The sequence below is a fragment of the Lynx canadensis genome, chromosome E1 (genome assembly GCF_007474595.2).
Source record: "Lynx canadensis isolate LIC74 chromosome E1, mLynCan4.pri.v2, whole genome shotgun sequence".
In the NCBI taxonomy this organism is placed as follows: domain Eukaryota; kingdom Metazoa; phylum Chordata; class Mammalia; order Carnivora; family Felidae; genus Lynx; species Lynx canadensis.
In genome coordinates, this window is record NC_044316.2 from 41,239,804 (window position 1) to 41,366,740 (window position 126,937).

The following is a 126,937-nucleotide window of genomic DNA, read 5'->3' on the forward strand; positions in this document are numbered from 1 at the left end:
ACTCTGGGGATTGGGGGTGTTGAATAACTTCCCCACACTGGGAGGGCTCAGCCCAGCCAGGAGGGTGCTGACTCCAGGGCACCGTCTGCTCCACGGTATCTGTGGAGTGAGACGCACCCAGGGAGCGTGTCAAGCTGCACGTTCCCGGGCCCCCCCCAGTCTCCAGTCTGGCAAGGCATTTCTGGAGTAAGAGGGGCGTCCAGGCATATGCACTTTAATGAGCTGCCAGCCAGGGTAGGCAGGCCACCTGCCAGACTTCCAGAATGACTATGCCACAGCCACTGCTGGCCTCTTTTTCACAAGTTTCCACCTTCCCTCCTCCCCTCCATTCGGGTCGTTCCCCAGGCGCTCCTCCCGGACACTCACATGTCCGTCCCTGAGGAATCCAGACCCCCCAAAGCTCAACTGAGGATGACGAGTCCCACTCTCTGGCTCCCGAGATCATGAGGGGCTGCGGGGATGGTGGTTGAGAAAAGGATGGGGGTGGGGTGGGGAAGTGCCCTTGGACAAGGTCACCGTTTCTGCAGTTTCTCAGAGGTAAGAGGGGGCCTTGGGAAGAAGTAGGAGAGCTGAGGGTGTCGTGATAACCCTTGGGGGTTGTGGCTTCCTCTCCCGAGACTGCGGTGGGTCAGGCTGCAGAAAAGCTGCAAAGAACCAAGGAAATGGGAGAAGAGTCCCATCGCAGCCCAGCATGAAAGGGGGGAGTCACAAACCAGGGGGCAGCAGGTGGCAGCCAATGGTCCCATGCCCCCCGACCCCTGCACAGGAGGTGCCACTCTCACCAGGGATGACGTGGGGTGACTTTTGGGGTAGGGCGTCCCCCCTCTAGCACTGTCTGCAGATGTGGTCAGGTGCCCTTTGCCGCGACAAACACAGAGTTAATACCTTGTGGTTCTGGGGGTAAGCAGTCCTAAAATCCAAGCGTCCGCCGGGCTGCGTTCCTTCTGGAGGCTCTAGGGGAGAATCTATTCCCTTGCCTCTTCCAGCATCTAGAGGCCCTCGAAGTCCTGGGCTCGTGGTGCCTTATCATTCTGGCCTCTGTCCTAGTGTCACTGCTCGGTTGCCTCCCTCTTTCCTCTGCAAGGATGCTTTTGATTATATCGGATGCATCCAGGATAACCTCCCATCTTAATATCCTTAATTTAATCACCCCGGGAAAAGTCTCCTTTGCCACACAAGGGTAACATATTCGTACCAGGGAATTTAGGGGATCCAGATGTGGTCATCTTTGGGGGTGGGAATAAGGACCAAGGGCTGTTGTCTCACACTGGCCTCAATCCGGTTAGCATGAGTGAGGACATCCCTTTCCGGGGCCTTGGTTTCCCCACCTGTGCAGTGACGGTGGGCCCCTCTAGATCCTTCCATGGTTTTTCATGGAGGAGCGTTGGGGGGAGGGTGTATGGTCATTCCATTTCGGGGCCCGCCAAAATCTCACAGTGGTGTCTCACAGTGGGGCATGTGTGTGTGTGTGTGTGTGTGTGTGTGTGTGTGTGTGTGTTTAATTCTCTACATTTGGATGTGGTCCTAATCCAATAAATGCTTAGGAGATTTCTCTAGAATAGATTAATTTTTACTAGAAAAAAATATAATTGGCTGATGTTAAGGCCACTGCCCTGACAAATCTGCCTGGGCCATATATCTGAGAAAGTAAAAGGCCCCATACACTCACACATAAATATGCCATCCTCCCCACAGGCCCTGGCGAAGCACTCCGGGGAGGGTTCCCTCTGTGATTTATTCTTCATTAATAAGCTCTATGCTATATTAGGATCAGATTTATGACTCTGCCTTTCCAATATTTCTGACATTTCATCTGCAAAGAATTACAAATGATATCTTGAAACTTTGCTGCCTCTCCCGGCTGGTGCCTGGGCATTGTATGACCAAGGGGGGACTGGCAGGATGGAGGGGCCCTGGGGAGCTGGGCACAGAGGCGCATTTCCAGGGGAAAGGAACATTCAGCTTGATTTTGGGTGGCCTTGGGTTTTTGAACAGCTCGGGAAGTGAATAGTTCAGGCCTGATGGCTGCGGAGTACAACCGCGGTAGCCGTGAGATCAGTAACGTTTCATTCTTTCTTCCTTCTCCTTCTCCGTCTTCTTCTTCTCCGATGTTTATTTATTTTTGAGAAAGACGGAGAGAGAGCGCAAGTCGGGGAGAGAGGATCCCTAGTGCGCTCTGCGCTGATAGCAGCAAGCCCGACGCGGGGCTCGAACCCACGAGCCGTGAGATCATGACCTGAGTTGAAGTCAGACACTTAACCGACTTAACGCTCAACTAGTCAGGCGCCCCTCTATACTTTTTAAGCGGTTAGCTCTGATAGCAACATTTCTTAGAGGCCTGCTGTGGTGCTAGGCGTGGTGATTCATTCACTCATTCAATTCATTCATTCGTTAGTTCAACAAATATTTATTGAGTACGTACTATGTGCCAATCGCTGTGCGTGTTGCTTGGTGATCCGGATACAGCAAAAAAACCAAAATGAAGCAAAGACCAAGATCTTGGCCCTCACGTGGATGATGTTCTAGCAAGGGTAGGGGGGCTGCCAAGGAGGAAAGCATGGACATCACAAAAAAGGAAAATAATAGAGTATGTTTGCAGGCGAGAAGGGCCTTGGCAAAAGGGGCAGGGTAAAGGGAGCTGAAGTGCAGCAATGTTAATTAAGGAGGCACTTGAACTCAGCAACTCGAGGAAATGCAACCCTTCCCAGTTCACAGATGAGGGAAGAGGGTCAGGGCAGGTGAGAAGCTACACGGGGACACTGTGACAGGAAGGGATGGTTTGCAAAATGCTATCTCAGCCCTCAGTGTGCGTTCTTCCCTGTGCTGCAAACCAGAATCTCCTGGGGACCTCGGAAATTCTGTCACCTGGGTCCCCGTCCCCCCACAGAGGGTCCGGGTGCCGCCTGGGACTTGGGGTGTTTAAAGCTCTCCACCACCCTCCCCCCACCGTAAGTCTATTGTGTTGCCGGGGCTGAGAACCCCTGGCCTCAGGGCCAAGTTCAGGCATTAAAAGCAGGGAGAGCTGCCTGTAAACTTCAGCACTGCCTCCAGGTTCTCACCTGTAAGGTGTGGGTAAAAACTTTTGTCCCTGTTCTTTGAGAGGATGGCACGAGAGTGGCACGTGGTGACACTCTGGGTTCCTCAGCCCCTCCCCCCAGCCCCTCGCTCCCAGCTGGCCCCCCCTGACCCCAGGGCGGCTCTGATTATTTCACTCCCATGTCACCGCTTGGAGGCTGCTTGCTCGGAGACACAGAGCTCCCACACGGCAGGTGGGGACGCAGGTCGGAGGCCTCCAGTGCGACCAGAACTAGCTGTCTCTGGAGAACAGAGCTCTCAATTCAAGCTCGTGAATCACATCTAGTCCGTGACCCCCGACATTGGACACAGTGGAGCCAGCCACCATCCCTGGGGTCTACCTGTGTGTGACACTGAGCTTGTGTGTGTCACACCGTGTGGGACCATGGGGCTGAGGGAGGATTCAAAGGGGGCATGATAGGGACCTGCTTGGAGATTCACAGTTTGCCCAGGGAAACCGCTGGCCACAAGGAAGAGCCGGAAAGTGCTCTTGGGTCACTCTAGTGCTGACAAGTGCCCCTTGAGGTCCCAATAGCCAGCGGTGATTTCTGCCAATGCCCTGGCAGGTGGGGTGGCAGGAGGGTGGGACTCTGTCATTCACCCCCATCCTGTTCGTGGACTCGCCTGGGGGGAGGGACGTGGGACTCTGTCTCCACCCACTCCCTTATTTCACAGACAGGAAAATTGAAATAACTCAAAAAAAATTAAGGTGCTGGGCAGAAAGGGCAAATGGCAGGTGTATGTGGGAGGTGTGTGTGGGGGGTGGAGGGCAGATAGGAGGCCCAGAGAGGCTGTGGTTGCCCTGCTGAGCAGTGGATATTCAACCAAGGCAGGGAGGCTTCCCGGAGGAGGAGGGGTTAGTAGAGGCCGAAGAAGTGAGGCCTGACATGGAGGTTTGGAGGGTGTTATGAAGGGGACCCACAGCCGGTCCTCACCGCCTGCAGAGGACCGCCTCCATTCCTCCCCCGCATTATATCTTCTGTCCGGGGGATACTCTTCAGAGGAATACGAGCAGGGAAGATGAGATAGACGGAGAGGGTGAGGGGAAAGGCCAGGACACACAGGTGGAGGGGGAAGGTGGTCCCAGACACCAGGCCTATGCACTTGGACTTGATCCCTGGGGAGCCAGAATAGCTTCCTGAGCAAGGGAAGGGTGGGGTGAGGATCCAACTAGGGCTTGAGGGAGGAGCCAAGAGGCTGCAGGTCACGTGGGAAATCTGCCACAGGTGCTCCTGTTAACGTGCTCTGGGGTTTGGGACACTCACCACTGCCCCAAGCTCAGACTCGGGCTTATTGGTTTAAGGGGGATCACGGTGCTGATGCTTCAGGACAATCGGGAAGAATCAGGTAAAGTCGGTGAAAAGTGGTTTGAAAGCTATAAACCACAGTGCGGGTTCTGTTGTTGCTGCCGTCCGAAGGACTCACCGAGGCACAGGGAGGAGAGTTGGGGAGGCCCGTGAGGAGGCCAGGGGGTGATAAATACACCCACCCGGGACCGGTGGGAGCTGAGAGAAAGGACGAATCCCAGGAAATGCTGGGACCAGGAGACAGGCCTTGTACGGAAGATAAAGGTGGAAATTGGCAAGAGTCAGAGCTAGAGAAGGGACGGGCAGCGGCCAACGACTGAATCCTACTGGTGGCTACAAATAGCGCTGGGCCCTCACGGGGGAAAACTGAGGCGCAGAGAGGTGAAGTAACTTGCCCAAGATCACCCAGCCAGTAAGGAGCAGAGCCTGGATCGGAACCCAGGTAGCCTCATTCCAAAGTCTTTCGAAAGCCAGATTGCCCAAACGCGCCCAACCGTAAGAATCTCCTGGGAGTTTATTACAAATGTATATTCCCAGGTCCCTCCTGCAGAGGGTCTGAATCAGTGACCCGCATTTGTCAGCAATGCCGCGCTATTACTCATGTGGGTGATAGCTTGTCTCTGGCAGTGGCCACACACAACCAAGTCCAGACATGAGTAATAGTAACACCAATAATAGCTTAACCTTTAATGAGCCCTTACGGGGTCAGGCTCTGGGCTAAGGATTTTATGAAATGATGCCATTTAACCCTCACCACAACCTGTGAGGGGGGTGTGTTGGCCTTATTTTACAGAAGGCTAAGGCCCAGAGAAGTTGTGCCACTTGCCCAAGGTCACACAGCTTAGAGAACCTGAGATTAAACCCATTTTATCCCAGGTCAGAACTTTCCTTATCACTCCACTCTACCCCATTTCCCAGGTGATATTTGTGCACCGCCCCTTGGAGAATGAGATTTTTTCAGCTTTAGGAAGCCCGTGTCATGTAGAAATGCACCCAGAATGGTCTGCATGTTAAGGAGGTTTGCAAATGTGTCCACATCAAATACTTTTGCTCACTGTGTACTGAGAGCCTGCCCCTTGCCAGGTCCTGGTGGGGAGGAGGAAGGAGTCAGAATCCCTACCCTCAGGGAAGCCCTTTGTGCTCACTAAAGAAAGATGCTGAGCCTCAGTAGAACTGACATTGTTTGTTTTGTTTTGTTTTGTTTTGTTTTGTCTTTTTAAGTAGGTCTCTTGCCCTCACAGAGCCCAGTGCAGGGCTGGAACTCACAACCCTGAGATCAAGACCTGAGCTGAGATCAAGAGTCAGATGCTTAACTGACTGAGCCACCCCGGTGCCCCAATACTGACATTTTGGACCAGATAATTCTTTCTCGTGGGGGCTACCCTGTGCATTGTGAGATGTTCAACAGCGTCCCTCACCTCTGCTCACTAGATGTCAGTGGGATGCCCATGTTTTGACAAGCAAAAAATGCCTTCAGATATAGGCAAGTGTCCCCTGGGGGCAAAATCACACCCAGTCGAGACTTCTGTATCTTCCACTCATGGACTAAACTTCATTGACATTGATCTCAAATGACCAATTCCATTTCCATATTGACATATTTTTTACAAGCTGCCACTTTATTTCCTAATAAAGCATCGATCAAACCGAAGGTGCAGCTAGATTTCCTTTTGTCAATAATGCCCAAAGGATATACTTTTGTTGGTTGCCTAGGAAGTTCTGGTAGCTCGGACAGACGTGAAGCACCAGTCAGTGGCCTCGCAGCCGATGCCAGCACGCTGGCACCCCCATTAAAAGCCATCTGTATTTGGGATTCTCAGGCTGCCTATACCTGAAAAACAGATTCCTCCCTTCCTGTCTTTGAGGTTCTGTTTCTCTAGGTCAGGGATGAGGCCCTGTAACCTGTGTATTTTTGAAACTCTACAAATACTTTAGATGACCCTCTGAGTCCATAGTATTTATAATAGAATATTCCCCCCCATTTCTCATTGTCCTGAGTCAAGCTAGAAAGGAAGCCAGGCGTTCTGCTAGGTACAGTTCCGCTAATGGCCACGAGATGTCGCTTTCCAGCCATGATTCCTGCCAGATGGCCTATGGACTGGCAGGGAGACAGGTGCTTGGCCTTCCATGATAGACCTTGGCTGATGGGTCAACTCTGTGGCATCCTGGCTCCTTCTAGATGTAAGGCCTCTCCACGGTTGTGAACTGTCCCCGCTCCCTGCCTGCTTCTGTCTCAAACCAAGCCTCTCTGCAGACATGAGCTGACAGCTACCAACTCGGCTAATACTTGTTCCTTTTGTGTTTGGAACCACCAAAGGCAGAATTGTTAGAGTCGAAAGGGACCTCAGAACATCTGGTGCAGTGAGCTGCAAACTTTTAAAAGCATAGTGCGATCTTGGACAAGCGTTCTGTCCTCTGCCTCAATGTCTTTCATCTGTAAAATGGGATATGAATTTATCTTGTGCGGACGGTTGTTAGGAGGGCAGAGAACGAGTACATGCAAAGCACATGATTATGTCCTCCCTCCATAAATGGCAGCTTTGGTTGTTATCATGGTTTCACATATGGGTAAACTGAGGCCCTGTGAAGGGAAGTGAGTTGCCCGAGTTCACCTCGTGAGATCCTGTTGGGTCTGGGGATCCGTCTCAGAATTCCTCATTCCCAGTGTACTTCCATTTTCAATGTTCTGATTCTTCCTTTAGGCAAAAGCCAAAACCTCAGAAGACAGTGCAAAGAACAATAAAAGGTGGTTTTTGAGGCAGTGAGTTCCACTGGAAAGTCAGGAAAAGCTCCGATCCTGGCTTGGGGACAGAGTGGTGAGTTCCACTTTCTCTGGTGTGTGGGTGAGGATAAGTCTATCCCTGGGGCCATGAGGAGAACAATGGCTGAGCCTCTAGGGGCGCAGTGAGGCTCTGACAGACGACCTGACAGGTATCAGCGCTCAGTGTGATTGGAAACCCCGGGGACCCTTCCCCAGTCCCCAAGAGAGGTGGCCCTTACAGGGGGCTGTGGGTCCAGGACTTGGCACCAAATTCAGAGCCCAGGGACCTAGGCCTAAATCTGGTTCTACTGCAATTTGCTGTTGGGCCTTTGTCAAATCACTTTCTCATTTGCAAACTCGGGGAGTTGGATGAAATTATTTGGCAGCTTCCTTCTGGCTCTCGTCATCCTTCCATGGTCACTACAACCTCTTTGATTTGGCCAGCGTGGTCCCAGAAAGGGTTAAGCAACGCGCAGCCCCTTCCCAGAGGCGGCAGCCCCTCTCCTTCTTCAGACAGGAAGGTCAGGGGTGAGGCCAATATGGGACGTGGCCGCTGTCGGTGGAAACCATAATATTTACTTCCTCGACTACTTTCGTTCCCTCTCCCCGAAGCCCTGCCTGCAGTGCCTTCGTAAGGATGTTGGCATGGAGCAGGAGAGCGGCTCAGCCCCCCTCTGAAATGGATACGGTCACACCCCCTCAAGGCTGGTCTCATTTGCCTTCTTCATTTTTAGACACATTCCAAACTTTTCAGCAAATTACAGTGTTTGCCAACTGGCCGTCTGGGGCCCAGGAGAGACGCTATTTATAGCGAGGCTGGGACGCTGCCATCCCGGAGCAGCCTGTAAGAAACGGGTCCAGGGTGGCCAGGAGTGGCGTCCTGTGCCCTGGGGAGAGGCTGGTGCTCCTGGAGCAGGGTGGCGAAGCTGTGCAGCCCGCCGGCACACCCCCACACCTGGGCCCTGGGGTCTGCCCTCCATGCCCTGCACCCCGGGGGGCTCCTTGGAGATTCCCAAGAGCCCCGGGAGACACAGCTGTGCTCTGTGGCCACTGGGCAGAATCGAGGTGAAGACTCACCAGAGATTAACTGTTGATCGTGCTGACTGCCGCCCCATTTCACTTCATTTATTCCCTCATTCCTTGGGGTCTGAGTGCTAGCCCCATCACCAGCTGGGAGGGTCAAGTCACCTGAGCCTTGATTTTTCCCGTCCTGTAGAGGGCGGGTCTGAGCTCCAAGCTTCCTTTTAGCCTTAAGAGTGAGCCCCCCCCCCCCGCCCCCCGCCCCGGCCAACAGGGGGTCTAACATACAGTAGGTGCATAATAAATGTGTTTGTATTGCCACCCTGCCCAGTGCTGGGCACTAGAGTGCAGAAGGGAGAAATATGAATAAATGTGGTCCTTGTCCTCGAAGAGGCTCAGTACCCAGGCCAGATGTGGGACACAGAGCGGGGCCTTGTACAGGAGAGCAGCACACTCTCCCATTTGTGCTGGGCTTTACAGTTTCCAAAGGGTTCCTGCGGTGGCTGCTGTTCCCTACGAAGTGCGGTGACGCCCATTCTCGTGGGGAAACATGGCAACTCGGTGAGGCCAAGAGACTTGCTCAGGCTCACGCAGTCCATAAGTGAAGAAAGAGCTGGGGCCTCCTGGGGCCTTTTCAGGGCTCTGCTCTTCATTTTAACCTGCTCTCTTGGACTTCCCGGACTCTGGGTCTTCTCTCTGTGGGACCCCCCCCCCACTACTTTCCAGTAAGAACTCAATTCTCTTGTTTGTTCTTCCCTCCTCCCATCCCTAGAAAACTCTTCCCACTCCAGAAAAACCTTTGATTCGGTCGTAGCCCACACCCAAACTCCTGTGGGGTCCCTGATGCCAGCCTCATCTCCCACTGGAGAAATCAAGGCCGCTGTGCCCTCCTCTGCTAGGAAGGGGTATGGAGGGCCAGCGGCTGAAAACGCCTTTTTTAAAGAGAAGCCATAAATGTTCTTAGTCAGATTATGCATGGTTTTTCTCTTTCTTTTCTGTATTTTCCATATTTCCACAATAAGCATGCATTACTTCTTCAGTTAAAAAAAAAAAAAAAAGCAAACCATCCTCTTAAAAAATAATCAGACACAAGGCAAGATACGCACAAGCGCCAAATGGCGGGAGAAGCATTGGTCCCCGAGGCCCTGAGTGGCCCAGCTTTGAGGGAGGGGCAGGAAGGGGAAGAGCAGGGAGGGTAGTGGAGGCACCCTAGGGGGCTCTAGAGTCTGTAGATTCCGTGAGGACAGAGGTCTGCTGGGTGTCCCTCTGCTCCTCAGCACCCTGGACAGTGCCTTGCACACAGTAGGCCCTCGGTAGATACCTATTAATTTCAAGGCAAGGCAAAGACCTAGATGCAAAGTACCTTGCCGCCAGGGCAGGGCGGTGGGGGACCCAGCTAGGCTGGAGGAAAGGTTTACTCAGAGAGCAAAGGCGAGCTGAAACCCAACTGGAGAAGCCCAGGAGGGCCCCTTCATCCCATGGAGAAAAGCAGCCACCCAAGGTAGGAGGCGAGGGGTGACATTTTGAAATCAGCATTTTAAGAAAATGGAGCTGGTGGCCCAGCCAGTGCTGGCCTGTGAACTGAATGGACTCTGGGAAGAGTCTACAAAGCTGCCAGGTTTCACACAGTCCTTGGAGAGCCCCTCACCTGCTGATGGGCTCAATTTAAACCGAGTCCAGTGTGAGAGGACCACAGGCCACGCCAGGGATATGTCCAAGCAGGGAGCTGTTGACAGAATGCCCAGAGTTCCAGAGACAGGGTGGGGCTCGAGAGCTGGGAGCTGTCCCCACCTCGAGAGCCCAGCTAGGGCTGGCTCGGAACAGTGGGAAGCTAAGGGCTGGGTGTCGGGGAAGGTCCAGTTAGGGGTAATGGGGAGCAGAAAAAGTGGCAGGGACTATTGGAGTAGACGAGAGGGGAATAAGGGTAGGGAAGGGCATTGAGACAATGCCCTTGGGGGAAGGGCGAGGAGAACCTCAAGGAAAAGCAGGGGAATGAGGACTGGGAAAGGCCCTGGACACTGGCTGGAATGTGGCTTACACTGGTCCTGTCCTTACAGATCCCAAACCGGGGCGGGGGGGGGGGTTCAGCAGTGACCCCACCCCACTCTGCCTTTTCACATATTCTCAGGCTCTTTCATCAGACAGCTAGAAACAAATTATACTAGACGATGTTAATAAAATTCCATGTCCTTCCCACAGGATCTGGCCCTGGCCCCTGAGCCATCCCCCAGCACCCACACCCTGCCCCTGCTGGCTCCTTCTGCTCCAGCCACACAGGCTTGCTCCTGTACAAAGCTCGTTCCTGCCTCAGGACCTTTGCACTTGCTATCACCTCTGCCTGAAATTCTCTGCTCTAGGTAACCACATGACTCATTCCCCAACTTCCTCCAGCTCTCTGCTCCCTTATCCGACAGCCTTTCCTGGCTGCCCAGCTACAGTAGCACTCGCCATTCTCTTCCCCTTCTCCAGCTTTCTTTGCATGCCTGTCCCCGTCACTACCTGACATCATACATTTCATTTACTAGCTGGCTTGTTTAGTTTTTGTTTCCTGCCCATCTTAGTCAGCTGTTGCTGAAATAATGCTGTGTAACAAACCACCCCAATACTCGGGGGCTTAAAACAACAAGCATTTATTTGTCTTATTTATGAGTCTGTTAGTCAGCTGGGGTTCTTCTCATGGAGAATGGCAGGGACTTAAAAGCCACAGCACCTTTCAGGGTGCTTATGACATGCTGCTAACGTTCTACTGGCCAAAGACGCATCATGGCCAAGTCTAATACCAGGGGAATGGGAAGTATACTCCCCCCACAACAGGTGTGTGAATGGGTGGGTGGGGGCAGGTGGGGTGAGTTGGGGAGTGACTGTTTTCATAACAACAGTCCAAACTGTCACATCCTCAGTAGAGCATCAACTGCACGGGGCTGGGGCTGCGGCTGTATCCAGCTCTACCCCGGCACCTAGAATAGTTCTCCTTCCGTAGCCAAGATGCAATAAACACTTGCTAATATACAGATCAACCACTTAGCATTCCAATGACAGGGCTGTCCCTCTCTTCTCAGCTTCTGGGATGAAAGGTGGATTGTCTCCCCATCTCCCTAACCCAGCTCTCCTGTCCCTACCTGTGCTGCCTAGGGATTAGCTGCTGTAAGAAGGCACAGGAGCCTCCTGTCTGCGTCGAGTTCCTAGTGCCTTGGATAAACTTTGTGCCCCTCTCCCTGCTCACCTGGACTTCCATCCCTCGTGACCTTTTGGAAGAAGCTTCCAGGTCTTCCCAAGCCCAGCCAGCTCTTACACCCAGCCCCTCTTGTTATCCCAAGCTTGGACTTGTTTTCTGACCAAAACACAGCTTCATTCCTCCTACCTGACTTCGGAGTCCTGGCCAGCAGTTTTGGGGGGGGAGGCAAGGGAGCCAGGTCCCTGGGGACCCTGACTATTGAAGAGTTTGTCAGGTAGGATTGGAAAAAAAAAAAAAAAAAAAAAAAAAAAAAAAAAAAAAAAAAAAGCTACCTAGACCATCATTGGGATTCAAAAATGGACTGTGTAGGGGCGCCTGGGTGGCTTAGTTGGTTAAGCGTCCGACTTCAGCTCAGGTTATGATTTCACAGTTTGTGAGCTCGAGCCCCATGTCGGGATCTAGGCTGACAGCTCAGAGCCTGGAGCCTGCTTTGGATTTTGTGTCCCTGTGTCTCTGCCTCTTCCCTGCTTGTGCGCTGTCTCTCAAAAATAAGTAAATAAATATTTTAAAAAATAGACTATGTTAGATCATAGTATTGTGCTGACAGTCCATTTCCTGATGTTGATCATTCTCCTGTAGGTATATAAAATAATGGCTTGGAAATATTTAGGGAGGAAGGTCGTGATCTCTGCAGCTTACGCTAATGGTTCAGTAAAACAAAAGGCTAAGAAAAATACCGTGTCTATTATTATATTGGATATACATATGTGGAGAGAGAAAGAACTTAAAGCAAATGTGGCGAAATGTTAAGAATGAGTGCATCTAGGTGACAGGTATGTATCTAGGTAGGTTTGGGGAGTTTATAATATTCTTGCAACTTTTCTGTAGGACTGAAATTTTTCCGGACAAGTTTAAAAATAAAAACAAAAGCTGACAGGGAGGGTCTTTTAAGCACCGTCCGAGGGAGCTGGGCCCCCCTTTTTCTGTCCCCTTGTTTTCTGCCAAGCATCCCTGCCCCCACTCAAGGGTCCAGGTTTTGTTTACTAAACAAGGAGCTCTCACCGCCTGATTTCATCAATTATAAATGTGGTCGCTACTCGCCACAGGCCAATTTGTGACGGACTGTGGCTTGTGGTGAGAGTAGCACCATCCAAGTTCACCGCAGCCGTGAGCAGAGACGAGGATTAGGGCCAGACACAGGGCTGTGGGGGCGGCAGGGGCACCCAGGCAGCCCTACCACCTTCCTGTTTGTCAGCCAAGTTGGGCTGTGGAGGGCAGCGGGCAAGGGGGTCACTGCTCAGGCAGGCGACTGCTGCCAGGCCAGCCTGGTCAGATCTTGGGCAGCCAGAGTTGGAGGCACCCCCGGATCGGAGGTGTCCCAACTCCTGGGAACTGAAGCAAACGTTCTGGCTAGCCTTGCTTTAAGTACCTTATCTATATAAATTCATTTAAAAAAAAACAAAAAAACCCCCAAAAAACAGGGGTGCCTGGGTGTCGGCTGAGCGGCCCACTCTTGATTTCGGCTCAGGTCACCATCTCACCGTTTGTGAGCTCGAGCCCCACGTCAGGTTCTGCGCTGACGGCTCAGAGCCTGCTTGGGATTCTGTGTCTCCCTCTCTCTCTGCCCCTCCCCCCCTCTTGCTCTCTCAAAAATAAATAAATAAGGAAGCATTTAAAACAACAGACCTAGGAATAGCTACTGTTATTCTATCGATTTTGCAGAGGAGGAAACTGAGGCACAGAGAAGTAACTTCCTCAAAGTCACTGGTAAGTGACAGAAGCAGATTTTACTCGCAATTATGATGCCATATTACTACGTAATTCACACTAGTAGATCCTATGTATGTTTAACAGACATCTAAGGATTAAAAATCACCAGCAACAATTTCACTGCTCCCTTATTCACCTCCCTAAACACCATGTGGATAACTTCCTTTCTCTGTGTAACAGTGTCTGTTAGCTCTTGCTGCCAATTTATCAAGTACAAATCCTTAATCTGTATACAGTCCCCTTTCCTACCTAATTTCCTCTGTCCTGGCCCCCTTCTTCTGGTAATAGCCCTTTCCCTACCTGCAACACACCTAGTTCAGGGGGAACTGACTCCACCTTGCCTCACTCCAGACTGATCACATGACCCAGATCTGCCCAATCAGGTCACTGACCCGCCCCCACTTCATAGTGATTGGCTTATGGAGAGACACGTGACCCATCGGGGCCAATGAGGCTGTATTCTGGGACTTCTCTCTGAACTCATGGGAAAAGAAAATCTCTCCTAAAGTTGGGGTGGCGGAAAGAGTGTATGTGAGTCAGGGGCTGTTGGCAACCGTCATGCTGTTCCCCCTCAACTTCCAAGTTATCACTCCTCATCATTCCAAATCTTCCCTCCCCGCCCCACGTTCTTCCTCCCACCAATAATACCACAGCACTCCAGGGTTTATGTGGTTTCTCAAATTTTTGGAGTTAAAAGCTGCCTTTTGCCTTGTGGCTTCCCTGGCCACAGTGAGGGTCTGAGTCCTGGCTGCTTTCTGCTGATCATGGGGAAGGTTTAAGCTGCCTGCCCTTCCTTTCTGGTTAGTTCTCAGAGTGCAGATTCCCTGCCTCGCTCTTCTCCCACACAGGAAACAAGAGAGTCAGGCGGTGGCCCTAAATGCACAAGAGACTGGTGGTGGAGCAGAGAGAGCTCCAGAGTTGGGGCTAGAAGACTTTGGTTAGAATCTAAACTTTGCCATTTACTAACCCAGCATCATCAGGCATGTTAGTTAATCTCTCTGAGGCTCAGCTTCCCCATCACTGCTGATGGCTAAATGAGATGTAGTCTTTAGAAGCGTTCTCTAGACTGCAGAGCACCATGCTTCCTGACTATTGTCCAAACAGAGACAGAAGTGAGTTTCCCCTCATGGAGCTTCCAGTCACCGTGAGGTGGGTGACTGGGTGTGGGTCTTTGAACATCCAGATGTGACTGGTTCTCTATCTGTGGGGCTCTCCCACCCAGCATCAGCAACATGGGTACCCGTCATCAGAGTTTGCAGAATCGGTGAGTAAATGAGAATTGTGTCAGAATACCAATGTAGATACTGTCTTGTTTTCGTTATCGTTACTCAAAGGGACCGTTCTTGCCACGGTAATAGCGCACAGACTCCAGAAATTCCAGTGTCTGAACGGAGATGGTGTTAGGGACGTAAAGTGACTTGGGACTCTCTCCTACCTCAGAGTGGGCAGAAAAGTCATGGGCCTGTGGGAGTTGTCATTCAGAAACAGGAGATCACTCTTACCGAAGGAAATTTAAAGGAAGGTGGGAGACAAAAATAAAGTTGCATTTTGACGGTACGAGCTGTGCTTGTTCAGCGTACCGGTGATAACCTGCCATCACGGAAGTTACGAGTTAGAGAACCCGGCAGTCTAAAATTACATCCAAAAGGCCTCTGAGGGCATGGGAACAGGGGGGCCCCCTGGTTAAAAGTGTGAATTAAACCCCAAGAGTTTTCTCAGCCTGTCAGCCCCCGTTTCTAGGGACTCTGTCCTTGACTCTCGCTGCTTCCCCCATAGGCTGTTAGAAGTCTGAAAGCTTCCCCCCAACCCCCCTCCTCCAGCTCCAGTCGTGGGAAGGGGAGCCCTTCAGCAGCAAGCCAAGCCCTGTTGGATGTGGACCCAGATTCCCATCCAAGGGGTGGTCTGGGCAGTGGCCAGCCAAAGAGCGGTAATTACTTCGAGGTGCGGGGAGCTCAGGTGGGGCCCCCCCATGCCCCCACGTCCATGTAGGCAGTGAATGGCCTTGGAAGAGATGGTGTCAGCAGGCGCCTGCCCACCCCTTGCTGGGTTCCCAGGCCCCTGGAGCCCTCTCATAATAGGAGCCATTTGCCCCATAACCAGTGGGTGACCAGGTTTTTAATCTCAGAGCCCCCTCGGATCTCAGCTGGGAAGTGGGATTTGTCAAGTGGGGAGGGGAGGGCCTGTCTGGGAATGCCAGAGGGCCTCTCAGCAGAAGGAGGTCGTCCTGGGGCAGTACGTCTGTGTTCCAGACCAGCCCCCCATCTTATCCCTCCAACCTCCCCTAACCCCAGAAGATGGTTTTGCCCCTCCAGGATGCCAGCAGCTGAAAGCAAATGTGTGGCTGAATTCGAAATCGGGATGGCTTATTTTGTACTAACTCAGAGGCATCCAATTGGGGTGCCTCTTTGCTTGAACCTCCTCCCTCGTCCTTTGAAACGTCCTCACTGTCTTGGTCCCTATCAGCGACTGCCCTGTAGAGACCCTCTAACTGGTCACGGAAGAAGTTGCCTCCTGGCTGTCAGGAGGGATGAGAAGAACACTGGGCCCAAACCTGCCTGCTCTCTGCCACAACTTGCTGTGTGACCTGGGGCGAGTCACTTCTCCTCTTTGGTCCTCAGTTTCAGCAGGGGGACAGACTTGGGACTTCTTGAGCGCCCCGTAGGTACCATGTTCCCGACGTGCATGATCCGTGACCCTTGCCGATGACCCTGTGACACAAGGTTCCCTCAGGTTACAGGGAAGAAGACACCGCCTGGGAGAGGGGGACCAGTTGTCTCAGGCCTCACAGTAAGTTGGTCCAAGGCCAGGCTCTGAAGCGAGCGTCCTACTCCACTGCCTGAGCAACTTCTCCGCTGAGACCTCCAGGTGAGCCTTCCAGACTAAAGGTAGGGAGCTGAGATTTTAGCGCCCAACCTCTCATGCCTTCCCCGTGGCTTCTGCCGCCTGACCACTTAGCATCTTTCCACCGAAATTATTCCTCCGGTGTCCTCTTTCCCCAACTTCTTTTCCCCCAATTTCACTGAAAAATAATTGACCAAGTTCATCGCTATAGAAGTTAAGGTGTGATCATTTGATTTACATATATCGTAAAACGATGACCTCAACAGATCCAGCTAACACAGATCTTCTCACAGGGACCCCACAAAAAGAAAAGAAAAAAAGGAAAAATAAATTTTCTCCTCGTGATGAGAATTCCCAGGATCTACTCCCTTAACAACTTTCCGGGCTGCCCGACAGCAGTGTTAGCTGTAGCCATCACGTTGTACGTTCCGTCCCTGGTACTTCTTCGTCTGATAACTGGAACTTTGTACATTTTGACCACATTCCACTATTTCCCCCTCCCACAACCCTCCACCTCTGGTAATCACAAGTCCGACCTCTTTTGCTACGAGGGCTTTCTCTTTTTTCAGATTCCACGTATGAGCGAGATCGTACAGTATTTGCCTTTCTCTCTGTGGCTTGTTTCACTTAGTAGACTGCCTTCAGGGTCCGTCCGTGTCGTCACAATGGAAGGATTTCCTCATTTTTTATGGCTGAATAATATTTCATTGTATGTACACAGCACATCTTCTTTATCCATTCACCCATCGACGGACACTTCGGTGGTTTCCATGTCTCAGCTATTGTAAATAACGCTGCTCTGACCATGGGGTGCAGATATCTTTTCGAGTTAGCGTTTTCATTACCTTTGGATATAGATCCAGAAGTCGGGTTGTGGGGTCATATGGTAGTTCTGTTTTGAATTTTTTGAGGAACCTCCATACTGTTTTCCATAGCAGCTGCACTAATGTACATTCCCACCAGCAGCGCACGGGGATTACCTTCTCGCCACATGCTCGACAACATTTGTTATTTCTTGGCTTTCTGATGCTGGCCATTCTAACAGGCATGAGGTGATACGCCATCGTGGTTTTAATTTGCATTTCCCTAATGGCTAATGACATTGAACATCTTTTCACGGACCTTTGGCCTTGTGTGTATCTTCTTTGGAGAAATTTCTGTTCGGTTCCTCTGCCCTTTTTTTTTTTTTTTTTTTTAACTGGGCTATCTGGTGTTTTCTTTTTCTGCCAGCAGAGAGAGTCATATGAGTTCTCTCTCTATTTTGGATATTAACCCTCTTATCAGCTCTGTGGTTCGCAAATATTTTTTTCCCATTCTGTAGGTACCCGAGCTTTTATGGCATGCACAAGCCGCCCTAACCTTGACCTTCGAACCTCAGTTTCCTTATCTGTGAAGCAGCCTCCTCAGGTACCACTTCCTTAGAGAAGCCTTCCCAGACCACACCTCGTGAGCCAGAACCTGTCACCCTCCCAAGGGGTCAGATCGTTTTGCATTTTCATTTGCTTATCGTCACCCGTCTCCCCACTAGAGTGGAAGCTAGGTAGGGGTTCTATCTGGCACTTTTGCCATTTTATCCGCAGCCCCGGAAACCATGCATGGTGAATGCAGCACTCAGTGTGTATCTGTGTGTAGGTATTTGTTCCATGTGCTGTATGAACAAATAAAACGATTTATGAAGTGACACAGCTACCATTTCTGGAGTGTTTGCTGTGAGCCAGGGACCATGTCAGTCTTCACAACCACGCCACGGCCCCAAGGGAGGTCATTTATCATACCCATTTTACAGCTAGGGAAATGGAGTCCTAGAGAGGTTGAATCACCTGCCCCCATCCTATGGTCTGGCCTTGAACCTCTGCGTGTCTTACTCTAGTGTCCATCGGAAGGCTTTGTCAGTTGAAGAGTGCCCCAAAACTCAAGGGATTTACATCGACAGAGCTTCTCCTGGCCTTGCTGAGAGCCAGACCCCACACATCAGAGACGCCCCGTGCACATCTGGCCCTCTCCTCAGCCTCTCGCTCTTGCCAAGGGGGAAAAGCATCAAGGCTCCACAGGAGCCCTGAGCACAGAGCCCTGGATCCTTTCCCTCTCGTGGGCAATGGTCCAAAATTGAAAACAAACACTTTAAAATAAAAGCCATATTAAAAAACAAACCCAACTTTCTGCCTTAAAATATTGTGAGCCAGGGGGGCAATTAGCAATTATGCTGTATTTTATTATGAGAAGATGGAATTCTAATTGGACTGATTTGAATTCCACACACCTCCACAGATTGTTTTGGGAATTAAGGTATCAGTTGTATCGGTAATTATGGTTTACCATTAAATTACCCCCCCCCCCGAGAAAACTGTTAAATTGTCTGACGGTGCTTAAATTTAGCCCAGACCCATGTCCTATGAACACTGCGCAAGTCAATACAAGCCACCCGGAAACCACTGGGTGCCCTGTGCCAGGCGGTAATTAGGGGTTGAGGTTTCCAAAATTTCACCTGAGACAGCAGGGACAAGCCTTGGGCTGCAGGGTGCTCACGTGGAGGGTTTGGACGTCTCCTACCCCCCCCCCCCACACACACACACCCCACCCCCTGCCCCCCCCCCCCCCCCCGCCAGAGCAACGTTCTTAGATCTTGCCCTGCTTTGCTGAGCTGCAAAGCATTCTGGAAGGCTGTGTGCTTTCAGATGATAGGCGACACTTTGTGATACCAGCACAGCGGGAGCCCTGGGGCAAGGAGAGACAGCGTGTGGCTCAAGGGCATTGCAAGTACGCACATCTGGGAATCTCTCTTTGATGTTTCTGTGCGGGACACAACGACTGGACCAGTCGGGAGGGAAGGCTGGCTGTCCTAACGTTGAAGAGTTTTCGATAGGGACCGTCAGATGCTCGTGGGTTGCTTCGATGTGTGAAAGGCCTTCTCCCCCTCTTACCTCCATACGTTGGTTTCTGCTGTTTCTTCTACCCGGAATGAGGTGTCCCCATCAAGGTTTGATAATCCTACACATCCCTGAAAGCTGGATGGAAATCCCATGTTATGGAAGAAGTTTTCCCGATTTCTCTACCACGACAGACCTCTCCTTCCTCTGGCCCTTACAGGGTTTGCCCTCGTGGTCCCGGCCACGCAGAGCGTGGGCTTGTTGTCACAGCTGCCGACCTGGCCAAAACGCTGAGCTGTCCCACCTATCCCAGCCTGTCGCATGGGGCTGTCTTCCGGTGACAATCACAGGGTGGGTGTTAAATGAACACAACTGCTCTTCCCCGCTAACACAGTGTTTTTCCTTTTTTCAATATTCGCTACATGCCAGATACTTTATAAACCCATATTGTGTGTTCCCCCCCAATCCCTATGAGGGGTTATTCTCTGTTTTAGAAATGAGAAAACTGGGGCACAGAGGAGGTTAGCTAACCTGCCCACCCGCATACGACTCATGAAGCAGGGCGGCTGGGATTCAAACCGGGGCAGCTTAGCGACATAGCCCCAAACATGAAACGGCCGTGACAGATCCCTCTGCAGCTGTCCCTCTGTCTGGTAGGGCCTTGAAAGGATCCAGCCAAAGCGGGAGGCTGTATTCTCTATTTCAGTGATTCCCCCTTGAGTCCATCGACTTGTCTCTCAGACCCAGCTAGGCAGCAGCTTCTGTGTGATGCTGTCCTAACTCCTTGGCAGGCCTGCTGCTCCCTTGACCCTCAGCCCCTGTCGTCCAGCCCTGACCACCGTGAGGATTAAATGGAGTGATGTCTGAGAAAGCCTGTGGACAGCGCCTGGCATGGAGTGGGTGCCCGTAAGTGACCAATGGAGTTGAGAGTGCTTTCCCATCTGCCTCCCTGGCTGGCTGGCTGGGGCCTGGCTGCTTCCTTCTGCCTGCATTCCAGCACAGGGGGTGGGGAGCGGAGGGGTGTCGCCTGCCACACTCTCAGTAACTGTTAGACATTTGTCATGGCGGGGAGGGTACTCAGCATCCCACACCGGGGAGTGGAATAGGCCTGGAGTGGGCCTGGCGGGAAGGGGATCCTACCCCAGAAGTCGGGGAGGCCACATCCTCTACCTCTGTCTGGGGTTGGACATGTAACCCTGGCTTGGCCAATCGGACGCTCCCTCATCTTGCCCAGAATTCACACTTGGCAGTGATCTCACAGCAGAGGCCCTGGTGACCAGCAGGGGTGGTGCCTGGGCAGCCTCCTAACCCAACTTCCTGAGGTGTGACGCCGGCTGGCTTCCTGTCCCCTGACCCATTCCATCCCAGTGCTCAGCCTTCCCGTGGACCCCCTGTGCTCACTAATATCCTTCCAGGTAACTCCTTTGCTGCTTTTTAAGTTTATTTTGAGAGAGAGAGAGATTGAGCAGGGGAGGGACAGAGAGAGGGGAGGACAGGGGATCCGAAGTGGACTGTGTGCTGACAGCAGAGAGCTCGATGTGGGGCTTGAACCCACGAACTGTGAGATCATGACCCGAGCCGAAGTCGGACGCTTAACTGACTGAGCCACCCAGGCGGCCCCGCTCCTTTGCTGCTTCCTAGCCGCATTGCTTCCTGTCACTTGCAACCAAGACCTCGTCTCCTAGTAGGCGGTGCTTGTGGGAAAACATGGCCCAAGGCAGGGAAGGACCGGCCTGAGAGAGCAGCCACATCCCCCAGTTTATTCCCAGTTTCACCCAGTGGGGAGTCAGGCTGTAACCATTACCAGTCTAGGTAGCCTCTGTGTGTGGGCTTCCCTCTGTGTTCTCCGGCAGGGTAGCCAAGGGATCATGAACTTCACAGGAGCAGACGAACAGTCAGAGGCACAGCTGGCCCCCGGGGCCCGGCTGGCAGCTGGGGTGGAGGGGTGATTCTGAGGGTGCTGCCCTCCGGTGACAGCATGGTGGCTTTCCAGCGGTCCCGTGGGAAGCAGGCTCTGGAGGCAGGAGCTGTGGGTCTGAGGGGTCAGAGGAAAGCACGTGTTACCTGGGTCTGGACCCTCGTTGGCGGGTACCAGTTTATCCCCGTTTTCAGACACCCTGTCCTGCCCTCCACCTCCCCTGTCAGACGTTCAGACTTGTCACTCCCAAGGCCTCACTGTCCTCCCACCAGGGAGTCCCGCTTGACAGGGCCACCTTCTGTCCTCTTCTCTGTGGTGTAGCCAATGGGAGGACGGCTTGGGGGCCTTAAGCGAGACTCTGCCAAGGGCTCCCTGATCCCAGGGACAGCACTGACGTGGCTGACCCACCCGGAGCTTCATTGTGTTAGCAACGTTGGGACCCACATCCCGAGTGGCTTATCCCAAGAACACACGGGTTTCTACAGAGGAAGAGAAACCAAGTCTGTCTTCCCTTTGGCCAGCTGTCCCCTACAATTGTCCCCTCTCTGTGGGGGACACGGCATCACACCAGATGGCTGGAGTGTAGTAGATATTCCGTCCTCAGTTTCACCTTCCGGTCCTGGTCTCGGCAAATCCAGAAGATTCCGCCACCACCCAAGCTGGCGAGGACCCGGATGCACTGAGAGGGAGATGGTTTCTCCCAGAGCAAACTCCAGCTGCCCCTCCTCAGCCTGTCACTGAGGGGGTCAGCTGTGCTACAGAAGACAAAGACGACAAGAAGCTGAAGGCTTCTCCCGATTCATAAGCTGGCTCAGCAAATCCCGCTAAAGGGAACTCTGCGGGGTGGACGCGAAATGGGGGCTTGGGAGTGACAGGTGTGGACATCTGACAGAGGGAACAGAGACAGCAGGAGAGGGAGTCCGAAATCTAGGAAGCCCGCCCTTCCAGAAAGTACCGACAGGGGGGGGGGGGGGGAGGGCTCTCCCTTCCCCTGTGTCACCCATCCCCTGTCCCCACCTGGAGCGGCTCCCACGGACCTACCCTTTGGATCCCCAAGGTCGTACCCTCTGTGTGCGGGTAGGGTCGTGCAGTTTACACATTTGGCCAGCTCCTCCTTCCAAACTGTAAATCATCAGACACAACCCTTTTGGAAAGCAATTTAGCAATAATACCAAGTGACATAAAACTGTTCATAGCCTTTGGCCCGATAATCTTCCTCCCGGGAATTAATCCTAAGGAAATAATTCATCAGGAAGAGGGAACAATTCTATATCTACAAAGACATTTACTGCGATGTTATTTATGATAGGGAGGAACTGAAGGCCCCTTCCCCCCGCCAACACGGGGGCATGGTCCCGTAAGGGCGGCCCAGAGTACCAATGGCAAACTGGAAAATTCTGTGGCAACCGGAAACAGTATTTAGAAGTTAAAGGCATGGGGGGGGGGGGAAGTGCACACTCTACATTTGCCATCATTATTACAGCGCCGACAGGCCTGTGCCTGTGGAGGGGTGAAGACGGGCCAGAAGCTGGAGGAGCTGCTGTGTCGCGTGTTGGGGATGGGGAAGGTGGGTGTCACCGCGCTTCGCATGGCCTCTTCCACGGCGGCTGCCGAGTCCTACTGGGAAATCATTTGTGTACCATCGGAATTTGTCACCTTTGGTTTTGGCTTTCTTCATCGCGGGGCGGGAGGGGGGAGGCAAGCAGCCCATCTCCGACCTAGCCTCGGTGGTTCCGCGTCCCCAAAGGAAGGTGCCACCCCCCCACCACCACCACCACGTCCCCGCTTTGCTCGGAGCTCCCGGTGGCAGACAGAGACTTGGGGCGCTTCTTCATGGTCATGATTCAAATTACGTGTTGAAGCCGAGCCGAGGCACGAAAAAATAGCAGCGCCGCCCGCACGCGGGCCTGCGGGGGCGCGGGGAGCGCCGGGGCGGCTGCAGCGCGCTCTCCGCGGCGGCCCGGCCCTGAGCTCATTTCCTGGGGCGCGCGCGCCGGGCTATTTCAGCCCCGGCGCTGTGCAAACAGGACAATTTACTGCGGCCGAAAGGCGCCCAAATTACAATCGTATCGCACACAAATATCCGCCACGCCAGGCCTCCGGAGGCCGGGGAGGGGGGCCTCTCTCCGGGCGCTGGAGGCCGCGCGGGGTCAGGCGGGTCCGCGGGGCTCAGCCCGGAGCGCCCTTCCTCCGGGGCTCCTGCCGACCCCGCTGCCCCGCAGCAGGAAGGGGGACCCCCGCCCCTAGAGATCGTTCCTATCTGAGCTGTAGAGCTGTAGTACAAATAAACCTTGCCCTTGCTGGCGGTTCTGCCTTGACTCAGGGCTGCTTCTCTGCACCGAGGATGACCCCCCCCCCTCCATACCCCAGTCGGCCACCGTAGGGTTCAAAATCGTATCTGCTTGCTCAGAAACCTCACCCTTTCCAACACCCTTCGGGAAAAATCCTGAGTCTTTAGCCCGACAGAGAGAGCACCCGTGTCCTGGCCCAGATCCCTGGCCAGAGTCAGCCCCCCTGGTGCTCAAGGCACTGAGAACACGTGGGACCTTTTCCCAATTTCATGGCTTGGCATTTGCCCTTTCCGCTTTGCCTGAAGATTTCCTGTTTTCGCTTCCTAGCAAACTCTTACACGTTCTTCAAGACCCAGCTCACGCATCATCTCTACCATGAAGCTTTCCCTGCCCTCTAGGCAGGGGCGGACCCCTTCCCCTCCTAGCACCCTGCGGAAGTATGTGGTACTTCTCCCGTCCAGTAATGATTTGCTTGTAGGCCTGTGGCACGCCGTCCCTTTGTTCGCAAATATTCTCGCCTCCTCTCTGGAGAAGAATCCTGCTTCCCTGACCCACAGGCCTCACTCAGGCTCGCAGGAAGTGTGAGAGACCAATGAACTTGGTGGTAGTTGAGGCCTCGGAGACCCTGGAATCATCTGTTACTGCAGCATAAACTAGCTGATCCTGGCTTTTACAACCTCTCCCTCCTTCCCAGGTTTTGCCATCACAAAATCAAGAATCTCCTCTGACTCATATTACAGGGTGGGCTCTCAGCCCAGGTTCTTGGAATGGCTGATAATACGCATAGCGAAGGTTTGTTGAGCGTTGGTTGTGTGCCAGGCCCTACAACAGCACGGGGTGGGGATACTCCCATATGGAACTTGCAAAAGAGGGGTGCCTGGGTGGCTCAGTCGGTTAGGCATCCTACTTTTTCTTTCTTTTTTTCTTTTTTTTAGAGAGAGAGAGAGAGAGTGCAAATGAGGGAGAAGGGCTGAGGGAGAGAGAGAGAGAAAGAGAGAGGGAGAATCCAAAGCAAGCTCCATGCCCCATGTGGAGCCCAACTCAGGTCTCAATCCCGCGACGACCTGAGCCAAAACCAAGAATCAGAAGCTCAACCGACTGAGCCACTCAGGCGCCCCAAGCATCCTACTCTTGATCTCAGTTCAGGTCTTCATCTCAGGGTTCAAGCTTCACGCTGGACTCCATGCTGGGCGTGAACGCTACTTAAAAAAAAAAAAAAAAAAAAAAAAAAACAAAAAAAAAACCTTGTAAAAGAGAAAGGGGCTCAGAGGAATGTTAGGGGCTTGCCTGAGGTCTTAAAGTCAAGAGAGGTGGAGCTGGGCTTTGAGCTCAAATCTGTCTGATGCCGGAGATCTCAGACTTTCTGCCATTCAGTCGTGTGTGTGTGTGTGTGTGTGTGTCCTCACTCCACCAGCACTTCCTGAAGGCACTTCCTGAAGAGGACTTGTGGAACTCGAGAGCTTAATCATCTCTGACTTCCCATTCATTCAGTCACTCAACAGAGATTTATTGAGTGCCTCCTCTGTGCCAGGCACCATCTTATGTGCTGGGGACACAGGAATAAATAGAGCAGGTAGACATCTCTGTGATTAAACTAACTGATAGTGACAAAGGCAGATCAGGGTTGCCTGGGACGGGGGTAGGGTGGGAATGGGGAAAAGTGGGGATGGCTGCAATTTTGGGGGGTACCGGAAAATGTTCAGTATCTTGGGGGTAGTGGTGCTTTCACGGGTATATACATCCGAGCCTCAGAAATGCACATTTGAAATGGATGCTTATTCTATGTAATGATACCTCAATTAAGTTGTTTCTAAAAAATCTTTTTTTTTTAATTTTTTAAATGTTTTATTTATTTTTGAGACAGAGCATGAGCAGGGGAGGGGCAGAGAGAGAGGGAGACACAGAATCTGAAGCAGGCTCCAGGCTCCGAGCTGTCAGCACAGAGCCTGACATGGGGCTCGAACCCACGGACCGCAAGATCATGACCTGAGCCGAAGTTGGACGCTCAACCAACTGAGTGAGCCACGCAGGCGCCCCTGATTCTAAAAAATCTTTGCTCTTACGTAGAAACATTCCACTGGAAGAGACAAAAGATAAACACATAGATAAATAAAACATATATCAGAAGGAGGTAAGAGATGCTGAGAAAAATAAGTCAGGGTAAGGGGATCAGGAGTGCTAAGGGTTGCAATTTAAGATAAAGGGGGTCCCGGGGCGCCTGGTGGCTTAGTCGGTTAGGTGTCAGACTCTTGATTTCAGCTCAGGTCATGATCTCACGGTTTGTGTGATCGAGCCCTGAGTGGGGCTCTGACTGATAGCGCAGAGCCTGCTTGGGATTTTCTCTCTCCCTCTCTCTTTGCCCACCCCCCTCAAAATAAATGAAGTTAAAAAAAAAAAAAGATAAGGGAGTCCAGGGGAAGCCACCCTGAGAAGGGTGAATGCAACTACACCCTCATCTGGGGCACCCGCGCCCCCAGCCTGCAAGCCTTTTTGAAGCCACCTTTAGAGGAAAGACATGGAGAGATCCATGATCAGATTCTAGAAAAAGACGGTGTCCTTTACCTCCACAGTGAATAGCTTTGAACCCCAGGTTCTGCACATTAAGCAAAAGTGACCTGACTTCTTCTGGAAATGTGGCCCTCCCTTGGGCTCTGAAGAAACTTTGTAGCCAGTCTCTGCTCCCAGGGCTGGCACCACTTTCCGCACCTGGTAAATCCACTGCAAAAGTAGGTGGGACGAATACACTCCTCTTCGTCCACCCTCTTTGTCGCCCCGTCCACAGATCACGTGTCTGCACAGTCTGGCTATTTCTGACGCCCCTAGTGGGGGTTGCCTGCTCCTCCTACTTGAAATCACAGCTCGGGGACTCAGTGTCAGCTCCAGGCTGACTGGCCTGCTTACAACAGAATCAGAAAAATGTGAAAAACCTCAAACCCTCAGTTTTTCGTTCAGAGGACATCCTAAAGTCACCATAGCTCAAGGTTCAAGTGCTCCAAAAAGACAGGAGATTGCCAGTGTTGGCGAGGATGTGGAGAAAAGGGAATCCCTGACCCAGCAATCCCCTACTTCTGGATCTGTCTCCGATGGAAATGCAATCACTACCTTGAAGAGATATCTTCACTCCCACGTTCACTAAAGAATCATTCACAATAACCAAGATATAGCAAACACTCACGTCCGCAGAGAAAGATGGGAAATGTTAATATCAAAAGGAAAGAAAGCCCGTCATATGTAATGACACAGATGGACCCTGAGGGCACCAGGCGAAGTGAGAGAAGTCAGACAGAGACAAATACTGGGTGATCTCATTTCTATGTGGAATCGGAAAAAACCGAACTCCTAGAAACAGAGAGTCGAGTGGTGGTTACCAGGGGTGGGGAAATGGGGAGATACTGGCCCAAGGGTGCAAACTTCCAATGACAGGATGAGTAAGTTCTGGGGAGCATCTAATGTACAGCATGACTATAGTGACAACGCTGGATTGTATACTTGAAAGTGACTAGGAGAGAAGATCTTAACATTAAACAAACAGGTAATTATGTGAGGTGATGGAGGTGTTAACTAACCTTATTGTAGTATCATTTCACAATATATACGTGTATCAAATCATCACGTTGGACACCTTAAGCCTACACAATGTTATCTGTCAGTTATAAATTTGTCAATAAAGCTGGAAAAAATATTGGAGATATATATATATTTTATATATATTTATATTATACATATATATAATATATAAATATATATATTTATATTATATATTTATATATATTTATATTATATATATATATAAATTGTTTAAAGTTTTGTTTATTTAAGTAATCTCTACAGCTCATGTGGGACTCAAGCTCACGACCCCGAGATTGAGTCTTATGCTCTCCCAACTGAGCCAGCCAGGTACCCTGAAACTGGATGTATACACATCTATATTTTAAAGAGTTTCAACAAGTTTTCAATGCTTACTTATTTATTTTGAGAGAGAATCTCAAGCAGGCTCTGCACTGTCAGCAAAGAGCCCGACGCAAGGCCCAGTCTCACGAACCACGAGACCATGACCTGAGCCAAAATCCAGACCTGGACGCTTAACCGAGCCACCCAAGGACCCCTGGATATACATTTTTAGAAAGAGAGGTTTTGGGGTGCCCAATTAGCTCAGTCAGTACAGCATGTGACTCTTGATCTCGCAGTCATGAGTTTAAGCCCCACATTGCCTACTTTAAAAACATAAAAATTAAAAAAAAAAAGATTTCAAGTGCCCATAGAACATCCACGAGAGGGAACTAGAAGTTTAAGTTCATTTCCACACCCCAAAGTTAAAAATCTTTGACCTCTTCCTAACCTTCATGGCCTAAGAATTCCACGGCATTGTGGGGGCTTTCTTTGAAGTAAACCCAGCCACAAACACTGATTAAGTCCTGTGTCCCAAGCAGAGGGAAAGCAGAAATGGGTAGGGTCTGTCTTCAAGGGGCTCAAAGTCCGTGGGAAGCGAGGACCTGGAAACAAATTAGAGCACAACAGTGTGCTGAGTGCCATAATGGCCATGTGCATGGCTGGCTGAGAAAATACGAAGCAGGGAACCACCACCTCTTACGAGAAGCCCAGGAAAGTACTCAAAGTTTGAGTTGGACTGAGCCTTGAAGGTTGAAGAGGAACTTCTCACAGAGAAGATGGAAGTGTCCTGAATACACTAGGAGTCAATAAGTCAAGTGCTTACCAAGCTCAGATAGGTAACATAAGTGAATGGGCCGGTGGGAGTAAGGCAGCAGGGACTGCTGGAGGTGGTGAACCGGAAGGCCCACCTTCTGCCTACAGGACCTCTGCTGGGCACACAGCCTGGTCTGGGATTCGCTCCCATTTGCAGTGCACAACCCACACAACCTCACATGGCCGCCTTGACTGCCTAAGCTGGCCATCAGGTGCAGATTGCCCTGCAGAAGAAGAGAGCTTAGTTTTGCTACATCCTGCTTTTCCAAGAAAAGCCAGAAACCCAGATTTTCATGTAAAATGTTTCCAATTTGTCCAACACTGTCAAGGCCAAACAAAAATCTAACCTTAGACAGGATCTACCTTAGAGTTCCAGTTTGTAGCTCCGATGGGAACCAATCCCCAGGACACCTTTCACTCTCTCTCCTTCCCATTTGCACACACAACATAGTCCCTTTGCTGGGATTTGACAGGGAAAAACAGTTTGTTGGTGAACGCCCTACAGGCTTCTGCAAAGCCCCGACAGAAAGACCAGATTGGCCGCCGGACAGGAGAAAGCAACGTGGGGCTGCCCGACAGCGGCCACCCCATGAGATTAATGGGTAAAACTTTAATTTATCTAGGCGCTTTGCTTTGAGAGAGCCTCTCTGCCCTCTTGGCTGCCCCTACCCCAAACCCCTCCTGTTTCGCTAATGATAAATGACAAGCAGTGGACGTTATTAATGAAACTGCCCCCAGTTAGCCGGGGGTAAAAACCACGACCACCATCAGAGGAGGCATTCAAAACATTCCTGCTGTCCCCGTCCAGGGCATAGGCCCCAGGCTCCTTCCTGCCCTGGCTAGAGCAGGCCCCCGAGGCCACAGCCTAGCACAAAGGGCCTTCCTAGGAACCGTCTGGGCTCAGCTCTGTCAAATGGAAATCACCAATATGGGCCACACGGTAATTAAACTCCTGGCATTCTTTTGACGAAAAGTGTTCCTCTCGGGACATTCCCACAGGCCGCTGAAGGACTGTCTGGGCCCTACAAGCTCCCAGCTGATTACCAAGGGATTTTTGAAGTTGGCCTTGACTGTGGATCAAAAGGGGTTGGGAACTCAGGGCCTGAGGTTGGGGGGTGGGGGTGGGAAGTGCCTTCGAATGGAATTTATCATCTGGTCGTTGGGCCTGAAGCATCAGCACCTGCTTCTCTAGGACCGAGATGGGCAGAGATAAAAACAGATGGTCAAGGCCCATTTATTTATACACATGTACAAATGTACATATACATACATATATACATATGTTTATACATATGTATAAATGCTTATATATATATATGCATACATACACATATATATTATATATATATACATACACACATGTGTATGTGTATATATATATATATATATATACTTCTATCGTTTGTTCACCGATGCATCGCAAACACCCAAAACAGAGCCTGTCATATAGTAGGTGTTCAATAAATAATTTGTTGCCTGATCACCTGGAGATGCACTGTTGCCGATTCTTAAAAGCGGCAGTGAGGAACAAGTCCTAAATAAGGTCCTAGAACCAGTGGCTTCTAATTGTTTGCCGCCACGAGGTTGTGATAAGGATGAGGTCAATGTCTTATTCAACTGACCGTGCCCGGAACCAGGCACAATGCCCAGCCCAGGGCCTGCGCGCAGTGGTTTCTTGACGGTGTCTGTTGACTGAATGACTCAGGGCCAAGCCACACGCCAGGGCTGGTCCGGCCGAGCCCCACCGGGACCTGACCCGTGTGTACTTCCCTTGAGCTGCGGCGGCAGTCGCAGCAGCTGCTGTGGCAGCGACAAGGTCAAAAAGCTGAGGAATCAGACCCACGACAGATGTCACAGCTAGAAAGGCCTGAGAGCCCAGCCGGCCCCTGACGGGACGGCGAGAAGCAACAAATTAGCTACGATTCAGGGGTCTCTAAAAAACTGAACTTGGTTTTCCTCTGTCTCCCTTTGAGACCCTCATTCTGCCCAGTAGCAGAGAACAATGGCATCGATGTCAGCTGAACTCAGTAACGTCAGATTTAAGTTCAGTCTCTTCAAGGTTTTCTCATGTCCCTCCCCAGGTCGGCTCCTTGGTTCCAGGGGCTTCTGTGGCATAGGAGGGGAGTGCTGAGAGCATCTGTCTCAGTCTCTTGGGTGTGGTCACTCTACCTCCCTGGTGTCTTTTCAACCCATGTCCTTTCTTCTGTGGCCGTCAGTCCACACACTCTGTACCCTCCCCACCCTGTGCAAGAGGCCCTCCAGGACCACTCATCCTTGCCTAGCACCTTCCATGGCCTCCTTGAGAGTGTGGGGAAGCCAGCTGACCCCTCAGTACGCGAGGGGCCAGGGAGGCCCTCATTGCCCCTGGATGTAGTGACAGAGCAGGGCTATTACCCACTCAGGGCTCTGCGGGGACGGCGGGGACACAGGGCCCTCTGCTCTGGTACACTTCCCAAATCGGTGAGGAGGAAGGGGTTGGTGCTCCCCTCCCCCCACTTGACTGTTGTCTTCATTGTGACCTATGGATGGCCATGAAGGGGAGTGTCACCGGCAACAAGGACATGCAGGGGAGGGAACAGAGGTGACCGTGCAGCACCAAATCCCCTGAATGTCACATGGGGATATGGAGAAATGGAGGTCAAGAAAGCGGAAAGGCTCACGGCAGGCCATAAATCGTGAGTCAATGGCCGCATCAGGTCAAGAGCCTGGGACTTGGTAAATCACCCCTGAGCCTCCCTCTGAACCAGGCCCTCCGTGTCCCGGGTTCTATCGCGTCCAGCTGCAACAAGCAGGGTGTGTATAACGGTTTTAAACCACGGCTCCAAATTCTCTGACACTCTTCCTCTTGAAATCCGCGGTCTTGGCCTCCTTTCCTTGAATATTGTGACTGCTTCGATCATCAGAGGATAGTGAGGTGATGCTCTGTGACTTCCAAGTCGAGGCCATCCCGGGCCACCAGCTCCTGCCTTGTTACCTGGAACACGAATCCTTAAAACGTGAGCTTCTGTGCAAAAAGTCTAATTGCACCGAGGCTGCCGGGCTGTGAGGAAGCCCAAACCCGGAAAACAGGTCAAAATGCTTGGCTCCCACCTTGAGAGATTTGGCTTCGGTCAGTCTAGAGCGGAGCCCGGGCCCCTATATTTTTACGTTCCTCCCGGGGCTCTGACGCACCGCGTTCACGCCCCAGCATTTGAGGACCACTGCCTTAGAGCATCCTCTCTGGCGCCCTCAGCAGACAGAAGAGGAAAGTGAAGTCAGAGAAGGACTGTGAACAGCACCCTTAGCCTTTGGCCCTTGAGAAGGCAGCCGGGTCTCTGCCCCTCACCTCCACCTGTTTTGGAATCCAGGGGAAATTCTGTCTTTCTGTTCTCACTGAAGGGGGCGGAGGCACAAAGCCATGGGCAGGGGAATCAGATGGGTTGGACGTGACACCCCACTCTGCTACTCACTAGCACTGGGACCCAGCAGCGTTGGTAAAGAATCAGCAGACCATTTTTTAAAGCACGTTTCTTAAATTTTATCATCTGCATTAAGTCCTTAGAATAACCAAAAGAAGAGAGAAAGCTAGAACACTGAAAGAGACAGATAGGTGATTGGGCAAATACATCATTAGGTAAACTGGCTTCGGGCTGACGGTTTGGTTGCCATGACATTGGGCAGGCAAGTTGCTTGTCCATTCCAAGCCTCGATCTCCCCATCTGTAAAATGAGGCTGATAAGGCCCATTTCATGGCGTTGTTGTAGGGACGCCGTATGGTGGCGTGGGTTACACGCCAGGCAGACGGTAAGCATCCAAGAGATTCGACCTCCCTCCCTTCCTGAGCGTTCGGACCACACAGAGGCCGCCCTGCTCTTGGCTTTGGCTTTAAGGAGCTTGTGGTCACTGAGAGGATATTTCACACTGGAAGTACATGCATTCCAAATTGATACCTAACTGTATATTTTTTGGTATAAACTATATGTCGACTCTAACTTTAGCCCGGGGGGAGCTTTGTTATTTGTTTCCCTCTCATGAAAGCTATAATAGAGAAAGCGAAAAACTTGCCCTGTGCGTTCCAACTCCTAAATACACAATTTCCAATTTCCTGGGATATTATTTAAGTTTATTTTAGTTCTGGAGTCTCACCATCCCCATGAGTAGCTTATTGAAGTTCCGGATGGGCTCTAGAAAGGCCCGGAACAACGTCTCAAAGGGAGGGGAGGATAATCTTCACGTTCATTAAATAGCAGGGCCTGGGATCTTTGCTGGTTCTAGGGCCTGGAAGCTTCCCTGACACGAGCTGAGGGATCTCAGTAAGAGGGCCGAGCTCACACCAAGCGGTATTTCTCTTGGCTTCTTTCTGACTTTTCCATTCTCTGCTCACACTGAGGCCAACGAGGGACATGCTGGATCGTGGTCTGGCTGGGGGTTCACTTTCTTCTCTTCTTTCTGGAGTTGATCATTGGCCTCACTGCCCGTGACTGTGCCCCACGTGTGAGAAAAGACCTGTGAGATTCTTCAGGTTCTCGGAGGGGTCGGGGGACTCCAGAAGAATAAATGCCACAGGCCACATGGTCAATGTCTACCTCTCTCCCACCCACTTCGTGTCCCAAGCGCTGTTCTTGGGACAAGGCCTTCTCTGGCACTCAATGGTAACAAGAGAAGCGGCCAAGGCCACCGTAGCACCATTGTGTTCTAGGTGCTGTTCTAAGTGCTTACAAACCACAGCACCATGAAGGAGGCGCTCTGCACGTTTTCACTTGCCAGATAAGGAAACAGGCACAGAGAGGTTGAGTGGGGTTTACCCTGGGGCTTCAACATGAGGGGCGTCTGGGTGGTGCAGTTGGGTAAGCGTCTGACTCTTGATTTCAGCTCAGGTCATGATCTCACAGTTTGTGGGATCAAGCTCCATGTCAGGCTCTGTGTTAACAGCACAGACCCCGCTTGGGAGTTTCTCTCTCTCTCTCTCTCTCTCTCTCTCTCTCTCTCTCCCTCTCGCTCTCTGCCCCTCCCCCACTCAGGCACACCCTCTCTCTCTTTCAAAATTAATAACTAACCTTAAAGGAAAGAGTCTTAGGGAGATACAGCTCAGTCCACAGCAGGAACGGAGCTGGGGAAAGTACGTGTAGAAAACAGCAAGGAGAGGGGCGCTTGGGTGGCTCAGTCGGTTAAGCGTCTGACCCAGGTCACGATCTCACGGTTTGTGAGTTCGAGCCCCACATCAGGCGCTGTGCTGTCAGCAGATCCTGCTTCGGATCCCCTGTGTCCCTCTCTCTCTGGTAAAGGTAGTTTGGCCCTTGTTGTATAATGAAGAATTTGTCTGGTCTTTGCCCTGGATTTATGGGAAGGAGCTTCTAAACCCTTGGAATTTCCCTACAGTGACAGGAGGGTTTGTTATTCACGGTAGGTCCCTGAGATCACCCTGAGTTTATGCTAACAAGGTGACTCATGTGAACCCTAGATGGTTTCAGGTTAGGGGCTGGTCATCTGGAAGCGTTGGGGCTCCAACCCACGTGATGTCAGCCTGACCTCTGGTGAGGGAAGGGGGCTGGAGATCGAGTTCAATCATGGGGCCGATGATCCAGTCACTAATGCCTATGTAACGAACCCCCAGCAAAATCTCTGGGGATGTGATGAATATATGAAAGTGACAAATCTTGATTGGGCGGGAGAGCACGTGGAAGGTCCGTGTGTCCCTGGTGAAATAAAACTGTAATTGTAAGTATAGTGCTTTCCTGAGGTCTGTGAGTCATTCTAGCAGATTATCAACCGTGAGGGGGTCGTGGGAAACTCCAAATTTATAGCCAGTTGGTCTGAAGTTCAGGTGGCCTGAAGACCCCCAAACTTGTGGCTGTTGTCTGAAGTGAGGGCAGTCTTCTTGGAGCCCTTACCCTGCAGAGTCTATACTAATTCCTGGTAGTGTTGAATGGCATTGCAGTAGGGGCGCCTGGGTGGCTCAGTCGGTTAAGCGTCCGACTTCGGCTCAGGTCATGATGTCACGGTCCGTGAGTTCGAGCCCCGCATCGGGCTCTGTGCTGACAGCTCAGAACCTGGAGCCTGCTTCGGATTCTGTGTCTCCCTCTCTCTCTGACCCTCCCCCATTCATGCTCTGTCTCTCTCTGTCTCAAAAATAAATAAACATTAAAAAAATTAAAAAAAAGAAAAAGAATTGCATTGCAGTATTGTAATGCTAGATGCATGAATGCCCGATTCAAGAATTGGACTTTATTTGCCTGGGTGGCTGGGAGTCATAGGTTTGCGGGAAGATGGTTATCAGGATTAGTAACCGGGGTTCTGGAAGAATAATCTGGCAGAGAATGAGGATGGCCAGAGCTCTCCCTGAGTCCCAGGCACCCTTGGTCATGCATTCTCCACATTGACATGCAATGCTGGTTACCAAAGATGCTTCCTTTCAGAAAATAAGGAACAGCCCACATATATTGGTAGAGTTGGAGCCACTCGAGGTAGGCCAGCCAGGAAGCTGCAGAAAACACTCACTTCCGGGAGGAGAAGCGCATTTCTTTCCGGTTCACGCTCTGCAGATACTAAAGCTCATGTAAGAGTCCTGGATCCAGACCAGGCCCAAGCCTTCTCTTTTTTTTTTTTTTTTTTTTTCAATTTTTTTTTTCAACGTTTATTTATTTTTGGGACAGAGAGAGACAGAGCATGAACAGGGGAGGGGCAGAGAGAGAGGGAGACACAGAATCGGAAGCAGGCTCCAGGCTCCGAGCCATCAGCCCAGAGCCTGACGCGGGGCTCGAACTCACGGATCGCGAGATCGTGACCCGGCTGAAGTCGGACGCTTAACCGACTGCGCCACCCAGGCGCCCCCCAAGCCTTCTCTTTAAACGTAAGGGGAACATGGGAATGCAAACTGGTGTAGCCACTCTGGAAAACAGTATGGAGATTCCTCAAAAAACTAAAAAGAGAACTACCCTACGACCCAGCAATTGCACTACTAGGTATTTATCCAAGGGATACAGGTGTGCTGTTTCGAAGGGGCACATGCACCCCCAGGTTTATAGCAGCACTATCAACAATAGCCAAAGTATGGAAAGAGCCCAAGTGTCCATCGACGGGTGAATGGATAAAGAAGAAAATGTGGTATATATATACAATGGAGTATTACTCGGCAATCAAAAAGAATGAAATCTTGCCATTTGCAACTACGTGGATGGAACTGGAGGGTATCATGCGAAGTGAAATTAGTCGGAGAAAGACAAATATATGACTTCACTCACATGAGGACTTTAAGAGACAAAACAGATGAACATAAGGGAAGGGAAGCAAAAATAATGTAAAAACAGGGAGGGGGGCAAAACATAAGAGACTCTTAAATATGGAGAATAAACAGAGGGTTGCGGCAGGCGTTGTGGGAGGGGGGATGGGCTAAACGGGTAAGGGGCATTAAGAAATCTACTCCTGAAATCACTGTTGCACTATATGCTAACTAACTTGGACGTAAATTAAAAAATAAATAATTTATTTAAAAAAACCATAAGGGGCAGAGCAGCAGAAGCAGGGTACAGCTTCCCCCTGGGTATTTGGGAAACCTGGGGCCCCTTTTCTTAAGCTTCCTGCGCTCTCCAGCCTGCTTCTCTCCAGCGACAGCTAAGCGCAGGGAGCTTGTATTCCGACATTTCTAGAATATTCCCTGCAAGCGAGGCACTGCGCTGCAGGCTCCCCCCTCACTGGATCTGATTCAACCTTCACTGAAACCCTACCCGAGGAGATGACTTAATCTCTGGGCCGAGTGAGTGGAGCCACGAAGTTCAGACGGATTTTGCAAGACAAAAACCTAAATCTATTTTGTGGCTGCCGGTACACATTCCGACTTCGCCACATCCGCGGTCATTCCCACCACAAACACAAAAGGTGCTATAAATTCATTTCCATGCAGGATTCATTGTTTCTGGCATTGTTCATTTCTTGATAAGTCGGCCAGTCCAAATAGCCAGTTCGGGTCCGTCACTGATCCCAAGAGCGCCATCGTGGTGTCCTGGATTTACTGACGGTGTTTGGCCTTAATCGCTTACAGCTGTTTCTTTTCACGAGCTGTATTTTCTCATCGACTTTGATGAGAAAAAATTTCAAGAGAGACGCTGGTCAAGAAGTTTAACTGCACATACAGAAGCAGGAGACTTGGCCTGTATTAATGGCCATCAGAGAAGACTCGAAAAATAGGGATGTATAAAGAAGAAAACAGAGCACCCGTAACTTCATGGCCTGGAGATAACTGATGTTCACATTTTGGTGTGTTTTCTCCGTCTTTTTTCTATGCACGTGCCTGTGCTTGCTCATAGCTGGGATTACCCAGCTATGATTTTGTCCTTGGTCCCAGCAAGCAGCAGAGGAAATCACCTGCGAGCTTGGCAATGCGGGATCTCAGGCCTTGCCCCACTCCTACTGAATTAGAATCTGCATCTTACCAAGGGATTTCTCCGCATAGTAAAGGTTGATGAGTGCTGGTTTATCCCATGCTTTTTTGCGCTCTGATTATATTGTAAGCATTTCCACATGTCATCAAAACATTGTCCTGTAAGATGATTTCTAATTGCGTAATTGCATAATATTCCATCGTGCGTGTGAACCACAATTTGCGTACCGCTTCCCCTCTCATCCTCCATGTTATAAGGAACACTCCAGGGAACACCCTTGAATCCACTTTGCTCCCTACCTCTGATGATTTCCCTGGAGCAATTCCTAGGAAGGAAATTACAGAGGCAAAGGCTATGGTGTTATACAGTGTTTTTCACGCTTTGGGGCTGCTCAGTACCTTTTGAATACACTTCTTATATCTGATAAATTTCCCACCACGTGAGTTCCATATGACCCTAGTAGAAGCCCAGGGGCGCCTGCATGGCTCGGTCGGTTATGTGTCTGACTTCGGCTCAGGTCATGATCTCACGGTTCGTGAGTTCGGGCCCGTGTCGGGCTCTGTGCGGACAGCTCGGGGCCTGGACCCTGCTTCGGATTCTGTGTCTCCCTCTCTCTCTGCTCCTCCCCCACTCACACTCTGTTTCTCTCTCAAAAATAAACACTAAAAAAAACAAAAGAAATTTAATAGAACATTGACACAAGGGCCGAACTTAACCAAAAAGTAAAGTATAAAACCTTAGGAACAGGGGCGCCTGGGTGGTTCAGGTAAGCATCTGACCCTTGATTTTGGCTCAGGTCACAATCCCACGGTTCGTGGGTTCAAGCCCTGCATCAGGCTCTGCGCTGACAGTGCAGAGCCTGCTTGGGATTCTCTCTCTCCCTCTGCCCTTCACCTGCTCGTGCGCTCTCTCTCTCTCTCTCAAAATAAAAAATAAATAAATAAATAAACAAATAATAAATAAATAAACTTAATAAATAAATAAACTTAAAATGAATAAACTCTCAAAATAAATAAACTTTAAAAAACCACCTTAGGAACATGGGCCACCAGACATTGTACAAGGGTTCTAATTTCCTTATACCCTGGACAGCACTCACCATTTTCCATTTTCTTTTAAATTTTACATTAGAGCCCATCCCTAGTATGTGCGACATGGTATCTCGTCGCACATTGTGGTCTTGATTTGTATTTCCCTAATGTTTCATGATTTCAAGGTTCTTTTCATGTGCTTACTGGCCATTTGTCTATCTTCTTTGGGAAAATATCTGTTCAAATCCTTAGCTCATTTTAAAACTCGGTTAAGGGGCGCCTGGGTGGCGCAGTCGGTTAAGCGTCCGACTTCAGCCAGGTCACGATCTCGCAGTCCGTGAGTTCGAGCCCCGCGTCAGGCTCTGGGCTGATGGCTCGGAACCTGGAGCCTGTTTCCGATGCTGTGTCTCCCTCTCTCTCTGCCCCTCCCCCGTTCATGCTCTGTCTCTCTCTGTCCCAAAAATAAATAAACGTTGAAAAAAAAATTTAAAAAAAAAAATAAAAAAATAAAACTCGGTTAATTTGTCTTTCCATTGTTGAATGTCCAACGTTTGTTATACATTCTTGACACTAACCCTGTAAAATATATGATTTGCAAATATTTTCCTTGTGGTTTGCTTCTTCGCTTTCTTGATAGTATTCTTTGATGCACAGTTTTTCATTTTGACGAAGCACAATTTACCTATTTTTTCTTTTGTTGCTTGTGTTTTGGTGTCATATCTAAGAAACTGTTGTCTAATCCAAGGTCATTGAGATATACAACTATGCTTTCTTCTAAGAATTTTATACTTTTAACTCTTACATTTAGGTCCTGGATCCATTTTCTTTTTCTTTTCTTTTCTTTTCTTTCTTTCTTTCTTTCTTTCGTTTATGTTTATTTACTTTTGAGAGAGAGAAACAGCATGAGCGGGGGAGAGGCAGACAGAGAGGGAGACACAGAATCCGAAGTAGGCTCCAGGCTCTGAGCTGTCAGCACAGAGCCTGATGTGGGACTCGAACTCACCAACTGTGAGATCATGACCTGAGCTGAAGTCGGACGCCCAATTGACTGAGCCGCCCAGGCGCCCACCACCCTCCCCTTTTTTTTGAGAGAAAGACAGTGAGAACATGTGTGAGCAAGGGAGGGGCAGAGAGAGAATCTTAAGCAGGCTCCACACTGGGCGGGGCTCAGTTTCACAACCATGAGATCATGACGTGAGCCGAAATTAAGAGTTGGACGCTCAACCCACTGAACCACCCAGGCACCCCACCCCCCTTTTCTGGATCCACTTTTTAGTCAATTTTTGTATGTGGTATGAGGTAGGACTCCAAAATCATTCTTCTGCATATGCCTATCTAGTTGTCCCTGCATCATTTTGTTGAAAAAACTATTCTTTTCCCATGAAAATGGTCTTGGCACCCTTCTCAAAATTCAACTGATGCAATAACATCAAAGAAATAAAATACTTGAGAATAAACTCAACTAAAGAGGCGAAAGCCTGTACACTGAAAACTGCACATTGCTTAAAGAAATTAAAGAAGACACCAATAAAAAGACATCTTATATTCATAGATCACAAGACTTAATGTTATTAAGATGTCAATACTACCCAAAGCAAATCTACAGATTTGATGCAATCCCTAAGAAAATTCCAATGCCTTTTTTTTTTTGCAGAAATAGAAAAACCCATCTTAAAATTCATACAGGATCTCCCAAATGATATTGAATAGCCAAAATACTTTTGAGAAAGACGAGCAAAGTTGGGGGTTTTACCCTTTGTGATTTCCAAACTTACTACAAAGCAACAGCAATCCAACAATGTGGTACTGGGATAAGTCAGACATCTAGACTGAATAGGGAGCCCAGAAATAGACTCTCATATATGTGGTCAAATGATTTTTGATGAGGGAGCTGGGACCATTCAGTGAGGAAAGAACAATCTTTTCAACAAATGGTTTTGGGAAAATTGGATATCCACATGCAAAAGATGGGAGTTTGACCCTCACGTTATACCATATACAAAGATTAACTCAAAGCAGATAAAAGACCCAAGCTACAGTTTAGTAAGAACTAACACTATAAAACTCTCAGAAGAAAACCTTCATGACATTGACTTTGGCAGTGAGTTTTTAGGATATGACACCAAAGACACACACTACAAAAGAAAAATGGTAAATCGGACTACGTCAAGATTAAAAACTTAATGTGAGGGGCGCCTGGGCGGCTTAGTTGGTTAAGCGGCCGACTTCAGCTCAGGTCACGATCTCTCGGTCCGTGAGTTCGAGCCCCGCGTCAGGCTCTGTGCTGACAGCTCAGAGCCTGGAGCCTGTTTCGGATTCTGTGTCTCCCTCTCTCTGACCCTCCCCCGTTCATGCTCTGTCTCTCTCTGTCTCAAAAATAAATAAATGTTAAAAAAAAAAAACAAACTTAATGTGAATCAAAGGAGGTGATCAACAGGGTAAAAAAGGCAATCCACAGGATGGGGACGCAAAATAAATGGACAAGCAAAACGAATGACAGATAAAGGGGTAAACAAAATGTGGTAAACGATATCGTTCAGCCTGGAAAAGGAAGGAAATCCTCTCACGTACTACAATACGCCTGAACCTTGAGGGTATTACATTAAGTGAAATAAGCCACAAAAAGACAAATACCGTATGATTCCAGTTACATGAGGTCCCTAGAGTAGCTGAATTCATAGAAAGTAGAATGATGGTTGCCAGGGGCTGGGGGCATGCGGATGTGGGAAGTTATTGTTTAATAGGTAGAGAGCTTCAGTGTTGCAAGATGAAAAAAGTTCTGGAGATGAACGGGAAGTATGACCACACAACAATGTGAGTGTACTTAATACCTTTGAACCGTACATTTAAAAATGGTTAAGATGGGGGGCACCCGGGTGGCTTAGTCGGTTAAGCGTCTGACTTTGGCTCAGGTCATGATCTCGAGGTTTGTGAGTTCAAGCCCCGCGTCGGGCTCTGTGATGTCAGTGTGGAGGAGTCTGCTTCAGATCCTCTGTTCCCCTCTCTGCCCCTCCCCCACTTGCGCTCACTCTCTCTCTCTCTCTCTCTCTCTCTCAAAATAAATAAATAAACTTTAAAAAGACGGTTAAGATGGTGAATTTTATGTTGTATGTGATTTACTACGATTAAAAAATATATTTAGGGGCGCCTGGGTGGCTCAGTCGGTTAAGCATCCGACTTCGGCTCAGGTCATGATCTCACAGTCCGTGAGTTCAAGCCCTGTGCTGACAGCTCAGAGCCTGGAGCCTGCTTCAGATTGCGTCTCCCTCACTCTCTGCCCCTCCCCCACTTGTGCTCTGTCTCTATCAAAAATAAATAAACGTATAATTTTTTTTTAATATTTAAATCAATTCACCATACATGTTTGGGTTTGAGAAACTTTTTTTTTTAAGGACATTTTTCCAATGCTCAAAGAGTATACCGTTCTTTGTTCCAATAAGTGGCCATACCTTGCCAACCTGTCTTAGGATGTGGCGACCTCCAACATTTTAGCAGCTTGGCTAGCCACAAGAGTTACCTCTCTCCCATTCCACGCGGTCCCAACGCCACACTGTCAGTTACGGGATACTGACCTCCCACCCCTGTCCCAGCTAGAGCAATCGGGCTTAACCCCCAGGCATTTGGATCTGGAGGGAGTCATCAATGCAAAAGAGTAGGGATTCATGCTGTGAGAACCACACTGCAATGTCAAGGCCTTGTGGGATTTCTGAGAACCACACCCCATCTGCCCAGCTCTGAGACCGGCAGAAAGCCTTTGGGATATTCGCTTACGGGTTCAGTCCGGCAACATCTACTAATGACCCTTAAATCCTGTGCAAATGTATTTGAAGTGGCCCCAGGGGTTAAGAATCTGACCATTGTCTCTCCAGCAACAGCACTTCTGCCCCACAGCCTGAGGGATTATGCTTGCTATTAAATATTTGGTTATTGCATATTAATATACATCAGAAAGGACACCCTCTTTCAGCCTGTTTGGGTCACAGGATTGCAAAGTGGTACCTATCTTCTGGAAAGCGATCAGACAAAATACGTCAGGGGACACAGAAATATCCCCCTTCTGGGAAAATAGATAATCCTAAAAACAGAAAAGTCTATTGGGGCAGGATGTTCAATGTCCACGGTGACACAACCGTCTGCCTTGTATCCCTCCAACCTCTGACTGGGGGACTCGTGACATAATCAGCCTCTTTCTGCTTAGGGTGGATCCTCAATGTGCCGCTGTAAAGATTTAGGATGCTAACAGATTCCCTCTCCTAGGGATGAGGATAGAGAAGGGAAAGAAGCTGACAGGGCCGGAGAATCCCATCCACCATCCTGACAATAGTGAAAACATTATAAACCATCAGATGTTTCAAATGCCCTCTCGCGTAGCCAGAGCAGGGTCCCAGGAGCTGGGGCTAGACAGGGGAGTTACTCTAAGCAACAAAGCATCAGATCTAAGCAGGGCAGGCCAAGGCCAAGGTCCAGTTGTAGAGAAGCATTCTGGATTGCCTGTTTTCTTCAATTGGGTATGGGTGTGGGGACTCAGTGTGCTAACGGCGGGGCGGGAGTGGTGGTCAGAAGGCAATAGTCAACCCTTAAGGAAGCCATGGCCCATCATCTCAATGGCCCTGGCAGCCACTGGGAATAATGGCTACGAAGGTCCCTGTAGCACCGTGAAAAATGCTTATGTTATCACGGAGAATACATAACTTTGTGGGCCTATATCACACACATACTCATGCAAAGGAAGCAAGACTAGGGCTTGTGCTGACTGGGACGGGTGGGACTGTGGATGGGTTCATTTGTCCTGTATTTTAAAATAAAATCATGGCACAAATCAGGAGATAACTGAGTCGCTATGTCATCCAGCAGCCCTCAGACCCCTTGGGAGAAGCCCACGGCAAGCCGAGTTCCCACACCACGGCCGAGAAGGTCTGGGATGGCTGAGAGTCTCTCTCTCTCCCTCTCCCGGGACCCTGAGCCCCACTCTTTGGGGGACCAGGCGGGGATTAGGGGCAGATGTTGAAGCTGGCAAGGCCCGGCTGTGTGGAAGCCAGCATGCTGTGGCTCCTGTCCTGGTTCCAGCTCCCTGGCTGTCCGTCTAAAGCAGCCCTGAGGCCGGTCGGCCCTGCCCCACACATGCCCACATCCCCGGCCAATCAGGCCCAAGGGACCTCCAGGACGGCATCTTCCTCACCGATGCGCTGGAGAAAGAATCTACTTCCTGTTCCAGCTCCTCGGGAGACCCGCGTGGGAGGTCCTCAGAGCACGGGCTGCGGTGGCACCCCACCCATGGATGGCCCTGAGCCCACCCACCATCCACTCATTTCTTCCCAGCTGCTTCCTTCTCAGAGTTCTCAGCATTCCCGGGACGGCAAGGAGACTTTCTTGGGGCCAAGGCGTCGCTGGGCCTCCGTGTCCAGGCCAGGCCCCTGGCAGGGCTCCACACCTAACCTCTGCACTTACCCCCGCTGCCGTTCCCCTGGTGCTCCCCCGGTAGCCCTTTAGGAAATGTGGGAACATTTAAATCCCATTCAGGGCTTTCAGTGAAAGCAATATATGATCTCTAGGGACTTATAAATAGTTTGACAGTAATTATCGTTAATAAACTAGGTAAAAGTCATTAATTTTTCGGTTAGAAAAAACAAGAAGTTTCCTCTATTAAAGAATCCAACTCAGGGGCACGCGGGTGGCTCCTCCCATTAAGCGTTGGACTCTTGGTTTCGGCTCAGGTCGTGATTTCACAGTTCGTGAGTTCAAGTCTCACGTCAGGCTCCGCGCTAACAGTGTGGAGCCTGCTTGGGATTCTCTTTCTCTTCCTTTGCCCCTATTCGTGCTCTCTCTCTCTCTCAAAATAAACGCTAAAAAAAAAAAAAAAAAAGATAAAGAATCCAACTTAAACTATAAAAAACAGATTCAGCCCCCTCAGAGTCAACCCAGTGTGGTCAACTGCCTACATCAGAACCACTCATGGCGTTTGGTAAAAATTGCAGATTCCTGGGCTCAGCTCCAGAATCAGAATCTTAGGGAGGTGAGGGCTGGGAACCTGAATTTTTAAAAAATGTTTATTTTAAGAGAGAGAGAGAGCGTGAGCAGGGGTGGGGCAAAGAGAGAGGGAGACACCAATCCGAAGCAGGCTCCAGGCTCCGAGCTGTCAGCACAGAGACCTACACAGGGCTCGAACCCATGAACCCTGAGATCATGACCTGAGCAGAAGTCAGAAGCTTAACCAACTGAGCCACCCAGGCACCCAGGGAACCTGAATCTTTAACAAGTTCCTGTGGTCATTCTGGAGGACAGCAAAATGAGTAGCTGAGTGGCTTCCCTGCTGAGGGAGTCTGGCTCCCTCCCCTAGACCCCACACCCTGGCCGGCCCGCACGCACCCCGGGGTCCCCAAGAGACCCTGAGAACCTGGGGGTGTGGATGACGCAGCAGGCAGTGGGAGCTGTATTCCGGGTTTATACCAAGTTCTCTAGGAGCACAGGAGAGAGCGGGACTCCGAGAGAAGAAAGACGTCTAGGAGAAAAGGTCTCAAGGGCCACATCACGAAGTGGCCGTAGAGTTGACCAGGGAGCAAGGCTGTTCCAGATCAAGGGCGCAGCGTGAACGGTTCGGGGCCAGGGCCCGGGGAGGGGGTGGGGTGAAGCAGGGGCGGCTGGGGAGCTGCAGGGGGGCAGGAGAGGGGTGGTTGGGGGATGGGGGAGGGCAGCTCCACGCGTTGGTTTGGCTAAGCTGAGAACCCCCTTCCCCATGGGGTCTGGGGCAGAGTTGCTCCGAAGAGGAACTTCCAGGAGATTTGGAAAAGAGAAGCAGCATCACGGCTTTCAGAGGGTTGTCTCCACCGCTGTCTCCAGAGGCAGGGGCCTCCCCCCACCGGAGCCAGCTAGTTTGTCCTCGTGCTTTTCTGCTCCCTGTCCCGCCCGAGGGCCTTGCTGGGCAACGGCCCCCACAGGCCTCTCCATCGGCTCCCTGCACGCCTCCCCCTTGGGCAGCTGGACACGCTTGTCGTCTCACATTTCCCTGCAAGCTCCAGCTTGTCACCCGGGCAGGACTTTCTCTGATTGTCCAACTCTCCTTGCTGAACGTTATTCAGCCCGTCCCACGTTTGGATAAGGTCTAATGCCTATAATAATTCCCTTATTCCTATATAGGGTGCTTCCCTGGCTGGACCCTTTCCAAACAGTCCTTGTCATGAATCTTTTTAAGAGCAGGAAAACCCTTCTGTGTAAGCATCTTACACACACACACACACACACACAGATGCACACAGCTCATCTGGGGTAGATGTCTTACTATCCAGGGCTGAAGAAGGAGAGGTCCCTCTCACCCTCACATGGTAGGAGAGCTGTGCCCTCTTTCCCGCCACCTGCCGGGGGCAGGAGGGTGGGGAGGCCTGGGTGGTCCAGTCCTTCACTGACGGGCCATCCTCAGCTTCAGATCCTCTCCAGAAGCTTGGAGGGCTGTCCTCTGATGTGTCCTGCTGAAACGCAGTCATGGCTGCTTGAAGACAAGATCAGACCACAGGTTGCCTAGGGCCCCTCTTTTCCCAGAAGCCTCTAAATTCAAATCAGTTTCCCTCCCGGGAGATCAGAGCTTCCTCGCCAGGATTTCGAGCTAAAGATGGTCCAATTTCTATCCTTCAAGGCTGACTTCTCCTGCAAGTTAAGTCACAGGATTTTCACATCAGGGGCTTCTCTGCAGTCCTGAGCATGACAGCCAGCCCCTGTCCTCGCCACCTGGTGATTCAAGAGCACTGTACCAAGAGCAATATGGGAGAAACTACATCGTGCCATGAGAATACGGGGGAGGGCCCTCACCTAGGCAGGGAAGCCGAGAGGGGGCTTCCGGGAGGAAGTGATGTAAGCCGAGGCAGGAGCAGCAGGTGGGGCCGGAAAGGCTTTCAGGTGGGGAGTGAGCTGCATGAAGGCAGGAGGTATGGGAGAGGAGGGGCTGCGGGGAACTAAGTGGTGCCCAGTGAGGCACCTGGGAGGCGGTGGGAAGAGAAGGAGCTGGAAAGCTGGGAGATCTGATCAGGTTGAGCTGAGGGCTCTCTATTCGGGGGCCACAGTCAGCAGAGGAGGGGCAGGGTCAGATTCTGCTCCTTTGGGAAGACGGGCTTGGAGGAGGTGTGTCCGGAGGCCGGAAAACCTCAGAAGCCAGGACAAGGGAAAGGTGGCTGAATCAGGGGGCAGCCCTGGAGAGAGAGAAATGGATTCGAGGGTCATATGGCCGCTGGAAGATGGGGGAAAACCATGCACGTGGTGGTCGGTGGGTTGGATGCAGGGGATGAAGGGGGAGCAGGAGGAGTCGTGGGGGATCCCAGGTGTCTGGCTGGAGCCCCTTGAAGGGCTGGAGGCGCCCAGTTGGTCGGCCGAGCGGAAGCTACAGTGTGAACAGTATTGTTGGTAAGGTGAAGTCTCTAATGAAGGCGTGACTATCAGGAAAAAAAAAAAAAAAAGGGAAAATAAGATGATTGAGGGGAGGGAAGCACTTCGCGCCTGAAGAGACTAAGAATGAGAACTAGAAAAGCTGAAAACGTGTTTCCGGGTCTGGGGTCTCTCAGCCCTGCGCCAGAAAGAGGGTCACGTGGACCGACGGAGGCGCGACAGCGTTTGGGGTGTGGTATTTAAGTGATGGCTGCAGTGGTGGGCTAACAGTGGCAGCAAGGCCCACGGCCACTTCCCCTTGCTGGTTCACTACAAAGCACCTGCTTGCCACGTGCCTGGCCCCGTGGTCTCAGCACAGGGCACACGGCCCTCAGGCCCTGCCTGATAGAGCTTCTGGTTGGGTGCGAGAAGCAGACATGAGGCGACACTGATACGAAATGACAAATCGTGATAAGCGTTGGTAAAGAGAAGAGTGGCGTCCTGTTTCAGATGGGGACAGGCCTCCAAGGAGGTGACATCTGAGCTGAGATTGGAAGGCACAGGACTCAGGAAGAGCATTCCAGGCGGTGGGAATAGTGTCTCCCTCCCAGTGCTTTCGAGGAATGAAAACAGAGGCAGTGTGGGTGGAGGGGGGCCAGAGCTGGGTGAGGGTTGGGGACACCGATAGGAGATCGGCTGGAGAGGCGGCGGGCGCTGGCTGTGCTGTTTGGAATATTTTAGCCAAGTCCGGGCCAAATGATTCCTCAGGGCCCTCGTTACCCCAAGTTTCAAGGACATTTTTTCCGAGTCGTCCTGATCCCTTCTGTCATAACAGGCTCTGGAGTCTGTTTCCATCACCAGCTCTCCTCTGAGAAGAGGGGGCACTCAGGCTCTCACGAAACAGGTGACCCGGAAGACGCCCCTTGGTGCCCTGCCAACCGCCGGGCAACATTTTTAGAAAAGTTCCCTTTTAAACTCAACTTCTCTTAGCCAAATTGACCGAGGAGAGATAAGTCCCTACAAATAGCGATCGCCAGTGCATAAGGAGAGTCATTATCTTAAATTGAGGCTGGCTTCTAAGAAAAAAAGAAAAAAACCCGCACGCCACTGGCCAAAACCTCACCCCCACCCACCCCCGGCACAGACATGAGCGCGGTGGCTCCATCACCCTCCTTGCAAGGACAGGGCTCGACATGGGCCTCTGTGTAAAGGGAAGGAAACAGGCAGAGGAAGGAAGGCCAGAGATTAGAGAAGTTGACAGATGTAAATAGCCTCAGAGGAGCCACACTGTCCCAGCGTTGCTCCCCAGGGAGCCTTTTGTACCAAGGAATCTGGTTGCCTGAATGAAAAATGATATCATTTATTTCTTTAGTCAGAGCTGAGCTGTTTTCTTCAGACACAGAAATAACTCAACACCGCAACACCAAATTGTTGGCCAAGTGCTAGAGGTATCTGTAATTTGGGCGCTTGGTAACATCCTAGGTAATGGGCCAAGGACTTGGTTTCTTGGGAGGGGCCCTGCTCCCCGCAACAATATTGCAAAGCTCAGAGGGACGGGGAATGAAAGAAAAGCTTTTGCAAAAGTCCCAGAACTCTAGCTTGCTGTGGAGTTGGAAGGGGAACTGGACTTTTCATCACTGCTGCTCAAACCATGCTCCGCCGACCAAACCTCCATTCATTCAACAAATATCTACTGAGCACTGACTGGTCCAGCCTGTGCAAAGGCACGGGGGCTACAAATGTGCAAAAGCTGGGGCCCTGCCCTGGAGAGACCCAACCCAGAGGGGAGGCAGCCAAGTTCAGCCCGTGTGGCAGTCCCTGGGATGCAGTGGTCTGCCCGCACGGAGGAGGCAGCGTTCGAGGTGACTGGAAGACAAAGAGGACTTCCCAGACCAGCGAAGTGGAAAGAGAGTGTCCTAGATGGAACGAACAGCATGTGCGAAAGCACAGAGGCTTTGAAACTACGCCCTACTCTTCGGCAACTAAAAGAAATACAATATTGCAGGGAATAAAGTGTTAAGGAGGCCAGTGGTTGACGATGTGACTGGACAGGTAGGCAGGAACCGGATCCTATCTTTGTGAGCTAAGGAATTCAGAGTGTATCTTTTCGGTAAAGGGGGCCAAGGAGGAATCTTCAGCAGGGAAGTGATACGATTAGATTTTTGTGTTAGAGCACTCACTCCTTTCTGTCTTGAAACTCTACCACACATCACATCGGAAAACTAATGCAGGCAACCTCTTTACGGCATTGTTTGTAAGAGTGAGAACACTGGAAACAAAATAGATGTCCAGGAGTAGAAAAATGGAAAAACAAATACTGGTGGGATTATAAAATGTCATAGGGCTCAATAGTTAAGATGACCCAGCATGGCTCGATCTTAAAAGCATGATTTTGAGTAAAAAAGAGGTGAGTTTCAGATTATGTATGGTATGGTAAAATGTGTGTAAAACTGAAAACCGCACACGTTTGTATATCGTTATGAAGAATATATATGTAGAAAAGCATAGAAACATGGATTGGTGCTTCTGGAGAGTGAGGGAAAGGCATGAGGAAGGGGAGAAAGACCAAGAGACATTTATCTAGAATGTTCTATTTGTTTTTATGTACAAAAGAAACAAGGGAGCAAAAGCAGTAAATTTCCTGCATTTAAAAAACTTTGAACTTGGTTTTTTTAAAAAACCAAAGATCCATCTGGTGGTCCTGTAGAGGATGATACGGGAGAGGCTGAGAGAAGGGAGCCCAGGCTGGCCTCGCTGCCTCCATACGGCTCCTCCTGGTTGGGGGCGAGCTGGGGGCAGATCCGAGGACCCCCAGAGGGCAATGCACAAGGAAACACCCCACCTTCTTGGGCTGCTTTCAGCCTCTGGACAGAGCTGATATGCAATTCTGGCCTCTTGGCTGGTGTCCCTGGAAGACACGGCCACTGCTCGTCCCGTCCAGCTCACCGACAGGAATGTTCTTCAACGGTTCAAAGAAGTAAGAATGAATGCTTCCAGAAGGAATTCGTTTTTAGACAACTACTTACCACTCAGATCTCCACCCCCTGACCTAGTGGGAGCAGGAGGAGCATGTATACATCCACCTATGTTTATGTGTCTGGGCTAGAGCCATGGCAGAAAAGAACAATCAATGCATTTACGTTTGTGCTTTCCTGGGCCAAGCTAACCCTTGCTTCCATCGGAGCCTGGATTTTGTGAGCATCCAGTAAGGGAAAACTGACTTTTCTGCAATTACATACAAATCTCATAACTTAGGTGTATCCTAGAAGGAATACATCTGCCCAAAGCCCACAGCCTTACTTAAACAAACCTATCATGCTTTTTTTTTTTTTTAAGTTTATTTATTTATTTTGAGAGGGAAAGAGAGACAGCACCAGCTGGGGGGTGGGGGGCAGAGAGAGAAGGAGACAGAGAATCCCAAGCCGGATCCGTACATTTAGCGCAGAGCCCAACACAGGGCTCGATCTCACAAGCCATGAGATCACATGACCTGAGCCGAGATCAAGAGTCAGATGCTTAACTGACTGAGCCACCCTGGTGCCCCTATCATGCTTTTTTTTTTTTTTTAATTTTTTTTTCAACGTTTTTATTTATTTTTGGGACAGAGAGAGACAGAGCATGAACGGGGGAGGGGCAGAGAGAGAGGGACACACAGAATTGGAAACAGGCTCCAGGCTCTGAGCCATCAGCCCAGAGCCCGATGCGGGGCTCGAACTCCCGGACCGCGAGATCGTGACCTGGCTGAAGTCGGACGCTTAACCGACTGCGCCACCCAGGCGCCCCCCTATCATGCTTTTTAAGAACAGAGGCATCCATAGCTACATAATTAATAATATGCAAATTATTCTTCTTGGGAGGGGAGGGAGGGCATCCCTTGGTCTTTTTTTTTTTTTTTTTAACATTTATTTATTTTTGAGACAGGGAGAGACAGCATGAATGGGGGAGGGTCAGAGAGAGAGGGAGACACAGAATGTGAAGCAGGCTCCAGGCTCTGAGCTGTCAGCACAGAGCCTGATGCGGGGCTCGAACTCACGGACCGCGAGATCATGACCTGAGCCGAAGTCGGATGCTTAACCGACTGAGCCACCCAGGCGCCCCTCCCTTGGTCTTTAATATATAGAACCAGGAGAACATACCAAAGAGAGACTCACTGTCTTTTACACACACACACACACACACACACACACACACACACACATACACACACACACACCTCCCCACTATAATTATAATTACCATGCTGGTTTCCAGATCAGGGGTTAATAGCCTTGGCATGGAGACGCCTGAAAGGCACCCAAGACAATTAGTGGTGTCCCTTCACCACCCCCCTACATGCTGTCAGAGCCTTTGCATCCCCCAGGTCCCTGTGTGGCTCACTCCCTTGCTGCACTTAAGTCTCGGCTCAAATGCCACCTCCTCAGAGAGGCCTGACCCGGCCACCTGGCTCTCTATCTGCTTACCGAGCTTTATTATTTTTTTTTACAGAACTTTTCATTGCTGGGCATTATGCTGTGCATTTCTTTGTTTTCCAGCATCCGTCTCCCTGCCCTAGACCGTGAGCTTCATGAGACTTCGTCATCACAATAACACGTCCGGAGCCTGGGCCGGTGCCTGGCACACAGCTGGCGTTCTGTCCATCATAGTGGGACGAATGAATGATCATCCCTCTTTTTCTCTCCATGCCTACTCCTCCTTTCCCCGACTTCCTCTCCTGCCCCATCTCTCCTGCCTCCGTCTTAAATCTGCCGGCAGGATCAGCCCTCAGGAAGTTGTGAGGCAGGTGAGGTTCTTGGCTCCTCTCCTCATGTCCCTTGCCCAGCCTCCCTCATGAGTACCTGTCTCCCACCTGACAGCTCCGGCCTTCTCGGTGGGCAGGACTCAAGCTCAGGCACGCCCGACGATTGTAGGAAGTTGGGGAGTGGGGCTGGAGGGAAGAGTGTAAGAAACGTAGGGCTCAGTCTCCAAAGCAGCCCTGCCAGGTCACAGAGAACAGAAGGTCATCCGGGGCACCCGTTAGCACCCAGGACCCAGCTTCTTGCCTTTCGCCAAGGAGTCAGCACTGCCATTGTAGGGACTCAGCCCCTTCCTCCTTGCTCCTGGGTGCGTCCTCTCTCCTGCCCCGATAGACAGTAGCTGACCCTGCCCCACCCCCACACCGCTGTTCCTTCTGGCTTCTGCTGCTTTGTGTAATAAGCTGGGATAGAGAGATCTAGCTGTGTGCCTGGTTCCACGCCAGCATCAGCCCCCCACACCTGGTGTGTGTGCACCCCCCAACCCCGGCTCTTTTTCTTCCACTGCCTCTCCTCTCTGCCCCTCCTCGTCCTGGCAGCCTGCAAAGCTCAGCTCGGCTGGACCCCACCACTACCTTGCTCCCTGGAAACCCACACCCCCTCGGGTCTCTACCACTCTGGCGGCAAATGATCACATACTCCATGGCGGTATTTTCCACTTGATTCCCCAGCAAGATTACAAACTGCTTGAGAGTCAGGGCTGGGTCTTAACCTCAGAGACCTAATCTGCAAGGACGGACTCAAGCTACTTCTTTTCCCCAGAAGCCAGATACCCTCCTCCCTCTTCCCAGCATCATCCATACATCCCGGTCCGTTCTATCCAACCTAATCTCACAGGAGAAGAAATCCTGGATAAACTGAACGACTGTGTAACCACAAGGCACACAGGCGCCTACTGTATGCTGGGTCCCAGCGGTGCTCTGGTGAGCGGCAACAGACCAAGAATCCTTGCTTTCCTGGGTCCTCCAGTCGGGGCAAGGGGAGAAATTAATCAGACACTTACATGATTAAATCTATCATTGTGTGACTACTAAGGTGAGTCTTTTGAAGGAAGGAAGCGTTGCTCATGAAAGATGAAGCATGGTTTCGTTGGTCAGGGGAAGTGACACTTGTCTCAGGCCTGCGGGACAGACAGGCCTTGAGGAGGTATGCAAGGGACTTTCCAGAGGGGCCAGCATTTGAAAAAAGGCATCTGAGCCCCAGCCTTTCCACAGAAAGCTGTATCTCTTATACTTGCGTCTATAGTAGCCATGTAATTTATTGCTCGAACAGGATATTTCTGAGGGTAAATGTGGGAGCTAGTAATAATTTCACTGGGCCAATAGGTGTCAGTGCCTGGGCAAATCGGGCGCATGGTTCCATTAGTTAAGAGTGACAATCCCGGGGCGCCTGGGTGGCGCAGTCGGTTAAGCGTCCGACTTCAGCCAGGTCACGATCTCGCGGTCCGTGAGTTCGAGCCCCGCGTCGGGCTCTGGGCTGATGGCTCGGAGCCTGGAGCCTGTTTCCGATTCTGTGTCTCCCTCTCTCTCTGCCCCTCCCCCGTTCATGCTCTGTCTCTCTCTGTCCCAAAAATAAATAAATGTTGAAAAAAAAATTAAAAAAAAAAAAAAGTGACAATCCCACCGCCTCCTGCCCCTCTAGCAATGAAAGGAACTTCCAACTATCGGGGTGGAAGCCGCCAGAAGCCTGAGGTTCACCTGCCGGTGGACAAGGGAGAAGACAGAAGATGCACTCTAGGAACATTGTGGGGGGTGGGGGGCAGGGAAGTTTACACAGGCCCCAGAACTAGAACCAATGATCAGGAACTAGGGCAGACCCGCGTGTCAGGGGACAGGTGGGAGGTGGGCGGTGACACCAGTTTCCAAGGGCAATGACTCCAAGCTTGGCGTGTGAGCTCTCCGCCCTCTCCAGCTGCCCAGGTCCCGCCTGCTTCAAGGAAAATGGGGAAGTTTGGGTTCCTGTGGCTTCTTTGAGTTTCTTTTCCTTTACCTCCTTGTGCAAAGGTGGCCTGATTTGTACTTGGAGTGCAGGTAGAGCCTGATGGATTGCGTGTGTGTGTGTGTGTGTGAGAGAGAGAGAGAGAGAGAGAGAGAGAGAGAGACCTGTTTCCCTCTGCCCCTCTGTCTGACTCTCAAGACTATTAATACAAACCCCATGTCTGGCTGTACCACCAGAACATGTGCTCCCCACGGCAGAACGCCACCCCCCCCCCCAGCTGAGCCTGTTGTCTGTTCTGTTTCTGATCGGCGCCAGGCTCATAGACCCCATGTAGGTAGAATATAACTTTCCATAAATAACCCCTAGCCCGACCTACAATTTAGGCTTTGGGTTTTTTTTTTTTTCCCCTCGTGGTAATGAGATTATAGCCTGGGCTGATCCCTCCTGGTCCTGGGGTCCCAGAAAGCGGACCCTAGGTCTATCTGGGGGTGGACATTGCTTGAAATTCCCCGGCTCCCCCACGCTGCCTGGCACATGGTGAGGACTCAGTGCATGTTGAGGAATGTGGTGGACCGAGTCTCATGCCCCCTCGCACGGCCACGCACCTTCAGCCTCAGTGCCTTTGTTTGGGCCAATGCCCTCTGCTTAGAATGCCTGTGCCTCCTTCCCCACCGGGCAAACTTCTAGGCAGCACCCACCTCTGCGACAGCTTCCCTGAGCTTTCCTCCTCATTCCTACCACAAAGTGAGTCCTCCTGCGCTCTGTCCCATAACGCTTTGTACAGACAGTGTGACCTGATGGCTTGCCCACGTGCCTGCCAGGCTCCCAGTGGCTTAAGTGAGTGTCAGAGCAGGAACCGAGCCCACATCTGGCCGCGGGCAGACATTTAACCCCTTGGTGCCCCCACTTTCCTTCGAATCAAACACAAGCCTGGCTCCAGAGCCTGTGTCCCCATCCACTGTAGCACATGGCCTGTGGGGCTGGACCATGTGTCTGTTTCCTACCTGCTCTCATTCCCCAACTCTGAGACATTCCTCAGGGTGCACGGATTCCCTGCAGGCTCTCGCTGGGGCCTCCTCGGGGCCTGGAGGCAGATACTGACAATCATCAAAAACTTGCTGCTGATGATAAGGAATTTAGGAGGGTTCATTGGGAGTTAAAGTGAAAAATCGGCGGGGCTGGGGAGGGCTTTGGGGTGGGGTTACCCCGAGAGGGGCTGGACTGGATTCAAAGCTTTGAGTCATCCCTCCTTGTGGCAATTGAAGGATATTTCCTGAGTGTCAGCCAGCGTCCAGCGCTGTGAGGCGCCTTGGTGAGGCCACGCTGAGAGAAGGGCAAGACGTCGGCCCTGCTGGTGAAGATAGTTCATTTTTACCAGGGAGGCGTGAGATTCACGTTTGGAAAAACGCCTGAATGAGCCCCCTGTGAGCTGGAACCGAGTTGTACTTGGCTTTGCGTCTGTCCCAGGACTCCGCAGGGCTTGACCGGGTGAGACACACGTCCACGAATGAGTATCGCACGGAAGACAGAATCAGGAGGCAAAGCAGTGGCATGGACAAAAGGCCTGGGGCACGTGAGAAGAGATCAGTGGGGATTGCAACATCTCTGGAAGGTGCAGGCTCGGAGGTGACAAGGAACATGAACTCCGAAGTAAGAGCAGGCGTCACTGGGGGTGGTCTGAGGCTGGGGGGTGGGGAGGATCAACTAAAAAGGCAGGGGCGAGTATAGTTCGGCCTCTTGGAGTCAGGAAGGAAGTTTGGTAGAGGGGGGATGGGAACCCAGCAGGGGAAGGCTTCACGTGTCAGGCTGAGAAGCCCCAACTTGATCTTGGGCAAGGAGGAGCTATGGAAGGATTTTGAGCAGGGGTGAGGCACAATGAGAACAGTGTTTCTGGATGACAGTGTGGAGGGCAGGCTGCTTCAGGGAGACCAGGCTGAAGTTATTACAATGACCACGGGGAACGAATGAGGTTTAGGTTTGGAAAGGAAGGGACAAACATGACTTTTCAAAGGGAGGACATAATTGCCACAAGGGCCACCACAGCCCAGGCAAAGGTGCCTCCAAGGTTGCAGTCCTAGCGCCGAAGAAAAGGATGTCAACTTTGACAGGAATGGCTGTGTGTGGTTGACGAACATGAGACCACATCCTCTCGGAAATGATTCATTGTCTTTATTAACAATGCCTCTGGAAAGAACAGACTGGTATTTCATAAAGCAATATTAACGTTGTCATTTCTCTACAAGAAAAACTTTTGCATAAATAACTTAAGTGAGAAAATAAATATGTAACTTAACTCTTTGTAAAAACCACGACTTTCATTCTTGTGGACAAATCCCACATGGAAGGATTGTGGAAAGGACCAGCCTGGCGGGATTTCACACGGCATGTGCTTCTGGTTTGGTGTGTGTGTGTATGTGTGTGTTACACAATTAGAAACTACACAGAAAGTAAGAGGTGTCTGGAAATGACTTTCAAAAAGATTTTTGGATGACATCTATCAGGCTTTGTGGTTTCTCGGCATATGTACAGCACTTGTAATTTTTTTCCCCAAGTAATATTATTTCAGTGTAAGATATGACATCACAGGTAACAGCACTAAGAAGCTAGGTTCTAGACAGAATTGTGTCTGTGAGTGGTAGGCAGGAGGATGTCTTGCAGAGGGATTTGCTGGTCTTTGCATGGGTGGTGGCTGCTCCCTTGGGCCTGCAAGTCCAGTGTCCCGGGACCTTCTCCTTCTCGACCCCAATCAATGGCATTGTTTCTGCATCCTTTGGGATGGAGGGGTGAAGACAGGCAAACATCCGGGGAGGGCCAGGCCGGGAGAGAACACAGCTTCTTCCAGGAGTTTGTCAGCCCTAAAAAAGACGCCAACCCCGCACCCCACCCCCACGGCCACACTTGTTTTTCATCTTTGGCTGTCAGATCCGGGCATCACAACTCTGAATTCTGGACGTGACCATGGCAGCATTTCAACCCAACCTCTCTCTCTCTCCTTTGCCCATTCAAAAGACACGCAAGGCCTTGGAATCAGGTGGCCGTAGACTCCTCGAGATACAAATCCCACCCCCACCTCCATTTTCCAAATAGGAAATTGAGGACAAGAAAGAGAAGAGTGTGGTCCAAGGTCATCCAGCACGTTAGCGGCAGAGTCCGGACTAGAAACCATACCTATGGACCCCGGTCCTGTGTTCTTGGCACAACAAGGCACTAAAGGCTTTTTGAGGGGCAGAGAAGTGGAGAGGGAATCTTATCGCACTTTCTTAACCAGTCCCGGGACTTTCCTCCTCCCCCACTGCTCCCTTAGAACCCCTGGGCGGTGAAATGCTTGCTTTTCTGCCTCCTCGGAAGTGGGACCAGCAAAGGTGGGCGGCCCCTGTAGGCGGGGCTGCGTGGCTCAGTGTCTGTGACTCTCAGCGCCCTCCCCTGCCCTGCGGGACCCCCTCGGAGACGAGGGAGTGGGGGCTCTGCTGGCGCCCGGGATCCGCAGGGCCTGGCTACCTCCTGCCGAAGCCCAGAAGGTCTCAGCCCCCTGCCCTGGGTTGCAGGCATTTACAATGAGATACAAACAATCAAACCGCGCGCCGAGGGCAGAAACCCGGGCGCCTGGGCCGGGGCGCGGGTTGTGGGGGGAGGCGCGGCGCGGCGGGCGGCCCCTAATAGGCGTTCTCCAGCTCGGCCTGGTTGGCTTTGGCGCCCCGGGCGCGGGGGCGCGGCTTTCGGCCCTTCTGCGGCCGCGCGGCCTCGGGCCCGAAGTCCTTGAGCTCGGACTGATTGTGGAAGCGGGTGAGGCGCTTGCACTTGCACGAGGCCACCAGGCGCACTTTGCGCGCGCGCGGCGCCGCGTCACCGGGGCACAGCAGCTGCACCCGCTGCGCGCGGTAGCGGTCGGGGATGCAGCGGAAGTCGGGTCCGCTCGGGCGCCACCACTTGCCGCGGCCGATGGCGTTGGGCAGCAGGCGCGCCGGGCCGCACTGGCCGGAGCACACCAGCTCGGTGACCGGCTTGGCGCTGCGGCAGGGCCCGTCCGTCACGTAGCGGGTGAAGTGCAGCTCGCGGCAGCTGTACTCGGACACGTCTGCGGGAGAGACGGCTTGTGAGGCCAGCCCGGCTCCCTCCGCGCCACCAACCCCCCCAGCCCCCAGCCCAGGTCTTTTCCAAACCTGCGGGCTCTCCAGATGGGCATTACTGGGAGGGAGGGGGTGGCGGCTGGTGGAAAGAACGCTGGCTCACCCTTTCCCCCTAAAACTTTGGAGCCAAGCGTCTGTTGCCGTTCGAATACCAGCCCCATCACTGTGTGATCTTGGGCAAGTCACTTAGCCTCTCTGTGCTCCTTATCAGAAAAACAGGTTGTCCTAAGGAGTTAGTTACGTATATAATGCAGGGGACACTGTGAGCACACAGTAAGAGCTGGAAGTGTTGGCCGTGGCTGTGTGTTATTCTTCTTCTTCTCCAAGGGGGCCCTTTTCTCCAGATGGAAGTCACATCTGTGCCACAGAGGGCCTGGTCGAGGCAGAGTAGGTATTAGCCACACCCTTTACATGGTCTTGGCTTCTCCTAAATTCTTTTTCCAGCCACTTGGGAGGGATGGTGAGGAGATAGAGAAAGGAGTAGGGGTTAATTGGAGGTAATAAATCAGGGCAACTGCCAAGGACAGGGATGGAAGGGGAGGTGGGGAGGAGAAGTCATTAGACGCGAAGAGAGCCAAAGGCAGCTTGTCCAACCCTCTCATCATCACTGAGGACACAGAGGCCTCGAGAGGGAATAACACTTGCCCAAAAGGCAGAGTTGGGTCTCCTCACCCCAGTTCCCTGGGGCCCCAGCACCTCTGGGGTCCCACAGAGGCAGAAGCTATGTGCCTGAGCGCCCAGGTGGGAGGCTGGGCTGGGGGTGGGGGCAAAGGGCTGCCTTTTACTGCACTTACTTCCTGCCCCAGGGGACAGAGCTCTGACTGAAAACCTACAGGTTCGCCTGCCACAAACATTTATTAAGCACCTGCTGTGTACCAAGCACTCTGCCGGGGACATCTCTTGTTTTGTGCCATTTAGATGGATCTCCGAGGGTGACACAGGCTTGTTCCTGGGTTGGGGGGGGTGGAGGGGGGACTGGGCTCTGTGGCCTGGCTTCGTGCCCTGAAGGCACCTTGATCAACTCTCCTACTGTGGGCTTAGACAGATGGCAGCCTGTCCACCACCCGAGGGTCTCATGGGGACAGTTCCCTTGTGACACAAGGGATGAAAAATAGCCCACGACCAAAACCAGAGAAAAGCAGAGAAGGCTCCACTCCCCAGGCCCTGCAGAACAAGCATGGCAGGCGAGATGTGGGGTCCGCCTTCCTCCCGTGGCTGACCTGGTTTCTGCACTGGTTTGGCATCCTCACCACTGTTCCCGGGCTGCAGGGGTAGCGTGTGGGGGTGGCCTGTTTGCCCAGGGAAGGAGGTGTTTTGGACTTTCCAAGAATAGTGCCCCTGGGTCAGGCACTTCCTCTGCAGAGGGTGACTTTGTTTTGAGCTCACAGCCTCCTCGGGGCCTGTGGCCTCTTATAGGAGCCCGGGGAAGTGGATGGTTTGTACTCGGGACCCAAACAGCAGCATGAAGCAGTCACTTGAGCTTAATCGACCTTGCTCGGCAGGTGGGGGGGGGGGGAAGGGGGTGATGTGCTGCCGCCCTCCTCTTGTGAAGACTTGGGGCCCCAGGCCTCCTGTGGGGTTCCCCAGCCTTCACAATTGTGGGGCAAGGAGGGATGGGTCGAGAGGGGCCTGGGCAGTGGATTCCTCACCAGCCCGCCCAATGACCGGAGGGCAGTGAGGCCCTCCCTCTGAAGTGTCATTCCGGCCCCCGCCCCCAGCCGTTCCTGCCAGCTGCAGAGCCAGCTGTCACCCCCGCCCTCCCCGGGCTTCTCTGCGCAGACCTGACCAGGAACCCAGATGTGCCTTCCAATGGGGCTGTTGCCTTGTCACTGGGGTCAGGCTCCCTCCCTAGGAACGAGGCAAAGCCTGGTCTGGGGGCAGAAGATGGGGGCACCTGTGTCCACTCCCTGCACAGAGGATGCCACCTCCCCTCCAGGGCCCGGCCCCAGCTGCCGCCCAGGTCCGGGGCTAAGACTGTCCCTGCAGCTTGCATTCCTTCAAGTGCCAGCTGGCTGGGCAGACCGGGGGCAGGGGGAATGTCCCTTTCTCACGGCTCTGTGTGGGGTTTTCTCTGGCTCTCAGTTCCCCACCCCCCCACCCACGATCCCCCTCCAGGGCTGTCTTGGAATGGGATCAAACTGGGGTCAAACCCGAGCTCTTCTCACTACCAAGTTACTTAGCGTCTGGAGATCTCATTTCTTTACTTGCCAGCCGAGAGGTCACCTCACGGGGCTCCCGCGCTGTGGATCCCCGGGGTAAGGTTCAGGTATGGCCTGTGTAAAGGATCTGCCTCCGGCAGGTGCTCACAGCTGTGAGGCTCCCTTGCCTTGTCCCCTCTCCCGAGGTGCCAGCTGGGGGACCTATCTCCTGTGATCTCCGGAGGGGATTCTTTGAAACTGTCTCCGTTCTGAGGCTCTGAGCCTGTCCCAGAGTTGGGCTCTCGCCACCTCAGCCTCCTTCCTGCCCCAGGCTCCCGCGGCCAGCCCCCTGCCAGCCCCGGGCCCCTGCACCTCAATGCCAAGGCTACCTTGGGCATGCCGTCCTCCCCTGCCTCCAGGCAAGACTGTCCCTCCTGGAGCGCCGGCAGCGGGGGACTGTCTACCCCAGTCTTCAAAACCTCCCAGAGAGAACCCTCCCAGGCCCCTTGTGCTACACATGCCCTCCTCTACCCCATACCTTTGGTCTCAAAGGGATGGTGAGGGGGTCTCCCTCCGTTCTCCGCTCGGTTCATGGTCTTGTTCTCCAGCTCTGGTGGAGGCTCAGGGTACTCGCCCAGCTCAGGGATGATCTCCGTGGCATCGTTCTTGAAGGCCTGCCAGCCCTGGCCCTCCACCACACGGAAGGCTGCGTGCACCAGCAGGCAGACAAGACACAGGGCGAGAGAGAGCTGCATGGCGCCAGCCAGAGGAGGGCACCCAGCCTTCCAGTAGCACAGGCTCCGGTCCCCAGCCTGGGACACGTTTGCCTTTTTAAAGCCCCCTCTGCCTCGTGCCAACCAATGAGGACAGGCTGGGGCAGGGCTGGTCCCACGTTTCTCTCAGCCCAGGGGGAGGGAACGGGTGTGCTCAGAGCAAGCCCTCCCCAAAGACTTCTCAGGCACAGCAAACTCCCTGGGAGCCGGTGCTCCCAGGTGACCTAGAGAGAGGGGGGCGTGTGAGGCGAGCCTGCCCTCCAGCACCTCCCACGTGCAGACGGTTGTGGTTTTCGGATATCAAGATGAGCTCCAGCTCACAATCTTTACCTCCTTGGGCCCCTCGGGCTTTCTCAAAACAAGCTTTGGGCCGGCTTCACAAAGAAAACTACAGCCCGGAGCCCTCCACAGGGCTAAGCCCAGCCAAGTGCCTTTCTCAGGCCAAGTTCGTTTGTTACCCCACTGACAAGTGGCCCGAGGGGTATATCTTTGGCCCCCCACAGACCCAGGCAGGGGCAGAAGGATACTTTTTAAGAAACCCATTGGTCCCGGTTCCATGAGGCTGAGCATCGATTACGCTGATCAAGAAAGCCCCCGTTGGCACCCTCTGGAAGGCAAGAGAGAAAACTGGAGGGCCGCGGGGAGAGTATCTGCTTGGGCGAGGGGGCGGGGATTCTGGTTCCAAGGCCAGGATGAGTAAGTCAACGGACAGTGGTGATGGAGCGCGAGGAGGAAACCGTGGGGATTCTGCGCGTGGTGACAGGCACTTCTTGGCCAAGACACTCACTGCTGCTTGCGGACTGATGTGCCCAAGGCAGTCATTTCCCTGGCCAGGCTGTGGGTAGGAACGGAGAGCACAAAAGTCCCTTTTCGTAGCAAAGACCAAGGCCGGCATTTTCAGTGCTGACATCCTTTTTTTCTTCTGCATCATCTTTTTGGTTGGTTGGTTGGTTGGTTTCTCAGACGATTATATTTTTCTTATTTTTTTTTTCAACGTTTATTTATTTTTGGGACAGAGAGAGACAGAGCATGAACGGGGGAGGGGCAGAGAGAGAGGGAGACACAGACTCGGAAACAGGCTCCAGGCTCCGAGCCATCAGCCCAGAGCCCGACGCGGGGCTCGAACTCACGGACCGCGAGATCGTGACCTGGCTGAAGTCGGACGCTTAGCCGACTGCGCCACCCAGGCGCCCCAAATATTTTTCAAAAACAGCTTTGAGTCCTATATGGAAAACCTTATTGGTCCATGCTATGGGGTGCATTCCATGAAGCCATCCCAGGTCCAGCTAGCCACAAAGAAATCAAAAGGAATTGCTACCTTAGCCCTGGAGCAGAACCAGGGGCCTGGGAGGGGTAGAGGCACTGGGGAGGAAGGTTCACACCTGAGGTGCAGGAAAAGAAAGGAGAGCCAGCGGAAGCTTTCACTGCAGATGGATTGTTCCAGGAGGCTGGGAAGAGGGCTGTGGCCCGCGTCCCCTTGGTATTTTCACTGGGCAATGAATCAGTATGCCCCACCTGCAGAGCCTCCGCGAGGCCTTTGCCACCTGCCTTGACTTGCAAGCCGCTGTGTCCATCTGAAGCCGTCTGTCCCTCCTTTCCACCATCCATCACTCGACACATGAATGCAGCTGCCCTGACAGTTTTACAAGCCAGACAGAAGCCCCTGCAGGAAGGGCCCTCTCTGATACCTGCTTCCTAAGTCAGTTTCCTTCGGGGCAGACGAAAACAGCTGTGGCCATTGTTGGAGGTGATCTATCTCTCCCAACAGAGCCGGTGGGTGTTGTGAGAAGCCGGCCCTCTGCGCCCCCTCCCCCTGTCTGTGACCCTCCAGCCTCCTTTTCCCTTGCTCTGGAATGTAGACCATTAACCCTATCGTGGCCGGACAGCCGCCTCCTTGCCCTGGATTTGGGAGAGGGCAGTTCCGATGCCCGGATTCCTGAAACTTGGCGCTGTCTGCGCGGGAGCCCCACCTGCTGTCCGGAGCCACAGACCCATCCGCCTGAACCGGAGCCCGTGGGGGCCCATCCTTGGGACACTGCTGCCACCTGCTGGAGACCGAAGGGGGAGCCAGCGGCCCGAGGATGGCGAAGGATTTCGTTTGGCTTCAGGGTTTTATTTGAAACCGAAGTGAGGTGAAAAGAAACGAGAGAAGAATCCAGTGGATTTGAACCGATGAAGTGTGTCCATCCTTTCGAATTCTTCTCTGCCAAGGTATAGCCGTGCTCTCCACGGAACGGCTCACAGAGGCCATCGATGCTATGAGGCTCATCTCCTTCACTTCCTGCTTATCCAGCTTTATATGTACTCAGTTCAGGAGTCTGTCTTTCTTCAGAATTAAACCCCTAGGGTTTTTTGTTGTTTTTTTTTTTTTCAACGTTTATTCATTTTTGGGACAGAGAGAGACAGAGCATGAACGGGGGAGGGGCAGAGAGAGAGGGACACACAGAATCGGAAACAGGCTCCAGGCTCTGAGCCATCAGCCCAGAGCCCGACGCGGGGCTCGAACTCACGGACCGCGAGATCGTGACCTGGCTGAAGTCGGACGCTTAACCGACTGCGCCACCCAGGCGCCCCTACCCCTAGGGTTTTAGCTCACTTCTGTTGTGGATACTTTAGGCTAATGCTCCCCTATCCTCAGTAGGGATGCTATGAATTTCCTTGCCCAAAGCAATTTTCTGAGTTAAACTTTTTGAGATCATTGTAAATTCACATGTACTTATAAGGAATAATACGGAGAAAATTCCATGTACCCTTCAGCCAGTTTCTCTCTATGGCAACATCTCGCAAAGCTATAGTACAATATCATAACCAGGATACCGGCATTGATACAATCCACCAATTTAGTTCAGATTTCCCATTTTACTTGCCTTCTTGTGTGCATGCACACGTGTGTGTGTTTCGGTCCGTGTAAATTTATCACACGTGTAAGTTCAAGTATCCATCACAGCTAAGATAATGAATCACTCTGATCACAAAGATCCCTCTCACTGCCTTTTTATAATCACACCTACCTTCTTCCCACGCCCTCCCTCTTCACCCCTAACCCATGGCACCACTAACCTGTTCTCCATTTCTATGATATTGTCATTTCAGAAGTGTTACCTAAATGGAACCAAACAGTATCTAGCCTTTTAGGATTGGCTTTTTGCGCTCCACACAATTCCCTGGCGATTCATCCTGGTTGTTGCATGCTTGTATCAATATAGTCCACACAGTAATTGAACAGACAAACAAACAAAACTTTGGGGTTATTTCCAGAAGCGAACGCTGGGTCTGAGAGGGTGAACAGTTGGCTGTGTATTGCAGGGTTGTTCTCCAGAAAACTCAGCCAGGTCCCCGCTCCCATGAGTGACATACCAGTAGGCCTGTGCGTAGGTCAGCCAGGGCTGCTGAAACAAAGTACCACGAAGTGGGTGGTACGAACAACACAAATGCATTGTCTCCGGGCGCCTGGGTGGCTCAGTCGGCTAAGCTCTTGATTTCGGCTCAGGTCATGATCTCGCGGTTGGTAGGATTGAGCCCCGAGTCAGGCTCTGTGCTGACCCTGCAGAGCCTGCTTGGGATTCTCTCTCCCTCTCTCTGCTCCTCCCCTGCTCACGCGTGTGCACACGCGCCCTCTTTCTCTTTCTCAAAATTAAAAAACGAAAGAAAAAAAGAAATGCATTGTCTCACAGTTCTGGAGACTGAAACTGTGAGACCAGTGTTGGAAGGGTTGGTTTCTTGTGATGGCTGTGACGGGAGAGTCTGCTGCATGCCTTTGCTCTAGCTTCTGGAGCCTCTCCTGGCAATCTTTGGTGTTCCTTGTTCCTTGACTTCTAGAAGCTTCACCCCGATCTCTGCTGTCACCTTCACATGGCGTTCCCCGTGTGTGCTTGTCTGTGTCCTAATTTCCCCCTTTTTTTTTTTAATTTTTTTTTAACATTTATTTATTTTTGAGACAGAGAGAGACAGAGCATGAACGGGGGAGGGGCAGAGAGAGAGGGAGACACAGAATCGGAAGCAGGCTCCAGGCTCCGAGCCATCAGCCCAGAGCCTGACGCGGGGCTCGAACTCACGGACCGCGAGATTGTGACCTGAGCCGAAGTCGGACGCTCAACCAACTGAGCCACCCAGGCGCCCCCTAATTTCCCCTTTTTTATAAGGACATGAGTCATATTAAATTAGGGTCCACCCTAATGACCTCATCTTCTCTAATTACATCTGCAACAAACCTGCTCCCAAATAAAGGTCACGTTCTGATGCACCAGGGGTTAGGATTCACGATATGAAGTTTAGAGGGGGCACATTTCAGCGCATAACAGCATGTGTCTCCACAAGGTGGCCAACACTGGGTTTGGGCTAAACAATTTTTAATTGCATTTAGTAATTTACTCGTTGTAACTAAATTTCTAGCAAGGCTGTTTTTCTTTTTCAATTTTTTTTTTAGTGTTTATTTCTGAGACAGAGAGAGACAGAGCACGAGTGGGGGAGGGGCAGAGAGAGAGGGGGGACACAGAATCTGAAGCAGGCTCCAGGCTCTGAGCTGTCAGCACAGAGCCCGACGAGGGGCTCGAACTCACGGACCGCGAGATCGTGACCCGAGCCGAAGCCGGACGCTCAACCGACTGAGCCACCCAGGCGCTCCGCAAGGCTGTTTTCCTATGTGATGATTTGCTGGTTTTCATTTCCACCGAGCTGCCTGTTCATATGCCCACTTGCCAAACATTTAACGAAGCAAGACCTCACCTCCTGCTAGGAGGTGTGGACTGATTTGTGCCCCCCTCCAGGAGCTCCTGTACCGGGGAAGAAAAGAGTTCTTCCGCAAAGAAAGCGGTTAGCGCCACTGAGGAAAGGTGCAGATGCTTTATTTTTCTCTTTAAAGGGACAAAGTGTTATGAGCTTTCAGAGGGGAGAAGAGTCTCTCCCACGTGGGATGGATCAGGGATCCTCACAGGAAGACGAGGCGTTTGGACCACGCTCTGAAGGACAAGCCAAGTTTGGAAAGTAAGCTATGCTCCTTTGAATCCTCAGGATTACAGGATCTTTGATCTGAAAGGCCGCTCCAAAGGCATCTAACTCTTTACTTGGTACTCAAGCCACCTGTCTATAATTCATGGGACCTGAGACTTCTTGTCGGCTGCATTTTTACACAGACTTTGCTCCCACAGGTCGGGGTAACATGGGGTCTCTGGATTCGGAGGGCAATCTGTTTATAGGCAGCTGCCTGCATTGAGGGACGTCCACACCAGCCTGTCTTTATTCACAGCTGAGAGATTGTTTCCTGGAGAGCACAGGGTCTCGGCACAGGTGGAAAGTGGAACCCTTTGACTTGTTCAGTCAGCAGCTTCTGAGGGACAAAGAGGAGAGGGGTCCCAAAGACCATTGTCACTTACCCCCACCCCCTACTCCATGCTTAGAATGGGCCAATGGTTCCCCCAGCCCTTACAGGATGGAACCACCGTGTTCTTTCTGGAAACCAGGACAACCAATTCCAGAACCTCCCCAACGGCCATCCAAACTACCACCCTCTGCGTGGAGGGCCCCTGTCTGAAAACCCTAAAGAAACAAGTATTCGTGACACTTGTTAAAAATGGTAAAGTCAGGGGTACCAGGCTGGCTCAGTCAGTTAAGCGTCGGACTCCTGATTTCGGCTCAGGTCATGATCTCACGGTTCAGAAGCTCAAGCCCTGCATCAGGCTCTGTGCTGACAGTGCAGAGGCTGCTTGGGATTTTCTCTCTCTCCTTCCCTCTCTGCCTGCCTCTCCCACCCGACTCATGCTCGCCTGGATGGCTTGGTCAGTCGAGCGTCTGACTTTCCGCTCAGGTCATGATCTCGCGGTTCGTGGGTTCGAGCCCCGCGCCGGGCTCTGTGCTGCTAGTTCAGAGCCTGGAGCCTGTCTCGGATTCTGTGTCTCCCTCTCTTTTTGCCCCTCCCTGTTCACACTCATCTCTCTCTCTCTCTCTCAAAAATAAACATTTTTAAAAGTTAAAAAAAAAAAAAAGAGTTCAGGAGAAAATGAGTAAACTCTGGCCAAAGAGAGGTTCTGTCACTCCATGTGTTTGGAGACCGATGTCCCTCTTCCAAGCCCAGCTGCACCTGTCCTCTGCTCTCCATTCTCTTTTCAACTCTTCCCTTCCTCTTCTTTCTGTCCTCCTGCCTCTCAGGGCGGCTGCCCCAGTGCTCCAGTGCATGGAGAACGTTCCGCTGGAAGGCCGTTTAGCTCATGGGCTTGCAGACCAGATCTCTCAAAACCTCACATTTCCATAGGGATGTCTTAACGTTTTAGTGTATGTGCTGCCGAAGAGAGCACTTAAGGTTTTAAAAATATGTACATTTCAATTATTTAAAAATATAATAAAAGCACATTGATCATACATGGTATGTATCTGCTTTTAATGAACTGGAGACCCCCCCCCCATTCATTGTGTTGCTCTAGGTTAACTCATTCTAGTGTAGACTGCCAAAATCGAATCTTTGCATTTGAACTTCTTATAAATGAGTCATCAATTCAGAAGGCCATGACTCAGAGACTGCCTTTCTAAAAATTAGGCTTGGGCTGCCACCCCCATAAAATAATCTTTTTTTAGGGGTGTCTGGGTGACTCATTCAGTTGGTTCAGCATCCGACTTCGGCTCAGGTCATGATCTCGCAGTCCATGAGTTCGAGCCCCGCATCAGGCTCTGTGCCGACAGCTCAGAGCCTGGAGCCTGTTTCAGATTCTGTGTCTCCCTCTCTCTCTCTGACCCTCCCCCGTTCATGCTGTCTCTCCCTGTCTCAAAAATAAATAAATGTTAAAAAAAATTTAAAAAAAAATAATAATCTTTTTTTGAAAAGAAAAGTAATCTCGGGCGCCTGGGTGGCTCAGTCGGTTAAGCGTCCGACTTCGGCTCAGGTCATGATCTCGCAGTCCGCGGGTTTGAGCCCCGCATCGGGCTCTGTGTTGACAGCTCAGAGCCTGGAGCCTGTTTTGCATTCTGTGTCTCCCTCTCTCTCTGACCCTCCCCCGTTCATGCTCTGTCTCTGTCTCAAAAATAAATAAACATTAAAAAAAAATTTTTTTTAATAAAATAAAATAAAATAAGAGTACAGAAACCACCGTATACCATACACATGGAATGCTATGTAGCAGTAAAATGAATGCTACTGTAAGAAACAATCGTCCGTTAAGCAAAAAAAGCCAAGTGCAGAACATTTTCTATGGAATCTCTCCGTACACACACATGTGCCTGGGATTTTCCTAGCAGGATATACTTCTTAAGAGTGGCTTCCTCGGAGAGGAGGGATTAAAAGTTTGGGGGTAGGAGACTTACTTTTTGTGATAAGCCTTTTGTATTGCTTGAATTTATACTATGTATATATAGCATTAGCTTTTCAATGAAAAGGTTTTTAAACTTATATTTTAAGAAACACTTTTCCAGTCTCCTAGATTAGTGTTTGGCCCTAAAATCCTATGTAAAGATATAAAGATTACATTTGTCCAAAGAGACTGGACAAATAACGAGTTAGTCTAGGTTGCGTCTGCTACGGGGAACGAGAGATGAAAAAGGTTTTTTTCTGTCATGGAGAAAAGGCACCCAACTCTTGAGGTTTTTATTCGGAGAAAAAGAAAAAAAGCCAATGTTTATCATAAGGGAGATAAAAGCTAATGGTGGAGTCCAAGGCGTCTGAGGGCGGGGCCAGGTTTGGGGACTGCCCATTTGCAGGACCCCCCCAAACGCTAAAAATGCCACCCAGTCATCTTCACGTGAGGCCATCTTGAGACTGTCACCCCCAGTCTCCTACTGTCTTGGGAACATAGATCTACCTCCCTCATTTGGGATGGGCCACTCTAGTCAAGAATATTCCAGTCAATTATCCCTCACAACAGCTGCAATTTTTAGAAATTAAATAAATAAAAAGATTATTCCTATCACAGGAAATTTCTGGTACAGGGAAGATGTTTAATAAATATCTACTGCATAGGGCACCTGGGTGGCTCAGTCAGTTGAGTGTCCAACTCTTTTTTTATGTTTATTTATTTTTGAGAGAGACAGTAAGAGCGCAAGCAGGGGGGGGGGGGCGGGGGCAGAGAGACAGGGAGACGCAGAATCCGAAGCAGGCTCCAGGCTCTGAGCTGTCAGCACAGAGCCCCACGCAGGGCTCAAACCCACGAACCGTGAGATCGTGACCTGAGCCAAAGTCAGACGCTTAACTGACTGAGCCACCAGGTGCCCTGGAGTGTCCAACTCTTGATTTCAGCTCAGGTCATGATCTCGAGGCGATTTGGGCTCTTTGCTGACAGTGCAGAACCTGCTTGGGATTCTTTCTCTCCCTCTCTCTCTCTGCCCCTCCACCCTGCTCGTTCTCTCTCTCTCTCTCTCTCTCTCTCTCAAAATAAATAAACATTTAAAAATAACGAAATAGGGGCGCCTGGGTGGCGCAGTCGGTTAAGCGTCCGACTTCAGCCAGGTCACGATCTTGCGGTCCGTGAGTTCGAGCCCCGCGTCAGGCTCTGGGCTGATGGCTCAGAGCCTGGAGCCTGTTTCCGATTCTGTGTCTCCCTCTCTCTCTGCCCCTCCCCCGTTCATGCTCTGTCTCTCTCTGTCCCAAAAATAAATAAACGTTGAAAAAAAAAATTAAAAAAAATAATAGTAACGAAATAAATACCTACTGCATAAATACAATCATCATGGAAATGAGAACTAGTTCAGGAGGGCTAATTTTTAGATGATGCTTATTTTGAAAAGTTACAAAAAGCAAACAGAAGAGCAGGGAAGAAAATCAGCTGTGGTAAGAAGGACAAAAAGACCATTTCTATGTAATGTAAGACATTTATTTTGGTTACAGTTAGTGTTTTAACACTGATTTGTGATACAACAGACGTTAAGCTTACTTTCCTTTAAAACCAATTTAATACCTTCCCCTTTTCTGCCCAGAAAATTCACGCTTTCACAATCAAATCACCCTAACAGCTGGCAGGAGGTAAGTTAAGCTTCCGACGGATCTGCTCTCTCAACCGGAGAGGGTTTCTATTTCCAATCAGGATAAAACCTTGACTTGGAAAGACCAACTCTGTTGGCTCTTCGGTGATTCCTGACACCGGTTTTACGACAGAAAATTTCCTGCGAGGAAAGTTCATATCTTCGTATTATAAGATCAGTGCTTATTTTAATTAAAACATTAGCATCTTAACATTAACTTGTGACACAAAAGGCACCAACTTTCCTTTTCAAACCATCCATCACCATGGGTGGAACACAGTGCCACCTGCTGGTCATGTTATTACATACCCTATAATTTCCAGGTGGTGGTAAATTCCAGGTGGGGGTTCTCAGAGAACCCTACAGTGTCAGGGCCAAAGGGACCTTAGAGGTCTTCTAGATGGGCCCCCTTGTTTGACAGATGGGTGGTTTCTGCTCTCCAGATAACTCAGAGTGGCAGGGAAACAGACCAGCCTGTGGAAAGTGTACTGCTTTAGATTTGAGAAGAAAGCCATTTGGTGCTCTAATTCGACCTATGTGAGGGTCTGCTAGTCAAAGAAGGGATCAGGTCAGGGGAGGGGGTAAGGGCACCCTGAGTTCCTATTCCACCATTTCCCAGGGGTAGAGAGCTGTCCAGAAACAGCTTCCACTCACAGCTGGGCATATGCTGGCTCTTACACAAATAAGAGTTTTATTTTACTCAAAAATTAGGAGCTAAATCTCATGAAGTAAATACGGGGTTTCTGGGACTAAAGACTACCAAGAAATCCCAAATTATCAGCATAAAAGTAGCCCCAGAGTAAAGGCAGTAATTTTCTCAATGGCCTTTTCTCCCTCATGCCCCCACAAAAAGGCCTTCGAGAGGTCTGGTTAACTGGCCTAAGTAGCTGTGGCCGTCCTGTGGCGTGACCACTGCCTAAGTGTGGGGGGGGGGACCCCTGGCCCCCCAGCCCCAGAGCCTCTTCTGGAAGCAGAGCAGAAAGCTCCAACTTAGGGGTGCTACATGTTTCCTGGAGGAAGAGCCACACATTCTAACCGAATCGGGGACCCACATTTTACTTCCGTTTCCTGGAGCAGGGATGGGTTTGTACCAACTCCCTCCCGCCCGCGTGCAGACCCCCTGGGCAGTACAGCTTGAACCACCGTACTCCATCCAGAGCACCGACTGGCTCTTGTGCACACAGGCTGGGTCAAGGGCATGTTCAGGGCACCTGGGCACTCCCAGGGAGCTCCTGTCTTGGGGGAGGAGGGTAGCATGAGACAAAGAATTCAGCTTCAGGGAGCAGCAAACGTCAAAGTCTGGCCTTGGCTCTGCCTTAAGAGGCCGGGACAGCCTGGGGGCCATGCCCTCCCTCAGTGTGAACCCCAGCTCCTTTTTCTTAAAAAAGGTAACCATACATGAAGAAGCTCTACCAACTTGATCGGGTTACTGAAAGGATCAAGTTAGATTAAGTGGGACAGTGCTCTGGAAACCGTGAGGTGAGGTACACAGGTTAGAGAGGATGGCCGTTTCACTTAGGTGGGTCTACGTGGGCAGTCCGGTATCTGGAAAAGACGACAGACCCTAATTTGTCCAGGGTGACTGTGGTCACAGAGAAAAGGGACCATGCAGCAACAGAGGTCACGACACCCATGAGGCCCTGCGGCACCCTGCTTCTCCTTGTCTGGCCGGACGTTCCGGACGTTCCCGGTCAACTCTTGAAAAAGGCGCATTCCCCGCCTCGACAGGTCAATGCTGCCAGAATTCAAATTTAAAACGGAATTTTTAACTATTCAACAAAAGTCCTGGATCTTTCCCTTCAGGCCTTCTGGGAGCTTGATACACCCACCAGAACAACACCCTGCACACGTCTGGTGCTCAAAAAAAAAAAAAAAAAAAGTTTAATTCCACCAACTTTTATAGACCTCTACGTGCTAGGACCTGGGGGTGTGGCTGAGGGCCACCTCTCTGCTGGCAGGGAACCTGGAGAGACAGGAACACCTCGCTTTCCACGGTGACGGTCATGGAAAGTCCTAACAAGACCGTGTCTGAAACAAAACTCCTATATTCTGACAAGCGTGTGCACGCGTGTGCTGGTGCGTTCCGACATCATCCTTACAAAGTCCTAAAAAAGGCTGTTCCTGTTTGTGGTTTGCTCTACCAGCAGTGAAGGCTCCATTTGGACGCACCGCCGTGTTTCATTTCTGCCTGGCTGAGTCATTTTTGCTCCCGGGGCCCCAGGCTCGCTCCTGGCATCACAGAGCCGTTAAGAACTACCTACAAGCGGGCACGGTGAGGAGCCACTCGTCCATCCTCTGCCTGTGTTTCTGAGACACACACCCCCCGACACACCCACACACCCACACTGTAATTGGCCAACTTCCTCCCGTCCTTGGAATAGCAACCGAGACAAGAAAGCAGTTAGCACGAGAGGCTGGCGCTGGCCAACACGGTCATTCAGGACAAACCCTTTGTAATTCTTCAAATGGTGGGGTTTTTAAATAGGCTGGAACTTCAACACTCTGTTTTCTAAAAAAATAAAAAAAAAAAAATAAAAACAAAAATAAAAATAAAAATAAAAATAAAATAAAACCATGCCCAAGGCATCACGCTTCTAACAGACCAAGCGACCTGAGAGCAGTCCAAGGGGAACATTCCAAAGCAGGGGATTCTGAACGCAAGCCTTCCAACGATTCGCATCTTAAAAACTATTGACTTAGGGGAGTCCTCCAGGGGGAATCTGTTTGCCCCTCGAGGGCCTCTTCGTTTAGGTATCTTTAATCCTAAGGAAATAATTACAATGCAGTCTCTTCATGGGAATTTCCACCCGCTAACAACTGATGGCTTCTCCAGGCCAGTTCAGACCTCACGATGGGCCTCTGCCTCTGAGCAAGGTGCGGACAGCTAGGAGGAGCAGGGGGAGACAGGCATGGTGGAGGGAGAGGAGCCTGCGTTTGCATAGTTCCCTTACAGGGCTCGAGGTGCGGGGGTCCCCGCTCAGGAGAGGCCCCAGGGGTGGATGGTAGGGAGCAGGGGGGAGGGAAGCAGGGGGCAACGGAGGTCAGGAGGGACCCCTGTGGGCATCTCGAGCCTTACACTTGCACGGACCTCCTGCCTTCGGTCATCCGGGAGAAGGACACATGCCACACGCCTTCCCCCTCTGCGCCCCCACCTCAGGGAGGGGACATCATAAACTGCAGGCACAGGACACACACCAGGGAGCAAGAACGCCCTCCTTAGCAAGCTTCTTTATATGCTCCCCAGGGGGAAAGTGGCCCAGGGCTGTGTTGGGACAGACTTGTGGGCGAGTGCCTGGTGATGCTAGGAGCAGGGTGCACTGTGTTTCCTAAACATGGTGGCTTGGGACACCTCAACCGGGGGCTCCCCTGTCTGCCTCTAGAGAAGAGGCGGCGGGAGTGCCCTAGAGTTTCAATTTCCCCTCCTTGACCAGTCTGTCATTGAGCTGGCAGAGCTGAGCCAGGAAACCATCGTTGGGGCCGATCTCACGGTTCTGCCTCACGATGCTCAGGGCAGACTTGACATCCATCTTCTGGCGCATCATGAGGTACGCGATGACTAGGGTTGGGGAGCGGCTGTAACCTTCCCGGCAGTGGACAAGCACCCGGCCTGTAAGAAACAGGGACACGTGAGCTGGAGCTGGGGCCATCCAATCACAGAAGACCCTGGTCAAAACTCTCCTGGGGGCACCTGGGTGGCTCAGTGGGTTAAAGGGTCTGACTCTGGATTTCGGCTCGGGTTATGATCTCAAGATTCTTTTTTTTTTTTTTTAACGTCTATTTAATTTTGAGAGAGAGAGAGAAAGAGAGACAGAGTGTGAGTGGAGGAGGGGCAGAGAGGGAGACAGAATCCGAATCGGGACGTGGGGCCCGAACTCATGAAGCATGAGAGTATGACCTGAGCCAAAGTCAGACGCTTAACCGACTGAGCCACCCAGGCGCCCCCGATCTCACGATTCTCGAGATTGAGCCCCACATCAGGCCCTGTGTGGACAGCACGGAGCCTGCTTGGGATTCTCGCCCTCCCCCTCTCTCTGCCCCCTCCCCTGCTTGTGCTCTCTCTGAAAATAAATAAATAAACATTTTAAAAAGTGAAAAACAAAACCAAAAAAAAAAAAAAAAAACAAAAAAACCCTTCCAGGGAAATGCAAACGAAAAGTAGAGTAAGAAGCCATTGTGTACCCACCAGAATGACTCAGTGAAAAAGACGGAAAACACAAGGCGTCAGTCAGGCTGTAGAGCAGCAGGACTTCTATCTGTGGCTGCGGAGGGGGCTGTGCGTTAGCACAGCACGCCAGCAAACTGTGGGGCAGTATGTGCTCAGCCTGGACACACGCGGCCCCGATGGCCGGGTGGGAACGTGCGCACACGTCCACCAAAAGACACCAGAACATTCACAAGGCAGCGCCCGTCACCATAATCCCCGCTGGCAACTCCCAAAGGCCCACCAACGGTAGAAGAGATAAAGTACCAAGAACGAACACCAGAAACAACACACATGAAACACACACAGGGCATCTGGGACCCCATGGAGCAGGAGAGCGGGCAAACTGCTCTGTGCTATCAGAAGTCTGGATGGTAGTGATGGGGCGACTGGGAGGGAACACGTGGCGGGCTTTCTAGGGTGCTGGCGGTGTCCTGTTTTCGGATCCGGGGGCTGATACGTGGGTGTGCGCGGCGCACTGAGCCACACGCCTGTGATACGGGCGCTTCTCCACATGAAACTGCTATTTCAATCAAGAGCAGAACATGGAAACAACCCAAATGCCCGTCAACAGGTGAATGGACAAACTGGTACATCCACATGTTGGAAGACTACTCGGCATTAACAAGGAGCGAATTGTTGATACTTGCAGCAACAGGGATGGAATACCCAACAATTACGCTGAGTGAAAAAGGCCAGGCCAAAAGAGCATACATGTAATTCCATTTATACAGAAGTCTACGAAACGTATACTCAAGTCTGGTGACAAAAAGCAGACCAGTGGTTGGAAGGTGGAGAGGGGCAGAGCGGAGAGGTCACGAGGGCATATGAGGAAACTCCAGGCAGCGGGGGAGGGGATGGATGTGCTCACGATCTTGTTTGTGGTGATGGTTTCACAAGTGCATCCGTATGTCAAAACTTCAAATTGTAGGTTTTAAATATGTGTGATTTACCGAATGTCAATTATACCTCGACAGAATGGTTTAAAAGATAAAAGAAACATGCATGTCAACTACAAACACAAAGACAAAAATATCAAAACACACCCAGGGCACTTGGGTGGCTCAGGGGGTTGAGCATCTAACTCTTGATTTTTGGCTCTGGTCATGATTTCACGGTTTGGTTTGTGAGTTCGAGCCCCACGTCCATCCGGCTCTGTACTGACAGTACAGAGCCTGCTTGGGATTCTCTCTCTCTCTCCCTCTCTCTCTCTGCCCCTCCCCAGCTCGTGCATGCATGTGCACGCGCTCTCCCTCTCTCAACATAAATAAACCTAAAAATAATAATAATAATAAACCACACCAACAAAAAACACCCTCTCATGGCCCTTCAAATGGCCCACGAGGCCCTACTAAAGCTGGCCCCCCACGTCCAACGCCATCTCCCCCTATCCCGTTATTAACGTGATTAACGTCATTAACGCTACGACCTATCTAACCCCACGACGCCTCAATTTCCTCATCTGGGTTAAGAGCACCCATTGCATGATGTTGTTAGGGGACTGAAGGAAATGACATATAAAGCCCTTAGGCTAGAGGGGTGCCTGGGTGGCTTGGCCGGTTAGGTGTCCGACTTTGGCTCAGGTCATGACCTCGCGACTCGTGGGTTCGAGTCCCACACCGGGCTCTGTGCTGACAGCTCAGAGCCTGGAGCCTGCTTCAGATCCTGGCTCTCCCTCTCTCCCGCTCACACTCTGTCTCTGTTTCTCAAAAATGAATAAACATTAAAAAAAAAAATTAGGGGCGCCTGGGTGGCGCAGTCGGTTAAACGTCCGACTTCAGCCAGGTCACGATCTCGCGGTCCGTGAGTTCGAGCCCCGCGTCAGACTCTGGGCTGATGGCTCAGAGCCTGGAGCCTGCTTCCGATTCTGTGTCTCCCTCTCTCTCTGCCCCTCCCCCGTTCATGCTCTGTCTCTCTCTGTCCCAAAAATAAATAAACGTTGAAAAAAAAAAAATTAAAAAAAAAAAAAATTATTTTAAGCCCTTAGGCTAGAACCTGGCACCTGTAAACACTCAATAAATAACCATCATCTGGCATCAGGAGTCCTCTCGTGGCACCTAGTATCTTCCACTATGGCAGCCCAGCTCTATGTCACTGTTGGTCTTGCACAGATCTACCCCTCCTCTGCCAGACTGTGAGTTCCTTGAGGGCAAGGCCTGTGGGGTAGTGGTTTCTGGATGCCCAACCATCCCTAGTATACATTGGTGTTCGATGAGTATTTGCTGACTAGCCAAGTAAATGATTAGCCACCAATACATGTAGACTGCCATTACTTTGAAGGAAAGCGGCTGGTCCAGAGTCAAACACAGTCTCTTCTGTTCCCATCACCCCACCCCCAAAACATGACTCTATTTCCCCAGTGCCTCCCAAGCAGGAAGGGGGAGGCCTCCACTTTCCTGCCCATTCACTCTCCGGCCAGTGTACCCGAAGTCCGGAGAGCGGGGGGACTCCCATCCATGCCCTGACCCTGGCAAGGGGACCATCTGCACAGAGGCTTCCTCACCACCTGGAACAGACTCAGAAGCCCAAGACGCACAGAACCAATGGGGAAGGGGAGGGCTCGACTCCCATCCTTCCAGGCCCCACCCAGACGCCATCCTCCTCCGTAAAGCCTCCTTTGATCTTCCTGGCTGGAAACGACGGCTTCCTCCTCTGAGCACTCCTGGCTGTTCCCACTTCTCCAAAGTGATGGACACCTGGTTCCCCTGAGCCCTGCACACTGTTGGAGGCCAGTGCATTTCTGTTGACTCACTCGGCCAATCAACCCCAGAAGCATTTACACTTGGCATTAGAGTCCTTGGAATTCGTTTTTGTCACTCACTCGGTAATTATTTGCAGCGTTGTCTGCTATGTGCCCGATACTACATCAGGGGCTGGGGAGACAGACAGGGGGACCCAGCGGACCCAGCCTGAGGGCAGGCTTCATGGAAGAGAGAACACTGTGCCCAGCGCTAAAATGCAAGGTGGAGTTTGCCAGAGGACAGGGTAGGGAGAGGCAGAGAGAAATTTCCAGACTCAGCCCACGTGGGCTCCTGCTAAGGCAGGAGGTCACAAGAAGTCAAGCTATGTTCCTAGTTGTATGGAAAGAGGAAACAAAGTCAGAAAGCTCTAAGCTCCCCGAGTGGATGACCAATCCATATACAAGATGAGCAAAACGCACCCCCTTACCTGTGCCCCTTGTTGCCATCTACACAAGAACTCAGTACAGCCGAAGCCAGGGTTGGGGGACACAGGAGACCACGAAGGGCCTGACAGTGAAGTCTGCAGATTCCCTGCGTGATAACACTTCCCTCCTGAGCCCCAGATACGCCATAATCAGCATCTGGTACAAACTGGTCATTGGAAATCGTTCCGGGGCGGAGGCCAGGCACAAGAAGCATTATGTAGTAGAGACAGCCTAGAATCAGGGGGACGAGGCTGACTGTGCCTTAATGGGGGGGGGGGGCACTTCCCCTGAGAAGGTTGTGGGGAGGGGAGGAAGAGGCTGGGGGAAGCAGCTTGAAGGTAAAGGCAGCTGCTGAGAGAAGTAAGCTAAAAGCAGAAAGGGCAAGAGGCCCAGCCTGCTCAGCTGACGTCTGCCTTCTGCCTTCTAGGATTTCCCCCAGGGACACCTTCCCTGACTGCCAGTTCCTCACCAGTTCTGCTTCAGTCTAAGGTTTGGGAGCATTTAGAAAGTAGCTGGAAGACGTGGCCCATGGGCCACAGCTTGCTGAGCACCAGCCTAAGCCAGTCACGACTGCCCCCATTCCTCTGGCCAGGCATTCACGTAAGCCAAGTCCAGCCAGCGAGATGTGAGGGGAACCCTACCGAGGAGTTTCTGAGGACCATTCTACTTGCTCTTAAAAAAGAGGAAGGGAAGGGAAGGGGAGGGGAGGGGAGGGGAGGGGAGGGGAGGGGAGGGGAGGGAAGGGAAGGGAAGGGAAGAGAAAAGAAAACACATGAGAAAGAGATGGCCGCCTCGTCTTTCGCTGCACTTTGTCCTGCTGGGATGTGGTGACTGGGTCTGCCACTGCCATGGTGGGACCACTAGGGGACTGTCCAGCACAGAGGGCGGCAGGAGAGAGAGAGGAGAAACACCTTGTCCTGATGCTACCACTGAGCTGCTGAATCAACCGGCCCCAGAGCTCCTTCACCTCAGGACTTCTTACCACGGAAGATAAACCGTTATTACTGAAGCTATTTGAATTGGGGGCATGTGGGGAGTGGCTGGAAATGAACTCTCAGCCAAAGTCAACTCAAACACAAGGACCCCAGGGCTGCCACCCGGTGAAAGGTTTGTACATCTTGTGTAATGTAGCGCCACTCGATAGGTTCCAAGAGGAAGCCCACTGCGGGCCTCTTTTCCAGAAAAAAATCCAGTCAAAGTTGCCTTGCACTGTTTCCTGGGAGGCAGGTGCCTTACCGTTCTTTTGAGCCAAGGCCTGGTCAATGAAGTCTGCAGCCCTTTCAAAGTAGGCGCTGAGGTTGAACTCCTGCGTGTCATTGGCTTTGATGCCCAGGTAGGTGATGCCGGAGTCCTTGTAGAAGTTGGCGTTGGTGTTGACGTGCATGAAGGACCTGCCCTCAGCAGCATTCAGAACATGGGTGATGCCTAGTTTCTGCAGCTTGGGGATGTCTTGAGCCACCGACCTGGACAGAAGAGAGCAGCAGGGAATGATTAACTGACCCAGTGGCAGCCCCGGGGGGAGGAAGACAGAGAAGATTCTAAGTCTCTTGGCAAAGCAAGGAACCCTCCACGCTCGGCCCCTGCCAGCTTCTCCCCATCTTATGACCCACCTTCCCCACGCCAGCCATATCTAATTACCGGCAGCTTCCCCAAATAGACTGGGTGGTTTCATACCCGTGTTGTTCCCGCTCTGGAATGCCGTCCTCTAGCTTCTCCATGGACACACACCCTCTCATTTTTCACCACCCTCTGCAGTATGTCCCGGTCACCCCTCCATTCCATCTGGCATCGTGTTCCCTATGCTGAGGCGGTGGTAGAGCCCAGTGGCTAAAAATGGGCTCCAGAGCCGGACTGCCTGGGCTGAGTCCAACTCTGAGACTCACCAGCCAGGTTAACCTTGAGCAAGTCCCTTGACTTTTTTGTGACTCCAGCTTCCCCGTCTGTAAAATGGGGATGGTAACGGCAGCTACCCCCGGGGGGGGGGGGGGTTGTCATTGAGTGTTAAATGTGCTATTGTGTAGACAGAGCCTGACACTGAGGACAGTGCTATTCTAATGCCTGATGGTGCTTATTTGTTTTGACGGGCAGGCTGTGAGCTCCTGGAGGGAATGACCACGTCTGCTTCGGTCTGCATGCCTATCACCTGCTATAGCACCTGGCACATAGTAGGTGCCGAATAACTATGCAGTGAATCAGTGAAAAAGAAGGAAATCGGCACCACCTAGGCAGCCCCCCTCCTTGGATTATAAAGCACGGCAGCCCCGCCAGTCCCCCAGAGGGACCCTTTCCGCCACAGACCACCAACCACGGTTCTGAAGCTCTCTCGGGTGAGGAAGCACTTGGGGACCAAGTGGCGCCAACAGAACCCTGGGGGTTACAAAACATTTGATCTGAATAGTCAAAGGGCTCCTTTATTTCATCTCACAACAACATCCCAATTCAGACAGCAGTGTATACTTTACAGAAATGCCTTCTCCTACAGGATCCTGTTTGCCTATCACAGCAGCCTGTAAGGAAGCAAGGACTCGGCTTAGACTCGGGCCCAACAGGACAGCGGAAGGATGTGCTTGCGCTCACATGGGCTGCTTGGAGGCAGAGCCGGGAGGAGACCTGACGCCAGCTCTGTTCTGTCTTCCCCTCACTCTGCCTGTCATGTCCACATCAACTGCAAATCCTGAGTTCTAGAAAACAAGGTTCATACAGGATCCTCTCTGCCCTGTGAACCCTGATTTGGTTAAGGGGCTCCCACCATGCGGGAGCACCCCCCCCCCCACACACACACACCCGTGGCCAAGTCGAAGCCAGATTCACTAACTGGGCAGGGGATGTGTTTTCTACAGTGGCCGTCAGCACTTGCCAGTCTGGCTACCACCAGACATCCACAACCTAGGTTTTCACTTGGTAAGTGGTGGCAGCCGAATGTGCCAAACTGCCCAAGACAGCGGGTCCCAAGGGTACCAAGGCCACTTGCTGCTTGCGTTGACTGGGCAGGGGGCTGGCTTTCCTCAGAACTCTGCAATTACTGAGCCCTCTGGCTGAGGCTCTGGGACTGTTTTAGCTTGTCCCTGCTCACCATACTGCACACGGTTGTATTGTAAGGCAGTGGTTGATGAAAACAAACAACTCTGAAGGTGAACTCCCATTCACCTCCCTTCTCTATTACTTGACATTCAACAAATTTACCATTATCATCCCTATGAATGCGCATTATACAGTGCCTGACACACAGTAAGTGCTCAATATGCTGAATGAATAAATGCAATGGAGGAGACGGTCCCCCATGAAGGTGGGACCTGCCTTATGGACCCCTTTTAGCCCCGCGATGATCCCCGTTTTTGTGGCACTCCTTAGGGTAAGCAGCAATCCTGTAGTACAGGACAGGGGGTACAGACATGAACAAGACTTTGACCCTGTCCTCACAATCCCTCAACCACTCTGGGCCACCATTTCCCCCTGGGTAAAAGGAGAGAAGAGAGTTAGTTCTGGGTTTCCAACACGCAGACCCTGGCCCACAGAGCTCAGGGCGTTGGTTAATCAAACCCTATGTGCAAGGCAGGAAAAGGAGCGAGGAAACCCCGGCCCCGCTCTCCGGATCCCACATTCCTTGATCAGGCCTGCCCAGCCGGGAAACTTCCACGCCCGATTTGTGACGTCAGCCCGTTGCCATGGCAGCGAAGGCAGACATTCCGCGGTGACCTCACTGCAGAGCCAGGCAGCTGTCACATGACGCGCGGGCTGGAGACCGGCCGGGTGACTGAGGGCCACCTGTTAAGTGATCACGGTAGCCCGACCCCGCCCAAAGCCGAGCCCCTAGCGGGTAACGGCTGCGGGCCGCACGCCGGGCTGGCCGAGCGCCCCGGGCTCCGTGCCCCCCGCGAGGGGGAGGACCTCGTGGGGCCGGGGCGGGGTCTAGCCCCTCCGCCCCCACGCACGGGGGCGGGCGGCGACTCCAGCCCCCTCTGTGTTCCCGGACGGCGACCACGCCCCGCACCCCCCCCTCCCCGCGCCCGCGACGCCCCCACCCCGGCTTTCGGGTGGGCGGGGCGCCCCAGCGGCGACTCACGCGTTGCCCACGTAGATCCTGGGGGTGACCTCGTTGCAGGGCTGGCTCGGCAGGCTGTAGCAGCCGCTGCCGTCCGAGAGCAGGTCGTTGAGATCCTGCACCGAGAGCTCGAACGGGCCCGACATGGCGGCGGCCGGGCCCAGCACGCCGGGGCAGCAGCCTGCGAGGGGAGAGCCGCCGGGTCAGCTGGGCGGGGGCTCGCGAGCCGGGACCCGCCCCGTCCCGCCCCGGAGGCGGGCCCGCCGGGCGCGGGAAAAGGCGGAGCGCAGGCGGCCGACGCGCCCCGCTCCCCGCGAGGAGGCGCGCCGCTGGGGTCGCGCGGACGCTCCGAGGCCCCTAGGCACGTGCCCCGGCGGAAATGGCGCTGCCCGTGTTGGGGGGGGAGGGGTCTTCGGCCCACCCGCGGCCTTTTCTGTACCATTACCCACTGGGAAGTGCAGTGGCTTCATTGGACTAAACTCGGGACGCAATAAATGTTCCTATTGACCAGGCTCCGGTTGACACCACAGGTGTCGCTTAGTTTTGCAGGATTACCGGGGCACCAGGGCTTGTGACCTCTGACTGCCTGCTGCGGGACCAGCAGCCCAGACCTCGCCCGGGGAGCTGGTCCGAAAGGCAGAATCTGCGCCCCAGCCCAGACTTGCCGAATAAGAATGTGCCTTTTACAGCACACACTCCCTTCCCCCACCGCGATTCCTACAAAGGTTAGAGTTTGAGCAGCACAACTCTGAGGCACGTTTCTTCCAACAGTTCTGGAGACCCAGCATCGTGCCCAAAAGCTTGGGTCCTGCGCAGCCAGACTTGGCATTCTGACGCTGGTCTCTCTGAACCTGTTTGCTATTTAAAAAAAAAAAAAAAAAAAAAAAAAAAAAAAAAAAAAAAAAAGATACTATTGATGTGGGAAACAAAGACAAAAGAAAAAGTTAAATTTCCCTGCTACTCACAGCCCATTGATCAGTCCTTGAAACAGGCAGAGTGACCTTCCTCTGGGAGCTCAGCTGTCTCCACGTTGATACTTTGCTAAGGGCAAAAGGGAATCTTAGCTTAACGTTACCCCACCCCACCCCCCTCCTGCCAGGATCTTGTGAGTCTACTTTAAACATATAGAAATTCCTTTGGAAACTTCCTTTACCTCTACCCCCCAAGATGTATGTTAGCAATCATCCTCCAAGCATATGGCCCCAGGATATACATCTGAAAGGGCTCCTGACTTTTTACGAACAGTAATAAATGACTTTTTCGTAACAATAGCTAGCCTCCTCAGGGTCCTGGAAATCTTGTTTCCAAAATTCCTTATAGACTTTCTCTGTCCCTAACCCCCTCCCGACTTGAAAGTATATATTCAACTTTCCACAACCCCAGTGCTCTTTCTCCCCACTGGTCCTGCCCTCATGCTTTAAGAAAACCACCAACGGGGTGCCTGGGTGGCTCAGTCGGTTGAGCATCCAACTTCGGCTCAGGTCATGATCTCGAGGTTTGTGGGTTCAAGCCTCGTGTCGGGCTCTGTGCTGACAGCTCAGAGCTTGGAGCCTGTTTTGGATTCTGTGTCTCCTCCTCTCTCTGCCCCTCCCTCATGTGTGCTCTGTCTCTGTCTCTCAAAAATAAATCAATGTAAAAAAAGAAAACCACTGTTTTGCCCCAAAGATGTCTCAAGAATTCTTTCTTGATCGTTTGCTCCAAACCCCAACATTTCCACATCATTTGTGCCTCGTTCCTAGGGTTGTTTGAAAGATTAAATGTGACGCTCAAGGAAAGCGCCCAACACTGTGCAATGAGCACTCAGTAGGTGTTCTCCTTCTACTTTAGCCAAAGTAATGAGCACCCACTAGGTGCTACTACACCTGTGCTACTGTGGAGGTCAATCAGGCTCCTTTGCAGCCGGTCCAAGAGCAGCTGCCAGCCCAGGGTTGGCTGCTCCTCATTTGCTGAGATCCCACTAAGAGCGGACGACGGTCTCTGTTCTCCCCCACTGCCGATGGCAGATTACCCACACCCACCCTTACCCCTCCCGAAACCAGATGTCCTGGGAGTTCAGGAAACCTCATCCTGAGTCCAGCCCTGCCACTAACTCGGTTCTTGAGCAGCAAAGCAGGCTGTGACTCTGGACTTCAGTTTCCTCATCTGCAAAAGGAAGAAATTGGATGAGATTATCCTTCAGGCCATCTTTCACCTTCCCCCCAAAGCTGGTGGTCTCACGGCTCCAGGGGATCCATCACGGTGGAGACTAGTTAGCTTAGAGCCCAAGGTGTATAACCAAGGCTGGACTCCTCCACCCCAGCCCCCACCCGGAGCCTTCCCACCCCTCCCAGCGCAGCACGCCTTTTCCCGTAGTGCTGGCAACATCTGCCTGCGAGGCAGGTGGGAGAGCGAGCTTCTGAGTCTCGCCCCTCATCTTGACTTGGACCTAGATTAGCTTTCAAGCAGAAGCCCAGGGGTGGCCAGGCATGCTCCGCCACTCCTCTTCCTTCCCCAAGACCCGTCCCTGATGTCATAACTGGGTAACTATGACAACATGTCACGGGGACCGCTAAGGACCTCACAGAGGAGCCTGGGTGCCTCATTTCTGAAGTGAGACTAGGAAGAGAAGATGAACAATTGCCTGGATTATCTCGCCTACCCTGTAATCGTCTCTAATCACAGGCAGAGCACGACCTTCAGGAAGAAACTGGACTTTGGCCACTACATATTTCACAAGAATAGGATACAAATAGGTATGTGGGCCATTGGGGCAGGACACTGTGATTAGGGGTTCTGGAAGGGTCCACCTTAGAGAGATTGACGGTAAACCAGACCAGGACAGGGCTTTGCAGTGACGTGGCCTTATCTGCTGGGTTGGGTCAAGAGAACAGCGTCAGTGACAAAATTTATCTTCCACCCGGAGTCCAGTGGACGGAAATGCTCATTTAAACTCATTAAAGCCAAAGAAAACTAGAGAGGCTCCCAACAGGCTAGTCCTATTGTGGAGATTGAGGGGGCCTTTTTTTTTTTTTTTTAATGTTTATTTATTTTTGAGACCGAGAGAGAGCATGAGCAGGGGAGGAGCAGAGAGAGAGGGAGACACAGAATCCGAAGCGGGCTCCAGACTCTGAGCTGTCAGCACACAGCCTGATGTGGGGCTTGAACTCCCGAACCGTGAGATCAGGACCTGAGCTGAAGTCAGACACTTAACCAACTGAGCCACCCAGGCACCCCGGGAGAGGCTCTTTCACTCGGTGCAAAGAACATTGATCTCTCCGTTTTACTTGTTCCCGCCCTCACGTTCTTTCACGTCTGCTAAAAAAACTCATCAAAGATGTCAGCTTGGGACAGTTAAACTTCCCGAACTAGAGTAATGTCGGAATTCAAAATCGTAATGTGTATTAGTCGGACGGTCATTTAGAATGAGTGGGTTTTCCGAGGTGGCTGAGGGGACTCCTGTGTCGTAACGTGGCTCTCTTTTATCCTTCTCTAGTGAAGCCTACTGTCGATACCAAACCTCCGGTGGCACACACGCATCACATTTTAAAACTGAGCAAACTACAGGTATTTGTTCTTGCCATTTGCAGATGTACTTGACTGATCTTTATCTATGTCCTGAAGGGGTCCAGCTTCCCAGAGCCTCATAAATACCCACCTAACCCAGAGATTTGTTACTCCTCCCCTCCCCTTGCACACCAGCCATTTCCTGTGCTCTGCTCCCCGTCTCCATGGTGGCCCCCAATTTGCCCCTCCCCCGCCATCCCAGAGGACGGTGATCCTGAGCCGTTGGGTGTTGGACGATGTCACCATGCTGGGGTGTGGTTTCTTACCAGGGTGAACAAAAGCGAATCGACAAAATCGAATATGAAAACAAGCAACTGTGTCAGAAAATCGCAAACGCCCATCGCGGCCCTGCCAGGGTGGATTGTTGGAACGAATATTTTTCCAAGAGGTAGTGTTCTTTCTCCCCTTTTCATTTTTGGAAAGTCAGAATTGACTTGCCCCTCATTGAACTTTAGTGCGAGTTTCCCTTGAGCGGGAGGACTCGAAGGAAGGTATCTTGACGGGTAAGCCAGAGAGACCAGATTAAGGAGAATAAAAACTACTCAAAAGGGGGACCTTCCTCTAGCGTTAAAGACTCCTAACTTTTATGGCATCTAAGAGACTTTTTGGAGTCCTATTCAGAGTTTGTCACGGGAAAATACCGCATAGTTTTGTCAAATGGTGACCAGAGGTGGGACTCTGAAGCACGGCGTTCTTAAGGATCGGTTCCTCAAATATTTCCTGAGCAACTACTATGTGCTAAGTGCTATGAATAGAGATGATATATATATATATATATATATAAATGATGAAATATATATATATATAAATGATGAAATATATATATATATATATATATTTCCTTGTATATCTGAAATAGTTGAAAGCTGAAAAGAAGCAAAGTAGAACTTGTCCCTGGCCCTTTGTGATGTATCCATAGGCAAGCCCCTTCCCCCATGACATAAACCAGACATTCTCAGTCCTGGTTTCACATAACCATTCCTGGGGTGCTGCTACCAAATGCCAATGTCCAAGCTGCACCCCAGACCAAAAAAGTAGAATCTTCTAGCGGACATCAGGGTTGAAAAACCACTGATACACACCTACCAATGCTGTGCACGTTCGCCAGAGTGTAGTCGATTTCAACAGGTGTATGGGGCCTCAGGGATCAGCAGGACAGTGTGTTCCCTGCGCTTAGGCAGCCTGGGTTTATGACATCACGACTTCATCCGAGAGGGGTATTTTATTCTTCAACCATCTCAGGATTTTGTGTTTTTCAGCTTGAACAGAGAAACAAGAAACCGGGAGCTAGTGAGAATCACCGTGGAAAACCAGGGCATTCTGAAGAGGCTTGGCGATCGAAAACCGCACTGTGACCGCAGGTCATCCGAGATAGATTGGCAGGCACGTGGATACTCCGCCCTGTTCCCTCGCACACACGGAGTTCGTCTGTGTTCAGAGTAGAGTCGGTCTCAGAAGAGACCCCTGAGTGGCTGAGGGAGCGATCATGAGAAATGCAACAATCGGTAAAAGGGAAGCTACCCAGAGCAAACAAAGCTAACGACAGGAGCAAGCCACCCTCCTTGGTAGCAAAGCTGCTATGCGTCAGTTTCAGAAAAAAATACCTCGCAGCCTCCTCCTTCAGGCTTTAATTCATTGAGGAAAGCCAAACGTACAAGCAGAGAGGAGGAAGGGTATAGCATTCAGTGTGCGGTTGATTTCCTTCATTTAGGAATGACCCTTCAAGAGGGAAAAAAAGAAAAAAGGCATCTGCGGTGTTTTTAAAAACCCCCCACTCCCTGGCTTTGGTCTGTAAGCCTTTTCTAAGCCAGCCTTAGGAGTTAGACTTTCAAGTTAAAAAAATTTTTTTAAAACGTTTATTTATTATTGAGAGACAGAGAGAGAGCAGGAGCATGGGACGGGCAGAGAGAGGAGGAGACACGGAATCGGAAGCAGGCCCCAGACTCCGAGCTGTCAGCACAGAGCCCGACGCGGGGCTCGAAATCACAAATCCTGAGATCATGACCTGAGCGGAAGTCGGACGCTTAACCCACCGAGCCACCCAGGCGCCCCTAGACCTTCCACTTTAGCACCAGCCCCCTGGCACTGACATAATTCTCTCTGATTTTTTTCTTTCAAGAATTCAAGGCGCTATATCAGAAATACAACAAAATATCTTCTCTCCCGAGATGAATAGGTATGTCTTCCCATGGCTGCTTCTTACTGTGAAATAACAGTGATCACAGTTGATATCAAAGCACTAAGAACTGTGTAGATGAAGAACAAGGGGCCCAGTTAAAGGGATGGATTTTGCTCTTCTGTTAGTATAAGGGAACTTAGGGCTGTGTCTTCTCTCCCTATGAGTAGGAAATGACTGGCTTTTGTCATCAGCTTTTGAGTCTTCATGTGAGTCTTAAGGGGAAGTGATTTGTTCCAATAAAACATAAACAGGAGGTCTCGTGGCTTTACTGTTGTGCCAAAAGTTGAATTATATGTCTCTGTCACTGTTCAAAAGTACCGTTGTGTTGGCATTTTGTATTATTTAACTTTATTAGTAATGGCCAAGTTTGGGAATTTTTTTTTTTTTTATCCCTGGGGAGAAGGATAAATGGACACGCAGGCTTTCCAAGGAATAGGTCTGTGTAATTAATGTGTCTCTATTTCTCTCCCTCTCTTTTCCCCTGAATACAAGGTTACTCACAGTGGAAAAGATACAAGAGAAAGCCCTAGGATTTCTTAGCTGCTTAGACTCTCAAAACACTCCTAAGTGGCTGAATGCTCAATCCTAGGATGCTACAATAAAGCTTGGAACATAAAATGAGTAAGTTACATTTAAGGTACCTGAAGGCTTTAAGTCCCATCCCAAAACGGAGACAGAGTGGGGCAGGCAGAAGGAAGGATACAACCATTTTTATTTGGGGCTATGAAAAGAAGTGTCTATGAGAGAGAAAGCAAGAGAAGCATACACCATCACCACCATCGTAGAGGGGAGGAAGGCGGGGTAAGATGACCCAGCCACAAACACAGCTCTGTCAAAATGGAAAACAGAAGCACGTGATAAGATTAAGGTCCTGACAACACAGAGAACAAATGCCATTTCTCTGTGAATACACAGAATTGGAAAAGAATGCTTCATTGAAGTTTCCGTGTACTCTGTTCATTTATAAGGGGGCGGCCACAGTGAAAATGTCAAACGTATCTCAAAACATATGGCAAGACAACATTCCCTGACTGCTGTGACTGGTCATGCTGGGGTTGAGCCTGACTTTATTTAAACTTTTTATTTTGAAAGAGAGTAGATCTTAAGTGTTGTCATCACAAATAAATAAACTGTTTGTTTTAAAATAGATTCACAGATGGGGCGCCTGGGTGGCTCAGTCGGTTAAGCGGCCGACTTCTCAGGTCACGATCTCGCGGTCCGTGAGTTCGAGCCCCGCGTCGGGCTCTGGGCTGATGGCTCAGAGCCTGGAGCCTGCTTCGGATTCTGTGTCTCCCTCTCTCTCTGACCCTCCCCCGTTCATGCTCTGTCTCTCTCTGTCTCAAAAATAAATAAACATTAAAAAAAATAAAAAATAAAATAAAATAAATAAACAATAAAATAAAAAGGAACTACATCAGGGTACCTGGGTGGCTCAGTCGGTTGGGCGTCTGACCTTGGCCCAGGTCATGATCCCGCACTTTGTGGGTTCAAGCCCTGCGTCGGGCTCTGTGCTTCAGCTCAAAGCCTGGAGCCTGCTTCGGATTCTGTGTCTCCCTCTCTCTCCCCTCCCCTGCTCGCCCTCTCTCTGTCTCCCAAAAACATTTTTTAAAGAAACTACAAAACTATTTCCAGAGTGGCTGTACCATTTACCTTTCCACCAGCAATGGATGAGTGCTGCAGTTTCTCTATGTCCTCATCAGCGTTGGATATTATTCTTCATTTTAGCCATTCTGATATGTGTGCAGTCACATCTCATGTGGTCTTCTCATCTGCGTTTCTGTAGTGATTAGTGACGTTGAACGTCTTTCACATGTTTGTCATCTGTATATCCTCTTGCATAAAATGCCTGTGAATATCTTTTGCCCATTTTCTAACTGGGCCGTTCATTTTTTTAATATTGCATTTTGAGAGTTCTTTATATATTCTAGACCAAATCCTTCGTTGGATCTGTGATCTGCAAAATATTTTCTCCCAGTCTGTCATTTGTCTTTTTGTCCTCTTAACAGGGTCTCTCATAGAGCAAAGCATTTTATTTTAATTTTTTTATTGTTTATTATTTATTTTTGAGAGAGAGACAGAGAGAGAGAGAGAGAGAGAGAGAGAATGAGCAGGGGAGGGGCAGAGAGACAAGGAGACACAGAATCTGAAGCAGGCTCCAGGCTCTGAGCTGTCAGCACAGAGCCCGATGAGGGGCTTGAACCCACGAACCCCGAGATCATGACCCGAGCTGAAGACGGACGCTTAACTGACTGAGCCACCCAGGTGCCCCAAGAGCAAAGTATTTTAATGTTGATGGCATCCAATTTATCAATGATGCAAGTGTTCTGTGTTTTGACTATATCGATGTCAATATCCTGGTTGTGATATTGTGCCGTAGTAATGTGCTATCCCTGGGGAAAATGGGTAAAGGGCAGACAGCATCTCTCTGTTATTTCTCACACCCACGTAAAATCTACAATTATCTCAAAATAAAAAGTTTAAAGAATAAATCCATATACCCAAATATAAATTAACTGGGTCCAGTTTATCTGTTTGAGGAATTACCTCAATCTAGATTCTTCTAAACATCCAGGTTAGAAACCCGGGGTCATCCTTTACTTTGTACCTCTTTCTCCCTCCCCTGACTACATATTTTATTATTTTTTTAATGTTTATTTTATTTTTGAGACAGAGAGCGTGAGCATGAGTGGGTGAGGGGCAGAGAGAGAGAGAGAGAGAGACACACACACAGAATCCGAAGCAGGCTCCAGGCTCTGAGCCGTCAGCACAGAGCCTGATGCGAGGCTTGAACCCACGAACTGTGAGATCATGACCTGAGCCAAAGTCAGAGGTTCAACGGACTGAGCCACCAGGCGCCCCTAACTAGGTATTTTATTTTTTTTTTTTTATAAATTTTTTTTCAACGTTTTTTATTTATTTTTGGGACAGAGAGAGACAGAGCATGAACGGGGGAGGGGCAGAGAGAGAGGGAGACACAGAATCGGAAACAGGCTCCAGGCTCCGAGCCATCAGCCCAGAGCCTGACGCGGGGCTCGAACCCACGGACCGCGAGATCGTGACCTGGCTGAAGTCGGACGCTTAACCGACTGCGCCACCCAGGCGCCCTATAACTAGGTATTTTAAATCGAGCACTCCTATCGCTTTGTCATTGTGTGTGCTGTTAGTTTCCCTTCATCTGAGAATGTCACTTCCCTTTCATTCCTTAAGGATAATTTCATCACATATAGAATTCAAGATTGACAGTTCTCTGCTTTCAGCACTTTATAAATGTTGTGTGACTTCTTTCTGCCTCCATAGTTTCCTTTATAGGCAATACTAAAATAGAACTTGAATTGGTATTCCTTCCTGGTTGTTTCCCCCTGTTTTTCATACTTTAGCTAAGTGTTCAGCTTTCAGAAGATTAATTATGATCTGTCTAGTGGATTTCTTTGGTCTCAACCTACTTGGAGTATATCAGCTTCTTGAACCCACAGGTTTCTAACTTTCACCAACTTTGGGGAGTTTTCAGCCATTATTTCTTTGAATACCTTTCAGCCCCACATTTCTCCTCTCCTAGGATTCTGATGACACAAATGTTAGCTCTTTTGTTATTGTCCCATGGGTCCCTTATCCTTTTTCTTTGTTGTTGGGATTGAGTAAATTTCATTGATCTGTCCTTAAATACCCTGATCTGATCTTTTGTCATTTCCATGCTACTACTGAGTTCATCCAAGTTTTAACTTTCATAGTAATTTTTTTTCTTTTTTTTTTTTCAACGTTTATTTATTTTTGGGACAGAGAGAGACAGAGCATGAATGGGGGAGGGGCAGAGAGAGAGGGAGACACAGAATCGGAAACAGGCTCCAGGCTCTGAGCCATCAGCCCAGAGCCTGACGCGGGGCTCGAACTCCCGGACCGCGAGATCGTGACCTGGCTGAAGTCGGACGCTTAACCGACTGCGCCACCCAGACGCCCCTGGATTCAGTTTTTACTTGCAGCTCAAGGCATAGCCATAGAGAAGGATACTGCAGAAGCCTAGGAAAGAGAAAATTCTAAAAAGGAAATAATTTGGAGCAATATGGAGATAGAGAAGAGACCTTCAAATTTGGGGAACCATTGGTGACTTTGGTGAGGATATTGAGCCTGGGCCATGAGAGTAAAAACCTGATTGCTAAAGGTTACTTACCCTTATACATAGTTGGCACTAATAGATACTTGAAGACTCACAAAATTGAGATGTGAGGAAGATGAGGAGGTGGGCAGGGAGAATGGACTTTAAAACAGGCGTTTTATTTATTTATTTTTTTCAACGTTTATTTATTTTTGGGACAGAGAGAGACAGAGCATGAACGGGGGAGGGGCAGAGAGAGAGGGAGACACAGAATCGGAAACAGGCTCCAGGCTCTGAGCCATCAGCCCAGAGCCCGACGCGGGGCTCGAACTCACGGACCGCGAGATCGTGACCTGGCTGAAGTCGGACGCTTAACCGACTGCACCACCCAGGCGCCCCAGTAATTTCTCATTTCTATCATTTCCATGTGGTTCTTTCTCATAGCTTCTATTTCTTTGCTAAGATTTTCCAATTCAAGAGAATTTGCAGTTGATTGTTGCAGCATTTTTATTATAACTGCTTTAAAATCCTTGTCAGATAAATTCTAACATCTGAATCATATCAGTATTGGTATCAGTTGATTGCCTTTTATTTACATTGTTGTTCTCCTGGTTTGGGGTATGATGAGTGATTTTCTATTGTATCCTGGACATTTAGGTCATTACGTTAGAGATCTTTTAATTCTATTTACATCTTCTATTTTAGCAGGTGGGAGTCCTGTTTAGATGTAGTATATTGGTTCTTTTATGGGTTTTACTTCCAATGACCGTTGTTTCCTTCTTTTCTTTTTCTTTTCTTTCTTTTCCTTTTTTCTTCCTTCCTTCCTTTCCTTTCCTTCCTTTCTTTCCTTTTTTTCTTTTCCTTCCTTCCTTCCTTCCTATTTTTCTGACTTTTCTTTCCAGTTTTGTTTTATTAACACGAATAGGACATGTACATGAGCTGTCTATTCATTTTCTTCTCTGAGCAGCCTCGCATTGGGGTTGGTGACTCCGATGGCCAGCTGGGCTCCTCTTTCCACAAGGACTTTGTGGTTCTTGGAGGAGATGCTGTAAACGATCTCTGCACAGTAAGGTTTGCTGCTCTTCAGCGGTACTTCCAGCTCCTTGGCATTGTAGACTAGGAACTTCCAGAAGCCACTGGAAAGCAGCATGGACTTTGTTTTCTTGTCACTCCCATAACCAATGTTGGGCATCAAGATCTGGCCCTTGAATCTTCTGTGCACCCTATTGTCAGCACCTCTGGGTTTCCACCATTTGCACTTAACTTTGACATATCAGTCTGACTGGTGCCAGATGAACTTCTGGGTCCTCTTTTTCACGATCTTGGGCTTCCCCAGGGGTCCGAGGGCAGCCAGGATGCCGAGTAAGAGCTGGCTGCCACCTCCACAGGCAGCGCCGAGGAAGAGACGGCAGTTCGGTTTGGTTTTTGAGCCCTTGCAATACTATTCTGGTCTGCGTTGTTTTTTTGGTGCAGCTGGGGTTCCTGCTCAATCCCTGCCGGTGTCTTCTGTGGTGTCAGAAGGTGCTTCCCTGGGTCGCATGGTGTTGCTGGGCCTTCTGCAGAGGGACAGGCAGGGAGACACAGGGCTTTGCAGCTGCTGTGAACAATTCGGGCCACCTGCTGGCACGCTGGTCTGAAACTAGGGCTGGGGTTCCCCGTAAGTCTCTACTGGGCTCCCCCTTTCTTGTCCTTTGGCTGAGAAAGCAAGCTTTCCACCTTTCTTTTCTTCCTCCTCTTTCTGTTGGTGGCTCTGGGTTGCAGGCCCCTTCAGAGCTTAGTCCAGGGTATATGGGAAAGGAAAAGAAAACCCAGGGAGATTCACCACTTTGTTGTTCCTCGACTCTCAAGGGCCCAAGCCAGCCCACCATCTTCTTTCTAGCTTTCAAGGTTTCTAGCTATCATGGTTTTTAAGCTTTCAAGGTTTTTAGTCGTACTTAGAGAAGAGAAGGAAAAACTGATTCTGCACCATCTGGTTCTAAAACCACAAGCCTGCCTTTTAAAGGAAGCAGTGGTTGGAGACTGTATTCAAAGGGCAGGACAAAATAAAATAAAGAAAGAAATCGACCCACATCAACTCCCCCAGTTGGTTCCTTGGTTCTGAACTGTATGACTCAAAATTGGGCCTTGTGCTTGGTCTGGTCTGTTGTCATTAAATAAGTCATCAAGGGCTATCATTTTGGTATGCATGATTCCGGGGACTGGTGGCACAAATGGTGTGACGCTGGGTAAGTGGATGTAAAACTGTGATGGGCTACGTGTCTTTATGTGCGTATTCAAGCACACAATGGTTTTCAAAGCACAATTGGCTAAGGTTTATCATAGCTGAGCACTGCCTGAAGGACGGATGGTTGTAACTTTCTTAAACCCCTCTCCTGCAGAGAGTGGAGGGGGTGGCAGGCATGGTTACAAATTACTGGATCAGGGATGGCAAACAGGATTAACTCATTTGCTAATTCTGCTGAATTGATGCCGGATACTTTGTCCTGAAAGATCCAAAAGCAGGGCTTAGATTTAGGGTCATGTTCCATGAGTTCGGTGTGCCGTGGATATAGGAATGGGCAGTGGCAGCACATATGCCTCACCCGTTTAACATCCCCGATCTAGAAAAGTCCTCCAGAGCTCACATTCTTCCCATAGACACAGGCAGGGCTTACCTGAGTTTGAAGGCCCAAGGGTGGAAAAAAAAAAAAAAAGCGATCTATCTTGAAGAGTATGTAATAAAGAGATTTCTTGGCGTGGGGGCCCAGAGCGATGGGCTTTTGCAAAGATTTTGCCCAGTGGTTCAGCACATAAATAGTTCTAGTTGGAATGAGACTTGGCCTGATATTTACACAAGTCCTACCAACATCTATTTGTAAACAAGTGCATGTTTTGTCTTGTTTTGTTTTTTAGCAAGACTTTTCTGCTTTTTACCAAGAGTAGAAACACTTTCCAAATGACCTCTGACTCTGGGGCCCTACCTGTTCTACTCACAGACTCAGTAGCAGACAAACAGCTATAGACACAGCTCATCTCAGGGGCCAGGAGGTGATTCGGATGGGAAATAAAGCAGGAATCACATTTCCACGCCTTGCTTCATCATATACAGGAAGAGAATTATTACCATTTTATCTGACAGTTGTGTAAAAATACTAAGAAGCCAAAAACGCCTGTTGTGTAAATGAAATACAGAAAAAAGAAAAAAGAAAAGAAAGGAAAAAAGAAAAAGAAAAGAAGGCTTTAGGTGCTCAACCACTGTTCATATACTGGAGGAAAAACCACCAGAGGGGACTTGGCTAAGAGTTGGTTATTGTCTCTCAAGGGTCCTTTTGACCTCTGCGTTTTCTGCCTCGGTGCTGACTTTAGATCCTGGCTCTCCTGTGTAACGACACAACTTTGTACGTGTCATTCACACGTCAAGGGCCAGCTGCCTCCCTGCCCTGCTGCCTTGTGGAAGAGGTCAAGACTCATTTCACTTGTGAGGAATCTAGCGCCTGGTCAGTGCAAAGAAGTCTGCGTCCTTTTGCTTTTTTAGAATGTGATCCTGGCAGGTGGACCTACCAGGTTAGTGAGCTACAAAGTTGCAAAGGTGTCTTTGTAGGAGAAGGCAAAAATGGAAATTTCGACATGGGCAGCAAATCTCACGAGGGATAGAACTTGCAATGGGTAAGCAGCCTCCTCACAATCTTAACAGTTACACCCCCCCCCCACCCCTGCATTTTGTTGTAAATTCTAGCTGGAAACACAGCCCTCACATATAAGTCAATTCTTTAACGGGTAGCCTCAATTATGGGACCACAAAAGGACGAGGCAGCAGAAGATACGGATTAATGACCATCTCTGGTAGGGAGACTTGAGTTCAAATCCTATGGCTCTGCCATTTCTTTAGAACTATGTGAGCTTGGACACGTTGCTGAAACTTTCTAGGCCTGTTTTCCTCATTCGGATAATGGGGTGATAGGCCCATAGGTCATAGGCTTGGTGTATCTGTCAAAGTAATGTATATAGCGGCCTTAGCATAGCTCCTGGCACAAAATCAAGACTTATACACACTAGCTATTAACAAGAAATCAAATTCTCTGAGCAGCTAAGATATATCACAAATCCTGTGACGTTGAGCACTTTTGCTCAAGGACAACCCATTAGGCCCGCACTGAATCTTTATACTTTGATTTTGACAGTCAGGACCGATTTGTCTTTGACAGGGGATATCATTTGGTTTCCCACGACCTAGCATGGCAAAAGCCTCTATAATCTGAAGGTGGGGGCAGGGGAGAAGCAGGGCAATTGTCAGGGACAAGAAGGACAAGTGATGGAACAGAACAGAGCAAAGCCAGGGCTCCATTCTAGGAATCTTGAGGGTATTTAGAAAAGGTACAAGCAGCCTTGTATTCCTCCCGAGTCCCTGAAAACACCACTGTGTCGTCCAACAACCCAGTGATTCATGACGACGGTGAAGTGTGCCTTAGGCTTCAGATAAAGTTTGTGCTCGATATTTAAGAAGGCAGAGAGCCAAGTTTTCCACTGCCAAGCAAACACTATCAGGGAGGTCAAAATCAACACGTTAGTGCTTGATGACAGGGGAGTCTCAGTTGCATGGGACATCTCGGTGGGCAAAACAACTCAATTCCCAACAAAGCTGAATAAATGAAGCGTCACTCTGTTTATAAAGCTTAAACATCTCTGGGGCACCTGGGTGGCTCAGCTGGTTAAGCAGCCGATGTCGGCTCAGGTCACGATCTCACGGTTGGTGGGTTCGAGCCCCGAGTCAGGCTCTGTGCTGATGGCTCGGAGCCTGGAGCCTGCTTTGGATTCTGTGTCTCCCTCTCTCTCTGCTCCTCCCCCACTCATGCTCTGTCTCTGTCTCTCAAAAACAAATAAACGTTAAGAAAAAAAAAATTGTTGAAAGCTTAAACATCTCTGCAAATCGGCACTGCATAAATTCACCCCCACCTCCCTCAAAAGACAGTGGCCACTTCACTTTGGTGCAAAGAATCAGGGTCAACTTGCCCGTGACACTTTTAATGAATGAAATGTGTTCTTTTGTGATATGCCCCCTCTCAATTCGTGTTTTCCGCTCCGAAGGGGCGCAGTGAAAAACAGCAGACAAAATCCAGTAACAAACAAGACCTCACGCACGTACTCTTCTCGACAATGGAGTTTATGGAAAATTCTGCTCCTCTCCACACTTGAGGTTGCTTGATGGTTGGCCCCGGGGGAGGCGGGACTAGGTGGTGTTCCAGGTCCCCTCCGACCCGGCCGTTCTAGGATACAGTTACCTGACCCAACTAACAGGTACCCAGTGAGTGTCCTTGGTCAGCTTCTCTAGGAGCGCTCTGAGCTGGCTGTGTGCGCTCTGGAGGTCCTCCTTCACCAACACAGAGTCCACCAGGTGCCCGTAGTGCTGGTCTATGAAGGCGGCGGAAGCGGCCATCTCCCGCTGCTGTTCATCCTGCAAGGAAGAGAGGCGGTTACGGAGCAACTGGGTGGTTCTCGCTCAAAATAAGACACCTCCAGTCTTCTTCTCGGGCAGTGTTCCAGCCTCTCATTTTCCAGCGATGAGCGGGCGACTGTGGCCCGTGAGTAACCGACGGCGCGCACAAGAACAGGGTGTAGTGGTGACAACCCATCACGGCCCCAGAAATGTCGCCAGGCGGTAGACCTCATCATCGTTCGTCCTCTCGAAATACCCACTATGCATCTGTTCACCTCCAGCCATGGCATGTGCTCTGGGGGGGAGGCCGATTCTCTACCCGTGCGTACATCTATGTCAGTATCACACTTCCTGTTGGAAGAGATTTCCAAAGAAGCGGTACTGTTGTGCTGCATGTCAACTTGGTTGCATAGTTACAGCAAAGCACTACAAACACTATTAACTAGAAGCAAAGCAAGCATTTCTGGAATCGACGAAGGGGAGAAAGGAGAATGAGTAACTCTAATGCCTTCTCAAAACTCCTAACTTCAGCACCTAGAACTGAATTCTTCTTGTCATTTCCTCAGACGCAGAGCCAAACACTAGCACAGCAGCTAGAGTTTTTTACGCAAGGGCTGGGATAATCCCGACCAAATGCCCCATTTCCTTTCATCAGACTGCTTTCCTGACACGTAACGGTAAGGGACAGGTAGCCAGTGACCCCTCCTTTGCTCAGCCTGCTCAGAGTTTGCTTCTTCATTCAAAAACACTTGGAATAAGCAGAAGCTCAAGCGGGTAGCTGACTGACAATGAGCTTGATTTGGGCGGGGAAAGGCCAGCGGCAGATCTTACTTTAAGTAACACTGCAAAATGAAAACGGGCCTCTGGCACTCACCCACCTCCCTTTCTATCTCTTTCCAGTCTTTTTTTTTTTTTTTTTGAGTTTTATTTATTTTGAGAGAGAGAGAGAGAGAGAGAGAGAGACAGCATGAGCAGGGAAGGAGCAGAGAGAAGGGAAGAGAGAATCCCAAGCCTCACGCAGGGCTCAAACTCACGACCTGGGAGATCATGACCTGAGCCTAAATCAGGAGTCAGACACTTAAACCTGACCGAGCCCCCCAGGCGCCCCCACCGCTCTCCAGTCTTGGGCTTACAGAGACTCGGTGCTTTTACAGAGCAGGGCGAGCTGTCCTCCCCCAAAGAGACCCACATTCCAAAATTCTCTCTCCTCCTCTTCTCTCTGTTGCCAATCAGCCCCAGACTCCTATTTTGGTTTAGAAGATATGTTCTAAAGGTCTAGGAAACAGGTTGGCATGCTACCACAAAAACGATAGAGACGAGAAGGCTGAGGCCCCTTCTTCTCCTTACTTCTTTCTCCCAAGAGGGGAAAGAGTAGATGACACTGGGAGAATCTTTCCTTTTTTTTTAATTAAAAAAAATTTTTTTTTAAGTTTGTTTATTTTTGAGAGAGAGACAGCACCAGCAGGGGAGGGGCAGAGAGAGGGGGAGACACAGAATCCAAAGCAGCTCCAGGCTCTGAGCTGTCAGCACAGAGCCTGACGCGGGGCTCAAACTCATGAACCATGAGTTCATGACCTGAGCCGAAGTCAGATGCTTAACTGACTGAGCCACCCAGGTACCACTTTAATTAAAAAAAAAATAATAATAATAATGTTAATTTATTTCTGAGAGAGAGAGAGAGGCAGAGAGAAAGGGAGACACAGACTCCAAAGCAGCTCCAGGCTCTGAGCTGTCAGCACAGAGCCTGATGCAGAGCCTGAACTCACGAACTGCGAGATCGTGAACTGAGCCGAAGTTGAACGCTTAACTGAGTCGCCCAGGCACCCTCGTTTTTAAAAAATTTTTTAAAGTTTATTTATTTATTTTGAGAGAAAGAGTGAGCAGGGGAGGGGCAGAGAGAATTCCAAGCAGGTTCCACACGGTTAGTGCCTAAATCGGGAGTTGGATGCTTAACCAACTGAGCCACCCAGGTGTCCCCAGGAAAAGCTTTCTAAATAAATACTCTCTCCCACAGGGCTCCTCCCCTACTCAAATGCACTCTTCAGTAAGCCAGCGCTGTCCCTGGATCTTCAACCCCACCTCCCCATCCACCCCACATACACACCTCCTGTGCACCTGTCCCCCGCTTCTGGAGTTTCCCCACCTCCAGGCACCCTCGTTCATCTTGGAAGCATTTAGCTCTTTAAGAAATCATAGAAGGAACATTTTTGCCACTAAGTACCTCAATCCTCCTAATATTTGCATCTTGAAGGAACTCAAGTAAATCTCTCATGGAGTAAAATGGATGACATTTGTTTTACAGCCATAAATCCCCTGAACCCTTTTCCTGGCCTGTAAAGGTGGAACTCAACCACCCGTGGCTTTAGCAAGAAAGTCACAGGGGCACCTGGTGACTCAGCTGGTGAAGCGTTTGACTTCACCTCAGGTCATGATCTCAGAGTTTGTAGGTTTGAGCCCTGTGTCGGGCTCTGTGCGGACAGCTCAGAGCCTGGAGCCTGCTTCAGTTTCTGTGTCTCCCTCTCTCTCTGTCCCTTCCCCCACTCACACTCTGTCTCTGTTTCTCAAAAATGAATAAACATGAAAAAAAAAATTTTTTTTAAAGACCGTCACAGTCCTGAACAGCAGACAGGACAGATTCCTGCCGTGCTGTCGTTTGCCCCATGTTGGATTCACTTGCTGGATCCAAGTTGGTATTTTAATTAAAAACTAGTTGGGTTTGGCTTGGGAATTTAACAGATTCGTGTGATCAAGTTCTTGACAGATGTCCTTGATTTTCTGGGAGGGTGCTTATGGGAAAGAGGGAAGCGTGGGGAGCCCAGGCAAAGTCATTGCTGTCTGAAAATGGGAGGAACTTTCAGATGCCCCGTTTTGTGCCTTCTGGTGATGTGACCATCTAAGTCTGGCCAACAGGCAAATGGAAAGACGGTCCTGTCCAGAAGGTACAAGCACCCTTATGCAGCTGGAACAGGCCTTTTTAGGCCTTCAGAAATGATCAACTTTAAACTTACAAGTGGGGCTGCTGTGTCCTCACAAGCTGGGGATGTAGGTGGTGTCTTCCTTTTCTCCTGTATTGCAGGCTTTACAAATATAACATAGGGCTTGAACTCTGAGGTCCTCAGTTGTTGCAGTGCCTGTGAAAGAAAGTTCAAGAATAGTATGCGTTTCGGAAATACGTTATTGTGAAAACGCTCTTCGAATGCTCAGTAATGGTGTGCTTCATCACATAACCTCGGTGGCAAACATCCCGAGCACACGGTCCTATGACACTGGACTTCAGCTGGGCAGACCAGCTGCTCCTTTTCCCGTCCTCCACTTTGACACTGGACTTGGCTGGGCCCCAAAGGCCCACTTGCTGAGAACGAACGTTCCAAAGCTCCAAGAGTTGCCATTTCTTTAAGCCCTGACCCCACCAGCTCTGATTAACCTTCTTGTGCCCTTCTCCACCTGCCCAGTCCTGACAGAAGAGGCAGCAAGATTCAACGTGCTTCTATTTAGTCAACTGTCGTCAATTTGGACTAATCCAAAATATGTGTTATCACACAGGCCTCCTTATGCTATTCAAAGAAGAAAAGGTTTGCTAAGCAAATGAGGAGACGAAGAAATCATTTGAAACAAACCCTAAAGACTTTAGAAGATGTTCAATATGCAAATCATCCTGTTCATTAGCACATATGACCTATAACATTAGGGCGTCAATTTGGAAATACTGCTAAATGTACAATCTGTAACCCGGCCCCCAAAATCAATAAAATCACTTTTCAAAGAAAATGCTGAAATCTAGACTTTTAATTTCGATTACCAACCCCCAGTAAGTCCAAATGAGAGAGGGTTTTCCTCCCTAGACATAATGTACTTGCTGGAATCTGTTTCAAGCCAACTTCTGTAAAATAAAGCCTTACAGCTTATAGCGTAAGCTGTGTCTATAGAGGAAGAAAAATCCCCAGATTGGGTTCATAGCTTAGAAGTTTTTCTCAAAGACAAGGTTAAAAAAGATGGTTAGGTCCCGGTCAAACACACAGCATGCAGCGTGTGCAGAACTGGAAATGTTTTTGAAGCACTTCACGGGGTCAGGTCTCCCTCTCTTTTCCCTTTCAAACTGCTCTCCTGATCGCCTCCTTCGGTGATTCCCTAAGTCACTGTTTCACTTGTCTGGGGAGGCGGGGGTGGGGGGGGGAAGGAGGCACTAGGGATACGGGTGGGGGGCGGTGTCCTGATACCGAGAGCTGAGCCCCAGCCTCCACCTGCGCAGGGACATCTAATTCCCGGTCACGTCACGGGTGACCACTCGGTGCCGCCATCTACTCCATGATTTACTCCATGCAGAGGCTACTGTCCGAGGCCTGCAGGCCCGCAGAGGGTCCACGAGCGCCCTGCAATTAATGCGGCTTCGTGTATAGATGGGCACGGTCGGGGGTACAACAAGGCTTCCGTTAGATTCTCAAAGGGAGACTGAAGGACATGCAGTACTCTGGACTAGAAAATCCTAAAACTGAGGTTCAAATGTTCTGTAAAACACACAGTCCCCTCGTTTACGTATTCCGTCAACAGAAAATGCCCGGCTGGCCCAGAAACTCACGTCCGGCTCCACGTCCACCAAACACATTTTGTTTCTGGCCATCACGGCCTGAATGGCGTCCAGGCTGGTTCCATAGAGATTTTCCTTATATTCACCATGCTCCAGGAACCTAAAACACCACCAACGGGGATCAGGCCTTTAGCTCCCAAGCTTGTCTGAGCGAGTGTGGAAAGACGGGCGGACTTTGCACCGCAAATTCTCTCCCGCTTCCCCCATCTCTTCCGAGAGCCCTCCCACGAGGTCAAGTGGACCACTGGACACGCGCAAAGAGCCCCAGCCGCACCGAGGCCAGCCGGGCCGGCAAGTCCACGTACTTGTTATGATGTAAGTCGGCCTCGAATGCTTGCTTAGAGACGAAGTGATATTCCACGCCCTCCTTCTCGTGGCTCTTTCGGGGCCTGGTGGTATCTTTTAAAGAAAGGAAAAGGGAAACCGGGCAAAGAAATGTCACCTCACAGTGAGCGAGAACAGCAGCAAGCCCGTGGCCGCCTTCCTCTCCGGAACCCATTGCTGCTTTGCGGATAAACGATTTGTCTGTGTCCCTGTGGGGCAGGCACAACCTGTGATGTAGGAAAAGGAGGCCTCCCACTTTGCAGGTGAGGACACTGAGGTGCAGGCTGTGGCTTTTATTTATTTATTTAATGTTTATTGATTTTTGAGAGAGAGAGAGAGAGAGAGAGCATGAGCAGGGGAGGGGCAGAGAGAGAGGGAGACACAGAATCCAAAGCAGGCTCCAGGCTCTGAGCTGTCAGCCCAGAGCCCGACACGGGGCTCAAACCCACGAACCGCGAGATCATGACGTGAGCTGAAGTCTGACACTCAACCAACTCAGCCACCCAGGTGCCCCAAGACCGTGGCTTTTAATGAATCACAGAAGGGATCCCTAATCCTAACCTTTGATGTCCAAATTGTTTTTCTTTTTGAGAGCAATGGGGCCCCAAATAGAGATGACGCTGCTGTATGCTTTTAATTCCTTATTCGGCTAGTTCTCATTTTGCGAGAAAAGGCATGAAGACAGTCCCGTTATGGACTAGATGTGTCTCAGCAAAGCTGGCTCTCACGCTAATAATTTAAAAACACACAGCGTTTCCCCACTGATTTCTCTAGCAGACTTGAGATGCACACTCTGGGGAAAATCCAGTCCTTCACAGAACAAGAGCACACATGAAGTAACACACCGTTTTCCGGAGCATTCCAAAAGAAAAGATGGGATCTTGAGGGACGTTTTCATGCCCTTGAGAACTACCCGGGGATGCTCTGTGCTCCGTATGTGGCATCTCTGTCCAACCTCTGGCAGAGCTGCGGGGTCACTTTCCTGACCATGCCATTCACTTGCTTAAATGCTTTTTATTCACTGCCCATTACACTCTAAAGACCTTAGATGAGTCTCTCCTCCCACATCACCCACACTAACTTCCCCAGTCCCTAACGCTGCTACCCTGGGTCACACCTCCATCCCCGTGGATGCACAAAGGGAACTATTCCTTTCTTCTCTGCCTGGAAAACTCCTATTTATGCTTCAAAACCCAGGCTAAGAGTCACTGCCTCTCTAAAGTGGGAAGAATCGGGAAGCCCTCCTCGACTCTCCTAGTTCCTAAAAGCACGGGGGAAAGTCACCTACCTGTGGTGTGCCTGGAAGCAGGTAGGCCAGACCATCCATATACCCCTGCTCCGGGGGCTGGATCTGGGGGTCTCCAAAGGACCAGAAGCAGTAGGTCGCAGGTGAGAGGCCTTTTGTGTGGCCTCATTAAGGACACGACTGGGCAGGCTGCCTGGTTTGAAACTTGGCTCCACTACTTACCAACTGTGTGACGCTGGGCAAGTTACTTAACCTTTCTGAGCCCCAGTGTCTTCCTCTGCAGGACAGGGTGGTGGTAATCCTTCTCCTCAAGGGTACTGGGAGGGCTGTCCAAGCTACCACACATAAAAGCTCTTGCTACAGGTCCTAGACTCTTCATTCTCCTCTTCCTTATCACAACCGGAACCAGAACCTCCTGCCTACTGGCTCTCAGCATCCACAGCTGCTTCTAGACTCAGGAACTGGCAGGGGCGTTAGCACCTAGGAGGACGCCCAGCCCCTCCGAGGGGCTGGAATCCAGTTACAAGGGCTCTCTGGCTTCTCTGAACTGCTCTCTTACCCAAGCAGAGGGCAGCGGCCATCGGGGTCAGAGTCATTGTGAAGAGGAAGCTGGAATGCCCCCTGAGGTTTCCACTTTGCCTGCAATGTGCTCTAGACTCACCTCCCACCCCAGGAAGGAACTGGGCAAGTGGACTGGACTGAGAGTGGGCAGAAGTGGCCTTCTGCCTCAAAGGGTCCTAGTGGACCACTGAGAGTGGGTTTCTTATCATGTCTAGGTCTCACGATCTGCATATAGCAGGCAGTGTGTCCATCGGTCCCTCAGACCCAAAGTAAGGATTAGGATGGATATGGGGAGTCAAGCCCCCATGAAATATCCATGCACGTGCGCGTGCGCACACACACGCACCGCCCCCCCCCCCCCCACCGCCATGTGGGCCCTCTTCTCTTACGTGGAACAGCAACACCAAAGTGCTGTGGGTTCTCTGCCACCACCTTCTGCTTCAGCTCGTGCAGTCGGGCTCCCAGAGATCCTGGGAAACAAAGGGAAGGTGACCAGGGTCCCTGCTGAGCAACCTTCCCATCCTTCCGGGAGGAAATCCTGCATTTTTCCCCGGAAATGCAGGACATCACCTACCAATCAGAACCACCAGGCGGGGCCGCTCACCAGGCTGGTGCTGGTACCTGGTCACCTCCTCATAGGTCAGCAGCTCTGGAGACTCGGCTACTGCGGACACCTTTCCCTCCTGGGGGCTTCCCAGTCTCTCCCTTCGGCCCAGCCGGAAGCTTCTCCGAAGACCAGCTTTGGGGGAAGGGCAAGGGGAACCGCGGCATTAGTCCCAGGATCTCCCGGTAAAGACTTTCTCCCCCTGGCCGGACCTTGGAAGGGGGGCTGAGTCCCACCGGCCTGCATCCCTTCCCTCCCAGGGCTCTGCTCCCAGTGTCTGCACCCCAAAGCCCGGGCAGGTCAGCCCCTCTTCTGGCTGACAAGAAACTGAAGGGAAATGTGAGCCCCCCAGGCTCAGCTGTTCCTCAAGGATTCCTGGGGATGAGATCACCCTGCCTGGTTTGGGAGCCCACAGCCAGCTGTGCACGGGCAGGGCAGCGTCCCCACTACTTACCCACATAGTGCCCTTTGAGGTACCCCTCACAGTCAGACGTCTCTGGGAACCAAACAGAGAAAGGGCGGCCAGTGAGCCATGCTGGACACATCCTCTGACCCAAAGGTTCCCGGCCCCTGGGGGGCCAGGCGGAACCCACTGGGATGGTGTCTCAGGGGGGTCAGGAAGAGACGCCATATCCTGGCCCCCCAGGAAAACAAGTTCTTCTATTTCACTCAATGCTCCATGCTGAGGCCCCAAACAGCCTTTCCAGGCCCTGGCAGGGGTTTCTGGGCCAGCAAGCCCCTCTGGGCTAGGATCGGTATGCATCAGGAGGGGACATTCACTCGCCCTGTCCACCCCCTGCAGTCTCCTGCCTCCCACCAGCACCGGCAGCCCAGCCCAGCCGGCGGGGGCCCGTGTGCTAGGCGGGCAGGGAGGAGCTCTGTCCCCAGCAGCTCTTCACACCTCAGGGCACAGGGAGAAGGCAACAAGCCCTTCCAGACATTTCTACAAAAAAAGGAGTCTCATCCGGGTGCACAGGGGATAGATACCAGCCTACCTTTGTCACAAGGCTGATCATCTGCGGTTTGCACAAAAGACAGATGGAAGAGCGTTAGCGGAGGGGAACCAGGAGGCCCTGAGGCTGACAGGCAGCCGCGGCCTCGTGTGCGGAAGGAGCCCTCCATCTGTCCCCTCTTTCTTTCCTCCGACAAACCTGTGATCCGAGCTGCGGTGCACTATTAAACTGAGACTAGCTCTAATTAGTCTTCCTGTGTGTGTCTCATTAGCGGCCCCAAGCAAGCCAGCTCATCACCGGCGTTAGCAGCCTCAAGGCCAATTTACTCAGCAGTCCTTCTGACTTGAGAGCAAGTCTGGACGAGTGGCCGTGGGCGGTGGCCCGGAGCCAGCAGAGCGGCTCACTCCAGGATGCCTGCCGGCAGCGGGCTGGAACCTGCTCTCTCTTTTCCGGGGCTTGAGACCTGCCTGGGCAAAGGCAGGTGCCAGAGGATGGAGTGGCACCGAGCAGGGCTGCGGGCCAGCTGTCCCCCGGTCACCTGACACCCCTTTGGCCCCCTTGCTTGGTTCCGAGCCCCCGAATCCGAAAGGCCATACCACGGGGAAGCTTGCTCTCTGTACGCGGCTCTAACCTGGACACTCTGGCCACGGGCCCTCTGAAAACCTGACACCAGCCCCCACTCCATTCTCCCATGTTGGAAAAGAGGATGTCCTGACTCCCCTACCTCACACTGTGATGATTAAAAGGCAAGGTGAGTGTGTTTTCGAGAAGGCAGGTGCTACACAGAGTAAGCTGCCAGATAAAAATACAGGACACTCAGTTAAACCTGAACTTCAGATAAACAATTTCTTAGCATAAGTATATCCCAAATATTGCATGGGTTACACTTATATTAAAAACTCATTCATTGTTTGTCTGAAATTCAAAGTTAACTAGTCATCCTTTGTTTTTACTTGCCAAATTTGGGTCACCCACAGCCTTCTCCACTCCTCCACCATCAGTGGCTCTTGAATTGTCAGGGTCAGAGAGCCCCTTGGGAATCTAATGAAGGCCGTGGACACTCTCCCAGACAACACAAACACACAAACACAGACACACACAATTTGCACACGATTTTGGGAGAGATGTTTAACATGTCCCCCAGTATCATCTATGGGCCCCAAATATAGTAGCTTCTCTCCAGGGACTAGCCCCCCTGACCTACCCCATTGCCCCCTCCGCATCCCTCTCCCCATCCCCTCCTTCCTCTGGAGGCCTGTGAGCTCAGACAAGACCCATTGTGCCCTCTCCAGTCCAGTGCTTGCTTCTTCGGGGCACAAATCCCCTGAGTCCCAACCCCGGCCCCTCCCTGAAGTGCTTCCCTGCCCATCTACTCACAGGGGGGCTTCCTGAGGCTCTGTGGGCTTGGCAGGGTGCCTGTGGCTCTCCGGTAGCTTAGTCGCCTATGAGAACACAAGGAGATGGGCAAGCCCATGAGCTGGGCCACAAAACCAGTCAGAGTGACTGTAAAACTTCTGTAAAACTCAGGGAAAAAGGCCTGGATTGCACAGGTAGGAACAGCCTGGCACTCCAAGGGCCTCCCAGCTTCACAGTCAGTTTCCATAAAGAGAGACACTTTCACGGGAGCTCAGTGGTTCACGAGGAGGAAGAAACCAAGTCTTCTGCTCTGGGAGAAGCAAGACAGTCCGGCCCAGGACGGTCAAGCGATCAGTCGGTACTTTCCTATGACTGATTCTCAAGGAAAGGAGGTCTTTTCCTCACTCTCCCCTGGCCTCCCCATCTCCAAGAAAGCTAGGAAGCAGCAGAACAACTCCCAGGAGAGGTCAAGGGCAAAAGTGACTCTAATTTAACAGCCTTTCCCCCCCAAATCAGAGAGCTCAGCCAGGCACGTTGCCCAGTTTGGCCATCAGTGGAGAGACCGTCACCAAGGTCTCATCTCTGATCTGAGAAAACACTCAGGGCTCTTAGAGGTGTCTTGAGCTCCATATTTAAATGCAGCTGAAGACTTCTCCCCCAAGACCTGTGAAACCAAAGACGCGTATGGGTCTGAGGTTCCCCTGAGGGAATAGGGCAAAGGTTCGCAAACTTCGCCACCTCAGAATCACCTGGAATGTCTGTTGGGACACAGAGCTCAAGTCTGCCCCTAGAGCTCCTGATGCAGCAGGTCTGGCGCAGGGCCCAGGGGTCTGCATTTCTAACACGCTCCCAGGGGATGGTTCCCAGGGGATGCTAATGCGCCTGGCCGGAGACCACACGCAGGGGCACCGAAACAGCTGAAGCCTGAAGTCTGTCCCTAGAGCATTCCACACCCCAAAAGATGGAGGTGGGCTACAGGCCTCAGAAGAGGTGACACGGTCATTACTGCCACACCCTCTGAGGCACGATTTACACTTTTGGAAATCTATCCTAAGGAAATAATTTGAAGCATGAGGAAGAGTCTAACGTGCAGGGTGATTCCTGCAGTCTCGTAGCACTGAAACAGTGCAGACACCTGAAAAGTACAGCCCCAGGGAGGCAGTGAAGTCACCCAGGTATGATCCTTCCCCAGAGACACCTCCCTGCACGCCCCGATGAGGGGCGACCCTCCTACGATGTGACCTTGCAGAGCATGGGTCCTCCTCCCCAGCACCCGCCACATTTATATAAAGTGTTCGTCTGAACCCTGTGTGACTTGCCTGTTAAACTGTCAGCTCCTCGGGGGCAGAAACCGTACTTGCTGCCCATGAGTGAACGGTCTATTTTCTGATGCGATATTATACAGCCATTAAAATCACACAGTAAAGAAGAGGCAATAATGTGGGAAATGCTGATGTCAAAATATTGAGTTATATACACACAAAAAGCAGGACTTCCGGGGCGCCTGGGTGGATCGGTCTGTTAAGCGTCCGACTCTTTGATTTCGGCTCAGATCATCATCTCGAGGTTCGTGAGATCGAGCCCCATGTCGGACTCTGCACTGGCAGTGTGGAGCCTGCCTAGGATTCTCTTTCTCTCCCTCTCTCTCTGCCCCTCTCCCTCTCGTTCTCTCTCAAAATAAATAAACATTAAAAGAAAAGTAAGACTTCCAATGCTACGTGCACCACTTACATAAAAAGCACAGGAAGGAAATAAATGATGCTGTCTCGATAGGGGCAAGACTTTGGGCAATTTTCTTTTCCTCGCCCTTCCCTCCTGTATGTTTATGTCTTATTTTTCAACTTTCTTTAGGTGTGTGTTATAAAATATACGTTAATTTAGGAACACAGATTTCCAGATGTTTGTTTAAATCTCCAACAGCCATCACCACCGGTTAGGGCACAGAAGACAAAACACACAAACAATCAGTACTTACCTCAGGAGCAACACACAGTGCGCCCCTCCGGCCATGGTGGCGGAGATTTGGGGCTCTGCCAGCTACCTGTGCCTCTAGCCACTCCAGAGCGCCCCCCCTTACAACATACCCCAGACCCACCTTTCCTGGAACTGCTTGGAGGGGATGAGACCGGCCCGGAGGTTGGTGTCCCCTACTCGCTTGGCCTGCCACCACGTGGGATCATCCTGGCTCACCACCTCCAGGACCTGCCTGCGCTGGAAAGGCAGGCCTGCCTCCTGGCAGGGAATGGCCCGGTCCTCCCGAGGGTTGTAGTGGAAAAGAGCCCGCATGAACACCTGAAGAGGGCGTGATCACAGACAGGTCTATGCTGCATCGAGGGCCAAATGACAACTATCGCCCACGGTCAGGAAAAACAAGGAGCCTCGAGAGCAGAAAGCTACTCGGAAACACGCTGCACGTATTTTCCTATCGTTCTTCAGCCATTTTGAATATTATAGTCAGGAAACCCATCAAGGTTCAGAAAATTAATAGATGGGCTCTATATCTGAATTTCTCGTTCCAAAACTAAATATTTCCTTATTTACCGGATCTGCTGTCCTTATAACAACCTCTTAGCGTAGACAAAGCGGCGATTAGTCCTGGGAACAAAAAGTAAAGGCAAGCACGATTTTAACTAAAATGTTATTTTTGATATGCTAACTGCCCCTGATGAAGTCAGCAGCCATCTGCTAAATAAGTAATCTACATGTTTTGGTAAGAACCCAAATACTAACAAAACTACTGTTACTGACTCCTCACCATCCCCTTTCAGTGGGTAATTGACATCCACATTTTTTACAGCTCAGTCCTGCCTCCTCTGTCACATACTGGGCCAACCCCCAACTCTCCCCTTTACCCTGAAGTCACCCTCTAGAGAAGATGATGGGGAAACAATAGCATTTTGTCACACTTCCCTGTTCTATAACTTAGTGGATAGATTTTTTTTTTTTTAATTTCTATTTCAAGACCATTGAGGCCCAATTACATTAACAGCAAACAGGAGAAAAAAAAAAAAAAAAAAAAAAGCCAGGGGGCTTCCTTAAACAGATCCAAGTCATATTCCTTTATGCATCAGTCAGAAAAGATCCAGTTAGACAACAGTAAGAACTTTCTGGCCAGATATTGCAAGGACAGACACCCTCAACCAGCCACAGATGTCACCAAGGTCCCAGGTACCCGTAAGAGAGTATAATCTTAAATGCCCAGCCCAGATCAAGCTTCTGGATCAAGAATATTTAGGAAGGATGGGCTAAGGCACAGGCTACCCATTTTATCCTCCAGGAAAACCAAGTTTTCTCCCTGTATCGAGTTAGAACCTGCAAAAGCTGCTTATGGAGATCACATCAGCATGTCCAAGAAAGAACCACCTTCCATCAGATAAGAGTCTACATTAGGTAAGCCCTGGGATTTAATCAAAGTGTGCAGGGGCGCCTGGGTGGCGCAGTCGGTTAAGCGTCCAACTTCAGCCAGGTCACAATCTCGCAGTCCGTGAGTTCGAGCCCCGCGTCAGGCTCTGGGCTGATGGCTCGGAGCCTGGAGCCTGTTTCCAATTCTGTGTCTCCCTCTCTCTCTGCCCCTCCCCCGTTCACGCTCTGTCTCTCTCTGTCCCAAAAATAAATAAACGTTGAAAAAAAAAAATTTTTTAAAAAGTGTGCAAATAAGAAACAGTCACGGAAAGACTATGTGTTCATTTGCTGTGAAACACGGACATCAAAGACGTTGTCCATTACTGATCCCCATTCACCAAAATGTTTATTGACAGCTACTCTGTGCCAAGTGTTGTAATGTCCCTTCTTTCATGCACTTAGTGCTGGGAGGCAGGAGCTGGGAATCACCTTTCTTGAAAAACTGGCATGCTTCCTTCCACCTACTAATGAAAAGTATGTTGTGCATTTCATCTCCTTTCTGCCTTGGCTGCCAGGAAGACCAGATCCAAATTTATCTGAAATCAGAGCAACGCCCTCTTTTCCGCTCTACCCACCACCTCAGCTCGGGTCATAATAATCTCCCACCGAGGCTTTTACAACAGCCTCCCCACCAGGTCTCCTTGCCCCCAGTCTCTACCCACTCTAGCCTCCCCCACGGAGCTGCCTGGGAGCTCCCGCATCCCCCGGGGCCTTACCATTCCAGTACGCGCCAGGCAGACTTCCAGCAGCCAGCCCCGGCATCTCTTTGTCCAAGGGCTTTCTCTGGCCACTGCTCTACTCTAATCCAGCCAGCAGGGATTGCTGGGAATTAATTCCCGGGTGCAGCCTGGTGCGAGTTGGTGCCCAGATCTCCCAGCTGCCCTGGCTCTTGGGTGGGAAGACGGAGGGCGTGTGTCTATAGGGCAGCCCTGAGTTTGTCCCAGCAGGATTACACCCCACAGTGGTAACTTCCTCCTCTCTACACCCTTGAGCCTCCGTCTAACGCAGACCCCTCTGCCTGAACCTCCCTCCTCCTCATCTTCACCGGGGAAGTCCAACCAGTCCTCACCTTCCTCCAGCCCCACTTCTAACACCCTTGCTACATGACACCTTCCAGGGCACCTGTAACTCTGCTCAGGATCCTTCTGAAGCACCAATCATCTAGCAGTGAAACACTTGGTCCCCCGCCCCTTCTGAACTAGGAATCCTCAGAGCTACTAACTGTCCCTGTCTCCAGCACCTGGCAGAGCGCCCGGCACAGAGGAGGTGCCCAAAAAAGGGTGCCTCACCGAAGAATTAAACAAATGGCAGTTACTTAATTGGTCCCGAATCCAGCACATTTGGTACCTTCTCCTCTTCGTGGCCCTGATTTTCTATTTCAATTAAAATAACCTTGTCTTTTATTAGTAAGCTACGTCAAATCCTGTTTAGAAAGAGACAGGTACAAATACATGAATCACACTGTGACTGAATCACAGTTCTCCACTGAGCGTGCGGTCCAAGGACCAGACACGTGATCTCTTCCGGAATGACTGCTTCAAAGCCCTCCCCCACTTCCAACCCCGCCATACCTTGCTGTCCTTTAACCGGCCCTCCTCCTGGGTGGCTGGGATGATTTTCAGGGTAATGGATCCCTGGGACTGTGCCTGAAAGGGGAGAGGGCGAAGCTTACCACCTCCCACGTCCAAACCTCCGTGAGTTCAAGTCTTACTGTCCAGATCTGGAAACTCGCGTTCAGAAGGAAGTCAGACTCGCCACCACCCCTGTGGCCCACTGTCCCATGGTGGCACCCAGTTGGATTAACTAAAGGAAAACTCAAAACCAAGTACCATTTGCATTTTCATGGGACAAAGGGACAAAGGAGCACCAAGGACAGCGCATGCAATGAATTCCACTTTCCCATCCCTCCTGACCTCCGGTGCCCCAAAGGGCTGACCTCTCATGCCTCAAAGGGCCGCCCTTCTTTCTATTCTCTCAGGTTATTTTAATAACCAAGTGCAGTTTCCTTTCCCTCCCTTGCTTCCATTTTCCCCACACGGGTTCTCCAATCTCAAGCCACTCCTCCTACCTTTCCAGGGGTTCCCCTTCCCTCTACCCGACACAGACTCTGCACCCCCACGTGGGGGCCCACGAGGCAGAATGCTGGCAGCCCAAGAGAGCACGTCTCGCCCTACAGTCTCCCGGGCCCAGCACCACCCTAGAACACAAGGAGGCCAGTGCCCAGAACCAGGGAAAGGGCAGTGGCGGCAGGAACACCAAAGGAGCCTGCCCGCTCCCTACAGCGGGGCCTCCTCTCTTCGGATCTTCCCATTTCTGCCCCTTCCCGAACCATCAGAAGTTAGAAAAGAGGGTCATGTTCGGGGAGGATGCCTTAGGGTAAAGAAGACAAAACTGTGATTGGGGCTTTTTACAACTGCAGCTTGACTTGAACTTCCAGTATGGGCTCTGGAGGTGGTTTGCGTCCCAGCAAGTAACACCCTCTAGAATCCCCTTACAGATGGGAAGTGCTGTAGCCTTTCCCAGATGTTTACATCCTAATCACAACCACACACTGGATGAAAAACCACCCCTGCTCTGACTTTACAGGAAAGTGAAACGCAAAGTGAACTAATGACCTGCCCGAGGCTGCACAGCTAGAAAGTAGTGTCGGCAGGATTCAAACCCAGGACCGGCTGACCCCAAAGCCCTTGCTCTTGGTCCTCCCTGTGCTGCAGCTTCTTGTTCCACATTCCTCAGCCCTTCGGAAGAGGGGGCCCTTTTGAGGGGATCTCCCAGAAGGGTCCTCGGGAAAGGGACAGGGGGAGGGGGAGGGCTGTGCTGAAGAGACGGTGAGAAGCAGGAGGCCCGGAAGCGCCATTCTTCCTGTTCCCCCCTGCCCTCGCCCCTGGACACGGTGCAAGGCCACTTTGCCTGTAGCCTCTAAAGCCCCCCCCCCCCACCCCCTGCTCCCCCCCCCCCCGCCCCCGCCCCCAGCATGCATGCAGCACAGACCAGAATCTGGCTGATCTCGTCCGGGCGCTTATGCAGGACTGTGATCCCGTTCACTTCTCGGAGCTCATCTCCAACGTGGACCAGACCTAAGAGACACAGGGGCTGCCCCTCAGCACAGGAAGGGGCCTCAGCCCCAGGGCCCCACTGGCGCCCACCCGAGGAACCCGCCGCACGCACGGCAGACCCAAGGTGTAAAGGCAGCGGGTGGGCCCGGGACTGGCTGAGCCCTACTGCGCGCGGGGTCCCTCACTCGGCACCACGGCCTCAAAACCACCCAGGGAAATCCCCAGTTTACAAGGGCGCAGCTGAGACCCAGAAAAATAACGCAGCTTGCCCAAGGCCGCTCTGCCAAGAAATAAAGGAGCCTGTGTTCGAACACATTTATTTTGACATAGAAGGCCTGTGTTCTCTCACTTACAACCTTTGCTTCTTTAAAAACATTAACTCTTCACCTTCCCGGATTAACAGACACACTCTAAGAATGTCTTTCTCCAGTCTTAACAAGAAAAACCGAAGGGCCCCGGGAAAGATGGCATCAAGGGTGTCACACACACCTGTCCACTGGCCTCTGCTTGAATGACAAGAGTCTCTACACACTGGGCCCTCTTTGCTAATCAAAATGAGGCCGGCAGCAATGGCCCCCAGAAGGCAGGCAGGAGTGCGGAATCTTGGGCCCGCCCTCGACCTGCTGAATCAGAACTGCATTTTAACAAGATGCTCGGGAGGGTGGGGGGGGCTTCTGTGCTTGTTAATGTTTGAGAAATCACTGGACTTCACAACAGCGATCCCCAGACTTCTGGGGTAACACCTCTCTACACCAGAAGGTTTGCCTCCCAACGGAGTAGCTCTTTCACACAAGTGATTCTCAACCTGTTTCCCACCCAAACAAATCTGGGGCGTGAACACCCTTCCCTCTGTAATAGTGACAACCGGGGTGGTGGGGAAGGGTGTCCCGGCTCCTCAGTTAGAAATTACCCGTCAAGCCCGTGCCGTGGGCTGAGCTACCATAGCCCTCGGCTAGGCCACGGGGCAAGAGCCCGACGTTCTCCAGGCCCAAGGTATTTTCAGACGATCGAAATTTCTACCAGGCTTGGGAAGAAGAGAAATCCAGCCACACTTCCCGAAAGCAAAGCACATCCCAAACAGGGGCCAGAGAGGAGGAAAGGAGACTTGTGGGCCAAAGGGAGAAGGCTGGGGCACGCTGGCCATCACCTCGGCCAGGCCAGCACTGATGCCACTCACCGCTCCGGTCTGCTGCGCCCCCTCGCATGATCCGGGCCACCACAACAGCCCCTGAGTGCTCATCCCGCCGGATGGTGGCACCCTGCATCAGAGACAGAGCAGGCGGGATCCTAAGAGGCAGCCCCAAACCTCACACCCCAACTCTCTGGACCCAACAGAGTGTCCCCATCTCTCCTTTTGTCACCCCAGAGGGCAGATCAATGGGGCTCTTTCCAGTGCTGAGGACATCATAAAACTGGCATCTCACATTAACACAGCACAGCAATTCACACCTTACAAAGCACAATAACACTGGGGCGCCTGGGTGGCTCAGTCGGTTAAGCGTCGGACTTCGGCTCAGGTCATGATCTCACGGTTCGTGGGTTCAAGCCCCGCCTCGGGCTCTGCGCTGCCAATCACAGGGTACTGGGCCTTCTGTGGTTGCCGAGGGGAACCAGTTATGCGCCAGCCAGAGCTTCGGGACCAGGACTTGGCCCGTGGACCACAGCAGAGATGATGTCTAGGGTGAGAGGTGCTAACAAGCCCTCAGTTTCGTGCACCATGCAGGCAGGACTATGTCAGGCAAGGCAGTGTCAGGTGAAGGGCTGGAGTTGGATGACCCTGGATTTGAATCCTCTCTGCCATTCACTGAAAGCATGCAGCCTTAGCAAGGAAGCCCCTTATCTTCTCTGAGTTGGTTTCCTCTAGGGTGTGGGATAGCACTTAACTCCGGGGGTTAGTACAAGGGTTCTATCAGGTAATGCAGGCAAGCCACGTAGCATACAGTAAGCACTCAATAAATGTTAACCTTTTATTATTGGCTGTTCCTGCAAACGCATTGGCACACCCATTATTAACTTCATTCAAGCCGCCTATTTGAAGCCCATAGGACAGATACTGCCAGAAACCATCAGCCAAGAACCCCATGGCTTCTTGCTCCCTAGACCTTCAAACTTTCCAGCATCTCTGTCCATCCTTTCCTCCTTTCCCCCCCTCTCAGAGGAGGGCCGCCTTCCGTCTGGGCTGGTCCTTCTGTCCCCTCCCTTTCTTTGCCGCAGTCTCAATGCCCCATCTCTGCTAGCTCCTTCTCCTGGCTCCAAAAATATCCCATCCCCTTCATCAATAAAAAGCCTGCCCCCCTCCCCCCATCCAGCAGCCACCGGTCTCTTCCTTTGGAGCAAATATCTTTTTTTTTTTTAATTTTTAAATGCTTATTTATTTATTTATTGAGAGAGAGAGAGAGAGAGAGAGAGAGAGAGAATCCCAAGCAGGCTCTGTGCTGTAAGTGCAGAGCCCAACACAGGGCTTGAACTCACAAAATGTGAGATCATGATCTAAGCCCAAACCAAGAGTTGGATGCTTCACAGACGGAGCCCCCCAGGCGCTCCTGGAGCAAGCTTCTTAAAGAAGCAGTCGCATCTGCTCTCTCCACTTCCTGCCCCCCGAGTCCCACCGGCTGCCAGCTCCCACGTTCCATCTTCTCTCCTCTCTCTCCCATCTGACTTTGGTGCCCGCTCTCCCTTCGGGATCTTCTCTTAGCCTGGGCCCTGGTGATACCCCTCTCTCCTGGGTCTTCCCGGTGACCACTTGTCCTCCTCAATCTGTCTTTCAAATGGTGATTAAAAGGCCAGGATCTGGCCCTGGCCCCCTTCTTGCTTCACTGTCTACTCTCTACCCAAGCGGTCTCGACCTCTCAGGTGTGATTTTCACCTGTCCGGGATGCTGGCGGCTGCCCACTCTGTATCTCTGAACAAATAATCCTTCCACTTCCTGGATGCCTCCACTTTTGAATTCAATGGGACCTAAGCTCCCTATTCCTCCCTTGAATGATGGCCCCAGTGCCCACCCGGCCATCCCAGCTGGATACCTGGGCACTATCCCAGGGATCCCCCCCCTGACTCCTGCCCAAAGCGGTGCAGCCACAAAGTGACATTAATTTTTTTCTGAAATACTTCTTGGCTTTCTCTTCCCCGTTCCCACAGGCCTAAGTCAAGCCCTCTTTCTGAACCTCCACCTATCTGGTCCCCACCTTCAAATCAGTCCTCTGCTTCTGGCCTCCTCCTCCAGGCCACTTTCTATCTGGCGACCAAGATGATCTTTCTTTTTTTTTTTTTTTATTTAAAAAAATAATTTTTTTTAATGTTTATTTATTTTTGAGAGAGACAGAGTGTGAGTAGGGGAGGGGCAGAGAGAGAGGGAGACACAGAATCCGAAGCAGGCTAAGGCTCTGAGCTGCCGGCGCAGAGCCCGATGCGAGGCTCAAACTCACAAACCTTGAGATCATGACCTGAGCCGAAGTCGGACGCTCAATCGACTGTGCCACCCAGGCGCCCCTGGGATGATCTTTCTAAACTGCAAATCTGACCATGTTATTTCTTACCTAAAACCTTACAATAGCTCCCCACTGCTTTCAGGATCAAGCTATGACACGCTGCAGGGACAAACAGCATCTCCCTCCGATCCAGCCCCACCTCTGTCTCTCCTAACCACAACTTAGCATTCTACATCCACACTGGGAAGCCCAGAGCTCCCTGAATATGACAGAGCGGGCAATTAGCTAGATATAAGCAGGGAACAAGTGCTTTCTGACTGATAAAATAGAGGAGGCCAAGTTCCAAACAGCCAGGACAGATCCTAGGGGATATGCCCGGAGTTCCTCCCTCTGATCACTTCCCTACAGTAACCGATGGCTTCATTGTAATGCACTTACATTGTGGTTTTTAACCCCTTGCCCCCGCCCTCCCCCATTGTTGCCCTGACAGGTCAGACAAGGACCATATGGGGCTAAAAACTCCCCCTCCCAACTGACAGGAGTCCCTTGGACGCCTGGCTGCAGCCTTGGTCAGGAACCGCCCTATCTCTGACCCATAACCTATCCAAACAGAAAAATGAAAAGACAACCCTGACCCACAGTGCAGCTGTCACTTCTGGGCCTGCCAGCTCTCCAACAGTGGAGAGTGTACTTTCACTTAAACTGCTATGAAACCCTTGCTTGCGGGGCGCGTGGGTGGCTCAGTCGGTTAAGTGTCCGACTTCGGCTCAGGTCACGATCTCACGGTCCATGGGTTCGAGCTCCGCGTTGGGCTCGGTGCTGACAGCTCAGAGCCTAGAGCCTGCTTTGGATTCTGTGTGTGTGTCTCTCTCTTTCGGCCCCTCCCCTGCTCGTTCTCCTGCCTCCCCCTCTCTCTCAAAAAAATATATTAATTAACATTTTAAATAAATAAAAATAGACTAAAATAAACCCTTGCTTGCTTTAGAGTTTGGTTCTAAATTCTTTCTTGGCCAAACTCAGGAACCAAGGCCGGAGAACAGGACTGCCCGTTGACAAATACACCATGCTGTTTCCCTCACCGTGATTTTGCTCAGGTAACTCTGTGCGGAGTGCCCTTCCTCTCCCTTTTCCTTCTGGGAAACTTGTTCCCTCTCTTGGAATTCAGCCCCGGCATCACCTCCTCCGGGACCACCCCCCCACCCCGCCCCGTCACTCTCCTGTGACCTCCCAGAGGGCAAGGACTAAGTCTTAGTCGTCTCTGAACCTCCGGTGCCCAACACGGTGCCTGGCACACGATATGCTCACTGCATCAGTGGATGCCCGCCCCATTTTGCAGGTGGGGAAACAGAGGAGCACTCCTCTTCCGTTTGCAGAAGTGGTTTAGCTGGGGGTCCTTGGTGAGAGTGGAATGGGGGTCCCTGGAATGCCAGCTGCGGTAATTATCCGGGGCAAACACTCAATTCTCTGGACTTCCTCCACTTCCCTCCATCTAATAAACACCCCTGTCCCTTTGCTCGGTAAATCGGTGCTGAACTAGGACCAGAATGATGACAATGTGTCAGCTGGGGAGGAGAATGGCTGCTGCCCGTGCTTCCTCAGTATTCAGAGCAGGATTTGGCCAACTTTTTCTGTAAAGGGCCAAATGCAAATATCTTAGGCTTTGCAGGCCACACCATCTCCGTGGTAACCACTTAGCACCGCTGTCACGGGGAGAGGCGGCCACAGACAATGGGGAAGTGAAACGGCATGGCCGTGTGCCAGTAAAACTTTATTTACAAAAACTGGCAGTGGGCTGGGTGCGGCCTTCGGACTATAGTTTGCCAACCTCTGATTCAGAGCAGGATGATCAGGGTGGCCCTGTACAGCTGCGAAGGTTATTTACTGCACAAAGGAGCTCGGCCACAGTTGAATGAGGCCGTATACACCCACAGAAAGAGGTACCCTGTACACAGTGGTGCCACGGGGACTCGTGGCAGCCGTGATGAAGCTGCCGTCACTCACTCCAAAGACTTCGGGGCTGGGGGGGGTCTCTTCCCAGTTTTCTGGGTGGGTGAGGGACGGGTACAGCGACAGGGTGGGGGGGGAAAGGTGTCACATACCAGGGGCTCCTTGTTCTTCACCAGGCGGACAATCTTCACTGATTCTTCGTCAAAATCCTCGTCAATATTCTCGGGCAGAGGGGGAAGAACAGGGTCGAAGTTCTTTTGGGCAACTGTATCGTGCACCATAAGCATGGCCTGTCAGGAAAGCGAGAGAAATGAAGGGCTCCAGCCCTGAAGCTCACAGGGGCCCGGGGGCCCTGACTAGGCAATGATTTGGAGGTCCCCGATCTCAGGCCAGAGAGACCACCGCCCCCCAGACACCGGCACTGAGGACCCCTCCGCTCAGAATTCTCCTTCCTTCCTCAGCCTCCTGGCCTAGCGCTCCCTCCTGCCCCCATCCCAGGAGATGCACGCTGCGGGGGCAGGCAGGGACTGTGGCGTGACTACCTTGAGGTGGGGGGTGGACAGCAGCTGGAGCAGCTCCCTCTCGTCGCTGTGCACGGAGGCAGCCTGCAGCTCTTCTATCACCTGTAGAGGAAGGACCAAGACAGAATGCACCTGCCGGAAGTCGCCCAGGGAAAGACGCCGCTCCCTGCGCTTCAGACCCAAGGGCCCTCGCCGGAACCGTGACAGCACCCAGGAGTTCACTAGCCCCTCAGCCACCCCAGGACGGTCGCTCCCAGGGAAATCACAGCAGGGACCAGAAGCGCCTCGGTAGCTCCGTAAGGTATTCCTAACGGGAGCTAACCTCTTAAGCCCTTCCTACGAGCGCTTCTGCTTTATGTGGAGCTCCTCGCCTAACTGGCACAGTGAACTGAACACAGAAGGTGCTGTTGTTTCGCCGTTTGACAGGCGACGATCAAGTAAGAGAGATGAAATATCTTGCACGAGGTCAAAAAGCCAGGATTTGAACCTGAGCTTAGCTGGCTCTATTATCTGTGTCCTCACCACTGTGCTATTTTATAGATGAAGCAGCTGGGGCTCCGAGAGGTTGACTGACTTGTTGAAGGCCACAGAGCTAGTAGGAGAGGCAGTGCTGACAACCTAACGTGCTCTCAGTCACATCACAGGAGCGAGGGAAGGTCTGCACCCACAGGCTGCAGCCGGGCCTCGCCAGGCCGTCTCCTGAGGTTAGGTGAGTTTATTCAGGAGCTGGTCTTGGCAACCAACTGGGACAGCTTTTCCCAAGCCATGCAACACAGAGGACAGGTCTAGAAGAAATTAGGAAGCATTCCTTTTTTTTGTTGTTGTTAATGTTTATTTATTCTTAAGAGGGCGACAGAGAGTGAGCTGGGGAAGGGCAGAGAGAGTCAGAGGGCAACAGAGAATCTGGAGCAGGCTCCAGGCTCTGAGCTGTCAGCACAGAGCCTGATGTGGGGCTCGAACTCATGAACCGAGAGATCATGACCTGAGCCGAAGTCAGATGCTTAACTGACTGAGCCACCTAGGCACCCCTAGAAGCATTCCTGTAAAAAACGAGAACGCTGGGGCGCCTGGGTGGCTCAGTTGGTTAAGTGGCTCTTGGTTTTGGCTCAGGTCATGATCTCGCAGTTCGTGGGTTTGAGCCCCGATGGTAACACAGAAACTGCTTGGGACCCTCTTGTCTCCCTCCCTCTCTCCCCCTCCCCTGCTCGCCTTGTCTCTCTCTGCCTCTCTAAACAAACAAACAAACAAACAACAAATAAATAAATAACAAGAACCCCGAACCAGTAAGCAGGGACGCACTGCAAGTCTTTGGATCCTAGGGCTTTACAAGGGGCCTCCCCAAAGCACAGAACAAGGTGATTGTTTGACCTTCATATCGCCAGTCCTCAACAATGTGAGAACTGCTGATCTGATCCAAATGCTCTCATTTCACAGCTGGGGGAAGAGACTTTCTCGGGAACACACAGTAAGTGGGCGTCATCGTGTCCCCGGGTCCCCTGGCCTCGTGCAAGGCTCACAGGTTCTTTCCTGCCTGTTAGGAGGCCCAAGGAGGAGCAAGAAGAGAAGGGAAGGAGATGCCTCTTCACCTCTGGGCTCCGAGCCCCTGGGTCCCCTAGGCTAAGCGATGGTGACACTCAACATGAAGGAGCCCTATGGGGTAGGGAGCAGGGCTAACACCGTAAGGAAAAACCTGGCTTACATCCTCAGCAAGGGCCACAGCGCTGTGCAGAACTGGGGTTGGACTTTGCCTCTCGTAATAGCGCAGCTTCTCGTGAATCTGCAAAGACAGCCGATTTCAGGCTGGGGCCTCCCAAGTCAGCTGCCCCGGTGTGCCCCGGATACCACACAGCCTGCCCATGACTGTGGGGCTGCACGGGGCTGCACCCGTGGGGTCACCGGTGGGGCAGCAGAAGAGAAAGCCATTCACGGTGGGCTAATGAAGACCTTCCTGGGAGAGGGAAAAGGTTGAGATGAAGTGCATGGGCCCCGGCTAGGAAAACCTCTAGAAACCCTCACGAAATGGGATGAAATGAGGCTTTTACCTTCATTAAGTAACTGAGGCTTTTTTCACTGAACACATCCCTCAAGAAGCCCATCTCTTCCTTGTGGTTGGAGTCAGGTCTGAGCTGAGAAGTCAACAGTGCCAGGGTTTCGTGCAAACCTGAGGAGAGTGGAAGAAACACAAAGTAGAGCCAATGCAATGGGTACTTCCTGGGGACCCCAGGGGACCCGAAGTGGACCCTGCCGTATGGACATGTTCTCTCCCCAGGCTCTGGTTCCCAGGGTTCGCAGGTAAGGCCGCTCCCGTGAGCCAGGGCTGGGTCCACCTGCTTTCTGTCCAGCCTCGGGCTGCTGAGCAGGCTCTTGTCCTTCAGGGCTATGGCAGCCCAGCCAGGGGTCACACTCACCGGAATCCTCAGACAACACTGGCATGTCTGTGCTGGTCAGCTCCTGAGCTCCGCCTGGGGATCCTGGGAGAAGGAAGGTAAGCGCTGTAGCTCCGTCAAGCATGTTCATTCAACAAACAGTGATTACACGTCTGCTGTGTCTGTCCGTGATCAATCTGGGGACAGAGGGGTTGGGAACAAGTAACTGCTCCCTTTTGTCAGAGAGCAAAGGAAGACTAAGATTTGCTAGTACCCCCGATGTGCCAAGCATTATGCTGGGTGGTTTCATATGACATTTTTCTTAATCTGCACAAAGCTCTGAGAAATGGATACTAATATCCCCGTTTTAGCCTGATGAAGCCTGATCAAGAAACAGGCTTGGAGGAGTTCAGCAGCTTGCCGGTCAGAATCCATGCTCTGGTGGCCCTTCCAGGCTGGTCTCAAAGGTACAAAGTGGCCTCTGCCCGACAGTGGGTGCTCTCCTCTGCAGCATCCCCTGTGCCCTGTTACCTTCTAAGAGGTCGTGGTCCGGTCCCTTGGCCTTCACAAGTCCCTCGTTCACCTCCAAGTCCCTTGTCACACCTTCAACAAGTACCTGGCTGGGCCTACGAGCTCCCTCCTTCCCCACCACCCCCAAGTCCCAAACTGAAGGGAGCCTCCCCCAGAATGGAGTGTTAGAGAGGAGCTCTAACTAGAGCTAGAGAGGAGAAACGGGAGTCGGGTTTCTACTACGCAGGACTGGGGAGCCCTAGTTCAGGAGCCACCCCCCCCCCAACGTGCTCTGCAGCACGTGGACCTCAAAAAGTCCTCCTTCAGAAGGGGACAAGGAGAGTAATGATTCATTCATTCCGCAAACATGGAGCACCGGTGACACCAAGATGCCAAAGAATGATCCTGGGCTCTCCAGCCACCGCGCCCCCCCCACCTCCATCCAGACTCACCCTCCGGTTCCTTCTAGCCGTGCCCCCCCACCCCCCACTCCCCGAGGCGGCCAGCCACGCACTCCAGCTCGCTTTCGGAAGGAACCTGTGGGACGAACAAGGAGCGCGGCTGGCCGAAGGGGAGGCGAGCCCCAGGGGCCGCTCGGGGGCGGTCGGGAGAATGCCGAGCGGCGGGAAAGGAGCACGGCGCACCGCCGGGAGGCGGGGGGGGGGGGGGGGCGAGCGCGGGGAGTGGGCCGGGGGCCGAGGGGCGGGGACGCGGCGCCCCCTCCCCCAGGAGGGGAGCTCAGGGGGCCGCGAGGCAGCCGCGCGCACGAGGGGCGGGGCTCGGCCCAGCCTCCCCGCCCCCCGCCGCGCCCCTCCCGCCGCAGCCCCGCTCCCGGGTCCGTTCCCCACGGGGGTTCCTACCTGGGCGCGCCGGGATCTCCGCTCCACCGCCGGGAGCCGCGCGGGTGCCCGGAGCCTCGGCCGCGGCTGGCTCCGCCTCCCCGGCCCCTCCCTGCCGTGGCCGCGCGGGGCGGGGGTGGCGGAGCCGGAGCGGGCGGGGCGCGGGAGGAGGCGGGGGAAGGGGGCGCGGGAGGGGGCGGGGGGAGGGGCGCGGGAGGGGGCGGGGGGAGGAGCGCGGGGAGCCTGGGCGCCCGGCCCCGCCGGTCGTCTGCGGACCCGGGCTCCGCTCTCGGGCCTCGTATACCCCCACCGGGTGCCCACCCACCGAGCCCCGAGGAGCCCGCGCCTGTGTCCTTCTACCCGGCACGCGGCCAGCTCTCCCTTCTGCCCCCACCGCCCGCACATCCCCCACCGCCGCGAGTTGAGGGCTGGACGCTTGCTTCACGTATTATTCAATATCGCAAACATTTATGGAGTGCTCTCCAAGTACCAGGCACTGTGCGGGGAGGCTGGGGGTTCAAAGACGACCAAGACAGACAACCTGGATTTAAGGAACTCCTAGGCCGGACCGGGGACAGTCAGACGCGAGGGCAAGTGGCTGTAACAATGCAGCGTGCTGGGAAAGATTTATCGGTGCACCGTGCCCAGGGGGCGCGGAGAAGGGAGGGAGGAGAAGTCGAGCTGGGAAGACAGCCAGGCTCAATTCTGCCCCGGTGTAGGGGGTGGGGGCTGCGGGGGCGGTGGGGGGGGGGGGCGCGGAGGCAGCTTGTATGCTGGGACTTCTGGGCGACAGGCACTGTGAATGGCCGTGAAGATCACTGACTTTTATTGTGCTGTCTCTATGCCCAGGTGCTCCTTAGATCGCTTTGCATCATATCAGCCCCTGAGATAGACACCATTATTATCTGGGCTCTGTAACCGAAGAAACTGAGGTTTAAGGGTGGAAGGATGTGTATGGAGGAGAGGGCAGAAGCTGCTGGGTGAGTGAGCAGGTGGCTGTGGGTATTAAGAGGGTGAGGAGTAGGCGAGTGAGTTCCCTCCCCTGTCTCCCAGCAGCAAAGAACGCGCCGCAGCACTTGTCGGGAGTGGTGGACCCTGAGATTGCTTCTGAGAGTAAGCCTAGCGTCTAAGAAGAGGAAATGAGTTCCCAGGACCCCGCAGCCTGCAGTAGCATATAGGGAGGCTGTCCGCGGTGGAGTGTCATGATGACATTTCCCCCACCTTCATCAAAAATGATCTACACCAGTGCTTCCTTCTCAAAATGTAATGTGCCTGTGAATCATCTGGAGGTTGTATAGGACTGGAATGGGGCTGGAGTCTGCATTTCTAACAAGCTCCTAGGTGATGTGATGCTCCTTGTGCTGGGTATTCACTTTGAGTACAGAAAGACTGCACAGACACATTTTTACCGGAGAGCTGTGTTGGAGAGATACCAAGAGCCATCCGATATAGAGTCAAATGATTTTTTATGAGCACACCAACAAATGATACTGGTACAACTGGGTATTCATGTGTGTACGTGTGTGTGGCGGGGGGGGCGGGGGGGGGGTACTGCAATCCTTACTTCACACCGCAAAGTTCAATTTAAGACGGACCATAGTCCTAAGCATAAACTGAATTGATAAATCTTCCAGAAGAAAACATAGGAGACTATCTTCTCCATCTTTTGGTAGATCAAGATTTCTTAGAAAGGACATAAACAAGAGAGACACTAAAAAAAAAAAAAATTGATAAATGGACCTCATGTGAATTTAAAACTTCTGTTTATCAAAAAGCACTATCAAGCCACGGACTGAGAGGAACTATTCAGAGCAGATATATCTGACAAAGGACGTGTACCTGGAATAAGAACCCCCTGCAAATCAGTAATAAAAAGGCAACCACACAGCCAACACACACACACACACCACACACACACACACACACACACACAAGCAAAAATGTGAACGCACACTTCACAAAGAAAATATATAATAGCCAATAAGCATGAAAGAAAGTGCTCATCCCATATCATATGTCAGAGGGGAAATGCACCAGCCGCCAGCAGGTAGCACTATCCGTGCACTGGAGGGTGGAAGTGAAAAGTACAGGTAAGGCGGTGAGAACGCAGAAGCACCTGGAACTCTCCAACTGCCATGTGAGAACAACATGGTACGACCACCTAGGGAAAACTGGCAGCTTCGTTGAAAAAATTGAACATGCATCTACCCGTGTGGATCCAGCAATTCTAGCCCTACGTGTTCATCCGAGAGATAATAAAACCATGTGGCTACAACAGCTGCACAAGAATCCGATGCATCTTTATTCATAATAATAAAAAATGGAGAACAATCCGATGTCCTTCAATAAGTGAACGGATAAATTGTGGTGTATCCACATGGGAGTATCATCCTTAAAAAGAAACTCCTCGGGGCGCCTGGGTGGCGCAGTCGGTTAAGCGTCCGACTTCAGCCAGGTCACGATCTCGCGGTCCGTGAGTTCGAGCCCTGCGTCGGGCTCTGGGCTGATGGCTCGGAGCCTGGAGCCTGTTTCCGATTCTGTGTCTCCCTCTCTCTCTGCCCCTCCCCCGTTCATGCTCTGTCTCTCTCTGTCCCAAAAAATAAATAAAAACGTTGAATAAAAGAAAAAAAAATTTAAAAAAAAAGAAACTCCTCTTAGAAGATTATCCTCACCGTGCAACAACACAGGTGAATGTCAAAATACATTATGTCGGATGGAAGAAGGCAGATACAAAAATACATAACAGTATGATTCCTGGAGTGTTAGGATTTTTTTTTTTTTTTTTTTAATTTTTTTTTTTTTTTCAAATTTTATTTTTTTTGGGACAGAGAGAGACAGAGCATGAACGGGGGAGGGGCAGAGAGAGAGGGAGACACAGAATCGGAAACAGGCTCCAGGCTCTGAGCCATCAGCCCAGAGCCCGACGCGGGGCTCGAACTCACGGACCGCGAGATCGTGACCTGGCTGAAGTCGGACGCCCAACCGACTGCGCCACCCAGGCGCCCCTGTTAGGATCTTTTTTAAAGATCTCAAAAGTGAGAGAGAGAGAGCAGGTGCACACCAAGGGGAGGGGCAGAGAGGGAGAGAGAGAATCCCAAGAAGCACGGAGCCCAAGTTCATGTTCCCATGAACAGTGAGACCATGACCTGGGCTGAAACCAAGAGTTGGACGCTCAACCGACTGAGCCACCCAGGTACCCCATGGGGTATTAAGAGCTTGATGCTGTCACTGCACCCAGAGGACTTGATTGGTCCAGAAACCCAGTTTATTATTATCATTATGCAAATTACCTAAATTATCCCAGAGGAGAGAGAGCTATTAACAGACCCATTTCAATAGAGTGGAGTTGTTGGGGCACGTGGCTGGCTGACGCAGTCGGTAGAGTTTACGACTCTCGCTCTCAATCTCAGGGTCATGAGTTCAAACCCCGCATTTGGGCATGGAGCCTAGTTAAAGTTAAAAAAAAAAAATAGAGTGGAGTTGTCAAAAAATTGCTCCTTCAAAAAGCGCCAGAGGGGCGCCTGGGTGGCGCAGTCGGTTAAGCGTCCGACTTCAGCTCAGGTCACGATCTCGCGGTCCGTGAGTCGAGCCCCGCGTCGGGCTCTGGGCTGATGGCTCGGAAGCCTGGGGCCTGTTTCCGATTCTGTGTCTCCCTCTCTCTCTGCCCCTCCCCTGTTCATGCTCTGTCTCTCTCTGTCCCAAAAATAAATAAACGTTGAAAAAAAAAATTAAAAAAAAAAAAAAAGCGCCAGATAGTGCTGCAGAATTTAACCACGTAAAACAGATACCTTAACCTCTTCTAAAACATAGAAACAGAGGGGCGCCTGGGTGGCTCAGTCGGTTAAGCGTCCAACTTCAGCTCAGGTCACGATCTCGCGGTATGTGAGTTCGAGCCCGCGTCGGGCTCTGGGCTGACGGCTCAGAGCCTGGAGCCTGTTTCGGATTCTGTGTCTCCCTCTCTCTCTGACCCTCCCCCGTTCATGCTCTGTCTCTCTCTGTCTCAAAATAAAAATAAACGTTAAAAAGAATTATAAAACATAGAAACAGAAGGAAGTCTTCAGAATTCTTTTTATGAAGCAAACACAGCACTGAGATGAAAACCTGATGAAGAAAAGCAAAAAAACAAAGAAAACCCAACCCCAGAAACCTATCTCACTTATTCCTGAAAACTGCATGAACTGACAATTTCACCAGAACACCAAAAGAATAATACATCATTATCAAGTACAGTATACTCTAAACGTGGCTTAATATTTGGAAATTAAGTGGCCTACCGTTTGTAAATCTATTACTGTAACTCCATGTAAAGTAATATATTAACGTAATAAAAAGTGAAAATTAATATTAAGTCCATAGATGCATCCGTACATGATTTTCTTAATATCTTTGAAAAATGAAGGTGAACAAAAGGTTAAACCGAAAGTTACCATATGAGCCAGCAACTCCACTCCTAGACATGTGCCTAAGAGAGATGAAAATGAAAACACAGAATTTGTACAAGAATGTTCAAGCAGCATTATTTGTAATAGCCCCAAAGTGGAAAAAACCCAATGTCTATCAGTTGGTAAATGGGTAAATAAAAAGGGGCATCACCATGCAATGGAATTTTTTTTGACTTTTTTCAATATTTATTTTCAAGAGGGGGGCCAGAGGGGCAGAGAGAGAGGGAGACACAGAATTCGAAGCAGACTCCAGGCTCTGAGCTGTCAGCACAGAGCCCAACGCGGGGCTCGAACTCGTGAACCTTGGGATCATGAACTGAGCCAAAGTCGGACACTTAACCGACTGAGCCACCCAGATGCCCCACGTAATACTATCAAGTAATAAAAAGAAATGAAGTACTCATATATGCCACAACCTGGAAGAACCTGACAACGTGATGCTAAGTGAAAGAAGTCAGTCATAAAAGACCAATTATTGTACGATTCCATTAATAGGAAAAATCCAGAATAAGCAAATTTACAGAGACAGAAAAAGGTGTGGTTGCCTAGGTTGGGGGAATGGAGGTGAGGAGTGAAAGGTAATGGGTACCAGATTTCTTTTGAAGGTGATGAGAATGATCTAAAATTAGATTATGGTGATGGTTTTACAACCTCTGTTGAATATACTAATCTCTGTGAGTCTACTAAAAATGCTACTATTCAGTCTCTGAATAGACTACAAGCCATTGAGTTGTACAGTTTACATGAAGAGGTTTTATGGTGTGTAAATTATATCTCAGTAGAGTTGTTTTTATAAAAAGTAAATAGACTAAATCCTCCAATTGTAAGGGATTGTCAGACTGATTTAAAAAGCAAGACTTGGGGGCGCCTGGGTGGCTCAGTCGGTTAAGCGTCCGACTTCAGCTCAGGTCACGATCTCACGGTCCGTGAGTTCGAGCCCCGCGTCGGGCTCTGGGCTGATGGCTCAGAGCCTGGAGCCTGTTTCCGATTCTGTGTCTCCCTCTCTCTCTGCCCCTCCCCCGTTCATGCTCTGTCTCTCTCTGTCTCAAAAATAAATAAACGTTAAAAAAATTTAAAAAAAAAAAAAAAAAGCAAGACTTGGGGGCTCCTGGGTGGCTCAGTCGTTTGAGCATCTGGCTCTTGACCATGGTCTCGCGGTTTGAGACACAGCCCCACACTGGGCTCTGAGCTGGCAGTGAGGCTCTCTCTCTCTCCTTCTCTCTCTGTCCCCCACCCCCCCCACTCGTGCTTTGTCTCTGTCTCAAAATAAATAAATAAACTAAAAAAAAAAAAAAAAAAAAGGCAAGACTTAACTGTAGGCCAGCTAGAAGAAACTCACTTTGTACATAAAACACTTGGGTTCAGGTCATGATCTCTCGGTCTGCGAGTTCGAGCCCCGTGTCAGGCTCCGGGCTGACAGCTCAGAGCCTGGAGCCTGCTTCCGATTCTGTGTCTCCCTCTCTCTCCCCCTCCCCTGCTCATTCTCTGTCCCTCTCTGTCTCTCAAAACTAAATGTTGAAAAAAAAATTTTTAATAAAAAAAAATTTTTAAGTTTGGTACCGAAGAAACCACCAACAGCTAGACAAATAGAACAGACTAGAAAGTGCAGAAATAATCCTCATGATATGGTAATTTAACTTTTCAGAAAGATGACATTATAAATAAGTGTGGAGAGAGGAATTACTAAAAAAAAAAATAGTGTGGGGACAACTAGCTTGTCTTTATGTAAAAAGAAAAAAAAAGAAAGCTGGATCCCCACCTCACTTCTCACACCCAAAATACTTCTCCAGTGGATTATTTTTATAATCTTGGAGTGAGGGAAGGCCATTCTAAGCCAAAATCCAAACCCAAATCTATAAAGGAAAAGATAGACATGTGTGACTAAGTGAAACGTAAACACATTTATGGACAAAATATTATTTGTAACGTGATAGGATATGGTACACAACATGACCCATAGTTAAATTCCTTAATTTATAAGCATTCACACA

At 51.1% G+C, this 126,937-nt stretch overlaps 4 protein-coding genes and 1 pseudogene across 6 annotated transcripts; 1 reads left to right on the top strand and 4 right to left on the bottom strand.

Annotated features, from left to right (window-relative positions):
- Window positions 1-55,847: 55,847 nt before the first annotated feature.
- On the bottom strand, window positions 55,848-59,214 carry SOST (sclerostin). Its single transcript, XM_030294706.1, has 2 exons — window positions 58,998-59,214; window positions 55,848-56,269 (listed from the first exon to the last, which is right to left on the bottom strand). Exons 1-2 carry the CDS (start codon window positions 59,212-59,214, stop codon window positions 55,848-55,850), a joined length of 639 nt encoding a protein of 212 aa, XP_030150566.1.
- Window positions 59,215-68,002: 8,788 nt separating this feature from the next.
- Window positions 68,003-79,784, bottom strand: DUSP3 (dual specificity phosphatase 3). Its single transcript, XM_030296196.2, has 3 exons — window positions 79,603-79,784; window positions 76,776-77,002; window positions 68,003-71,779 (listed from the first exon to the last, which is right to left on the bottom strand). Exons 1-3 carry the CDS (start codon window positions 79,725-79,727, stop codon window positions 71,574-71,576), a joined length of 558 nt encoding a protein of 185 aa, XP_030152056.1. The 5' UTR covers window positions 79,728-79,784; the 3' UTR covers window positions 68,003-71,573.
- Window positions 79,785-82,189: 2,405 nt separating this feature from the next.
- Window positions 82,190-85,892, top strand: CFAP97D1 (CFAP97 domain containing 1). Of its 2 annotated transcripts, none has more exons than XM_030294708.1 (5): window positions 82,190-82,313; window positions 83,054-83,124; window positions 83,394-83,512; window positions 85,244-85,300; window positions 85,796-85,892. In XM_030294708.1, exons 1-5 carry the CDS (start codon window positions 82,190-82,192, stop codon window positions 85,890-85,892), a joined length of 468 nt encoding a protein of 155 aa, XP_030150568.1. The 2 variants fall into 2 exon arrangements, with proteins under 2 accessions (XP_030150568.1, XP_030150567.1); XM_030294707.1 differs by lacking the exon at window positions 85,796-85,892 and adding an exon at window positions 84,384-84,507.
- Window positions 85,893-90,336: 4,444 nt separating this feature from the next.
- On the bottom strand, window positions 90,337-91,986 carry LOC115500312 (annotated as a pseudogene).
- A 2,394-nt stretch (window positions 91,987-94,380) lies between these two features.
- Window positions 94,381-120,570, bottom strand: MPP3 (membrane palmitoylated protein 3). 2 transcript variants are annotated; one of them, XM_030296489.1, is made up of 19 exons: window positions 120,526-120,570; window positions 119,198-119,260; window positions 118,832-118,950; window positions 118,489-118,566; window positions 116,811-116,891; window positions 116,421-116,558; window positions 112,071-112,152; window positions 110,829-110,914; window positions 109,409-109,483; window positions 106,531-106,727; window positions 104,457-104,521; window positions 103,122-103,142; window positions 102,581-102,622; window positions 102,097-102,261; window positions 101,912-101,992; window positions 99,697-99,790; window positions 99,383-99,491; window positions 97,815-97,937; window positions 94,381-94,824 (listed from the first exon to the last, which is right to left on the bottom strand). In XM_030296489.1, the coding sequence occupies exons 2-19, from the start codon at window positions 119,220-119,222 to the stop codon at window positions 94,648-94,650; spliced, it is 1,758 nt and encodes a 585-aa protein (XP_030152349.1). In that variant the 5' UTR covers window positions 119,223-119,260; window positions 120,526-120,570; the 3' UTR covers window positions 94,381-94,647. The 2 variants fall into 2 exon arrangements, with proteins under 2 accessions (XP_030152349.1, XP_032447057.1); XM_032591166.1 differs by lacking the exon at window positions 120,526-120,570 and having other exon boundaries at window positions 119,198-120,114.
- Window positions 120,571-126,937: the final 6,367 nt, after the last annotated feature.

What these genes read in the sequence shown, in the direction of transcription:
- SOST (XM_030294706.1), bottom strand. Translation starts at nt 59,214, where the DNA reads ATGCAGCTCTCTCTCGCCCTGTGTCTTGTCTGCCTGCTGGTGCACGCA. An exon ending in CCATCCCTTTGAGACCAAAG is followed by an intron (nt 56,270 to 58,997) that starts GTATGGGGTAGA and finishes TCTCTCCCGCAG; the next exon opens with ACGTGTCCGAGTACAGCTGC.
- DUSP3 (XM_030296196.2), bottom strand. Translation starts at nt 79,727, where the DNA reads ATGTCGGGCCCGTTCGAGCTCTCGGTGCAGGATCTCAACGACCTGCTC. An exon ending in AGGATCTACGTGGGCAACGC is followed by an intron (nt 77,003 to 79,602) that starts GTGAGTCGCCGC and finishes TCTTCTGTCCAG; the next exon opens with GTCGGTGGCTCAAGACATCC. An exon ending in GGCCTTGGCTCAAAAGAACG is followed by an intron (nt 71,780 to 76,775) that starts GTAAGGCACCTG and finishes TGTTTCTTACAG; the next exon opens with GCCGGGTGCTTGTCCACTGC.
- CFAP97D1 (XM_030294707.1), top strand. Translation starts at nt 82,190, where the DNA reads ATGAACAATTGCCTGGATTATCTCGCCTACCCTGTAATCGTCTCTAAT. An exon ending in CAAGAATAGGATACAAATAG is followed by an intron (nt 82,314 to 83,053) that starts GTATGTGGGCCA and finishes ATCCTTCTCTAG; the next exon opens with TGAAGCCTACTGTCGATACC. An exon ending in CATCCGAGATAGATTGGCAG is followed by an intron (nt 84,508 to 85,243) that starts GCACGTGGATAC and finishes TTTTCTTTCAAG; the next exon opens with AATTCAAGGCGCTATATCAG.
- MPP3 (XM_032591166.1), bottom strand. Translation starts at nt 119,306, where the DNA reads ATGAACATGCTTGACGGAGCTACAGCGCTTACCTTCCTTCTCCCAGGA. An exon ending in ACGAGATCAGCCAGATTCTG is followed by an intron (nt 109,484 to 110,828) that starts GTCTGTGCTGCA and finishes CTCCCCTTTCAG; the next exon opens with GCACAGTCCCAGGGATCCAT. An exon ending in AGGACACAGCAGCCCCACTT is followed by an intron (nt 94,825 to 97,814) that starts GTAAGTTTAAAG and finishes TCTTCCTTGCAG; the next exon opens with GATGAACAGCAGCGGGAGAT.